The sequence below is a fragment of the Cervus canadensis genome, chromosome 22 (genome assembly GCF_019320065.1).
Source record: "Cervus canadensis isolate Bull #8, Minnesota chromosome 22, ASM1932006v1, whole genome shotgun sequence".
In the NCBI taxonomy this organism is placed as follows: Eukaryota; Metazoa; Chordata; class Mammalia; order Artiodactyla; family Cervidae; genus Cervus; species Cervus canadensis.
In genome coordinates, this window is record NC_057407.1 from 50966373 (window position 1) to 51110551 (window position 144179).

The window sequence follows — 144179 nt, forward strand, 5'->3', positions numbered from 1 at the left end:
ACCTGAGGAAGAGCTGTCACCTAAAAATCAATCCCATTCAACTCAGTTTCCCAAGAGAACAGCCTCATCTGCCTCTCAGAAGAATCTGTTACATCTTGTATGTAACAACTGCAGGGAGCTATGAGGGGAAGCCAGGGCTCCTTTCAAATCTAACAACACAAAGCTGTGTGCCCACAGCTCTCTGCACCCTGGGGCAGGGGGTGGGGGAGTACTGCCTTCACCCAGCTGCCCCCTCCTCAGGGGTAAAGACAGCAAAAGACAGAAGCTGTGACCACACTGCAGAGCCTTGTCACCAAGGAGGGTCCTTCCTCGGGAAGTTGTAGACCTCGAGATCATCAGCCTCTCTTGGAAGCATCCTTAACAACCTTTGATTCCCTTATTAATTAATCAATAAATCTTTGATACATATTTCTTCTATACTGGTATGACTGGCATTTTTAGCATTTTGAAGAGTATATATTTGACAAATTCAATAGCATTAGACAGCATTTACATTTCAGTCTGCATTTGAACCCATTCACAAGAAGGTCGGAGAATATTGCTTTTGTTTTTTTCTTATTTTGGCCGCACCACGTGGTATTTGGGGTCTTAGTTCCTTGACTATAGATCAAACCTGCATTTGAAGTGTGGAGTCTTAACCACTGGCCCACCAGGGAAGTCCAGGGATTCTGGAATATTTCTTGGTGGAGGAGGAGTTGGTGGGGATGCAGCTGAAATGCATGACTGGGGGGTGGGGGGAACAGTAATTAACCATAGCAGCTATTCATGATAGTTTGAGATTCACTCATTAGGTGCTACCAAGCTCATTTTATTTACCATCATCCTTTAATTCCTTTTCTGGTGGCTCAGACAGCAAAGCGCCTGCCTACAGTGCGGGAGACCTGGGTTCGATCCCTGGGTCAGGAAGATCCCCTGGAGAAGGAAATGGCAACCCACTCCAGTACTTTTGCCTGGAAAATCCTGTGGGTGGAGGAGCCTGGTAGGCTACAGTCCATGGGGTCACAAAGAGTCAGACACGACTGAGCGACTTCACTTTTGGATTACTTCCTCCCCCCCAAACATCTGGTTCCATCTTCACAAAAAAATTTATTGTAAGGTCCTGCTTCCTTCTCACAGAGGAAAAAGGAAAAAAAGAAAAGTATTATTTCCTGCTCAGAGATTTATTGGAAGTTCTAGAAGACAAAATTAGACCTGAGATCAGTCAGAAACTCAAACAAAGAAAAGAACTACATTGCACGGTTGAGGCCTGGAGGGCGCTCTGCTTCCCATCTGGGGATGGAGGGGACTCAACGGCCAGGAAGGCCCACCGAGGCCCCATGCCTGGCTCTGAATCGATGCTCTGAGCTGCGCGTTAGGTCCAGGCCTGGCACTCTGACATACTGCCAATTTTCCTCAACTTGCTGTGATTCATAATTCCTGATGTGTTTCCATGGTCTTTTCTCACCACCTTCCCCTCAGCAGTGATGTCAGTGATATAAATGACTAGCTGAGAATGCTTATTTGAAATAAGCTAAGGATGGTCTCCACGGGTTGTCAAAGAACGGTAATTAGCAGCTAAGCATCGTGTCCTTCCTCTGTCATTCTTAACTTGGTAACAAATAAGTTAAGCTGCTTCGGGATTTTCTCTTTTCATTTTCAATTGCAAGTAGCTGAAGCCTAAAATGTCACAAATACAAAAATAACATCTCTTTACATTCTGCCACTTAAAGGCATTTCACAGGGAGAACTATATGTTCTGTTTCTCTACATATGTTTAGCTTACATCATCTTTTCCCACCCATGCTCTGCTGAAAAAAATCACTGATTTCCTTCCTGTCCCTCCAGTTTTGCTTGCTTTTCCATCATCTGCAGGATTTGTCTTCTCTCGACTTCTATCTTCAGCTTCTATACCCGCCCCTCAGTCTGTCAGCATCAAGCTGTCAGACAGGAGTGTCCACCACCCTGTAAATGGGCTCCAGGTTCCTTAGACAGGAGGTCTTCTTGCTTTCAGACCTGCCCTGTCAACCTCTGGGCTGATGCCTGGCCTACAGTTGTTGGAGCTAGGACTCAGGTGACTGGACCTGGGCACAGCTCCAACCCCATCATTTATCAATAAGAGGACAGAAGCAAATCAATGGCTTTGATCCTGTCACCTTGTCTGTGCAATGTGAGTGACACATCTCAGGGGTGCAGTGGGGACCAACGACAAGACTTGTGAGAAAAGCACATCAAAGGGTCTGGAAAGCTAAACAGATGTTGACTCTGGTTTTCTTTTACCAAATGCCTAGCCATCATTTCTCTCACTCAGAGGGTTCCTGCAAGGTTTTCCTAAGACAGTCCAACAGGACACCTGCTTCTAGAATAAGGAAGACGGCTCCAACTGATGCCTAGAGGACTTGACCCTGGCCTTGCAGTAGCTGCGTGGCCTTGAGCAAGTGTTGAGCCTCCCAGGACCTCAGTTTCCTCATCGGAAAGTATGAATAACAAACACCTCCCAATATTTCTCACAAGTTATCATGAGGATCAAATGAACATTTTCTGAAATCATAAAATGAAAAGCTTTATTATCTCTTAACTTGGAAAGGGGAAACAGTGCTTGACTTCTGCTCAGAATTTTTTCTCATGACCTCTTGCCTCTCCTTATGGAAAATCTGACTCAGAAGATTTCTCCTATGAAATCTCATTCGTTCATTCACTCATTCAATCAATCCATCAACAAAAATTCCCTGAACACCTGCAGTGTGCCAAGACCCTCTGCCAGGCACCAGGCATCAAAAATCCAATCAAAAAGTGGGCAGAAGATCTTAATAGACATTTCTCCAAAGAAGACATACAGATGACCAATAAGCAATGAAAAATGCTCCATATCACTAATTATTAGAGAAATACAAATCAAAACTACAATGAGGCACCAGCTCACACCAATGGGAATGGCCATCATCAAAAAATCTACAAACAATAAATGCTGGAGAAGGTGTGGAGAAAAGAGAACCCTCCGATCCTGTTGGTGGAAATGTAAATTGGTAATAGTCACTATGGAGAAGAGCATGGAGATTCCTTAAAAGAGTAAAAATAGAAGTGCCATATGACTTAGCAATCCCACTCCTGGACATATACCCAGAGAAAACCACAATTCAAAAACATGCATGTACCTCAATGTTCATTGCAACACTATATACAATAGCCAGGACATGGAAGCAACCTAAATGTCCATCGACAGATGAATGGACGAAGAAGATGTGGTATATATAGACAATGGAATATTACTCAGCTATAAAAAAGAACAAAATAATGCCAATTGCAGTAGCATGGATTGATCTAGAGATTGTCACACTGAGTGAAGTAAGTCAAAGAAAAACAAATATCATATGGTATCACTTAATGTGGCATCTATAAAATTGGTACAAATGAACCTATTTACAAAACAGCAATAGAGTCAGATATAGAAAATAAATTTATGATTACCAAGGGGGAAGGGAGGAGAGGATAAATTGGGGGACTGGGATTGACATATACACAGTACTATATATAAAATAGATAACTAACAAGAACCGTCTGTATAGCACAGGGAACTCTACTCAGTATTCTGTAATGACCTATACAGGAACAGAATGTAAAAACAAATGAAGATACATATATATTGACATATAAAACTAAATATATAGACATATATAACTGAATCACTTTGCTGTAGAGCAGAAATTAACCCACTGGGCTGCCCTGGTTGCTCAGACAGAAAAGAATCTGCCTGCGATGCAGGAGACACAGATTCAATCCCTGAGTCTGGAAGATTCCCTGGAGATGGGAATGGCTACCCACTCCAGTATTCTTGCCAGGAGAATTCTATGGACAGAGAGCCTGGTGGGCTACAGTTCATGGGGTCGCAAAGAGCTGGACATGACTGAGAGACTAATACTTCCCACTTTTTCCAAATCAACTAAGCTCCGATAAAAAATAAAAGAAAAAATGTGGAATGACAGGAGTCCCTGTTATCAAGATCATGGGGAAATAGACAAGTACCAGCTGAGATGAGGCTTTGTTGGAGCAGGACAGAAAGGGGCCAACTCTGTAAGCCCTCTCTGGTCCACAGAGGGCCTGATGTGAAAAGTGAGGGACTTGAACAAGACAAACCCTAGGCTTATAAATGAGCCTACTATGTGCTATTACTCCAAATCCTATTACAAAAGAAAAACACTGTAAGACTCAGGATGCCTGTATGCTCCAGTCCAACTGAGAGGCCACACACACTGACATATTCTCTCTCTCTTTCTCTCTCTGTCTCTCTCTCTCTCTCTCATACACACACACAAACACACACACACACACCCCTGGCTATGGGAGGGGATTTGGTGCATAATTCACAACCAGGCACCTTCCATTTAGTGCCTGCCCCCACCCCCCACTCTTGGTCATGGCTGAAGCCACTGCAGGGCTTTTCTGGATATAAGCTGGAAGAAATCCAGGTTGGGCCAGCCTGGCGCAAAGCAGCTGAAGTTAGCATGGAGACTGTCACAGCTTCAGGAGGTGGCTCAGGAGCTGTTTATAGACTTTTCAATATTCAGAGCTGTTGCTTCACAATTTTCATTCATTTCTCTGAGGTTTTGGCTGTCAGATTAATTTCCAAGGTCCCCAAGGAATGCTGGACCTTTATTAACCCAGTTAGACTATTTTTGGGGGGGGGGGGGGGCGGGTTTCTCTGTATTTGGAAAACACTTGACATTTTCATTGATCTGCTCAATTTACCTGCGCTTCTTCAGCCAGAAAAGTCAAAAAGAGCTTCCAGGGACCTACCTGGTGACACAGTGGCTAAGACTCCGAGCTCTCGATGCAGGGGGCCTGGGTTCGGGGAACTAGATCCTACATGCCACAATTAAGAGTTCACATGCTGCAAATAAAGATTCCACATGCTGCAACTAAGACTCGGTGCAGCCAAATAAAATAATTGAAAAAAAACAAAACCCCACCTACCGGATTTTAAGAATCCTAAGCACACCCTTCCCCAAACACCTTTCAGAGCAAACAAACTCACCATGGGGATGTGCAATTAGGAGAAACAGTGCACACATCAAGCAGAAGCATGGTGACTACATACACAAATAAATAGTAATATGCATGACTTCATAAGAATTTCTGTAATCAAATCACAAAAAAAGACTATCTGTGTGATCTGAGTTCCAGTGTTAGTTATGCTACCAACTATCTATACTCCCTTGGGCTCAGCTTTCTACCTCTTTGAGTTTATTTGTATCAAATAACAGAGTTGGGCTAAATCAGTGACTTGCAAAATTTCGAGCAGCAGAATTCCTTCTTCAGACCAACGATATTGGAGAGGGGCTCAGGGCACAGAAGAGATGCTCCGATATATAAGGGAGATGCTCCAGTGGGTGGTGCAGGTCCGAGTCCCACCTGGTGGGCTTCTTTCCTCCATTCTGGAGCTTTTGGGATTCGCAGAAACACAGGCTGAAACCCCCTGAACTGACAGTATTCAATCCTCACTGAATCCCAAGCTATGTTGTTGTCATTGCCAAGTCCTTGCTTCCATCAGCTCAGCCACCATCACAGGCTGTCTCACTGTTTTAAACAGGTCAGACATACAGTAGTGAGACCTTCCTGACAAAAATTCATAACGATCACTTCACTGTAGATGACCCCGCACGACTCAGTGAGGGTCCATCAGCCCACGGCGCTGGAGCAGAAGGGACCCACTTCACAGGAAGCTGCTGTCCGAGTGGGGAGACTTGGGCAAGTGCCTTGAGATCTGCAGTGACAATCCAGACCTCCCTACAAACACAGAGCACCTCTCAAATACAGGGGTTCACCCCACTGCCGCCAGGCACTAGCGGAGAACACAGAGACTCAGGTGAGTTCCAGAGGAAGTCACCTCCAGTGGGACCCATTCAGTTCTGAGTATCAAGTACTGATGGGAGGACCCAGTGCCTGGGGGTGGGCAGGGTGAACACCATCCTGAGGGCCAGAGCCTCAAAGCCAACACTCCTGGAGGAGGCGGGGCCACTGTACCTTCCATCCCAAGGGCACGGTGCACCAATGAGAGCCTCCAAAACTCTGGGGGTCCGTTGATCCCTACAGAGTCTCTGAAGATTATGGAGCCCTTGGCCAGGAGGCCAATGGCAGCAAGTGTCTGCAGGCTCCACTGCTGTTCTCACCAGGCAGACAAGTTTCCACGGGATATGACGAGGAGGGACTCCTTCCCTCCTTCAATAGAGGCTGAATGCCCACCACGCACCCTGACATGTGCCAGGAATTAAGCCACAAACAAGACAAATATTCTTTGCAAAGCCACCAAATCCAACAGACACTTAGCAGTCCTCATGTCACAGAGCTTCTCAGCATTTGATGCTATTGACCAGCCCTTTCATAGATCACTGGTTTTCCATAGATTTTTACAGACAAAACTCATTTTCCCTACCTCCCAGGACTCCCTTCTAGGCCTTTTCAGCCTTTTCCTTCGTTGCTTAGCCCAAGACACTACCCTAACATTCTACAGACTCTCTGCCTCTAGCTCTAGACCAAGGGTCTTACCCTCAGGTCCCCAAGCCCCTTGCAGGGGGGTCAGTGAACCTGAATGTGAAAAAAACTGCATCTTCCTTTTCACTCTCCTCTTACTGAAAGTTAGCAATTCTTTCAATTCTGAATGCAAATTAGCAGGACCTGTCACCTCATTCCCAAGAAAAATCCCAGGGATCTTCATCCCACACAACAGTTGTTGCGGTTGTCTGAAAATCTGTATCCATCACCACTCTGCAATTAGAGCAATTATTAGAACTGCCACTGGGTATCGTTATTTAATGAGTTAATAAAGAAGCATCTATACTTCTAAATCACAAACTTATTTTTAGCTATTTTGATAGCTGTGTTTCAACATAATTGGTTTCCATTGTTACTTTCTACATGTTATGTCACACATTTAAAATCATAGGCATACCCAGACTGCCAAAGGAATCCAAGGCACACAGAAAATGAAGAGCTGCCACCCTTGGGGGACTAACGTATGACCCTGGCTTTAGTTACCACCCATCTCACACAGGTCTTTAGCTCAGACCCCTCCTCTGAATGCCAAACCTGAAAAAATACCTGCTCAAGAGAAACTCTGAACGTCTCCAAGTTACCCTAAACTCACCATGTTCAATGCCAGGTTCCAGTGGCCCCCAGGACTTCCCTGGTGGCACAGTGGATAAGAATAGGCCTGCCAATTCAGGGGACACGGGTTTGATCCCTGATCCAGGAAGATTCCACATCCTGCAGAGCAGCTAAGCCCGTGTGCCATTGTGCTCTAAGGCTCAGGAACCGCAACTATTACTGAACAAGTGCCTGAGAGACTGTGCTCCTCAACAAGAGAAGTCACCAAAATGAGAAGCCCTCAAACCTCAACGAAGACCCAGCAAAGCCAAAAATAAATCAACTGATTTTTTTTTCAAGGCAGGCCCCCACTCAGCAGAGAACCCTCAGTGTTAACTCCCCAAGCTTGTGCTGTAACAGAGTCGAACCGCTCTCTCCCTGCCCTCCAGCCTTCCTGGCCAGTCATCCGTACCCCACCTTCTCCCTGCCACCAGACGTCTGGTCACAGAGGGTCCTCCCCTGCACTCTCAGCCTCTGCCTAGCTGACACTGAGTTTTCACATCTCAGCCCTCAGCAAAGCCTTCCTTGCCCTCCCTACCTATCAAATCCCCCACAGCATCATATAACCCTCCTTTCAGAACTACCTCTACAGCAATTTTACTTTTGCTTTGTAATTACTTGGGTTTTGTTTTTTTTTCTGTACCATGCAGGATGTTGTCTCTTAGTTCCCCGTCAAGGGACTGAACAGGCACCCCCTGCAGTGGAAATGCACGAAGTCCTAACCACTGGACTGCCAGGGAAAAACCAGTAGTTATTTCTTAATGTTGGTGACCCCAACTGATCATAAGCTCCCTGAGAAAGGAACTGGGTCTGTGTTTATCACTGCCCATATCCCCAGCACAATGCCTAGCACAGAACTGGCATTCAATAAACATTTGGTAAGTAGATGAGTTAACTCAAGTCCATGGAGTCTACAGGCTACGAGAAAACAGATACGACACAAACATTCATCAGCAGATGAATGGATAAGGAAGCTGTGGTACATATACACCATGGAATATTACTCAGCCATTAAAAAGAATTCATTTGAACCAGTCCTAATGAGATGGATGAAGCTGGAGCCCATTATACAGAGTGAAGTAAGCCAGAAAGATAAAGAACATTACAGCATACTAACACATATATATGGAATTTAGAAAGGTGATAACGATAACCCTATATGCAAAACAGAAAAAGAGACACAGAAATACAGAACAGACTTTTGAACTCTGTGGGAGAAGGTGAGGGCGGGATATTTCAGAAGAACAGCATGTATACTATCTATGGTGAAACAGATCACCAGCCCAGGTGGGATGCATGAGACAAGTGCTCCGGCCTGGTCCACTGGGAAGACCCAGAGGAATCGGGTGGAGAGGGAGGTGGGAGGGGGGATCCGGATTGGGAATACATGTAAATCCATGGCTGATTCAAAGAATAAAAAAAATAAAATAAAATTAAAAAAAAAAAAAAAAAGACAAAATAATAATGATTTAATTCTAGTTGTTGTTAAGGGGGACTGAGTAAAGAATGATGTGCATTGTGAATGTTTATAACTGAAGCGTCTCATCTAGTCAGTCCAGATGAGTCAGTAAAGATTTTCCCCAAAAAGCAACATCTGAGCTAAGACTTGAAAAATGAAGACCAACTGTCCAGCTGAATGAAGAAACAGCATTTTAGGCAAAAGGATCGGCATGTGGGGAGTCTCTGGAGCAGGAAGAGCTGGGCAGATTCAGGGATGGAAAACAGGCCTTTGGGGCTGGAATGCCAAGAAGGAGAGGACAGAACCAAATTACAAAGAACGGCACGGCCCAGGGTAAGGGCCTGGGGCTGTGGTCGGTTGCAAAAGTGGCTACAGAACTTCCATGGTGGTCTAGTAGCTAAGACTCCGTGCTCCCACCACAGGAGGCCCAGGTTCGATCTCTGGTGGGAGAACTATTAACAGATCCCACATGCCAAAACTAAAGAGTTCACATGCTGCAACGAAAGATCGCTCACGCTCTAAGTAAGACCTGGGACGACCAACCAACCAAACCAACAAAATGTAAGTGGTCTCAGTGATTCCCCGACACGGATCTAGCCCCGCCACTATGTGGTTCTGTGGTTCCTCCCACCAAGAAGTAGAACCCACTCCCCCACCCCTTGACTCTGACCTGCACTTTTCTCTGCCTGAGTCTAAAGAATGCAGAGGAAGCCATACGCCAATCTGAGCCCGGGCTTCTAGGTGCCTTGAGCCCCTTTTCTCTCTTTCTCTCTCTGTGTCTCTCTCCCCCTCTCCCGCCACCCCCCTCTTCTTTCTCTTTTGGAACCCTTCCCAGCTCCTGTAGCATGAGATCTTATGTAGAGCAAAGTCCAGCCATCCAAGCTGACTCCTGCCTAGACCAGCCCCTTCCCAGCTGACCCAGCAGCTGACCCCAGAATTATGAGTGAGCCCAGACAAGTCCAGAAGAACCACTCAAGTGAGTCCAAACCAAGTTACCGATCATAAGCCATAAATGCCTGTTAGTTACAGCCACTACGTTTGGCATCATTTGTTAGGCAGCAAAATCTAAGTGATATCCCGGCTTTCTCCTGAGAACCAAGGACACCTCTGAAGAGACCTAATAGCTGAGTGCCAGGGTGAGACGTGCCTTTGTAAGAACTCCTCTGTCTGCTGTGTGAACAATGGGTGGAGAAGGGGCAGGACCAGCTCAGAGACCAGTTAGTGGGTGCTGCTGCCACCCGGGGGGGTGGGGATGACCCCCTGACCTAGGAGGTGGTGGTGATGTGATGGGAAGAGGATGGGCACAAGAGTGCTTCAGGAAGTGATATCCAAGGATTTGGTGGCTGATTCAATAACGGGGGTAATGAGAGGCGATGACGCCTCCATCTCTACTTAAGCAGCCAGGAAGGCAACTGTATTAGTCAGGCTTCTCCAGAGAAACAGAATTAATAGAATGTGTATATATATAGAGAGAGAGAGAAAGAAATTTACTATAAGGAACTGGAGCATGAAATTATGAGGACTGCAGTACAGATTTGCAGTGTGGTCAGGCAGACCTGAGACCCAGGAGAGCTGACAATGCGATGAAGTCCAAAGCCATCTGCTGGAGAATTTTATTTACTCAGGGACACACCCATCCTTTTTATTCCGTGGACCTTCAATGGGTTGGATGGGGTCCACCCACGTTACAGACGGCGATCGGCTTTACCAAGGAAAATGTTCATCTCATCCAAAAACACTCTTGGAGAAACATCCAGAGAAATGACTGGCCAAATATCTGGGTGCCCTGTGGTCAGGTCAAAAATTAACCATCGCACTGGTACTGCCAGTTACTGAGACGGGGAGGCTGAGAGGGGCAGGCTTGTGGGCTAAGGTGCCAGACTCAGGAAGCACGAGGTTCACTGGACAGAGGCCTCTCTGGATGTGACCAAGGCCACCCAGGGACGCCTGAGCAGTGAGACTGGTTCCTCCCACCCCTGCCGTCATTCTACCATCGGATCGTGGTGTGATGCCACTGAAGACAGGCGGATGGTTCAGCCCCCACCTCCTGAGATTCAGACAGTCCAGTGAGGGGAGGAAAATGGAAATCAAGGAGAATGGATTCCAGCAGGACTCATGGAGGAGACCCTGGGGCCCCCCTTCCAAAGCAGGCCCCGCTGCAGCTCCTGCAGTGGGCAGCCCAGCGCTGTTACTGCCCCGCCTCGTGGCCGCGGGCCTGGGTATGCCAGGGTCTGGGGCCTCTGCCTGCGGCTCCACACGCCTTCCCTCACTCCACCCGCCTTCCCTCACTCCACCCTTCCAGGAAAAGAAATCAGAAAAGGACCATGATTAGGAGCATGCGCTTTGCCTTAAGGCTGCCTGGGAGCAAATCTTCACCCACCGGTCAAGGGTGCTTCTCCCAGGACAAGTCACTTAACCATTTCCCAGTGTCCTCATCCACGAGGTGGGGATAAAACAGGGCAGACTAGCCTCTGTTGAAAACTAACTGAAATAACGCCTCGCACAGTATCTGGCACCAGTGAGGATGCAGTGAGTGGGATGATTAATTCTTGCTATCATCATTATCATCACCATGAGCTTTAGATTCAACAAGCCTGGTCCACTGCTTATTAACTACTTTTTTAGAATATTCATATCCATTTCAAGCTGTTTTATTTATTTAATATTTTTGAATTTTTTTTTTTTTTTTTTTTTGGCTGCACTGTGTGGCATGTGGGATCTTAAGTTTGCTGACCAGGGACCAAATCCACACTCCCTGCATTGGAAGCACAGAGCTTTAACCACTGGACTGCTCGGGAAGTCTCTAAACTACTTATTAACTTCTTAGATAGTTAAGTCCCTTAATTACATATTCACCTACTTAGGTGAATCCTGGATATGTCATTTGAACTCCCAGTGCCCCAGGCCCTGAACTGTGAGATGGGACAATGGTTCTTCACTCTCAGAGATTCTCTGAGGACTAAGACAGACCACTGAAAACACTGAGAACCTTCCCTGGAGCTTGATAAGCGACCAGCATGCTTTAAGCAGGAGTAGCGTGAGGGATGGAAGCTCTCAAACTGTGCTACGCTGCTTGGCTGCCCTGTGACTTTTCTGTTCAGAAACCCTTGTCCATTTGACAAGCATCACTCATCTGTGAAGCCTGCGCAAGCCCCTGTTACCCCTAGAAGTTTCCCAGATACAGGTCTCGGCCCAAGCACCCTCTGCTGGGCACATCTGTTGTCAAGGATTCGCTTCTATCATTGCCTGGGTCTCTTCACATCCAGAGCACCTGCTTACATCTCTGATATCCACACGCAGGTCCTAGAATGGAGCAGAAGTTCCATAACTGCTGGTAAATTTCCCAGGTGTTCCACAGGTTAAGAATATGCCTGCCAATACAGGGGACATGGGTTCCATCCTCAGTCCGGGAAGATCCCACGTGCTTCAGGGCAGCGAAGCCTGTGCCCCACAACAAGAGAAACCACTGCAATGAGAAGCCCGTGCACCGCAATGAAGAGTAGGTCCTGCTCGCCACAACTAGAGAAAGCCTGTGTGCAGTGACAAAGACCCCATGCAGCCATACAGAAAATTCTAAATGTTTTTAAAAGATCTAAAAAAAAAAAAAATGCTGGTGACACTGAACCAACTTGGCCAGAGAACATTCTGGGTTGATAGGAGGTCTACAGCTGCAGATCTGCAGCCCCTCGGACCTGAGGGTCTCTGAGAAAGGCAGGGAGTCACTGAGGCTTCAAGGAGGCAGGCAGCCTGGGTGGGTGCTGCTTTCTCCCTGCCGCCCACCCTCTTTCCCCCAGTAACCCCTGGCATCACCACCCCAACCCCCAGAGAACGAGAAGGAGGCCATGGAGAAGTGACAGTACCAGCAGGTGAGGACACGCCTCGGGGCCTCTCTCCTGCTAAGTGGCCTGAGTTTGCAGGTTTCCTGCAGCTCCAGCCCCATCCTTAATGAGGTGGCAAGAAAAAGATGTCTCAGCTCGGGTTGCTGCTCCTGCCAGCATCAAAAAATGCTAAACAGCCTCTCTCTGCCCCACCGGCAGGAGCTAACACGCCAGCCACCTGGGACTCGTGTGAACCTGGGCGCACCCCCCCACCATCTGCACTGGCCCTAACTGGTGAGAGCGCTCGAGCTGGCCCTGTCCCCGGTGCTAACGGCCCCCAGCATGGCCCCGCCGGCCCCGCTATGGGCTCCCTGACCCAGAGCTGTCTGCAAAGCCCACCGTTAATGCAAAGCTCCTCGCATCCACACAGACTCCAGGAGGTGGGCCGAGAAGTTGCAGGCTTCACACCAGAAGCTGCCCACCCATCCTGTTAACTGTTTCATCCAAGCTGCTGCATATGGGAGGGAGCCAGGGGCCGGGTGGAAGAGGGCAGAGAAAGATTCGCTATTTTCCTAAAAAACCTCACACAAAACACAGACTGCTCGTTCACTCGGGTGTTCTTTGGATATTTACTGAGCGCCCACTGTGTATCAGGTTCCGAGTTAGGTGCTAGACTCCTGGTGGTCACCCTGGTGGGATCTGCTGCTCCTGGGGCCAGATTTGAATTAAGGAATCACAGAAATGAATGCTTGATCCTGCTGTGCAAAGCTGCTACAGACTTCAGAGTGACAGCCCATGTCCTATGGAGAAGAGGCTCAGACTGAGTTGGGGGCTGGGGGCTAACCATCTCCAGAGACGCTTAAAAGGCATTTAATGATGGTTCAGCAGGTAAAGAATCTGCCTACAATGCAGGAGGCATGGGAGGCGCAGGTTCAATCCCAGCGTTGGGAAGATCCCCTGGAGGAGGAAATGGCAACCCACTCCGGTATTATTGCCTGAAAACTTCCATGCATAGAGGAGCACCGCAGGCTGGAGTCCAAAGGATCACAAAGAGTGGGACACACCTGAGTGACTAATCACACATACACGCGTACATTCTTAGGATGATTTCATTCTTAATAAAGAGAGGAACTTTTTCACAGACTATCTTATAAACCTTTAGGAACAGTTAGTTGAGAGACTTCCCTGGCTATCCACTGGTTGGAATTCGGTGCTCTCACTGAGGGAATCCCAAGTTTGATCCATGGTCAGGAAACTAAGAACACACATGCTGTGCTCCACAGTCAAAAATAGAAGAATAAACAAGGTCAGTGATAAAATACTCCATAAGAAATAGTTGTCCCCAAGTTTCATCCTTTCCTTCTACAGTAATCAAATACCTTAATATTAGCCGGTGACTTGGCAACCTAGAACAAAATGACATTCTCCCAGGTGAGTGTGTAACGAAGCCGCACACCATGGGATATAAAGCAGAAATGGTCTGAACAACTTCCTGGACATACACTTACAGGGAAGGAGAATGTCCTGTATATCCCCCTCCCTCCTTTCTGCTACTAGAACATCCCTTCCCTCCTTCCTGCTACTAGAGCAGTGGTAATGGCTCCCGGTGCCGGAGCAGCCACCTGGGACACAAGTGGAAAAGGAACTTAGAAGATGACAGAACAGCAACAATTCACCCTAGCTGAAACAAAAATTGGTACCCGCAGGCGGGGAGCCTCAGGCAGCAGAGCGTAAATGAGATGTTGTCCAAGCGGAGCTGGTGGGACAGCCCACGGCAAAGGTGCAGACCTGAGGGACTTCCCCAGTGGGTTAGTAGTTAAGAATCTGCCTTGCGGGTTCGATTCCTGGTCTGGGAAGAGTCCATGTGCCACAGGATAACCAAACCCTCACGTCACAACTATGGAGGCTACGCACCACAACTAGAGAGGGCGTGCACCAGCGAGGTCCGCATGATCCAATGAAGGTCCACGTGCTACAACTAATGCCTGACACAGCCAAATAAACAAATGGATTTTTTTTAATAAATAATTTTTTTAAAAAGGTACAGATGCGGTATCTTATCACATCTATGGTGCACATTTTTTTTTTGCCCATTTTAACATCTCTGAAATTGATTTTCATCTTACAGTGAGGGCACATTACAATTGCTATGTGTCATATTTTACATTTTAACACTGTTGAGTTAAAGAGGTACCCAGCAATGATGAATATCTCGCATAAAACATGGCCTCACAAGCTGGGCATCTGGTCCCTTGCTATTCCACGCAAAGCTCTTCATTAAACCATCACTGGTGGTTTCTTGGAAGACAGACAACCTGCCAGTGAAGCACTGGGGAAAATTCCAATTTTTTTTTTGAGTATTTATTACCTTTGTATAAAATTTATATTTTATCTTTAGTTTGTAATACTTTAGAATATTGTGATGGTTTTTGCCAGTAGCAACATGAATCAGCCACAGGTATACATATGTCCCCTCCCTCTTGTACCCCTTCCCACCTCCCTCACCCTCCCACTCCTCTAGGTTATCACAGAGCACTGGTTTGGGGCTCCTTGCGTCACTCTGCAAACTCCCACTGTCTATCTATTTTACAGATGGTAATGTGTACGTTTCAATGCTATTCTCTCAAATCATCCCACCCTCTCCTTCCTTCACTGTGTCCAAAAGTCTGTTCTTTATGTCTGTGTTTCCTTTGCTGCCCTGCATATAAACTCATCAGAACTATCTTTGCAGATTCCATATATATGTATTAATATACAAACTACAGGGCGGTGGGGGGGGCGGGGGATGCTGTCTTCTTCTTTCCTTCCACCCAACATTACAAGAGTGATTAACTCAGTAGAGAGCCAGCCAGTCACAAACACAGATGGAAGGGGATATAGTTCTGCTAGGAGAGGGACTTTTTGTCTGTGGCCAGCAATCTAAGTTGACTGGAAGTCAGTACTTTTATGATCTTGAAGAATAAAAGACAAGAAAGAAAGTTTCCCTAGGCAGAAGTGGGAATTTCAAAGGAAAATGAATTTTTCCAGAGAGCAGAAAAAGGTGGTCCAAATGGACTCACCAATGAAATGTGTCCTACATGAAAGAGAACATTTACCATGCTAAGTCACTCAGTCATGTCTGACTCTCTGTGACCCTATGGACTGTAGCCCACCAGGCTCCTCTGTCCATGGGGATTCTCCAGGCAAGAATACTGGGGTCCGTAGCCATTCCCTTCTCCAGGGGATCTTCCCGACCCAGGGATGGAACTCAAGTCTCTTACATGGCCTGCACTGGCAAACAGGTTCTTTACCCCTGAGCCCCCTGGGAAGCCTGAAGTCCAGTGTAATCTCTGCCACTGACCAATGTCTATCATATTCCCCATTTTCCCTTTCCATGGGGTTCACGTTGTGATTAACTTGTGTCCACTGAGTTACTACATATTGGCCATGCTGTGATTAGATCACTTCCCTCTTAGTTTAAAGACCACCAGATCTAGGAAGACTATCTCTTTTTTTGCTGGGGTGGGGGGAGATGCTCTGAAGAAACAGCCTGTTTTCTGTTGGTCCTCAAATATCTCCACCAAGTGAGTCTGTATGATTCATGCTGTGACATTCAGAGCCAAAGCTCTTCAATAAAGAGCTGAATATTTTATTTGTAAAAAGTTTAAAGTTCTTCATTATTTTCACTCCTAGTGTATATTGTTACCTCTCTGACACAACTAACCTCAATAATAATTTTATTTAAAAAAAGACAGAAATTTGACAAAATAAATTATGATTCTAAACTTGATCTTAAATTGTGGATTGAAAAAACAATCTCTTATAAAATGAAGATCACACTATCTGACAATTTCTGAAAAACAAATCAGGAGAAGACTATCTTTTCTTTTTTAATATTTATTTATTTGGTTGCTCCGGGTCTTCAGTTGCTGCATGCAAGTCAGTTCCCTGACCAGGGGTTGAACCCGGGACCCCTGCATTGGGAGTACAGAGTCTTAGCCATTGGACCACGAGGGAAGTCCCCAGGGAAGACTGTCTTGATCTGATGGGCAGGACCATGCCTCACCCAGAGATCCTGGCCTTTCACACAGAAGCAGAACCAAATGGGACTCTGCCCCCAGTTAAGGGGTGGGGAGGCTCTATATAGGGAAAAGGTACACAGATACTTGACTAGCCGAAGGAGTTGGCTATACCAAAGGCTATTAATGATGGATGCTTCCCTAATGTATTATAATAGATATATATCTATTTCAATTTTTAAACCAGCCTCATGTTTAATGGGAAAAAACAAAAAGCACTCCAAGAAAGCCAGGGACAAAACAAGAATGTCCACCACAGTACATGCGTGCTAGGTCGATTACTGGTTTCTGACTCTTTGTGACCCCTGGGCTATAACCCTCCAGGCTCCTCTGTCTATGGGATTCTCCAGTCTAGAATACTGGAGTGGGTTGCCATGCCCTCTTCCAAGGGATCGTCCCGATCCAGGGATCAAACCTGGGAAGCCCTTACAATGGTTCTGAAAATACTAACCAATGCAATCAATTAAACAGAAATGTAAAGTACAAAGAATTTAAAAGTGGAAGCAAAGTTATTTGTCTTTGTAATTGGTATGATTACTAACTAATAAAAGCCCAAAACAATACAAATTTTTTGTAGGTTAGATGACTACAAAATTAATATAAAGAATTTAACAGCCAGTTAGATTATTAAGGAAGAAAATCTCATTTGTAATAACCAAAAAAAATAAAATATACAGAAATAACCTAAATGTGCAAAGTTGATGTGAAAAAAATTTAAGTTGCCCCTGAGGGATGCACACCAGAAAACAACTTGCACTAATGAGAAGATGTACCATGTTCTCAGACAGGAAGTCCCTCATATGCAAAAATACAGAAACAAAATCCAAGCAGAGTTTTTAAGAAAAGTCTACTTTTAAAAGTAGACTTTTGAAAAGTAGATATTTGAAAAGACTTCCCTGGTGGTCCAGTGGTTAAGAGTCTGCCTTGCAATGCAGGGGCCATGGGTTCGATGCCTGGTTCAGGAGGATCCCACATGACTTGGAGTAACTAAGCTGGTGAGCCACGACTACTGAGCCCATGTGCTAGGGCCCATGCTCTGCAACAAGAGAAGCCACTGCAATGAGAAGCCCGTGCCCCACAACAAAGCGTAGCCCTCGCTCGGCACAACCAGAGAAAGCACAAGTGCAGCAACGAAGACCCAGCGTAGCCAAAAATAATCTAAAAATTTTTTTAAAGCATGTGAAAAGAGAAATAGATCCACAGACACAGAAAACGAACTTATGGTCACCAAAGGGGAAAGAGGGGAGAGGGATAAATTAGGATTTGGGGATTAATATACACTCACTGCTACATATAAAACAGATAACCAACAAGGACTTACTGTATAGCACAGGGAACTATATTCAATATTTTGCAGTAACCTATAAGAAACACACATACACACACATACACATATATGTATATATGTTTAACTGAATCACTGCACTGTACACCTAAAATTAACACAACACTGTAAATCAACTGCACTTCAATAAAAAATGAAAGTAATGTGAGAGGACTGCCAGATATTAAGATACATTATAATACTATGGGGCTTCCCAGGTGGTGCTAGTGGTAAAGAATCTGCCTACCAATGCAGGAGTTGCAAGAAACCTGGTTTCAATCCCTGGGTCAAAAACATCCCTTGGAGCAGAAAATGGCAATCCATTCCAATATACTAACCTGGAAAATTCCAAATGGACAAACGAGCATGGTGGGCTATAGTCCATGGAGCCACAAGAAGCTGGACATGACTGAGCAAACACACACACACACACACACACACAATACTACAATGATTAAGTTAATGTGGTGCTGGCACATGAAAGGATAGACAGATAGATTAAAGGAACAGAATTTAAAGCCCCCTCCCCAAAAGATTCACATACATTTAACATACAATAAAGATATTTTGAAACAGTAAGAAAAAAATTTTTTCAACAAAATAATGTTACATGTTAGTTGCCCAATCATGTCCAACTCTTTGTGACCCCATGGACTGTATGTAGCACACCAGGCTCCTCTGTCCATGAGATTCTACAGGCAAGAATACTGGAGTGGGTTGCCATTTTTTACTCCAGAGATCTTCATGACCCAGGAAGGAAAAACTAAACTACCAGATAGCAGGGCTGCCACATTGCAAATATTTTTTCCTAATTTGCTGGTGGTTTTTTTTTTACTTTGCATATGGTGTTTTTTTGCAATACAGACTTTTTTTTTATTTCTATTTTTGCTTTATGTAGTTAAATACATCCATCTCTTTTATTATGACTTCTGGGAAAGTCTTGTCCACTTTGAGATTAAAACCATTTTCATATTTTCTACTAATACTTTATGACCTTATTTTTTTAATACTTAAATTGCTGTTCCATCTAGATCTTATCTTGATGGAAGATGTGAGAGTGAGGCCAAGTTTATTTCTCCTGGTGTGATTTCTCAGAGAACCAAGGTGTGTTCAGAGAAGAAAAGTGAGTCTAGGGAATTCCCTGGCGGTCTAGTGGTTAGAATTCCATGTTTCCACTGCAGAACTGCAGCAGACACGGGTTCAATCTGTGGTGGGGTAACTAAGATCCTTCATGCCTCAAGGCATGGCCACAAAAAAAAGCAAAAGAAAAAAAAAGTGATTCTTCCTTTGCTTCCAGGACAAGAGCTAGCTCCCAACCGCAGGGAATCAAATAGCTTGCACTGGTCAAAGTCACTTCTTCACCTCCAGTCCTGAGAACCCTCACAGTAAAACGTGCAGTCACCAGCGGCCCTGCTCTGCCTGCAAGATGAAGGTCAAAGGCAGGCTGAAGGCACTTGGGACCTGGCCCAGCTTTTCAGAGCAATCCCCCTCTGGCTCACTCCCTGCCCCAGAGTGCCCTCACTGATTATCTGGATGAAATAAACGCCTTGTGCGTACTAGAATTCACTCTTCACCACATTCCTCGTCTGGCTGACTCATTTTTCAAATCTAAAGCCAGTCATTACAGGGAACTCCCTGGTGCTTCTGCAGTGAGGACTCCGCGCTGTCACTACAGGAGGCACAGGTTTGATCCCTGGTCAGGGAACTGAGATCCCGCAAGGCTCACGACTCGGCCAATCAATCAGTCACAATCAATCAGTCAGAAATAAAAAGAAATAAATAAAATAAAGTCAGTCATTACCTATGCCTGGGATGCCTTGCCTTACACAAGACACACACACACACACACGCTCCACCCACATCCCTCCCCCTGGGCCACACGCAGGTGCCCCAGACCCCTCCACACGTATCACTGCCAGAGCAGAAACCGCAGTCCACACTGGGCTGTCCTCTGCTGTGAATCCTCCCTGGTGAACGCCAGACAAATGTGCCCAATGCTTCCGCCCTCCCCCGACCTTGTGCACAGAGATGCCGAATGAATGATTCCAGAATGAGTGAAGGTCTTCCAACCCTGCTCCCCTTTATAAGCATTCTTCTAATGTCAAGAATGCTAAAATCATCAGGAAGAATGTGATGTTCACAGCAGTAATATACGTAATGTCCAGAATAATACATACTATAAATGCTTCGTTTCTAACAGAGTGACACTTAGTCTGCCATTCTGCTACACGACAGCCTGTTGGTTTTTGCAAAAATGGCCCGAGTGTGCTCCTCCCCGTATCCATACCTCTTTTCAGTGTGACTGTGCAGCATCTTCCTTCCAGAGGCGGAGAGTATTTCTTTGTCCTTGAGGCTGACCTTGGGAATTGCTTTGGCCAATTAAGTGTGGCAGAATTGACACTGTTCCCATTCCAAGCCTGGGCCTCAGGAGTCCTTGGGTGGTTTCTTTTTGCTCCTTTTTTATGGAATGCTCATCCAGCCATGTGGAAAGTTCCATCTAGCCTTCTGGAAGATGAAATACATATGGTCAAGTCACCTCTATCACCCAAGGGGACCTGCAACACCCAGAAGCAGACGGTCTAACTGACCGGCAGCAAACCACAAGCACATGACTGACCCTAGTCAGGATCAGCAGAACTGCTCAAACCCCAGCACAAATTGCAGAACCACAGAATCATGAGCTTAATGTGTTGGGATGTATTTTTTTTAAGTCACTAAGCTTTGGAATGGCTTACTGCACATTTAAAGCTAATTTACAGGGGACTTCTCTGGTCCCCTGTATTGCAAGGCAGATTCTTAACCACGATCCCGGTGCAGCTAATCTCATGCACCGCAACTAGAGAGAGTGAGAGCCACAGTCTGAGCCTGAACTCTAGGGCCCGAGCACTGCAACAAGAGAAGCCCTCTCACCAAAAGAGAAGCAGACTGCAACAAAGACCTAGTGTAGCCAAGAAAAAAGCCCATTGATAACTGGTTATTGAATTGTTGGGCTCTCCTGGTGGCTCAGACAGTAAACAGTCCGCCTGCAATGCAGGACACCTGGGTTTGATCCCTGGGTTGGAAAGATCCCCCAGAGGAGGGCATGGCAGCAGGGCAACCCACTGCAGTATTCTTGCCTGGAGAATCCCCATAAACAGAGGAACCTGGCAGGCTACAGTCCATGGGATCACAAAGAGTCAGACACGACTGAGCGACTAAGCACAGCATTGAATTGCTGGCATCCTTCTATATCAGTTACTAAATATTCTACCAAATCCCCCACCAGCAGCAAAGAGACCCCTGGCTACTCTACAAACCAGCAACAAGGGCAAATGCCAGGCCCAGAGGGGTCTTAAGTACATACTCTCTTTCTACAGCCTGGTCTCTCCTGACTAAATGATATTAATGAAGTATCAGTTGTTAAATATTTTTCAAATAACATCTGATCAAAGGGGAATGACTAAATGAGCTCTAGCATATCAGAATATTACACTGTCACTAAAAATAATCATATGAACTGTCACTCTATAAAGCCCTGTCAATAAGATAATATTAAATGGAAAAGAACAGATCACTGCCAACTGGTCTGCACCCATTGTAATACCATCAAATGCCAATGTGCACAACAACAAAACAGAGAATCGATATTATAGTACCAAGAGCTGGGTGTTTTTGTTCTCTGTAATTATTTTATTTTAGTGCATAATAAGAGAAAAGCAACTCTAAGTAGAATACATTTGGCAACTTGTCTTCTTGGAATTGCATTATCTCAGAGCAAAGCCCTGATGTTGGGTAGAATGCATTAAGAAGAAATATTTCATTTCTTATTGGTGACATATGCTAAATGTCTATTTAGATTTCTAACTTATTTTTTAAAGGGGACTTCCCTAGCAGTCCAGTGGTTAAGACTTTCTGCTTCCAAAGCACGGGGTGCAGGTTCAATCCTTGGTGGGGGCATAAGATCCCACATGCCGCAGGGCATAGCTATGATAAATTAATTAATTAAATAGCCTATTCTCAAGCTCTCTTTAAAAAATTAAAAAAAAATAAAGTGATTTTTTAAAAGGTTAAGAAGCTACAAAATAAGAACAAATCAATGTGTTCTAGAATGAATCATGCTTGTTTAAGTAAATACTAATTCATATGTGGGTTAACTTTGCTCCATCAGCTTCTCTCCCCCAACCCAACATGGACAAGAGCCTTGTTTCTGCCAAACTAGATGCCCAAATTCTTGTGATACAAAATCTAGAGGGTGTGTACACCAGACATTGCCAAATTCTTATACAATATCTATTCTATCTGTCTTTATTAACATGACCCTGATTTTTTTTTTCTCAGGGTTGTAAGGTGACAACTTACTTCCCCAGAATCCCTTGCTACTAGTGACAGCCATGTGACCATTTCTGGCTAATGAGATGCAAGTGGCAATTTAATGCATGGGGCTTCTGGGAAAGTAATTGTTTTCCTGATATAAAAAAACAATTCAAATAAAGAAAATGTAGTACATATCTACAATGGAATATTACTCAGCCATCAAAAAGAACAAAATAATGCCATCTGCATCAACATGGATGCACCTAGAGATGATCATCCTAAGTGAAGAAGTCAGACAGAGAAAGACAAATATCATATAATACCACTTTTAGGTGGAATCTAAAATACGAGTGCTATTTTAGTGCTACGAGCTAAGTCACTTCAGTTGAGTCTGACTCTTTGCAACACTATGGTCTGTAGCCCACCAGACTCCTCTGTCCATGGGATTCTCCAGGCAAGAACACTAGAGTGGGTTGCTGTGTCCTCCTCCAGAGGGATCCTTCCAACCCAGGGATCAAACCCACATCTCTTACTCCTCCTGCATTGGGAATGGGTTCTTCACCACTAGCACCATCTGGGAACAAAACAGATTCACTGAGGTAGAAAAAAAACTTATGGTTACCAAAGAAGAAAGGAGGTTGGACAGCAATAAATTAGGAGGAATTTGGAATTAGTAGGTAATTAGCCTGTAATAAACCATAACGGAAGAGTGTGTGTGTGTGTGTGTGTGTGTGTATACACACACACTTATTCTTACATGTATATATATATACTCATATGTTTATGTATTTATATTTATATATAAGCATGTTTAGTTGCTCAGTCGTGTCCAACTCTGCGACCCTATGGACTATAGCCCCCCAGGCTCCTCTGTCCATGTGATTCTCCAGGCGAGAATATTGGAGTGAGTTGCCATTTCCTACTCCAGGACATCTTCCCAAGCCAGGGATCAAACCCAGGTCTCCTGCATCTCCTATGCTGGCAGCCGGATTCTTTATCACTGAGTCACCTGGGAAGCTCTCTCTACATGTGTGTGTGTGTGCGTGTGTGTGCATGTGTGTGTCTGAATCACTTTGCTGTATACCAGAAACTAATGCAACACTGTAATCAACTATACTTCAATGAAAAAAAAATTAATAAAGAAATCATTCATCAGGCATATGTCTTCTGCCGTCAGCCATTTCCCCTCTTCTGGCCTGGAATGCAAATATGATGCCTAGAGGTGCAGCGTCCATCTGTGAGAATGAAGAAAGCTACACGGCCTCAATGGCAGAGCAGCAAAGCAGGAGGAGCTGCTGGAACACCTTGCCATGGACTTTTCTGGAGGGAGAAAAAGAAACCTTGTGCTTGTTTTAGCCACCGGGGTGAGGTTTCTGCAACATGTAACCAGACACAATCATGACTGATATAAACGTGGGAGGAGCCCTGAGAAACAGGAGGGTGGGATGAGGGGGTTTGGACAGAAAGGCCAGGCCAGTGCATTTCAGAAAGAAGTAGATGGGAGGAAGGAAGGAGCAGGAGAAGACCCAGCCCCGAACTGTGATGAGGGAGCCAGGGAGGTGATGGCACAGAGATCACGTGAGAGGAAAAGGCCTTTGGAAGTGCTATTAGAGCTTAGGAATCACAGCCCCTGAAAGGTCGCCAGCAGGGTCCCGTCACAGTGGAATTCCTTCTCAATTACCCCTGGCTGCTACATTTTATCTTTGTGGATAGTCGGGGGAAGAGTGTCTCTGCAGTGACCCAGCCAGGTGGAGCCCCAATATTTACTCTGGTGAATAAGCATCAGCTCAGAGACATTCTGAAAGGGCCGAGACAAGGCAGCAGGAGATGTGAGGTCAAGTCTTCATCCTTTCACGACTCACTATGGAATCTCCAGCCAGTACGCTGCCATGCGTGGCTTCAGGCTCCCCTCGGTGAAAGAGAGGAGCAGACCAAACGTGCGGGGAGAAGCCTTTCAGCTCAGCGCCTTTGGGGGCCCAGGAGTTACTGCAAGAGAGCATACCTGAACTCCTAGAAGGATATCCCTGCTTTGGGTAGCGTTCGTTTTTGGCTTTGATGGCTGTACAGGGTGTGAAGGAAAGAACCATGTGCAGAATGAAGGTCATCCTAAGTCATCAACACCTGTCCACCAGCCACTCTGAGTTGAGCACTCTGATGAAGATGGCCAAAAGAGAAGTCGGAGCTCTGTAGCTGGGCCCAAAGCCTTTCCCCACCTGGCCAGCTTAGACTCGGGGCCTTTCTTCCCGTTTCCCACACACATCCTCACATCTGGTTCCCAAGCCACCCACAGCGTCCTCAGCCTCTTGTGATACTCCACACTGCCCTCTCTCTCATCCAGTTCCACCCTCTCTCTGTAGGAGATGGCTGTCCTTTTTGACCTGGAAAACTCCTACCCACCCTTCAGGGCCCAGATCAAGTATTTTTAGAAAAATAAAAGCAGCCCTGGGAACTTGCAGCTAGCCATTGGCCCAGCTGCTACCAGCTAGGCTGTGATGCCCCCTCAATAAACAATTTCACAGAATATCAACACCAGTCGAGAACTCTGACAATGACACCATATGGATATCATACCTGAATAGAGAGAAACAGACACTGTGCAACCAGGAGATGGACCACATCTCCCCTCCTGGGGCTGAAGAGAGCTGCCATGGTTTCTCTTTCAAGAACGTCTCTATTCCCCCACTCCATTCCTCCCAACTCCTAGACGAAAGGAATTAAGATGCCCAGTCATCAAAAGGCCCTTTCTAACAACACTATCCCAAAATAGACCCCACTTCCTTGTACTCAAATCACCAAACACAAGCCCAAAGCCACTGCAAAGCCCCTCCGAGCCGTTCTTACCCAGCCCTGCACAGTTCCCCGGGGTGCGTGTTCTCTCTTCACGTAGCAGCTTACGAACCCAAGTTCAACTCCATGTGCATTCCCGGTGCCCTTCGCAAGTGGTTGATGACAATCTCTTCCTCTTTGATCTGCTCCAATCCAGCAGAGCTCATCTCCCCTCCCATGGACATCTACTATCTGGAACATTCTGCTGTAACACTTCTCCTTGGTTCCACTGTCTTGCAACCTCTCACCCAAAAGCCTGCTCAAACCCTCGTGATGCGGTCCACGTCTCCCTCTGCACTGAACAGGTCCCTTGGGTGTCTTTGGAACAAATGCCCCAAGACCAACCACCACTGGGAGTTCCCTGGCAGCCTAGTGGTCAGGACTTGGCACTTTCAAAGCAGTGGCCCAGGTTCAATCCCTGGTCGGGGAACCAACACTCACAAGCGCCACAGCATGGCCAAAGAAGTTTTCTTAATAAATATTCTTTTAAAAGACCCCACATCACAAAGCAGCATGGCTAGGCCTCTGAGAATCTCAACCCTAAACACCAAAATGTTCCTAACTCCTTCCCCCTTCCCGGCGCACACATCACGTGGAACCACAGGACGGGAATATTAGAAACTCTTTCTTCATCAGCACTTGCCCTGCTGCTTCTCATTTTTGCCGTGTGCGCTGTTCTGAAATTTGCAACGTTGCCATCACTGCCGATGGCCCGTCGAGGCCACCTCTGTGACTGGAATCTCCCCTGACAGTGAGACGCCACGTTATTGCAAGAAGAGGACTGCAACGGCAGGCAAATAACAGGAGCACAAGTTAATGAGTTGAGAGCACCGAGCTCCTTTAGCAGAGGAAAGAAAGGAAAAGTCCTGAGGTTTAAATCACATCCATAAAATGTCTGCAAAGAGGTGTCAGAGGGGCTGCTGGCAGCCTAGGGTTGAGGTTGAACATGCGCAAGTAGCAGTTCTTGGAAGCAGGCTTTTGGAGAGCAGCATTTGCTGAAGTGCGCCTTTCTATTTCTTTTCCAGTTTAAACACACGGGCGTGAAGGCCAGCTTCACTTCTCCCGGCCCTGGCTCGACAGGACACTGCCAGGAAAGGCGGCCACAGTCCATCTTGCAAGGTTCTCTGCACAAAACTGCAACTGCTTTCACAAGGAAAATGTGATTTTGCTCAGCCTTATGGAATGTGGAGCAAATATTTTTTCCAAAGACAGCTTAGGCGGGGTTTTTTTTTCCCCCTCTCTGAAATGGTTCCCTAGATGACAAGGGTAGTACAAACACCACTCACTCACCAAAATTTAAAAATGAAAACTTCTTAAGTCAGACAGAGAGACAAATATCCTATGACACTGCATATAAGTGGGATCTTAAAAGTGTGATACAAACGAGCTTATATACAAAACAGAAAGAGACTCACAGACATAGAGAATGGACTGTGGTTACCAAAGGTGAAAGGGAGTAGGAGAGAGATAAATTAGGAGGTTAGGATCAACAGATACACACTAATATATATAAAATAGATAATCAACAAAGACCTACAGTATAGCACAGAGAACTCTACTCAAGATCTCATAATAATAACCTATAAAGGGAAAGAGTATGAAAAAGAATATGTATATATACATATAACTGAATCACCTTGCTGCATGCCTGAAATTAACACAACCTTGTAAATCGGCTACACCTCAATAAAATTTTTTTTAAAAAAACAAAATGTCTTCTCTGCTCCCATTTCCCCACTCCCTCGTACAATATCAGACCCCACACCCCAGTACCTCGCTCTCATCAGAAAGGAAATGGGGTCACAGACACACACAGGCGAGAAGGGGCCCAGCAGGACTCTCTGGAAGAGAAGAGACTTTTTCTTGTCATCTCTTTTGCCATAGTTGAGGGGAGGTTGAAATAGAACAAAATGGCCCCTTTCTTTTTTTTTCCAACAAAAATTAATTCCGCAGCCACAGGAAGGGTTGTAAACCAGACGCCGGTTCTCAATAGTTTAAGAAACATGTGACCTGTAGAATCACCTCAATTTTGTCACCTGGAAAGTGGGATTCTCTTATCTGACCTTAACATCAAAGGGATGTTATAAGAAACATTCATACAATATCTTTTAAAGTCCCGGTGATTTCTCAGAGGAAAAAAAAAACTGAGTATGAAGTGAGACTGTGAAATACAGTGTAGGCATGTCCAAAAGTGAATGAAACAAGTCTTAGCCCTCAAACCACAACTCGCCTTGCTGCTCAGAATGCCAGCCCGGCCAGGACTGATGGTGGCGGGGAGAACACCTGGGCTCCTGAGCGGAAACTGCCCAGGTTCTCTGCACCTGACCTGCACTGGAAACGGGGACACACCTGGCTCCTGAACTTGGCCCTGTTTTATGTCACAGCGTGGAGGGCCTCCAGGGAGTCAGAGGGAAGGGTCGGTCCTCCTACCCCACCACCCAGTCCTCCTGGAGCCCGAGCACCATCGCTGCCAACCCATCGCCCCACCACCACCAGCTACTCATCACCATTCCCCGCCTAGACCTCCATCACTCAACCCATACTCATCACCACCCACCAGACCATCACCCTCCCACCCCCACGAGCACGTGCTAGCATTACCAACCAGGGTTCTTGGTCTTCCTCGATCAATAGAAACTGATCGGAGGCCAGACAAGAAATTCAGGCAAGGTTCTACACGGGCCCTTGCTGCAGAAGAGGTGGGGCAAGAACAAACAGCAGTCCCTTGCTCTCTCACTCCCTTGGGGGGGCAGTGGGGTGGCGGGAGAGGCGAGCTCATTCCTTACATGGAGTGAGGGTAGGGGTGTGCCCAGGGGTCAGACCAGAGGGGTGCTTAGATGGTTTGCCCACCCCTTAGGTGGTGTGTGCAGGGGGCATGCACAGTACCTGCTTTTGCTCCGGGCTCTTCAAAAGTGGCAGTTGGGTTTTTTAGTCTCTTTGTATCTTTTATCCAGAATTTTCCCTAACTGCATGTGCAACACAGTTATTTTTAGCCCCATATAGTTTCTTTGTATTTTGATGCTGGAGGAGAGGTGTGACCAGGTACAAATGTGCATGTGCGCTCAGTCATGTCCAACTCTTTGCAACCCCATGCACTGTAGCCCTCCAGGCTGCTCTGGCCATGGGGTATCCCAGGCAAGAATACTGCAGTGAGTTGCCATTTCCTCCTCCAGGTGAACTTCCTGATCCAGGGACCAAACCCGCGTCTTGCTGCAATTGTTCAGTTCAGTTCTGTCGCCCAGTCGTGTCCGACTCTTTGCGACCCCATGAACCGCAGCATGCCAGGCCTCCCTGTCCATCACCAACTCCCGGAGTCCATGTCCATTGAGTCGGTGATGCCACCCAACCATCTCATCCTCTGTCGTCCCCTTCTCGTCCTGCCCCCAATCTTTCCCAGCATCAGGGTCTTTTCAAATGAGTCAGCTCTTCGCATAAGTTGGCCAAAGTATTGGAGTTTCAGCTTCAGCGTCAGTCCTTCCAATGAACACCCAAGACTGATCTCCTTTAGGATGGACTGGTTGGATCTCCTTGCAGTCCAAGGGACTCTCAAGAGTCTTCTCCAACACCACAGTTCAAAAGCATCAATTCTTCGGCGCTCAGCTTTCTTTATAGTCCAACTCTCACATCCATACATATGGAAAAACCATAGTCTTAGGCAGATTCTTTACCACTGGGCCACCTGGGAAGCCCGACCAGGTACAAGCACTGCAGCAGAGTCCTAGGCCAGTCTCCCTGTTTCGAAAACTAACCCTATACACAGAGGGCAGAGAAAGACCAAGGAAAGAGGCAGCCACTCCAGCTGGGGAGGGGGCAGGTGTGACAAGCCAGGAACTTACACGCGAGGTTGGTCTGGGGCACCGCACATCGAGGGCATCCCCTCGCCCACCTGCCAGAATCTTCCAAGTTACAGAGGCCTTACCTGGGTTCAGTCACATACACCGTCCAGATGATCCCAATACCTTACTCTCTCTCAAGGCTGCATCCTTGAAACTGGCTCCACTGTGGGGCCATGGGCGGAAGGTACATCCCAAGGACAGGGGAGGACGGGAGCGGGTGGCAGTTCTCAGGTCACCCTGCAAGGGAGGAGGCAGGGTCCACGGAGCTGAGACGACTGGTCTAGACTGTCCAAGAGATCCAGGCAAACCTTTATATTTGTCATCAGAGAACACTTAGCAAGTGGTGTTCTATTATTAACAGTAATAATCATAATAGCCCATACTTCTGAGTGCTCACTGCGTACCAGAGACCATTCTAAGAGCTTTTCCATAATCACTTCATGCAGGAAGTGTTACTGCACCTATTTTCCCCCTGGGGGAGCTGAATCACAGAGGCCAAGTGATTTGCTTCAAGTCCCACAGCTAATAAGTGTGAGACCCACCCAGAGCCCGTGACCACCGTGTTACACTGTTGCCTCACAAAATAAATGCAGGGCACAGTAGTGAAGGGCGCTGGTTAAGTTCCCCGGGTTACAGGGTACCCGGGCCAGAAAGCCCAGCTGAAGCTGCAGCCGTTCATACTCTGAGCTATGTGCTCACCCCGAGAACACCACATACACGAGGACAAAGCTATGGTCCTCAGTGATAACAGCCAGGCATGGAGCACCGTGCCTGTACACCCTTGGTTTTCTTCATTCTCACAAGAATCTCCTGAGGTAGGTATAGTATCTTTCTCATTGTACACAAGAGGAAACTGAGGCTCGGAGCAAATCTACAACCTGTCTGACTGGCATGAAAGAACCATGAAAGAACCATCTGAAAGAACCATGTTCAGAGTGGTCGCCTGGGCCCAGTGTGCAGAGTTCTATAAGAAACTAGAAGCAAAAAAAAAAAGAAACTAGAAGCCACAGCCCTTGGGTCTCTGCTGTGGTCTCAGCACCCAGGATGGCGCCTGAAAGGTCAGCTGGGTAGATGAAGACACCCCATGCATGCCTGAAGGAAGGAATGACTGAAAGAAATGGTGGTGCTCGTAACTAAAATAACAGCCAAATATACCCAGAGAAAACCATAATTCGAAATGACACATGCACCCCAGTGTCTGCAATGAACACCCAGGACATGGAAGCAACCCAAATGTCCACAGACAGAGGAATGGATAAAGAAGGTGTGGTATGTATAGACAATAGAATATTACTCAGCTATAAAAAATAATAATGCCATTTGCAATGACATGGATGAATCTAGAGATTGTCACACTGAGTGAAGTCAGAGAAAGCCAAATATCATATGGTATCACATATGCAGAATCCCCAAAAAAATGGTACAAATGAACTTGTTTACAAAACAGAAACAGTTACAGGTGTGGAAAACAGTCTTATGGTGACCAGGGAGGAAATGAAGGTGAGGGATGAATTGAGAGATTGGGGTTGACATATACGCACTGCTATAAATAAAACAGGTAACTAATAAGGACCTACTGTATAGCATTCCACTTAATACTCTGTAATGACATTTATGGAAAAAGAATCTTAAGAGTGGTTATGTGTAAATGTATAACTAATTCAATTTGCTGTAGACCTGAAACTAACACAAAGTTGTAAATCAACTATACTCCAAAAATTCTTTTTTAAAAATCATGCTGAAAAAAAAAAAAAAATCATGCTGAGATTGAACCAAAAAGGATGGAGTACACATATTCCTAGAGATTATTCAATATCGTGATATTAAATAAAGCTAATATTTTATAGGGCTTCCCTAGTGGCTCAGATAGTAAAGAATCCGCCTGCAATGTGGGGAGACCTGGGTTCGATCCCTGGGTTGGGAAGATTCCCTGGAGAAGGGAAAGGCCACCCACTCCTGTATTCTTGCCTGGAGAATTGCATGGACAGAGGAGCCTGGTGGGCTACAGTCCATGCAGGGTTGCAAGGAGTTGGACACGACTGAAGTGACTTAGCACAGAACAGCAATATTTTATCATTTAAAAATGTAATAACAGCCAACAATCCTTAAAGGCCAGAAGAGCAGGGAGAGTAAACACACGTTAATTTTAGAGTCACTGTGGCAGGCGGTTGGAACCCAGAACCAGCCTCTGCAGTAGGCACCCCACCCACCACTTCATTTTCCTCCGGTCCCACCCTGCTTCCATGTGGGGGCAAGTGAGGGTTCGCAAAGCTGTTCCTCTGACCCAGGCTCATTTGTAAAAGTGGCTGCTGCCCTTTGCAGTGAGACACTCTCAGACCTCCACTCTGAGCCCTTAAATACACACAGTGACCTATGTGCTGACGTGTGTGGTCAAAGGACGTAGCGTAAGATTGTTCCCATTAAAATCAGCCCTGGGGTAACCACCATGTCAGCAAGTTGCAGGCCTGGCTGAGTCCTCGGATTTGTTATAGAATCACAGTCTCTCTGTGCCCATAAAGTTCCGGTTTTATAAAGGCCCTCCCAGAGTCTGGGGGAAAATGGACACACGTTTACGTGGTGGCTGAGTTGCTCTGATGTGCACCTGAAACTAACACAACATGGTTCATCAGCTATACTCCAATATAAAATAAAAAGTTTAAAAGAATAAATAATAAAGTCCCTCCCTCCCACTCCATCTCCCGCCTCTGCCCTTCCCCCCCTCCCACACAAGTGCAGCCACTTCCGACAGCCGCTGACTTCATGAAAACCCTTCAGCTTTGTTTCTATTCTAATGGAGGGTCTGTTCTACCAGAACAAGACAAGTATACTCTCTGCTTCACAAATTTGGTTGTGTGTTTTGTTTTGTTTTGTTTTGTTTGCAGGGTTGGGAATAGGGGGAGACAGCGAACTAGCTGTGGGCACTAAACAAGTTCTCATCCAGTGTCTAGGAGACTCGGTTTTTCTTATCACATCTTCCTAGACTCACAACTCGTAGATGCCTCAGCCCATGGAGGGATATCAGCTTCAGAGCCTCATCACGGGGCCTCAATTACATTGTTAACAGCAACGAAAAAAAACTGGAACCAATTTTAGAACAAGAGATGAGGAATAAGAAAAATCCCTGCTGTGATCTTTTAAAGCATTAGTTGGGAAATAGTTCCCTCCTGTGGTCTAAGTGGAAATTGCCGCTCTTACCCAGAAAGTTTTCCAGTGTCTAGAGGTTAATACATCTTTTTGTGCTGCTGTGAACCAAATGGGCAGTCAGGTAAAGCCTATGGACCTCTTCCTAAATTCATAAAGTAAAATATATAGAATTACAAAGGGAACCAATGATATTTAGATTTATTTTCCAATTATTATAAACAAGTAGGGTCTATGCTAATATGTGCTTTTTTGACAGTAAATAACAAGACCTCATGGCAGGTCTATTTATCATAAATGCAAAATAGTGATGAGTATGAATGACATTTTGAAAAATCAGTGGCAACTGTAGTATGATATACAAATACCTAGAATTTCGAGACGAGATATATCACAGGTACCAGTAACACCACACCAGTCAGGATTTGACCTTTTGTTGTCATTTATAATTGAAGGAAACTCTGTATTTCAGTTGTGCGCATGCTTGGTCACTCAGTCGTGTCCAACTCTTTGCTATATTATGGACTGTAGCCGCCAGGCTCCACTGTCCACAGGGTTCTCCAAGCAAGAATACTGGAGTGGGCTGCCATTCCCTTCTCCAGGGGAACTTGCCAATCCTGGGATCAAACCCCATCTCCTGCATCTCCTGCATGGGCAGGTGGGTTCCTTACTATAGAGCCACCTAGGAAGCCATATTTCAGTGAGAGCTTAGTAAACACAAAGCTCCAAATTTTTCTCATTCTAGTAGAGGATTAGGCTTCCTGAATTCCATCCCCTTGAGGACCCTTCGGGGTTATGGGGCCCAACTAGTTTATCTACCTTAATCTATTCATGGAGCGGTTTACCCTCAGGAGGCATGGAGTTTACCAGTTTTGTAGTATTTCAGGGGGGAAATGCTAGTGTTAGCTCCAGGGTGTGAGAACTGAGGAATCTGAATGAAATGGCCAGTCCAAAACTGAAATAACACTACTCTGAAAAGCGGGACACCAGCTTCCTGTTGCATCCTGGCTAAACAGGCCAGAAATGGAAGCGAATTACAGCCAAATAGAAATAAGCCTGAAGTCACAGAAGTACCAACACTTTCACCAAATTCTCCCCAAGTGATGGAGTTTGTGTTCGAAACCATTACAACAGCCAGCAGCCCTGAGCACCTACCGGAGCAGGCGCTGGGGACGCTGCTCCTTTCCTGCCATCAGGGAGGCAGAGGCTTACAGAATCACACAGGACCCAGCCCAGGTCAGGCTGCTTCTGCCAACCAGTCTCCAACCTCCGCTCAACGCCGCCTGTGGTTTGTAAATTGGGGACTTTCGGGGTGAAATCAACAGCCACTGTGGGAGGGCCCCTGACCCCAGGAGACCCCAGTGAACCCCCAACTTGGAATGAAAAGTTGAAGGGGAAGCCTGTCCTCTGGGAAGGGCAGCTGTGAGCAGGACCCAGGGGTTAGCCAAGGACCACCCCGCCCCTAGTCGTGGAGACCGACCCAAGAACGTGACAAGAAAGGACCCCTAGTCCGGAGTGTCCGACCCACTCTCCACAAGCCTCTCATCTACCAAGCAGTTCCGCTGCACGTCCAGATGTGTCCCTTCTCCCTGCTGGGCTCCCCAAACCTCATGGGGCTGCACCTTTCCTACCCAAACCCTCTTGGGACCTCTGTTGCCAGCGGGGCTCTCTCGCTGCCACCCTTTCACACCCCTGGACTCCCCACGCATGGCCTCTGTCTAAACACTTCACTGTTGGGACTTCTCTGGCGCTTTAACGGTTAAGAATCCGGGCTTTCCGTGAGCCACAATTACTCAGCCCATGCTCTAAAGCCTGCAAGCCACGCCTAGTGATCCAGGGTGCCTAGAGCCAGTGATCTGCAACATGAGAGGCCACCATAGTGAGAAGCCTGAAGAGCACAACAAACAGCCGTCCCCTCTCGCTGCAACTAGAAAAAGTCTGCATGCAGCAATGAAGACCCAGCGCAGCCAAAATCAAAAAGAAAAGAGAACAAAAGAACAAAAGAATTGTGAGGAATAATATAATTCAGAAGGAAATAAAGAATATCCAAAAAAAAAAAGAATCCAGGCTTTCATTGCAGAGGTCATGGGTTCGATCCCCGGTGGGAGAACTAAGATCCTGCAAGCCACACAAAGATCAAAAAATGAATAAATAAATATTTCACTGCTCAATTGGCCCTGCCACTGCCTCCCTGCTACACACACACAGACACACACAGGTGAAGAGGGGTCTCCCTTGGCCATCTAGACACAGCCAGAAGGGGTGGAGGAGACAAAATGGCTGAGAGCAAGACTTGAGCTCATCTCCTCTCAGAAAACCCCCAAGTCACAACTAACTGCTGAACAACCACAGACAAAAAGACTGGAACCTACCAGAAAAGATCCCCTAACTCCAAAGGCAAAGCCACAATGAGACAGTAGAAGGGGTGCTTTCACAACACAATCAAATCCCACACCCACTGGATGGGTGACCTGCAAACTGGAAAAGAATTCTGTCGCCGAGGTTCTCCCACAAGAGTGAGAGTCCTGAGCCCCGTGTCATGCTCCAGGGACCTGGGGGTCTGGCCTCGGGAGGAGGAACCCCGAGAACATCTGACTCTGAAGGCCAGTGCGGCTTGAGTGCCACACAGGGCGAGGGGAAGCAGGTTGAGAGACTTCACTGGTTTTTTGTGGGGGTTTTTTTGGTTTTGCTTTTTATGGGGTTGGTTTGTATGTTTTTTGCCACACTGCCTGGCTTGTGAGATTTTAGTTCCCTGACGACCAGGGCAACCAAGGGATTGAACCCACAACCCCTACAGTGGAAGCAAGAAGCCCTAACCACAGGACCGCCAGGGAAGTCCCCAGAGACTCCACACTTGGAGGACATACGAGGCGTCTTGTGCGCTGGGACTCAGGGCAAAAGCAGCGACTCCACAGGAGCCTGGGCCGCGCCTACCTCAGGTCTTGGAGGGTCTCCTGGGAAGGCGCGAGCAGACACGGGTGGTGGAGGCACAGGGAAGCTTCCTCAGCGTGAGCTCTCCGCAGGCTGCCGTGTTGGCGCTGCGACCTGGCGGGCACCCACCCACAGCCCTTACTTAGGCTCCGGTGCCGGACCCCTCAGGCCCAACATTCACAGGACGGGAACGCAGCTCCACCCGTCAGCAGACAGCCTGCCTAACGTCGTCCTGACCCTGCAGCCCTCTCTATGCAAACATATCTGAGGTCCCGGCCCCGCCCACCAGGAAGTCTGCGGGAGCCCCGGGCCACGCCCATCCACCCGGGGTAGTCCCCGGAGCGAGACGAGCTACCATCCCGCGTGTCCTGCAGACCAGAGGCCACAAACGCAGGAAGTGAAGCAAGACACCGCCACGAAATATGTTCCTGACAAAGGCACGGGATGAAACCCCAGAGGAAGAACTAAGTGAGGTGGAGACAGGCAATCTACCCGACAGAGTTCAGAGCAATGATGGTAAAGATCTGAGCCGAGATCTCGGATGATCACAGTGGTTAGAACCAGCAGTGGTGTCTTATTGCCTCGGCTCTGCAGGCTCCTCCTGGATTCTTGACCCATCCCAAGCCCTCCTCGGCCTTCTCACCAACCGCAAGCTCTCTCAACAGCTGAAAACCTGCTTAATGTCCCAGGTCTCCCCCCCCCCCAGCATGCAGTGGACTGGTCAGGACACTCTCTCTGAAGCAGGGTGACCCTTACCTGCCGCACCTTACTTTCCATCCTAAGCAGGTCTCTCCCCAGGGTGCCCAGGCCACACCATGAGGGTGGACCAAGGGTCACCCTTACACTTGGGATGCAGGCTCCATCCCATTTCCCGAGGGTCTGAAAACACATCCCCGTGTGTTGGCCTCAGTGGCAGAGCCTGGTTCCCCTCACTCACTAGTACCAGCTTTTACAGCATCGGTGCTTGGAGAAGGGGTGAGGGTGACGGTGGGTCACACAAGGCTTGGGATGCGAGGTGCCGCTCACGTCTGTCAGCACCTGTTCCGAGTGTCCAGGTTTGTCTGTGAAGTCCAGAACTCTCTGGGGAAGGCCCTTCTGACCTCTCCTGACCGGTGGGTGCTGACCCTTTCCAGCAGCCCGCTGTGTGTTGACAAGGGTGCAGCTCCTGGAAGCTGATAGGGAGTCCGCCTCACCCACTGAGCCTCCTTTGTTCAGAGAGCACAGCCCTGGGGGCCCTGGGATTTCATTCAAGCCTATGGTTTCTCAGCCACCAACCAGCTGCCTCACAGGAATGAGCCACAAGGAGATGAGACTCTTCTCCTGGGACCAAGTTGGAGCTTCATCCTTCAACATCCACAGCTTCTAGTGGGCTCATTTCCACCATAGCATGACAGGCTTCCCCCCAGCTGGGGCAACCCCTTGGCCTGGGCCTTACATGGCATGACTGGGCCGGGGCCACTTTAGGGTTCAAGCAGAGAAACATGAATCTCCTCAGCACTGTCTCAAGGGGTGCTTTACCCTCTCTCCATCCTGCCAACCGCATATCTGACCAGCAGGTCACTCACTTTCAGATCACTCTTTCGAACACTAATAGAGGCTTCCAGGGACTTGCCTGGTGACTCAGAGGTAAAGAACCTGCCTGCCAATGCAGGAAATGCGGGTTCGATCCCTGGGTCAGGAAGATCCCCTGGAGGAGGAAATGGCAAACCCACTATTCTTTTTTTTTCCCACTCCAGTATTCTTGCCTGGAGAACCCCATGAACAGAGGAACTTGGCGGGCTACAGTCCAGGGGGTCTCAAAAGAGTCAGACACGATTGAACAAGAAGCTTCCAGGAGCCCTGCTATTTCTGCTCACCAGTTCTCCAGTGGGGCCTCAGCTGCTCCAACCAGACGAATGCAGTGTTCTCAGAAGGGCCTTTCCTAGAGTTCTAGACTTCACAAACCTGGACACTCAGACCGTGGGTACGAGTGGCATCAACATCCTTTGCTCTGCAGAGATGGCCCAAATGCAGCAGGCAGCTATGAGTTGAAGCTGAGCAGCACAGGTAGAGAAGAGATACCTATTTATTGATTGAAGTCATTCATTTCCGACTCTGAGGCCCATCCCGCAGGGTGATGAGAAGTTCAGTCTTAAGTCATTCCTGACTTCCCACACTAACACCCAAGGTAGTGGCAGGTCCTGGGTTACCATTCCATGCCGTCCAGCCTCACGGTCCCTTCAGATACAGAAGCTTCGCCTCATCTAGAGCATGATACCCTTTGGGCCTGCTGTGACCCTTCTAAAAATGCTGTCCGAAAACCTCTCCCCTCAGGGATATTGTTGCTTCCTTTAACTCCCAGCCCCAGAGACTCCCAGCTTCTGTGCCCCACACAGCAAACAACCCCTGTGTCAGAAACATGTAAAGTGCTTAAGCTACCTTGTAGGCATAGAAAGGAGGAAGGAAGTGGGAGAATTCCCACAAATTCACACTGAAACCTATCATTGTTCCCAGTTCACTCTTTCCTGGAATATAAATTCCTTGAGGGCACAGCTGTATTCCCAGCACCTAGAATAGTCAATAGCCTTTTGGTATTTACTTTTTAATTATTGGGGAGAAAAAAATGAATAGGTGAATGGATAGATGGATGTAAGAAATGAGAGCAAATGCCTTATAAAACAAAGATGCCAGACCTCCCTGATGGTCCTGTGGCTGAGACTCTGAGCTCCTCCGATGCAGGGGACCGGGGTTCCATCCCTGGTTAGGGAACTAGATCCCGCAACAAAGACTGAAGATCCTGAATGCCACAACTGAGACCCAGTGCAGTCAAATAAAGAAATTTAAAAATAAAAATACTCCAAGGGACAGGAAGAACTCTGGAAAGCCTTTAACTTTTCAGGTTTTTTCAGATTCTTATTGAAGTATATAGTTGCTTTACAATGTTATGCTGGTTTCTACTGTGACCCAGTAAACCCACTCCTGGGCGTTTACCTAAAGAAAATCATAAGATACAGAAAACCCAATGTTCACAGCAACACTATTTACAACAGCCAGGACATGGCAGCAACCTAAACATCCATCAACAGAGGAACGGATAAAAATGCGGCACATATACAATGGAATATGACCCTGTCCTTTTTCGTGAGTTGCTTTGGGTTTGTTTGGGTATTTTTTGGCCTTTAACTTTTCATCTCAGTGAGATCCCGGCTCCATCACCAGCCAGCCCCAGGAATCAGTCCTTCTGTGCTGTTTCCTCCTGTCCTGCAAAATGAAACCAGGGGCCACCTCAATACTGACTGCTCAACTAGAAGCAGCTGATGGATTTGAAATGCTTAGAGGAGGACCTGGAACGTGGCGAGCACTCAGTGGACGTGGGCTCTTTTTAGCAGTAGTGACAGCACAAAGGAAGAGGCTGTCGTTAGTTGTTCAGATCACAGGCGGCTGCTGAAAGAGCCCAGCTCAGCCACTCGGCAGCCATGTCACCACAGACAAGTTGCCCAACTTCTCCAAGTTGACTTCTCTATGTAGAGGGAGTATGAATAAAAATACCAATTTCATGGGGGTCTTCTGCAACAAATGAATTCTTATTTAAAGACTCAGTACAGTCCTTAGAACCAGTAAGCACATAGCTAATGCTGACCAAGTTGATATATGAAATAAGAGGCGGCAACCATGACATCGATGGAACACAGCAGCGGTGGACTAGAGACAGAAAGGTGAATTACTAAAGAGTACTTCAGATAGAAACGACAAGATTTGAAATCACGGGACAGAATTCCCCCAACTGGAGACACAGGTGAAGACACAGCATCACAGGTTACTGGGAGCAGAAGCCACTGGAGCCAAAATCTGGGAGGAAAACAAACTTGAGCACAAAACAGCTTTATTCGTCACCGTCAAAAACCAGAAGCAACCAAGCTAACAACCCAAAGGTCATAATATAAGACTACTACTACATTAACACTAAGTCCAAACACTGTTTACAAACATATATTTAAAAAAAAAATCTGGCTGGGGATGGGAGGGAAGAAAATAATAGTAGTAGTGTTCCAAATTACTAGAAAAAAGAAAACATAATCCAATGAAAGATAGGAAAAGGAAACAGAAAAGACAAAATACTTACTCCAAACACACAAAATGTCAGATCACATAACTGTATTAATAACTTTAACCAAGCTGTAAATTAGTTTAAACTTTCCTCTTGGATTACAAAAACAAAAAACATAATACATCCAGAAAGAAAAAAACAGTGGTATTAATAGTAAAAATATATTAAGAAATGAAAATGGAAAACAGTCATTACACATGAAATCACATGGCTTAAAAATGTGTAGAGACTAAAACAGTTATAAATACAGGAAAACTTAAAAAGAAACACAAAGGTAATAGACTTGACCTATTTACCTGCTTCACTTGGTGTCATTGGTTAAAAAGGACATAAGCAACTTTGAAGCGATAAGGAAAGCTTTCAGGAGACACAGAGCTGACACAAGCCAGGGTCCCTCGTGGGCAGAGTGCTAAGGCAGACGACTTGGATGTGACCCAGATGGATAGTTAACTACAAAGGCAAGATCAGTCAGTGGATGAGGACCCTCATTAGCAGGGGCCAGGAGCTCTCTGGGGCACTGGCTCCAGGAAAGTTCACGTCTGAGCATAGGCAGTGCTCAGGCCAAGGCCACCCACCCTGCAGTTGACAGCCCCAGCGCAGAGCTGCTGTCCTTCAGCTGCAGGTGAACCCCAGCTCCATTGTCCTCCCACCCCACACATCTCGGTTCCCAAGCCCCTCAGTGAGAACTCCATAGTCTCCAACCTAGATGCCAGGTAAAGTGAAAACCAACCAACAAAGATTTTAAACATATTAGGGATTCAGACTCTCAACTCATTCCTGGAGGTAGTTTGTTCAACTCCAACATACTTGAGAGACATACAGAATCAACACATCCTCTGATAAACTGTGTATTCTGAGCTACACAGTAAAACATCTGCATGTGATCTCGAAAGAGGGAAGAAGCAGGAAGAAAGTAAGAAAATGCAAATGTTTTAAAAGATGAACACATTTCACCATCCCCTTTTCCCTGACCAATTGACCGTGGTAATCTTGCCAAACAATTCCAAAAATTAACCCCCAAAATGACACCTGAGGAAGAGATTGTGCTATGCTGTGCTTAGTCGCTCAGTAGTGTCTGACTCTTTGCGGCCCCATGGACTGCAGCACGTCAGGTTCCTGTCTACGGGGATTCTCCAGGCAAGAATGCTGGAGTGGGCTGCCATGCCCTCCTCCGGGGGATCTTCCCAACCCCGGGATCGAACCCAGGTCTCCCGCATTTGCAGGAGGATTCTTTACCAGCTGAGCTACCAGGGAAGCCCGAAGAAGAGATTACTCATCTGAAAGATCTGGGTTCAATCAGAAGGGACGTTTGAAAACCACGATCATCTACAAGGTTGATAGCTGTAAGAAAACACTTAAACACTGTCGTCTTATTTTTCTAAGTCTCATGCAGTTAGTTCAAGTGGGTTATTTATTAATTTCCCAACCCACTGTTCAATGAAGAAATTAGGAGAAATATGAAAGCTGAAGGATAAATATTTTAAATAAGAATTCATACTACAAGGAAGTAAAAATCTTTCAACTTTTATTTCTAGGATACATTTCATCTGGACCCTTTTCTTTACAATTTTCCCCCTAAGAGAAATGAATACAATAAAAAATATAATCCAACTACCAGCAATGTTTGTAACCAGAAAAGAATCTAAAATCTCTGGCGTGATAATATAGGATTTTTTTTAAAAATATAAACTTCATACCAGAAATAAAGCCTGAATATTCTCTTTTTCTTTAAAAATATAATTTTTCCTTCTTTGCCATTCCATGTAAATCTTATAATCAACCATTAGTTCTAAAGTCTATTTTTAAACTTGTAATTAAAATGCAGTTTTTCTCCTACTTTGTATCCTGTTCTGTACTGTGAAGCAACTAATAATTGCAGAAGTGTCCAAAAAAAAAAGGGAGATGGCACCAGGTTGTAGCCAGGTTCTTCTAAAACATACTGATCATTTAAAAAAAAAAAAAAAGCTCCCCATTAACAAACTGAAACCTACGTAACGAAATGCATGTTGCCATGTTTATGAAACTAGAAATTGTGTACAATGCACTTTTGCAACTGTAAAGCTCTAATGGAAAACATTTTTTAAATCTGACTAGAAAGGTTGCTGACTGGCATAGAAAATCAGTAACTCTTTTTCTCTAACTACTTAGATTTGGGGAGAGGGAGACTATAAATTGCAAAGAAGTTGGGTACACAGATCTCACAAAGACTGACTGGCTTGCAATGGCATATGACTATTATTCTTAAATGAGAATAAAGACGGAGGGGCACAGGAGTACACCATTATTTGACACCAGACTCAGAAATCAAGCCATCTGTCTCAAACTAAGAGTAAGAAATAAGTTAGTTTTTTCCCCCACTTCAGACCAGCTTTTCAGATCATTACTTAGTCCATTTTAAAATAGCATTCTAAAGCCCAATATAAAGAAATAAAGCAGGAATAGTGTGCTTTAGGAAATCAAATAGCCTAACTATAAACATAGGTACAACATACCTGAACCAGAGTGACACTCTCCTTCCTCTAAATAAAAAGCATTATCCATAACTTTGTAGGGTATTTTCTGGAACACAGAAAGCAAAGGATAAAAAAAGTTTGGCAACAAAAATAATTCCAGTGAGGGCTTCCTTCTTGTTTGTTAGGATGCAAAACAGACGAAAGAAAACCTTTCCATGTGTCACCTTAGTGGAACTAGACAGCCCCACGAAGACATCCAGCAACGACGGCTTGTGAAAACTTGGTCATCTGTGGACACAGGTGACCTAAAGAAAGCATCCTGTACCCTCTAAAGGATGAGGGAACAGACAAGAGGGAATGGCCTTGGGTTTGCTAACAGAGCTGAGGGAGCCGGGGAGGCCGGGGAGGCTGCCTCGAGGCTCTACGGAGGCTCCTTTCCTAAAGTTTCTGAACCGTCTTCCCGGGGCTCTGAGAACAAGCCTAGCTAGCCTAGCACAGGAAATGAGCTAAACAGCCTTCTAACTTCTCTTCTGGCCCTCTGACGCACTTTTCTAATAGTGCCTTCTGTCCCCAAGAGAATATTCAGGCCAATTTTGTTTTTTTTCTGCATTGGTGAGAATTATAAACTAGCAATTTGGGATACCCCTAATCTCACTGAGTATCTTCTGTTGGTGATGGTACCTTGAATAACGAGGAGGAGGAACTTAAGTGCCATTTACACAAGAGTCAAACAAGTCCATGTCATATTCTGATGATTCCATATTAATAGAAGTCAGCTATGATATGTAAAAAACTATTTTTGCCAAGGTTTCAACTACTGAACTTTAAAGCAATTTCAGTATTGCATGTAAAAGTCATTTATACTGAAGTAACATGCCTTCGTGTTTTCTACATACAACAACAAAGTAGGATTTTTTTAAAATATACATATATTTTAAACCAATTAGCTCCCTTTACAGTCACACCTTCAGCCCCGCATTTAAAAATATAAACTCAAACTGTCAAATGGAAACAACAATGGAGCAACTGACAGTATCACTGAAATGAAACAACGATTCAGGAAAAGGTTAGCATTAAAACTTTGAAAGTGAGCATAAACACAGTCATTGGAATTCTGCTCGGATGATGTCTGGTATGTTCAGATATGAGCCTCACATAGAACAGACCCCACTGGGATATCAGACAACTCATTCCCTTCTCACTTTCTCATTCCACGATGCACGTCTATGCATCCCACCAGGCAAGTCTCACTGAGGTTTATACAGTGCTTAGTTATCCGAACAGCACAGACTAGTATTAAATACACAGCCTATTCCAGAATTGGCATATGCTCCCAATAATTGTTTTGTGCACTCCCTGAATTATAAAATAGTCCAATCTTTCAGGAGCATAAAAATGAAAGGGCTTATCATATCTATTCATACACATTGCGCATTCAATGTTACTAGGTTAAGACAGTAAGGTGAAAAAAAGGAACAGAAGGGTACAGTAAATTTTCTTTGAACAATTCCATTACATTAGACAGTACTATTAATGACATGTATTTATTTTAACCAGATTATGAAAAAAAGAAAAAAATTATTACCAGAATTTGTATTGATTTCTTGGAGAAGTTAGTAATAAAACATTAAATATACATATTCACTTGAATATTTGAAGAATCTTTGGTAGCAATTGTGTTTCTTCCACATTATAAGATTTTTCAAAATAAATGTCAAAATTAATTTACTAATCAGCATATGAAAGATAAATTATGGTTATTATCCTTTTGGTTTTCCTATAAGATATATTGAACCTGACTATTAACTTGCATTAATCATGCACTTAACACAGGATCTGCTTAACTTATGTACACATAAAATGAGGCTAGTACCAAGAAGAAATTAGACAGCAATGAGAATCAATGACAAAACATAACAATGACAACTGTTCTTAAGGAATTTATTTTTAAATTAAAAGATTTACAATGTTTTGATTATGCAAAATAGCGTAAGGAAAATCAAACCAAATCAATAAACCAAAAGAGAAAGATAACTTAGTTTTCTTGTATATCCGTACTTAAACCATCGTTGTAAGCATCTGATGTTCCAATCATGAGACTTAAGTGTAATAATTTCAAACGTTTCACTGGTGGGTTTCTCATTTTCAACTTTTATGAACTGTAATGCAATTTACTTCAAATTCTATTATACTTAGTGTTTACACTGCAACAGCAGCAAATCGCCCAAGTACAATCAAGTGTGGAACTGGGGCACAGCTTCTAGCTGCAAACAGAAATTGTACACTGCATTCAGTACAGTAGAGGACGTTATAGTAACCAGAGCGTAGAGTTTAGTACACTTATTGCAGGGTTGGTATTTCTTTCCCTTTGAACTGAACCAGCTGAGCTTCTGAGCTGACAGATTACTGCTGTGGATAGTAAGACTGCTGCGGGGGCTGAGGGAAGGGGTATGAAGGCTGCTGGGGTCCTGGGTACGGAGCCTGCCCAGGGCTCTGGTGATACACGGGTGGATACGGCATATTATACTGGCCATACGCATAAGGATTGTAGCCCATGGGCATGGGCATTTGGCAATACCTGATGGGAAGAAGAACAAAAAAGAAAAGCTAGATTGGTAAATCCAATACTAGAAAATGAACCATACAGTAATTATTCTAAAATGAAGTTTTTTTCAAGAAAACCACATGTTCCTCTATTTCTCAGTCTATTACAGAACAGTGGAGAGAGAAAAAACAGCTATTAGAAGGTACCTGCTAGAGAAGAGTTCTATCCTGTTATTAATTGAAATGAAACAAAAAAGTATTTAATACTACCCAGAAAATAAAGATTCTTGAAGGAAATAAGATTAAATATTCAACCATAACCAAGATTAAACACAGAGACTCAAAAAAAAAAAACAGAGACTCTTCATTTTACTGTGGCGATCTATGTACATTTCTGTTTTACAAGATTCAATGTTTAGTGCTTGCTTCGGCAGCACATATACTACAAGATTCAATGTTTACTGTAATGCTCATAGATTCATACTGTTTTCACAGTTTTAACATTTGGAAGATAAAATGTACTTACTAAGTTTGGAAGACATCTTAAAAGGTAGTTAAATGTCTGGATTTTTAAGATTAAAAAAATAACAAAGACAGTTGATCTTTAAGTATATGCCATAATTAGATAGATTCCTGGTTCAAGAGTTGATCGGAATGTCAAAACGTCAGTACAGACATGTGAAGAAGGCCTTATCAGTCTTGCTAAGTTCAGAAAAGGCACCTACCTGTTTATCACCTAAATAAAGATGACCAAGGAAACACATTCTGAATTCCATACAGAAGGTATGTTTACTATAAACGCAACATGTAAAAGCTAAAAACAAATTAAATAAACATGGGAAATGGCTATTCAACTGCTCCAAGTGACTATAACTTACTCTATTTCTATGTGAGCTGACAATGCAGCCTGTATGAAACCCCCATTCAGAGAATGGGTGACCGTGCTTTTAAAAGACTAACCAGAGTTAGAAACATCAGCCAGTTCACTGGGACATACAGAGTCTCAGCCTTACCCGGGATACCCTGGATAGGTGGGGTACGGGGGTCCCTGGGCCTGTGGCAGGGGAGCTGAACCGGGAGTCTGCGATGGAGCTGGTACAGTGGGCCCAGTGCCTGCTGGAGCCGGAGCTGGAGCTGGAGCCGCAGCTGGAGCTGAAGCAGGGGTTCGATTTGCTGGCAGCACAGGAGGTGGAGGCCGGGCTGGGGGCTGGGGCTTAGCAGGCTGTAAGAAAAAGTCGGCACTGACTACAACACATGTCAGGGTTCTGTCAAATTGCTATCAATTAAAATGAATGACAGCATATGAGAAACTCCAGAATCCAATCAAATGTATTTCTAATTCCCATTCTTAAATGTGGGCTCACCACTCCAGGAATGTACCGTAGTTGAAAAATAATTCTCCAATTTGTGGATATTCCATAGCACTGCTCTCTTCCTGATGCCCAATATTTAATCATTTACTGCTCCCATCTGTGGTCAGACATTTGAGGTAGGAGGAAGGAACAGGTCAGATAGTGTTTTTATCTCTTACCTCCTCCTGGCCCCATGATTTTTCATATTAAAATTTCAAACACCAGAAAACTTAAAAGAGTACTATCATAAATAATCACATATTTACCAATTAATCGATTATTAACATCTGGCCACTTTTGCTTTATCTGTAATTATATTCTTATATTTATCTCTACATATTTGCAGAACCATTTGAAAGTTAAGCTGCAAACTTAAGGACACTGACCTTAAAGATTTCAGTATATAAGTCCTAATATTCTCCTACATAATCACAATACCATTTCACCCTGAGAAAATTAATAGTTACTCCAAAATTAAGAATTATTCCCTAGTATCACTGAGTACCCATCCTACATTCAAGTGTCCTTATTTTTCATAAAAACACCTGTAAGAGTTTTTATGAACCAAGATCCAGTCGAGGCTCATGTACTGCATTTGATTTTTATGAGTCTTTCCTCTCTTTTAATCTAGAACATGCCCTCTCTATCTAGCTTTTCTCTTTCTATAACATTTGCCTTTAGAAAACCAAGCCAAGTGACTCAAAGAATATTCCTGTTCTAGGTTGTCCAAGCGTATCCTAACAGCACGATTTATGGTTTTATCACTGTCTTTGCTATAAACTGGAAGTTGGTTCCAAAGACTTCATTAGACTCAAGGTAAACATTTTTTAGCAAAAATCCACAAGTGATCCATGAATAAAGAATGCGTATTCTTTATACTGCAAAACATCAGACAGTTGGTCGCCTGACCACCAGACCTCTACAATGTAAAGTCTGTGTTACCCTTTACAGCTAGCGAAGGGTCACAAACCCATGAAACTTCAATCTTAAGTGGCTGCTCACTGACCGGCATGGTTCTCGGCGCTGGAGTTGGCGGCGCTGGTGTGGGCCCCCCGGCTGGAGAGGACTGGTATGTGGGTGTTGGGATTGAAGGAGCACTAGGCTCTCTGGCAATGCTTTGCTGCAAGTCCCTTATTAAAGACAGAAGCATTAGAAATCAACACAATTTTGAAAACCAACACCTGCAAAATACCAGGTATTTTTTTTTTCTTCATGTATGAAACACAGAAAATAGTCAAAACAGTGATAGTATTTTAAAATATACTATATATTTCTGTTCTCAGCAAGAATTGAAATCAGCTTTCTTCCTACTACTGAATAAAATAAAGTTATTTTTTATTCTATTTCTGCAAACAAGGGGAAAAGGTAAACTTTTCCAGAGACCATAATTATAGCCAGAGTAAGGAACATGTTAAACTGAGCAAGTGGTCCTAAGAAACTGCCCTCTCTCTAGTAAGAGGTCAGCCCCTAGACGAGAAACTAACATAAAAATCTAAAAATGACCAGAAAATTACAACTGTTCATAGTCACCTACCTAATATCTTAATCACTGTATATCAGAAAACAATGGAAATTTGATGAAAATTTTCTGAAGATATCCAAAAGATGGCACTGAGATATTTTATGTTAAAAGATACCTCACATAAGGTAATCTCATTAAAGACAGATGTTGAAAGCACCACTGAAATACAGATCAAAATTTTTAAAAAACAATTTAAAGACTCCTCTGACAGTAAATTGGAATCTACCCCAAAATCCCGCTAAACAAAACCCTAAAGTAAAACACACTCTTATGAAGTATTTGGTACTGATCAACTTCTCACTGTGCTGATTCACAAGCACAGAACAATAAACACGACATGCCCTCAAGTGTCTGCAGCAGGCCCTGCTGTCCTGATGGAACGATTCCAGCAAGTTTCCCCAGACCACACTTTCACTCTCAAAAACAATCACGGTTCAAAGATAAATTAGACATTCCATACATAAAGAAAACAAACACACATTCATCAAGAAATCAAAAATACTTCTTAAATGTTTATACATCCGTAATAAATGCTTACAATATAAACCACAAGTTTTTAGCCCATATTAAAATCTTAAAAGGTCAGATTCTGAAACATTTAGTATATGCGTGTGTGTATATGTATCCCATATACAGTAAATATAATACATTTAATATTTTAAGTATTTTACTCATCAATAATTATCTTTATTTATTTAGTTGAGTATATTTAATCATAAATACAATATCTAACATGAATATAGATATAAAACATCTTTCTTTCCTTTGAAAAACCAGACACAGTTGCAGTAAATAACATATTTATATGACAAATGAGAATTTCCTAGCCACTATATAAAACAAAGCTATTAAATCACAGATCCATTTTTATCTGTTTCATGAACTAGGCTTCTCTACAAGACTGAATTTGAACAAAGGGTTCAACATCCTTGGGGCGCCAAGGATGGGAACACAATTTGAATTATAGACTATATAATAGTGACTATAAAAAACATTCAGAATCTCCATAATTATTTAAATTTGATATAATTTTACAAAATGGAAATATATTCACTTGATTCAAAAACTGACAGACCACGATCTACAAATTCTCATTCCACCATTCACTCCCACAAACACACAGACACTATACTCTTCTTTTTTTTTTTATACTCTTCTTTCTTATGAACCTGTCCAGAGCTTCCGGATCAGAAATAAACCAATCCAAATGTTCATTTTTATTTTCTCCCTTTTTACACAAAAAGCATACTTTACACTCGTCTGTAACCTTATTTTTTTTTTACCATAAATTATTCATCTTAGAGATTTTTGTATATTGGTAAATAGAAAAACATCCTTGAAAAAAAAAAAAAAGCTGGACTAAATAACGTACGGATCTGCAGTTCAGATCTTTCTGGTCCCACAAAGGACTGCCCCACTGTGCACTCTTGCAGCAGATGAGACATGCTCCCCAGAGTGTGCTGATAAAGCACGTTATCAAACTTCCAAACTTGACAATCTGAAAAACCCCATTTCAGAGTAATTTTAACTCATATTTATATTGAATGAGGGAAGGTATTTTTTCATATGCTTAACAGTCACTTTTATTTCATCTGCAGAATTTCTGTTCACATCCTTTGCCAATTTTTCTATTGGGTTTTTTTTCCTCTTCATTAGTATCTCAGAGTTCTTTATAAATTTGGTCAATTTGCCTTTTGTCCCAGGAATAAGTTTCAAACAGTTTCCACCAGCTTATTACATTTTGACTCTGCTGATCATGTTATGATGAACTTACTCTTTTTTCTTTAATGGCTTCTGGATTTTAAGTTAGAATTACAAAGACCTTTCCTATTTCGGCTTTACTAAAAATTTCTCTCATTTTTCTTTTCATTTCATTTTATATATTTCAAGTATGATCTGTTTGGAACTTACTCTGCTGTAAAAATAACTTTTGTTTTCTAAATGACTAGGCACTTGTCTCTTAACTTCTCTGATTTAGGATATTTTTTTTCTTTAAACACTAAATTCACATAAGGATTTAAATCTATTCCTATCTTCTGTCTTTGGTCTAATCATGTGCTGGTACCACTGTGTTTTAATTAGAGACAATATTACATATATTAAAATCTGGTAAATTAGTTTCCATTACTGTTATTTTTATGCAGTTTTTCTGGCTATTCTTGCTTAACTTTTTTCACCTTGAGCTTTAGAACAACTTGTCTACTTTTAGATGAAAATCTGTTGGTTTTTTTTTTAATCAAAATTATGTTGAATGCATAAATTTATTTAGAACTGACATCTTCATGAAGCTGTCTCATCCTATCTAAGGACATGACATGTCTTATAACTTGCTCAAATCCTCTCGTGTCCTTGAATAGTGTTTCAAAGCTTTCTTCATACAGGTCTCATATATGACAAATTTATTCTTATGTATTTTACTTTCTCGTGTCTATTTAACTGAGGTCTTTTCTTCCATTGTATCTTCTCTGTCTTTATTTGTATGAAAGCTATTGATTGCTACAAATTATTTTTATAATCACCAATTCTTTTAGTATTTGCAGAATTTGGCTGCTGATTCTTTTAGGTTTCCAAGATGTACAATCATAAAGTCTGTAAGTAGTGACAGTTTACAATTTTTGTATCTCTAATTGCCTTTTATCTAATGGTGCTGGCTGCCAATATAATACTGAATAACAGCACTGACAGCTGGCACTTGTCTTTAGGGGGAATGTTTATAGAGTTTCTCCATTAACTTTCTCATGCTTTTTCCTCATCTGTGAAGATCCTCTTTTTCTCCTTAGATGTAAAAATGCTAAACCAATCACTGTATTCATGGAATAACCATCCACTTCTCCTTGGTCATGGTCATGTTCCTTTATTAATATACTGGAGAACATGAACAGCAAGCATTTTATTTAGAACTTTCACATCCATATTCATAAATCAAACTGGTCCGAAGACTGCTGTTTTAATCTTTTCAAATTTACTTACTAGTAAAACTAATTTGGTTTTGTTTTTAACGTCTAAAACCATTTTTAAAAGATTTTAATTATTTGCTTTTTAAAGGTTTAGTAGAAAAACTAGTAACAAGTGGCCCTGCTCTATCTTGGGGCTGGAAGGAAGTAGTTCTTAACTTCTCCCCCATTCTTCTACAGGAAACTGTTTAAGCATGGACAGATGAGAATAATGGTCAGGTCATCTGAGGGGCTCAAGAAAGGCTCCTGAGTATAACAGTCTCTGGGTTCTTCATATTCATCACTAACGACCACCTGACTTTGAATATACCTGAAGGACAGGCTGGCTGGATATAAGATCTTTGTCTTATAATTGCTTTCCCTGAGTTTCAACAGCAACCATTCCATTCTCTTCCAGCATGCAGTGCTGCCAGCCTAAGTTTTTTTCACCTTTTCATAAACCGAGCTGATCTGTCTTCCTGACTGCCTTTAATAGGATTCTGCCATTTTCTTTTTTAGAGAATATTTATTTGTGCATGTGAGATCTTAGATCCCCAACCAGGGATCAAACCCACTCCCCCTGTGTTGGGAGCACAGGGTATTGACCGCTGGGCCACCAGGGAAGTTTTGTCATTATCTTCGAAGGCTAATAATGAACATGCCGCAATACAAATAAGCGTTAACAGTCCTTGCTCGTTTTTCCTGACCAAATGATGTATATATACCCTTTCAACAGGACTTATTCTAAGAATATTCTTGAGTAATATCATTAAGTTTCTTCTGTTCAATGTTTGGGATTTTCTTCTTTGAAGGGAATTCAGTTTTACATGTGTTAGATCTTCTTTGCCCACCTTCTCTACTTAATCCTGTTCCTTGCTTTGGTTTCACTTTCTTTGATTTCCTCTTTGCCACTCTTTGCTCCTGTGTTTTCTTCACTGTCTTTTCTTGCTTTGGCTCCTCATTTCATCTTAATCTGTGATGGCTTTGTCTCTTCCACTTGTGTCCTAAATCCTGACACTTCACCTTTTACGACCTCTTGTTTTCCTACCATCTTCCCTGAGTACCGGCTTTGTTTGTGGTAATCCTTAGTGATTGTTCCCTAACCGTTTAACTCACAGTAAAATTTTCACCTGTTCTGTGACAATGTTATTCTGGTGAATGTTCTTCATCTATTAGTTTTGTTAAATTCTGTTCTCTTTCTCATCTTAATGGGTATCAGTGCTGAGTCAGCTCTCCATTACTCCCCACAAAGTAAGTCCTCTGTAGCTTGCCCAGTAGGCCGCTATAGAAAGTGACTGTGCTGACATCTTCCAAGCTATAAATCCTCACTCCTCATGCTCTGTGCCTGCAGTTTCATTTAAGGAACCCATCTGCCACTTCAAGGTAACCTGCTTGTGTGTCTCGGCGTTTCCTGAGTGCTGCCTCCACGCGCTGTGCTGCCATCCCTTCTGTGACATCACTATTCTCCCTCCATCTGGAGCCTGTGCTCCTTCACATCCTGCTGCTCTTGAATCACACAGCCGGCTGCTTGTTGCTTTGTAAACCACCACAGAGGAAATGAAGGAATCTGCCAACTCACACTGCCAACCCACCACAAGAGTAGCCACATGTGATTTTTCTAAAAGAGGAAGCAAGCATATGATTTTTTTTAAAGAAAAATACTTTTAAAGTACAATATGATACAGAAAATAAACTTACTTTAAGAGTTCATCCCTTTCTGTCTTCCGTGCAAACACTATATCACTGCATTTGTTCTGGAACCTGACAAGTATTTCAGTCAGCTCATTGTAAAACTACAAGCAAAAAACAAACATCAGTGATAAACCAGAACAATTTTTAATCTAAGAGGAACACCATTTAAAGCTCGTTTGTCAATAACAGTTAAAGAACTAAAACCCTCTGCATGAGAGACAGTCATAAATATGACCTAAAATTCTCTAAAAAAATAAATAAAATCATCGTTAGAAAGTGCTGTCACCAAAAATTCAGTGCCAAGTTTCATGATCATGAACAAGTTCCCAATTCCTAGAGAAAAATCAACTACTTAATAAAAACAACCTATTTTAAGTGGAAGCATTAGATTTGCATGTTCACTTCAGAAATGCAAGCATCATTTCAGAAACTTTTCAAAGAATTTCCAAAAGCACTCTGGAGAGTTTTCTCAGCTTACCTATTTCAACAAAGCATTTAAACCAAATTAAAATGGCATTTTACTATCCTCTCTTTGGAAGGTTTTGGCAGTATTTCTATGCTCTCTTTAGAGGGTTTTACATTATACCTACTGTATTAACATCAAGATAACTTTATTCAGTCATCATGGTGGAGTTAAAGTACCAAAAGGAATTATGTATTTGAAAAACAAGAAGTCACTTGTTCCCCAAAATTGGTCAAACCAAATATAAGCATTTCCCCAAAAATACTTAAAGGAAAGGCTAGGAAATACTGAAACATATTCAGTAAGCACTCTAAGACACAAGCACACCACAAATCTATCATCATCTAGACCCCCAGCAGAGACTACGAAAGCCAAACCAACCCCGTTCCCCATCACCTATCAGCTCTGCCTACTGCTCCTATCCCTCAGAATTCACTCACATTGGCCGACTTTCTATCATGTAACAAAGTATTGCTGATTTTTGCTAATTCCTGCTACCTGAAATGAATGTCTACGCATACTCATTCTACAAAGTTCCCATGAAATCCACCACCTTCATTAAGCTTTCTCCCACTTACAACAAAGCTCTCGGGACCAAAGTCATGAAAGCTAAGGAATTCAAGATGAAGAATGATTTGGTCCATTTGGAAATACCAATTAACTTCTCAAACTATATCCTCATGTCCACACTGGTCAGTTAGCTCTTGTTTTTTGTGTGCTTCATACCTTTGTGCCCTCCTTCAAATTAGCCACAAGTTCAACAAAGTTGTCATACGCAGCAGCTAAATTCTTCAAGACTTCTTCTCTTAAATTGGCTTCATTGTTAGATTGTTTCATTTTTGAAAATTCCTGGTGTGAGACCTTATGAAAAGAAAAATTTATGCAATCACATGTATTTATGAAATTAATATTGTTCATGACATTTTTATTGATAGTTTCCCAACTATGAAAATCATCTATGATTACATTGAGTTATTACTAGACATTTACCTAATATATTCCCTTTGGAGTAGCACAGTACTCTATAGCTTTCCATTAGTAAAATTATCCCAAATTTAGTGGGCATGAAAATATAACCAATAGTTTACAGGTTTCTATTAATATGGAATACTTGCCAAAAACACAATCCTAAATGGATAGATTTAGTCCAGATTATCCCTCCTGTATACAGATTATCCCTTCTGTAATTTTTTAAATAATCTTACTGAAGTATATAAACTTTACCTGAATATTTTTAAGAAGTCCTTCCTGTTTCTTTAGCGATTCCTGGACTTTAGTTGTGAGACCCCCATAGATTCGATCCAGTTCAGTAACAGAAATAGCTTCTTCATTTATCACACCATCTTGAGCCAGAGCAGTCAGAAACTTGCTCGTCATGTCAAAATTCACTGATTTCAGGTCATTCTCCAGCCCCTCTCTTTCCTTCTTTACTTCATCAAGATTTGTCAATAAGGATTTTAAGACATTCACCACCTAAACAATTTTTTAAAAATTTTAGCTGAATTGCCCAAAAAGCAAAAGACAATTACCAGAAGGGAATTATACAAAGGTTCACCAGGGTCAGGGAGAGATGATTTCTCAGAGAGCCAAGTATAATTCAGACATCAGGTTTACTTAGATACAGACACTGCTGTACCTTGAGTGGATTCAGCCTGCAATGCCAGCAGCAATAATGAAAACAGATTTACTGAACATTTATCATGTGCCAGGCACGGTCCTAAACACTTCACAGATTTAATTTAATGTACTCCTTAGAATATCCCATAGAGTATATATTTATTACCTCTATTCCACAGATGGAGAAACTGAGTCTCAGAAAAATTAAGTAGCCTGCCTGAGGTTGCACAGCTACTAAAGGAGCAGAGGTGAAACCTGAAACCTAAGTCTGCCTGGCTCCAAACCACTCTCTAACCACGTGTACACCTTACTGCGTCCTCACGATGATGGAGAGGAAGGTGCGTTTTGTCAAGAGATGCCCTATTTTGCCAACATAGGGAGACTGAGAGAGGGAGACGTGGAGACAAAAACAGAGAGAGATACACGGAGACAGCGCTCGAGAGAGACAGACAGAAAGCTCTAAGTCACACGCTGGTTTTAAATCTTGGGAGATAAAGAAGGGGTAGGTCCTCTCTCTCTTCACAGCATGAGCTCCGCCTCTCACTCAGTCCAGGCAGTCTCTGCCTAACAGCCACATGATTCATAAGTGCCTAACACCCCTATGCAGTAATAGTGTTTCAGGGTTCAAGTGCCCGCTAAGACTACTTGTGGGCTGCTCCCTTTCACTCACAGCTCTTCACACTTCACCTGCGCAACCCCAAGCCCCCATTCTGCTTGACCAAGAATGCTCAGAGCAAGAAAGTGGGCAAAGAAGGGACAGTCCAAGAACCCCATCTCCACTCCTGACTCGCTTCTTACCAGCAGCAGTTTCCGTTCCAAAGATCTCCTCACCTACTGCCCGCGCCTAAGAAGCTCTGTCCTGCTCTGCATCCCATGGCCTTAGTTATCAGCTCCTTGACAAGAGGGTCCAGAGCAAGCTTCCCATGTGAAAACCAAAACCTGAGGGAAAGCCTCAAGTTTCTTCTACATTTCAGCCTCTGGTAACCACCGTATCTCCTAGGCATCCTAGCTTAAATGCAGAGTCTCTTAACATGTTCTAACATGACTCCCAGAGGTCCAAGAAGCATCAAACCACAGACACTCTAAAAGGAGGAAGAGGACAAAGAATCACGGCTGGATGGACACAGCAAAGTCTATTAAAGGGGTCCAGTAGAGTCTGACGCTAGACAAAGCAAGTCAGTCTTGCTTGCAAATGACTTCCAGGACATACTGTTAAATGAAAAAAGGTGCAAAAGCATATACATTGTATGTCGCATTTTGAATGAGAAGGGAAATCAGAATATAAAGCTATACACACACATAATGTATTACGTATATCTGTGTGCCTATGTATTTCTCACAAGAACAAAAGCACTAAGCACAGAGCAGACACTGACGAACACTGTAACGCACACGGAGCAGACGGGAACAAGGTGGACACAGGGCTGAGAGTTCTCTCAGAACCCTCTGAACCATCAACATTCTTCCACCCCTCCAAAACACAAAATTAAATCAAAACTTCAACACAGAAACGAAGGAATCTAGCTGTCCAGCAAAGGCAAACATGCTAACATAAAATAAATATTTCAACTCTGATTATACTCCCTTAGTGAATATCATGGGCTTAGTTACTGTGTAACCAAGGGCGGTTTACCTGGAAAACTCATCTGCAAAACAAGAATAATAGTCTTGTCCTGTATGTCAGGGCCGTTGTAAAGACTGAAGTAAGTCCATGTAAGTGCTCAATGTAATTTCTAACACAGGCTAAGTGCTCCATAAGTAGGAGCCATTATTATTAACTGTTGGTTATATCTCACGGTTTAACTCTCTACTTTGCAGGCACTGTGGACTAGAGGCTTAAGCATGTAAACACTCAGACAAGAACAGAGGAAAAATGAGGGACAGACAAAGAATTAAAGTGTCCTTTATTCTGCTGAGTTATAAGGATTTCAATAATCATGTAACACAGTTTGTGTTGGGGGATACAGCAGCATATAAATTCAAAAAGGTTTTGATAGCTTTACCTGTTGGTAAATTTACATTGATAATGGAACCTCAACTTTGACTTTAACCCTATGTGAAGGTTGCTTGGCTATTAGGAAAGTAAGAAATGTCATTTTCTTCTATACGCATGTTATGCCTAACAGAAGTTCGAAAATTTTATAGAAGCCAAGTAAAATAAAGCTAGGGGAGAAATAGGAATATGCAGAATTAATTTTTTTAAAAATAGTCTAGTAAACAAAGCTGAAAGTCAGGAATATCTTGAAACAGGCTGTCTTATATAGTATAGAAACTAACATCTTCTCAGTACCTAAAAACAGCTGCCCAAACAGAACAAAGATAAATAACTGGACAGTCAGCCTCTTCAGAATGAAAGAAAAAACAGCCCTACCCATTATGCTTGGACCTCTTAATAAAACGTGTTCTTTGTATCACGTTAATAATCAGCAATCCAAATGGCTGGGTGTTTCTCATAAAAACTCTGGCTAATGTGTCATCAACTATGGGGACAACTCTCTGAAGGAGCTTTAATAAACAAATGATGCTTGCCTTTTCTGATAAAGACACATGATGAATGAATATATAGAGCACTGAAAATTCTTGGTTACCTCCATGCAGAAAATCTAGTTTCAATAAAATAACTTCATATTGACTGTTAAACTTTTCTTCCCCTATGTAATACTGTTCTGGATTAACAGAGCAGCTATTACAAATTAAAAAAAAAAGAAGTTTGCTTTTCTATAGAAAGCAGAATCAAAGAACGAAAGCCATGTAAGTTCTGAGCCATGTATGTGACACTAAAAAGAAACAAGGGGGGACATTAAAGAGTTCTCCTAAAATCAAGAGGCCAGAACATGCTGCTGTTCTGTGGGTGTGCAGTCTCCTCTTTGCAAGTTAACCTTTCAACCACCTTCCTTTTCTCCCTGACGTCCTCAGAGCATCTGACTGGACAGCCGTCGCTCTCTCTGGCCCCCAACCAGAGATGCAGGTCCTGTGCAAATCCCAACGCCGCTCTCCCTTCACTGCAGGGGCCGGTTTCCACTCAACCTCTGGTAGCTGCTCTGCGCACACACACTCAATATTCTCGGATCCTACTCCTGTTCACCATTCTGCCTGTCCACTGTTCTCATAATGTGCCAATGTCCTAAGACGCCTCCTAGGCGACGGGCTCCAAATGCTGGAACGTTCAGTATTCTGTCACCTAAAGCCCTCAAACTTCTCAGTTCCTACCAGGTATTCCAGTTATCTTTGTGTATGTCTCCTCTTCACCTGCTTGTGAGTGGAGAGGAAGGGCTGGCCATCGTGTGTACCGAGCACAGTGCCTTACACAGTAGATACCTATCCATTAAGTCCTGACTGAATGCATACATGAAATGCTTCTCGGCAAAGACAAATAAGAAACGACAATGATAACTTCTGAGAACTATCGTCACAGGAGATACACCTTTTCAAGAAGTATCTCTTGCCCTTTGGCTTACTTTCCCGTGTACTTCAAGGCCCCCATCTCACCTCACAGTGATCAGTCACACCCATCCCCTTAGGGTCTCAGCCAATCACGCTCCCATGAGCCTGTAACCAGTAGAAACATCATGCCAATGTGATCCACTTATTAACATGCACACCTTGACAACCCTCCCTTCAGAGGTAGTCCCAGGGGAATATGATATAAGGTGGCATATAGAAAGGTGTAAGAAACAAAGAGTCTGTGGTCAGAGGAGCATCTCGCCAATCCACTCCTTTCACCTCAAGGAAGTGCCTTTACTTCCAAGCTGCTCCCTCTTATCAAATTTGAATTAAAGACTGAATATATACAGTACCGAGTTCATAGAGAAAGCAATTCAATAAATGGATAGTAATATAACGTTTACACAGTGTATATATATCATGTTGCTCTAAACACAACCACCCTCAATATATATCATCATTTTAAAAAAAAAAAAAAGTAAGAAAAAAACTGGGCAATTCATTGTATGTAATAGTTTTCAGAAGCGGCTGACCACACACATCCAAACGCACATCCTCACCTCACTGCCCTGCATTGTCTTCGCCGGGTTAGCAGAAGGGATGGCGGCGTTCAGCTCCGGCTCCGGCTTACACAGAAGCGCGATGGTGTCTCGGTGAGCCTGGTAACGCTCTTTCACCTGTCCATCTGCTTGCACAGCTTTATCCAGGACGGTTCTGAAGTTGTTCCCCTCTGTGGAAGAAGAAAGGAACGTTACCAGGCCGCAACAATGATTTTAACGGTAAAGTACACAAGCTGGCTGTACTCTCCGTTTTGCTCTCCAATTTCACTTGTCTCCCTGCCAGCCCCAAAGCACGAGATGCCAGAAACTGAGCCCCTGTCGGCCATGGCATCACCAGTGGCAGAAAAATGACAGAATCGACTGTAAAGCAAAGCAGTTATAACCTTAAACACCTCTGTGGTTACAGTCCACTAAATAAAAGCCAACTGACATTAATCTTCTTCTACAACTCATGAAGACAGACAGATAACATCCACTCCAAAAACTGTTACAACTTACTTCAAAAATGTTCCTGTCTCAAAGGATCACTCTTTAAATTTGACTTATAAGAAATGCAGATATATTTTTAGAAAAATCACAATAGTATTAAATACTTTTTACAGAGAAATAAAGCAAGTCTAGATATTGTTTATCTGAACAAGCACAAAATCTTTATAATCAAAGTCTTAAAAATAATAATTTGGCTTCAGGTAAATTTTAAAACTCATCTTTTACTACCTGGTAGTATCACTACTAAATGAAATGAAATCACAATTCCATATACTTATACAATATCTCATTTATCTTTTTTTACAATATGCAGAAAACTTGGAACAGGAAGTAAGAGTTACAGGATCATTTTAATTTTCACTTTCTTAAGAACCTGAACTTACCATAATGAACATCCTTATTTTTTATCTTACAGGAAACTGAAGAAAAACACCTGGATTTTCATATGTAGCCTAATTCAATCAAGCAAAAATTGTGGATACAAAATGAGAACTTACTCAAGTGAAAGTCATTTAGGGACATTTTTACCTGTTCTTAAAGGCTTATAAAGTTCATTGGATGGCGTCCTTTGCCAACGCTCCTTGAATTTTGCCCTTAAATCATTGTCAGTCGCTTCTTCTTCATCCAACAACCTTAATGACTTTTAAAAAGGAGGCAAAGCAACAGTGAAATATCATTTCTGGTATAAGAAACTTTAAAACATTTTTAAAATGATCATACTCAATATAGGTGAGAATTAGTGAGCTGGGACTACTCCTACAGTACTGGTTAGAATATAAATTAGTACAATAATTTCCACTGCAGAAATCCAAGTCATGATATACTTAACAAAACATCTTGTAAAATTTAAGGCTAAATTAGCCATTACCTTACTCAGTAAAATTAAGATGACTAAGAGATTATGTACATCCATATACCAAAACTACTTTTAAACGAAGATTTTTTTTAAGATTAAATAAACAGAAAGCCTTTAGAACTTTGAAGCCATTTAAAAAAAAAAAGAAAAAACTGATTAACTCATACAAATAAAAGATTTAGACGTCAACCCAATACAACAAACTGAAAATTAACATTAAAAAAAAAGCCTTTCGAACGCAGAGCTGAGAAGACAAGATAGTAGAGGCAGAAACGTAAGAAAGTGCTAATCCACCAATGGACTCAAGTGCTAGAGTCAATGGTACCTGTTAATGCCTGACAGTTTAGAGCAGAGATCTACAAACTTTGTGTCAAATGTCAGAGTAAATATTTTAGGCTTGTGGACTACAGTCTCACATATTCTTTTTTTTTTTTAATAACAATTTTCTAAAAGCGGTAAAAATCATCTTTAATTAGTGAACCATATAAAACAGGCCACAAGGTGGAGCTGGCCTACTGTCCACAGTTCACCAACTACACATTCTCTATGTGCATTTAACGGGAGACGAGAAACACAGGCGGGGCTAATATGAGTAGGAGATCAGATCAAAGGCACTATGTTCCCTGAAACGGGGGCTTCCAAATGGATGACACTCAGTGGATGAGTATTTAAAGGGAAACTGACCAACTGAAGGGAATTTGCCCATCTGAACCCTGGCTCTATATGGAAAAGAAAAGAAGTATCACCTTAAGATTCTTACCAAAAGCCTGAAGTTAGGACTGAAAATGACTACCTGTATGACACAAACTCCTAAAATGAACTTTAGAATAAAAGATTAACCACACATATACATACACACAAAAACCCTCCAAAAAAGTTTTAAAATACAGGAAACACACAAACAAAAACACCGAAATAAGAGGAAACAAACCGGTATGAGAAAAAAAATCAGGAAAAAACAACAAATCACAGAACCAAACCACAAAGACCCTGAGGTAAGATAAAGAACATAAACTAAACATATTTAATATGTTTTAGAGTAAAAGTATGACAGGAGAAAGAAAATGAGAAGAACTGAAAAAGAGCCAGATAAAATTTGTGGAAATGAAAGAAATTACAAAATTAGGAAGCTAATGGATAGTTAAAACACTGCTGGGATATAACTGAAGAGAACTAGTGAACTGGAAGACAGACCAGAAGAAATCAGGCACAAGGAAGCACAGAGCAACAGAAAACACAAGCGGCTAGAAGACCCAGAAAATAAACCGAGAAGACACAACATCAGAGGTGGAGAAAGACATAATAATGAAAATTGGGAAAAAGCAATATTCAAAGAAGTGAAAACTAAGAACTTTCCAGGATGGATCAAAGACACAATTTCTCAAATTCACTGAATACAATGGAATATCAAGCAACTTAAATGAAAGGAAAACCCATACCCCGACACATCATAATAAATTATAAAAAAGAAAAGTAAGTATACAACTTTCATGCTGTTAAAAAGGGGAAAAAATAAAAAATGGAGGGAACTCAATAAAACCATAAAAAGTGAGGGTGAGGAGGAACCAAAGAAAGAAAACAGAGAGAAGTCAAAACAGTAAGACAAGTCTTGTAGAAAAATATGGTTCCAAATATATGAATAATGACAGCTAATATATATGGATTTAGCCCTCCACAAAGAGATATTGTCAAGCTAAAAGTAAAGGAAAAATCTTATTACCATATGCTATTTACAAAAGACACAATCACAAAAACACACAAGTTGACAGTCAAACACACAAGAAAATTAGAGACCAGTATCCCTTATGAAGATAACTGCAAAATGCTCAACAAAATACTACCAAACCAAATCTAGCAGCACATTAAAAGAATTCTATACCATGACAAAGTGGGCTAACCTAGGAATGCAAGGGTGGTTCACACTGAAGAATCAGTTAATGTAATGCTCCGTATTAGTAGAATGAAGGGAGAAAGTCCATGTGATTATCTTGAGATACAGAAAAAATATTTGACAAAATCTAACACCCTTTTATGATAAAAGCACTCAACAAATTAAGAACGGAAAGGAACTTCCTCAATCTGAGAACAGCCATCTATGAAAAACTTAACAGCTTAACGGGAAAAACTGGAAGGTTTCCCCTAAGATAACGATCAAGAAAAGTTGTGGCCTCTCACTGCTTCAAACCGGGATTGAACTGGGTGGTGCAATTAGAGTAAGAAATAAAGGGCATCCAAAAGTGCAAAGGAAGAACTACCTCTAGGTGCAAATGATATGACTTTTTATATGAAAAATCCTAAGCAATCCATAACATAACTACTAGAGATAATAAACAAATTTAGTAGAGTTGCAAAAAACAATATCAACACACAAAATCAGCTGTGTTTCTATACTCTAGCAATTAAGAATCCAAATAGGAAATTAAGATAATTCCATTATAGTAGCATCAAAAAGAAAATAAGAATCAGTTTCATCAAGGAAGTAAAATACTTGTACAGTGAAAAGTGTAAAACACTGCTGAAAGAAATGGAAAGACAGCCTCCGTCCATAGACTGGAAGTTGTAATACTGTTAAAGATCAGCAAAATATTCCTCAAATCGATCTAAACATTCAATACAATCCTCTTTAAAGTCTTACTAATTTTAGGATTTTCTACATATAAGGTCAAATCAAATCATAGTAAGATATCACTTCATAGCCACAAGGATGGCTTTTTTTTTTTTTAAAGACAATTATAAGGGTTAGCAAGGATGTGGAGAAATTTGGAACCTTCATACACTGTTGGTAAAACATAAAAGGGCACAGCTACCTTTGCAAACCAGTTTCACAGTTCCTCAAAAAGTTAACACAATATTACTGTACAACCCAGCAATTTCACTCCTGTGTATATAACCCAAGAGAACTGAAAACAGGAGTTCAAACATAGCCTGTTCACAAATAACAGCATTATTCTGAATAAGGAAAAAGTGGAAACATCCCAAGTGTCTATCCCTGATGAATGGGCAAATAAAATACTTAATGATACATCCACACAATGGAATATTTAGCCACAGAAAGAAATGAAGTACTGACACATGCTGTGGCATGAATGAACCTTGAAAAGTTGCTCAGTGAGAAAGGCAAACTTCAAAGGCATGACTCCACTTATCTGCAATGTCCAGAATGAATAAATCTACACAAACAGAAGTCAGATTTGTAGTTGCCAAGAACAAGGGGAACGGGAGAAAGAGGAGTGACCGTTAACCAGTACAGGCTTTCTTTTGGAGGTGATGAAAATGTCCCAGAATTAGATTGTGTTGGTGCTCACGCAATATTGTGAATGTGCTAAAAACCACTGGTGTCCACTTAAAAGAGGTCAAAATGGTGAAATTTTATGTTCTGTGAATTTTACCTCAAAAAAAAGAAAAAAAGACACACGTAAGATAAATGTAGGTGATTTATGAAAAGAACCAATTAAACATCCTTATTCTGGAAATGAAAAGTATGGGGGGGAATGCAATAGAAAGGCTGAAGAACACAAAAGGCAGAGCTAAATAGCCAATTAATGAGCTGGAAGGCTAGCCTCAGACAGTCTCCCACATAGAGAAAAAGCAGCAGAAATGTTAAGAGATGCGAAGAACTGACTCGGAAGCACCACCATCAGTCTAACAGGAATTCATCAGGAGAGAATGGAGAAAAAAGAATAACTGAAGAAACAGAGCCCATGAATCTAAGATGGAAAGGGTCCAACAGATACCAAACAAGATAAATTTATCATTTAAAAAATAAATTAGTGGACACTTCAAATTATCTGAAAACCAAGACTAGAATTAAATTTGCTACCAGAGACATAAACACTCAAAAATAGTATCAGCTTCACAACTTACTATCTTACTTAAAATGAGACTACAAATACATCCAAGAGAATAATGAATCTAACTCATAAGGCTGTTAGGAAGATAAAATAAATAAAAATACCTCATAAGAGAGGCAGACAACAGACATACCATACACACTAATAAAGCCAGTTTTTCCTTAATTATGAGATGAACTTTTTTCACATTAATATTTGTTTTATTTTAGTTAAGCCCTTAAGTAACCCTGGAAGGTATATATTCTCATTCCCAAGGTTCACACTGTCCTACTATGTAAGTACTCTGTCTTTGCCCCAAAGTATTTGGAAACAGTGTAAATACAACTTCCTCTGATATAGTTAACTGAAAGACTGAAACACCATGGATTAAGCATTGATAACAGAAGTCACCTAAAAGACTCCCAAACTGTCAAAAACCAAAATAACCAGTCTGAATACATTTAAAGAAACAAATGTATCAATTAGTAGAAAGAGGTGAAAGCACCTTAAAAGCAGCATAACACTGGCAAATAGTTGACTTTAGCTAACAAACTTTAGTGCTACATTCCTATTGATAAAATGCCCTTTCCACCTAAAGATGAGTATGGTGGGCTTAGAAAACATATGACGGCCAACTTCCTCAGTCTGATTCCTTGTTCACCAGAGACTGAATCTTTCACAAGAAAAAAAAGTCCTTAATAATGAAAAAGTCTGAACAGTTTGTGACAGTAATTTCTCACAGTATACCAGTTTCACACAATGGTCATGTGAGTTTCATTAATGCGCACTTACATACCCTTAAGACATATGAACCCATTTTCACTCAGAATTCCTCTTGACGCTGAAGGGCAGACTATGGGCCACAACAAATTCACCTGAATGATGAGCGCTACCTTGTGAAACCACAGAAGAAACCTCCTGTCCCAATCCCTGCTGGACACCAAGGGGCCAAAGAGTATTTTATTTACCTGAAAAGCAAATCTCTTAAAACGTACCTCATCGAGGATTTCTCTATTTCTTTGCAGAAGTTCAGGTAGCTCTTTGATCAACTGATCAACAGTCTGGATGCCTCCCTGTTCAATCACAGATGTGGACTTGGTCAATATAGACTGAGGTACGGTATCTCCAGATATATCTTCAATTGCTGCTGGAAGATTAAGGGAAGCTAACACCCTGAAAAAATGAGATATTATGTCATCTAAAGGTCTAATCCATCTTTCAAACACTAGCAGCAGACTTATCACTCCAAAGTGGATAAGCGCTGCAAATGGAAACATAAAGCAAACCCAAAGGAAAAACAGAAAATCAGGAATTGATAAAATTAAACAAAAACTCATTAGAGGATTAAATTAAGTTCACAGTTCAGAACCGAGAGCCAAAAAGTAAATAAGTTACCTTAAAAAATACTAGATACCTTTGGCTCACCGGTTAAACTTTACTTCTTTCACTCTAAGTAATTAAAAGTCAGAAATTCTATTTTAAAAATGCGATCTTTTATCACACTCCTGATTGTTATACTGTCAGTGACAAAAGAGAAATAATACACAAAATAGTTATCATTTCACATCAGTCAGTCGCTCACGTGTCCGACTCTGTGACCCCATGCATTGCAGCACGCCAGGCCTCCCTGTCCATCACCAACTCCTGGAGTTTACTCAAACTCATGTCCATCGAGTCGGTGATGCCACCCAACCATCTCATCCTCTGTCGTCCCCTTCTCCTCCTGCCTTCAATCTTTCCCAGCATCAGGTTCTTTTCTAGTGAGTCAGTTCTTCACATCAGGTGGCCAGAGTTTTGGAGTTTCAACTTCAGCATCAGTCCTTCCAATAAATACTCAGGACTGACTGGTTGTCTCTCCTTGCAGTCCAAGGGACTCTCTCAATAGTCTTCTCCAACACCACAGTTCAAAAGCATCAATTCTTCAACACTCAGCTTTCTTTAAAGTCCAACTCTCACATCCATACATGACTACTGGAAAAACCATGGCTTTGACTAGACAGATCTTTGTTGGCAAAGTAATGTTTCTGCTTTTTAATAAGCTGTCTAGGTTGATCACAGCTTTCCTTCCAAGGAGCAAGTGTCTTTTAATTTCATGGCTGCAGTCACCATCCACAGTGATTTTGGAGCCCAGAAAAATAAAGTCAGCCACTGTTTCCACTTTTTCTCCATCTATTTCCCATGAACTGATGTCATGATCTTAGTTTTCTAAATGTTGAGTTTTAAGCTAGTTTTTTCACTCTCGTCTTTCACTTGCATCCAAAGGATCTTTAGATCTTCTTTGCTTTCTGCATATCTGAGGTTATTGATATTTCTCCCGGCAATCTTGATTCCAGCTTGTGCTTCATCCAGCCCAGCTTTTCTCCCGATATACTCTGCATGTAAGTTAAATATGCACAGTGACAATATATAGCCTTGATGTATTCCTTTCCCTATTTGGAACCAGTATTGTTCCATGTCCAGTTCTAACTGTTGCTTCCTGACCTGCATACAGATTTCTCAGGAGGCAGGTCAGATGGTCTGACATTCCCATCTCTTTAAGAATTTTCCATAGTTTGTTGTGATCCACACAGTCAAAGGCTTTGGCGTAGTCAATAAAGCAGAAATAGATGTTCCTCTAGAACTCTCTTGCTTTGTCAATGATCCAGTGGATGTTGGCAATTTGATCTCTGGTTCCTCTGCCTTTTCTAAATCCAGCTTGAACATCTGCAAGTTCACAGTTCACGTACTGTTGAAGTCTGGCTTGGAGAATTCTGAGCATTACTTTGCTAGCATGTGAGATGAATGCAATTGTGTGGTAGTTTGAACATTCTTTGGCATTGCCTTTGAGATTGGAATGAAAACTGACCTTTTCCAGTCCTGTCGCCACTGCCGAGTTTTCCAAATTTGCTGGCATATTGAGCGCAGCACTTTTCACAGATCAACTTTTAGGATTTGAAATAGCTCAACTGGAATTCCATCACCTCCACTAGCTTTGTTCGTAGTGTTGCTTCCTAAGGCCCACTTGACTTCGCATTCCAGGATGTCTGGCTCTAGGTTAGTGATCACACCACTGTGATTATCTGGGTTGTGAAGATCTTTTTTGTACAGTTCTTCTGTGTATTCTTGCCACCTCTTCTTAATATCTTCTGCTTCTGTTAGGTCCCTACCACTTCTGTCCTTATTGTGCCCATCTTTACATGAAATGTTCCCTTGCTATCTCTCATTTTCTTGAACAGATCTCTAGTCTTTCCCATTCTATTGTTTTCCTCTATTTCTTTGCACTGATCACTGAGGAAGACTTTCTTATCTCTCCTTGCTATTCTCTGAAACTCTGCATTCAAAGGGGTATATCTTTCCTTTTCTCCTTTGCCTTTCACTTCTCTTCTTTTCTCAGCTATTTGTAAGGCCTCCTCAGACAACCATTTTGCCTTTTTGCATTTTATTTTGTGGGATGGTCTTGATCACTGCCTCCTGTACAATGTCATGAACCTCCGTCCATAGTTCTTCAGGCACTCTCTCTATCAGATCTAGTCCCTTAAATCTATTTCTCACTTCCACTGTATAGTCATAAGGGATTTGATTTAGGTCATACATGAATGGTCTGGTGGTTTTCCCTACTTTCTTCACTTTAAGTCTAAATTTGACAATAAGGAATTCATGATCTGAGCCACAGTCAGCTCCCAATCTTGTTTTTACTGACTATATAGAGCTTCTCCATGTTTGGCTGCAAAGGATATAATGAATTTGATTTTGGTATTGACCATCTGGTGATGTCCATGTGTAGTCTTCTCTTTTGTTGTTGGAAGAGGGTGTTTGCTATGACCAATGCGTTCTCTTGGCAAAACTCTGTTAACCTTTGACCTGCTTCATTTTGTACTGCAAAGCCAAATTTTCCTGTTATTCCAGGTATCTCTTGATTTCCTACTTTTATATTCCAGTCCCCTATAATGAAAAGAGGCTCATCTTCTCCTGCAAGAACTCCAAAATTACAACTTGCTGCTGAACAACCGTCGAAAGAAGAATGTTAAGAGCCCACCAAAAAAGATACCCCACGTCTAAGGGCAAAGGAGAAGCCCCAGCAGGACGGTAGGAGGGGCAAAATCGCGTCTAGAATGAAACCCCATACCCACCAGACACACTCAGAGGGCTCAAACCAACCCTGTGCGCACCAGGACCCAGAGACTTACACCCGAACTTAAACAGGCCTGGGGAAACAGACTCTTGGAGGGTATAACAAAACCCTGTACACACCAGGACCCAGGAGAAAGGACCAGTGGCCCCATGAGAGACTGACCCAGACTTGCCCGCGAGTGTCCAGGAGCCGTCGCCAGCGGAGGCGTGGGTCAGCGGTGGCCGCTACAGGGTTGGGGGCGCTGAGCGTCGCAGTGCATGCAGGGGACCTTTTGAGGAGGTCACCATTATCTTCATTACCTCTACCATAGTTTGGCCTCAGGTCAAACAACAGGGAGGGACAGCCCCATCCATCAACAGAAAATTGGATTAAAGATTTACTGGGCATGGCCCCATCCATCAGAACAAGACCGAGTTTCTCCCTCAGTCTCTCCCAACAGGAAGCTTTCATAAGCCTCTTGTCCTTCTCCATCAGAGAGCAGACAGAATGAAAACCACAATCACAGAAGACTAACCAAACTGATCACATGGACCACAGAGTTGTTTAACTCAATGAAACTATGAGCCATGTCATGTAGGGCCACCCAAGACATGATGGAGAGTTCTGACTAAATGTGGTCCACTGGAGAAGGGAATAGCAAACCACTTCAGTATTCTTGCCCTGAGAACCCCACGAACAATATGAAAAGGCAAAAAGACAGGACACTGAAATATGAACTTCCCAGTTCAGGTGCCCAGTATGCTACTGGAAATTGGTAGAGAAATAACTCCAGAAACAATGAAGAGACGGAGCCAAAGCAAAAACAACACCCAGCTGTGGATGTGACCAGTGACGGAAGTAAAGCCCGATGCTGTAAAGAGCAATACTGCATAGGAACCTTGACTGTTACGTCCATGAACCAAGGCAAACTGCAAGTGGTCAAACAGGAGATGGCAAGAGTGAACATCAACATTTTAGGAACCAGTGAACTAAGATGGACTGGAATGGGTGAATTTAACTCAGATGACCTTATATCTACTACTGTGGACAAGAATCCGTTAGAAAAAATGGAGTAGCCCTCATAGTAAACAAAAGAGTCCGAAATACAGTACTTGGATGCAATCTCAAAAACCAGAGAACGATCTCGGTTCATTTCCAAGGCAAACCATTCAATATCACAGTAATCCAAGTCTATGCCCCGACCACTAATGCTAAAGAAGCTGAAGTTGAACAGTTCTATGAAGACCTACAAGACCTTCTAGAACACCGAATTTCACATCATCTAGGCATAATGTCAAGAGGACATAGTTGATGTACATATTAATACAAAATTTCCATTTGTTTTGTTTTGTGGCACAATAACTATTATTCTATTATTTCATTTACATAATGGGAGGAATATTAGGGTAAACTTATGCTGCCTTCCTGCTGGAAAAAGAATAATGAGGTCAAAACTTACTCATTCATCAAAATTAAAAACATGAAAAAGCAAACAAGACTAGGGGGAAAGAAAAACTCAGTAACATATTTGACAAAGGATTTACCTCTAGAATACCTAAAGAACTCTTTAAAGATTATTAAGAAGAAAAATGAGCAATAGATTTCAACACTTCACAAAAGACATGGCTAATAAGCACATGAAGAGTTGCTCAACATCATTAGTCACCAGGGGGAATGCAAACTAAACCACAATGAGACACTGCTACACACACACTAAAGCAGCTAAAATTAGAGAGACTGCCAATGCTAAGTTCTGACAAAGTGCCGGGAAAGTGCACTTCTCAACCAGAACGACGGCTCTGGAAAACCATCTGGCCGTTTCATGAGAAGTAAACATACACTAACCACACAATTCAACAATTCTGTAATCCTAGGTTATTTGCTCATGAGAAATAAAACCTGTCCACACAAAGATGTGGACACCAATGCTCATAACAACCAAAATGTCCATCAATAGGTAAAAGTAACAGACTATGTGACCATAAAAAGGAATACTACTAAGTAATAAAAAGGATCGAACTGATACATAAACCGTGATTATACCAAGTGAAAGAAGCCCAAGATATTTTTAATATATACTGTTACATGCTGTACATACTATACTATACATTATACATTACTATAACAATACCATACACTGTATATAACATACTATATATATGCAATGTACTATTTACTGTATACAAAACACTATAAAATCTACATATTGCATACACTATATTGATTACATTTATATTAAAATTATATAAAAGGTAAAACTAACCTATGGTGATAGGGAGCAGTTCAGATGTGGCTAGAGGGTCAAGAAGACACTGAACGGAAAGGCATGAGGGAATTTTTCTCAGGTAATAGAAATGTTCTCTATCTTGGTCATGGAGGGTAGTTACATGGCCACACACATTTATCAAAAACGACTATACACTTAAAATGGATTTATTTTGTAGTGTAAAATTACACTTAATATATTTTTTTAAAATGATAAATTATTTTGTCTTCAGTCCACCAAAAAGAAGAACTTGTTCAGAATACTGAATGTACCTCTGAACTTTAAAGTTCATTTCTACTTCTCATTTCCCTCAAATAAAGACCCCCAAAATACAAATCAGTGGCCACAAATTTTCACTTTGTTTCTGTAATTAAATTTCTTCTAATTATACCTGCTTTGTTGTTGGGGCTCAATAAATATAGTGTCCCCAAGAAAAGTATGTGTGTCTATATTTGCTACTTCAAATATCCTTAACATTCAGTTCTAAGCTCAGAAAAGTACAATGTTCATAAATAATCCATCAGGAAACATCAGAAATTCAGATAAATTTATGAAAGTTAAGCCCTACTTACCCATTTGCCAAAGTGGTGGCTTCTCTCATCTGAGCAATTGATCTGTTGACTAAATCAGCTTTCCTCTGATTATAGGCAGCCAAAGACTGCTGCACTGACACAGGAACCATCTTCTCAAACAGATCTAAAATGAGGAATCAATTTCAATAAAATTTTAAGAGAAAAACTCAAACTGTAAAGTGACTATTCATATCTCCTTCCCAATATTCACATTAAAAGTCTTTAAACATTTAAAGAACAAAACTAAATCTATTGAAAAGACAATGATAAAGAGAATTTTTAGATCACTGTATTCACGAGCAATGATAATGAAGGCTTTTACTCTGAACTTAAATTTTCTTAAAGATGTGTTTATCATTAAGTTTAAGGGATCTTTGGTGAAGAAGATATACACAAGAGAAAATACTCATTCATTGATAAAACTGACCACAGTACCATGGTGTGCAGCTCTACCACTTTCTGGCTCTGCAACCTTGAGCAAACGACTTAACCACCCTGCATCAGTATACTCAGCGGTCAAATGAGGGTAATAACCATACCTGTCTCATGTAGCTGCTGTGAGAAGTAAATGAACTAATATTTTAAAGTGCTTAAAAGAATTTCTGGCACATGGTAAACACTTTGAGCTTGTTAAACAGAAATAAGTACGTAGTCCCATGGTATCCTCAGGGGACTGGTTCCAGGACCCTCAGTGGGTACCAAACTCCAAGGATGCTCAAGTCTCTTACATAAAATGGCATAGTGTTTGCATATAACTTACACATATTCTCTCATATACTTTAAAACATTTCTAACTTATTTATAATACTTAACACAATGTAACTGCTATGTGAACCGTTGCCAGAGTATTGCAAATTCAAGTTTTGCTCTTTTGGGCACTTTCTGGAAATTTTTTTCTGTCAATATTTTCAGTCAGCAGTTGCTTTGAATTCAGGGCTGCGGAACCACAGATACAGACGGCCAACTATAAAATAACCATCCAATAACTTAGAAATATTAGGTCCCCAGGGTCTCACCTACCATGTATTGCACAAACCTACAATAGTCAAGGATATTATGACATTTTAACCATGACTCCAGAAGCTTATATGTTTAAGGTCATACTTATATGTATTTATTTTTAATACCAGAATCTTAAATAACAAATGTTAACAAAAAGACAAGTGCTCATTTAAGTCTTTATAATTACTCAGTTTCAAGTTTTCTGACTCTGTTGTATACTTTATGCTTTACTACCATTTACTGTCCATCTTAAAATTTCACTGTTAACATGAATAAAATTCATTTTGAACATGAATAAAATTATATACAAAGCACACAACTGCAACTACGTGATTTTAGCTACAAAAAATAGATTAAACTGGAGAAAAAATAAATAACACTAAAGTGCCTCTGAATAGCTGCCATACCGGTGAATTTCTGGCTGATGGGTACATTGACTGGAGTAGATTTCACAAGTGTGGCTTTGCCAATAGGGTCTAGATCTTTAAGGTCTGGCACTCGATCATGATAGATGAAGTCATTGTCCTTCTTTGCTGCAGTAAGGGCACGGTTGATTCTGTCAGAAAATTCCTTCACGTTGACATATTCATCATAGCGAGATGCCACTGTTTTTATCAATTCTGCTGCATGCTAGCAAGAAAATGTTAAAAAAGAAAAAAAAAAAGTTTTCTTTTTTTCCAACAAATACCAAAGCTTTGGATTTTTAAAAAAATCTTTCAAGACTAGCATTACTAGCATTGTGATCAACAGAACAACCTAGAAATTCTCTTATCAAAAAATACCAAAATATCAAAAACGTAGAATACATAGCAGACACCCCTCTAAGACATGAGTGAATTACCAAAAGAGTAAAAGAAATCAAAACTATAAACTGAGGAAAGCTGTCTCTGGCTGTTGGGTATTTCTGTATCCAAAGGACTAGCAATTAAAATGCATTAAAAGCCCTCAGGGAGACTTTAGACAGGGGTCTTGAAACTACCTAAGACAATAAACTAGAAAGAAGAAACATCCCCCTTCACCACCCCAACCCCACTTGAAGACAGAAACCTCAAAGGGCTACATGTGGAATGAAAATGGTGGGTCAGAAAAAAACTCTGCAACACAGAAAAACAACAAGGAAGCATGTCATGTCAGCAACAATCAGAATTTCTCCTTTAAAAGTTGCCCTTGTGATACAAAAGATGAACATAAAAAATTTAGGCTCAAATTACTTAGGTACAGTAATGCCAAATAAAATAGATAAGTCAAAAAATATTGAGGATAAATTCAGTAAAAACATTTGACAATTTGCCAGAAAGATATAAACTTCACAAATGTTGTATTTGAAAACCTTTATCTACATAAACAATTATAATAAAAAACTGATAAATCTATCCATTTTATTATCATTAGAGTGGATGATTTTAACACTCTTTGTCTCAGCAATAAATGGACCAAGTAAACCAAAAATGTTTAAGATTACAGAAGTTCTGAACAACACAATTAATGAGTTTGATTTACCAGACTTGGAGAACCCTGGACTCCACAATTAGAGAATACAAAATAGTCTCAGGCTTATAAAGAACATCTGTAGTGATCACATGAAGACATAAAGCAAAAACATCAAAAGATAAAAACATCAAAATTACAAGATTATAAGAATGGCTTAATGTTAGAAAACCTATTTATATAATTCTCCAAATAATAAATTTAAGTTTAAAAAAATCAAATTATCTCATAGATGCTGCCAAAATCATTTGATAAAATATTCACTCTTGACATTTCTTAAATCTTAGTAAAATAAAAATAAATATCCAGTTCCTTAATATGTTAAAATCTTAACCCTCAATGCTGATATCATGCTTAGCAGAAAAATAAAATATTCCTAGAGCTGAAATAAAACAAAGATCACCAGGATCATCATGAACATTGACCATGTAAAAATAACCAGACAAAAGAATGAAATTAGAGGTATAAAATTTAGCAAAGGAACAATTTATTATTTACAGATGATGTATTTATTTGCATACCAGAAAAATCTAAAAGAACCAACTATTTAGGAGGTAGCTTAGATACAAATCAACATAGAAAATACAGATAAACCACCACCAATCTGAAAAGATACCCCCCCAAAAAAATCCAGTTACTAGCAACAGGAAAGAAAAAAAGAAATTTTGAAATATTTGTGCAAGATTAATATGAAATAGAAATCAGGATAACCAAAACAAACAAAAGCTACATCTTTAGTGTAAACTAGGAGATGGGAAAACACACAAATTTAAACCACTTTTAAAATTTGTACATCAAATTTGACTTGTAAATGTGATCAAACACTCTCCTAAATAGCAAAATTGGTATTAGGTGCAAAAGAAATGCTGAACAGAGCAGGAGAAACAAGGGAAGGCTAAGGGCCCACCCTGAGGGGAACATGCTTAGTTAAGCAAATCTGAAAACAATGAAATGCAATGAGGTGACAGCTGCCAGCTGATGATAAAGGAAAAGCCAAATGGCCTCCTGGAGCCACGCAAGGGTCAAAGGAAAAACCGGAATACTGAGGGGCCTCGTCCCAACAAGGCAGATAATGACAAGAGCAGGGATACTGGGTAAGCAGAAAAGTGGGGAGGAGGAAAAGGGATGAGCACTCAGAAAACGCCCACAAAATACAAACTGTTATAGCAGATAAACCACCTGGAAAAGCAAAAGCTGGGTGGAAGTCTGGGAAATATAGGCACAAAAGTGAAAATCTTCCTACACCAGGCTTTGAGAACCAGAGGGGAGGGGCCATACACAAGAAGACCTGGAAAGATACCCGGTGTTCCCCCACCCAGGAATCTCTTCGACTAAAATCAAGCTCATTCAAATACAAGTAACCGAAAAGGCATTCCATCTGCCTCAACACAAAGAAACCACAAGAAGAGGGTGAAAACGAGCAGTTTAACTTTTCAACAGATAACAAAAATTCACCAAAGAAAATGTTGCCACAGGGAATCACTGGTGGTCCAGTGGTTAGGACTCTGCACTTTCACTGCTGTGGCCCCAGGTTCAATCCCTGGTCAGGGAACTAAGATCACGAAAGCCGTGCGGCACAGCCAAAAGAAAAAAGAAAAAGAAATGTTGCCACAAACGAAAGAACACAGTCTACTAAAAAAGGTAAAATAAGCTAAAAGATGTAAGGATGCAATCACAGTACCAAAAGGACACAAAATATGAATAGAGATGATATTCAGATAGCAAGATAACAGCAGGTAAAACTCAGGTAACAGTCGGTGATATTCTGATAGCAACAGAATGTGAAACGAGACCCGAAGAACTCAGTGAAGAAAAATGTTAATCATTTAAGAAACGACCGAAATATTTATGCAAGGAACATGAAAGGGATAATAGGTATCACAGAAACCACTGTAAGAAACATACAAAACAAGAAAAAGTAAGGACAATTCAACATGGCAGCTGGGGAGCAGAGGCCATTACAAACTGAAAATTCAAGAGACCAATCAACCAAATGCAATGTGAGGACGGTACATGAATCCTTATTTGAACAAACTATAAAAAAAAAGGCACATTTTAGAAAAAATTATAGCAAACTAAACTAGGTCTGGGTAATATTAGGTTACTAACTTATGAACTGGTATTAACTGTACTAGATAAGATGACACCATGGTTTTAATTTCTTTAAGTCTTATCTATTAGAGGCATATACTGAAGTAAATTAAGGATGAAATGATACGTGAGATAGCTGTAAATACATCAAAAAAATAAGAGGAAGGGGGAACAGATGAGACACAGAAAATATTGATAATCATTGAAACTGGGTAATAGATATTTGATGATTCTTATTTATATACATATATATATATACACACACATATATGTTTGAAGCTTTCCATAATACTTAAATAAAATTAATACAGATGCAAAAGCAGGAACAATCAAGAAAATTCAGGAAATGAGAGATGATCAATACCAATTAGGTATTAAAACATTCTAAAGTGTCAATATTCAAATGGTATAGCTGGAACATGAACAGGTAAAACAGGCCAATGTAGCAGAATAAAAAGCTCCAAAATAGACCCAAATACATATGAAGGATTTAGTAAGTGATAAAGTCAAAATCTCAATGCAATGGGGTAAAGAAAGTCATTGCAGTAAATGATCTGAAGACAACTGGGTAGCCATTTGAAAAAATTAAAATTGGATCCATCCTTCACATCAGCTATCAGGATAAACTCCAAGTGGATCAAAGATTGATCCACTGAATATAATATACAATGAATTACAGATGTACTTATACTCTGATATCAGCAATCCCATTTCTAGGAATTTAAGATATACCTGCTGCTATGGACTGAACTGTGTTCCCCAGCCCCAAGCCCTCAAAATTTTGTATGTTGATGCTCTAACTTCCCAAGAGATGGTACTTGGACATGGAGCCTTTGGCAGATCACAGAGAAGTCACGAGGGTGGGGATTAGTGCCCTTGTAAGAAGAGACCCCAGAAAGCATGCCGTCTCTCCCTACCATAAAAGTACACAGCGAAAAGTCAGGCTAGCAGCATGTAAGCCAACCATCCTGACACCCTCAGAATTCCAGCCTCCTGAACTATGAGAAAATAAATTTCTGTTGTTTAAACCACCCAATCTATGGTATTTTGTTATGGAAGCCTGAGCAAAGACAACTACTGAAATACAAAATGCCACATTCACATAACTAATCACTGCGGTGTGGTTTGCAATAACAAATCTCGGAAACACGCAAGTATCCAGCAATAACGTGTGGTTTATATAATGAAGTACAATGCAGCTCTAAAGAGAAATGAGAAAGGTCTCTTTGCTGCTGTATAAAATGGAGAGGGCTTCAGTATGCTATATGAGAAAAATAAGATGCACAACACTGCACATAGCATGTATGTGCTCAGTCATGTCTGACTCAGCCTGCCAGGCTCCTCTGTCCATGGGATTTCCCAGGCAAGAATGCTGGAGTGGGTTGGCATTTCCTACTCCAAGGGATCTTCCCGACCCAGAGATCAAACCCGCGATTCTTGTGTCTCCTGCACTGGCAGGTGGGTTCTTTACCAGTGTGCCACCCAAGGCATACGAGCTCTCATAAAGAACAGGAAAGTTAAGAATGTGCATCAAGTGTGCGTGCACGTGTGTACATGTCTGCTTATATTTTCAAACAGAATTTAAAAAAAACAACAACAAACACTGAAAGGATTAAACAAGAAATAAATGAAAATTACTTATGAGGCAGTGGGGGAAAAGGATATGGGGAATAAAACAGAAGAGAAAAGGTAGAGATCGGCTAAGTGTATACCTGTTTTCCCCAAATCTTATATTGAAAATTTTCAAGTTCATAGAAAAATTAAAAGAACAGAACAATTGAGAAAAAACACCTCCTCTGGTAAGTTTAACAACTGTTACCAATTTTGCCATATTTGCTCTCTTTCCCACATATACACAGACCTTTTCTTTTTACATAACTATTTGAAACTGAAGTTCAGACATCACAACCCTTCATCCCTAAATATCTCAGCACGTATCTAATGAGGACACTCTCCTTAATACCTACAAACTAGCATCTAACAAAGAAAAAGGCAATACTTTCATAAAATCAGTTTTATCACCCTATTAGACTCCTCATTAATGAATTAAATAATTATCTGGTATGTATCCATTTTATCTGAGTCGTAATTTTATATCTATATAGAGGCATCCCTTAGTATCTGTGGGGGATCGGTTCCAGGACTCCTCACAGGCACTAAAATCTGAAAGCTCCAGTCCTATAGCTGGCCCTCCGTACCTACAGATTCTGTGTCTGCAGATTAAACACAGTACACGACCGGCAGTTGGCTGAATCCACAAATTCAGAAGCTGCCAGTATGGAGAGCCAAGTACTTATTCATTGAAATACACCTGCATATAAGTTGACTTGGACAGTTCAAATCTGTGTTCTTCAAGGGTCAACTGTATCTTTAAGTCTTTTTTAAAATTGAGCCTTGGTAGCTTTAGAGACTTGCTGGGACGATCAAGCAGACCCACCTCCTGGAGCCTAATAACTACATCGTCCAACAAATGCACTTCATGAGCTGTGTGAGCCCAGGTACAATTTTCTTGGCCCCAGAAGTGAATCACCCACAGCAATTTTCCCTTTGCTATCTTACCAATTACTGTGATATTCCTGAGTCCTGTGATTTTGTTTTTTACTTCTGGCTTGCTCATGACTAATAAGCTTTCCTCCATTACTGTTAACAATGATTGCAAAACTGACTGAATGGTGCAACCATCAGGAACATGGGGCATTCTGAGCAAAAGACTGCATAGAATATGACTTACCATTCATCTTTTTTGTCTGTTTTGTTCTGTTTGCCTATGTCTGAGCTCAAATCAAGTAAAAAAATATATCTCATGCCTAATGGAAAGAGGAACAGCCCCTGGAGACATGAATCAGCACGTATTTATGTTGTTAACTTCCGACCTATGACTAAAGCTGTGTAATTGAAGCTATACACTCTTCAGGTGTATAGCTGAAAAAAGTGTCTAAAAGTGAAAGAAGTCCTTATCTCCTGTGTGAATCTGAAATAGCTTCCTTTTTCCAAAGAGGTTTTAAAAATTAGATTAACATTTCAAAAGGAGATCTTACATAACTGGTTTATAGAGAATACTCCTTTGAATATAAAAGTTCCAGAATTCCCCCAAAATAAAGAAGCTACACTTCTGTAAAACAAAGACCAATTTACCATCTAGTCAATACCCACTGAAGTGGCTGACCAACAGTGGACCCTGAGAGGAATTCAGGATGAAAAACAAGATGAGACACTCCTCACACTCTGGAAAAACAGGCCCCTCAGACAGATGTCTATCTCAGGAAGAATTTTAATGAATCCAGATTCCTGTATCTTCCCATACACAGAAAAGCATTAAAATCATTAACCTGGGATATCTGTTCTTTGTGACTAGCAGTCATCTTTTACTGAAAGGTATGCCTGACTGGCAGTACTGTCTCATCAAAATCAAATATAAGCTGGTTTCTCCCCTACCTCTTCAGAAAGGGTTCCTCGGAGCTACTGAAAGGCCACCCCCCAGGCCACAGTCCTCAGTAAAGTCCCTGAATCAAACTTACACTCCAACTCTTATGCTATGTGCTTTTCTTTCAGTCAATGCTCCTGAGACTTTAAATACGCTACCCTGAAAAAAACTTTACCCCAGAAACCCCTTTCTCAGAAGCATATGTTTTCATCTGCTTTCATATGATGCTAAGTTACTACAATCAAAGTGAATCCCTGGACAAATAAATGTTTGATAATCTGAGTGTGCCTTTCTCTGATTTTGTCAGTGTGGAGTATAACACAAGCATGTATTTTATTTTTCAATAAAACTTGGGTTTCTCTTCTCATGAAAAGACTAATTACACTGAACTTCCTAAGTAACAGTTGCATTGTATCTTCTAATACTAGTCCATACTTAAATTTCCTTAACAGTCCTCTTCCTACCATCTGCTGACCAACTCTCAAAATACAAACAATTCATATAACAGCGCTCACCCCTGCTGCAAAGCTGCCCCAGATGTCATAGCAAGTTACTCGTATGCCTAGGGCAAATACAACAGCATAGAAGGTAGTCTGCTGATTACAAGATCTATTTACATAGATTACCACTGTACTTCTCAAACTATGGAATTTATGACCCAATATCAACCAAGGCTATGCCACAAGTTAAGCACTCCACATCCTTTCTGGAGCATGAAAATTAATTTAGAGTATTTTATACTAAAATAAACATGAGTAAATAAAAGAGAACTGAATGCAAAGTTAACGTGAAATTTTTAGATACAATAGGAAACTTCAAAAAGCACACAGTAGGTATGCTGTCCTGTGCTCAGTTGCTCTGTCACATCAGACTCTGTGACGCAATGTACTGCAGCCCACCAGCCTCCTCTGTCCACGGGATTTCCCAGGCAAGAGCACTGGAGTGGGTTGCCATTTCCTTCATAGTCTAAAAAATAAAAACAATCACCCATCTTCACAGACAGGTGAAATGAATGGGAAAGCTTTTTATGAGCAAACTTTGGAATCTCACTAAAAAAAAAGAAGAAAAAGGAAATCCAAGTATTCAAGAAGTGACTTAAATATTTATTTCTCAGGAACTCACCTGTAGCCGTGCAATCTCTTCTCCAAATTTCTTCTGCTGTTTTGCCAGGATAGACTGGTGGTACTCAGCATAGGCCTGCATGATACAGTGCTTTGCAGCCAAGACAGGGAACACCTCCTGGAAATAAAAATACTGACCAGGGAGAGTCCAACCACACAAACCACCAGACAACATGGGATGCAGGAAGAAAAAGGAAAAGGAGACAGAAATTAGAATCACCCCATTAATAGTTTAGAGATAGGTTAGTCATTAGGTGTAAACAGAGAAGACCACATGATTTTGCGTGGACTGGATTCAATGAATTCAGGGGTTTTTTCTTCCAATCAGAATTAACAATTGGGTTTTTTAACTGTTAAATGTAGCCAATTTAAGTTTTCACAATTGTCTTTAAGCCATGAAGTCAACATTTTGTTTACCAAGAAAAAAGGAAAGCATGCATTAGAAAGAGAAGTAGAACGGACATTCACAGAGGAACATCAAGCACGGGCTTTAGCAGCTTTCTTGTGAGCCCTTACCCAGCTCTCAGTTAACTAGGACACCATTACTCACATATACTAATGAAACTGCTCTATAGCTGACTGTTTCATCATGTTTAAAAGACAAAAGACAGTGAAGTAAGTTCCCACTTAAATTCACAATCTAAGAGACTTTTAATAACAATGATTTTAAGCCATATAAAAATTACTCAGCATCACATAAAGACTAACATTTCAATACCATACACTCAAAAACACACAGCAGACAGACAAATGCACTGAGCTAATAACTAATATGATAAAGTGTTACTTTGCCCTAATTTGTTTTGAAAAAAAATTCCAGCCAAAACTGATTTTAGAAGATCCAAAAACATGAACCAAAAAAGCAGTAGAGGGTCTTCCAAAATATCAAATCCTATCCTATAAGCTCAATGTTTTTAGGAAGTACATGCCATATAATATCCAAGGAATATACTAGACAATCACTGTCTAGACAAAAAAAATAATAATGAGAGAAATGAAAACTGAATCACTACCTTGTGTGCTTTCCTGTCTCCCAGGGAATAATTTCCTAGCTTCCTGGGTCACTACTTGCAGATATTCCAGTTTTATAACTAGAATATGAAAATACCTGATGAGCTTTATTAGTCAAAAGGCAAAAGTAAAAGACATCTAAAATCTCAAAGTGCACTCATGCCAGTTCTCAAGGTTAAGTCTGGAGCAACTGAGTACTTAAACAGGAGACTTTTCAAGGAATACCAGGAGCGGTGCAGAGGTAGTTTCCAAGTCTTTGTAGGTGACACTGTCTTCTCGCCAGGACAGGACTGAACTAACGGCCCCACAGGATTTAACAGTACACTGTGCAGCTGATCACGAGGTCTTTCAGATGAAAAAAAGGTGAGAGGAGATCCCAAGTCTCTTAACAGCAACACTATTTATTACTACCCAAGAGTCCTAGGCAAATTCTTCTACTGATCTCTTGGTGAACTTTTAATCTAGAGCAAACTTCGAATTCCTTGGTGCTCATATTCTGCTCATTCTCAACACTCATGTGTTGATGTATTTTCATGCTTTTTTATTTTGCCACAAAATTATCTGCAATTTCATAATTTATAAAGATTCCTAAACTTATAAATCATTTTCCCTTAAAAAAAGCACGTAACAAATACCATTTGCTAGCATACAGACAAAATGAATTCCTTGAACATTTCTGAAAGAGAGCAGTTGACTCGTACGACATTTCAATCTGTAAGCTTCTGTTTTTAAGCATACTGAATTTACTTCTCAGTCTAATCATCTGCTTTATCACTTACAAATGCTCGTCACTGACTAGTCTCTTCAAACGCTGCTTCAGAAAGGTTAACATTAAAACAGGTAATACTTCCTGTGACCCGTGGTTTTAGACGGCTGTTTTCCTCAGCTGTACAACAGCAGCCCCAGTTTCTATCCCTGTTGGCAAAACTCAATTCTAATCAAAGAACGGGGTGAATTTGTTAAGTTTCCTTTTCCTTTTATCTTTATGTCTGTTTTTGTGCTTTAAGATTCATCTTTAAGAAAACAGGACAATAATTAAAAGGGTGAATAATCAACATGCTCAAGTATCATGCTGTACCAAATGACCAATGATTCAAAACAATGCCCTGGTCTGATAAAATTACTGGAGACAGATATTCACAATTTTCCAGAAAGAGTTTTAGCTTGGAAAAATAAATTTAGTAAAGAACAGAAGCAAAGGCATTTGCTAAATAAGAAAGAGAAAGTGTCATGCATCTTAAATTAAAAACTATTTCTACAAACATACTCTTCAAATGCCTCCCCTTAAATTTCAAATTTCTTTAGAAATCATAATTTTCAACTTGCTTAAGACACAAAAATGTCCAAATAGTTCCACATGCAAAACAACCAAGTATTTACAAAAAACAATAACTGACCTTGGGGAGAGTATCTTTGTATTGACACTGTTTAAAAGCATCACCAAAATAATCTGCAGCCTGATTAGCCAATTTAGCTATGATGGCATCTTTCATTTTATCTGGAATAAAATATTAAATTTTATTTAATATTAAATCATTTTAATGAAAATAAATATAAAATAATCTGATATGTCATGGTAACTCAGTGAAGACATGAAGATCACAAGTTTATACATCTGTCTTACAAAATCTTTGTTGACGAAACTGATTCTCCTGCGTACAACTTAACTATTCCATGGGCAGATCCAGAGAGTTAAAATAAACTAGCAGTTGTCAGAAGCCGGAGTGGAGAGTGACTGATAGTAGCTGTGGAATCTCTTTTGGGGGTGACAATGTTCTAAAATAAGATAGTTAGGGATGGTTGCCAAACCCTGAATATACTAAAAACCAATGAACTGTAGATGCTAAAAGGGTAAATGTTATTGTATATGAATTCTATCTCAGTATAAGCTGTTATTTTCAAAGAAAAACTTTTCCAGTTCGTTCAGCTTCCACCTGCTGGACTGCTCTCATGTTCAGTTCCTCTATACTCGTACATTCAGTCCTTGTTCTTATCTCTCATTCTAACTTACATGCCTTAGAACAAGTGTCCTTATTCTCTCATTCACAGGGCCAGGGACTCTGCTGGGATGGCACCTCCTTGTTAGTTATAAGTCTAGTTTAAACAAGACCTCCTCAAGGAAATTCTTCTTGACTGAAGAATGTAAAAACATCATGACTCCCCCTATATCCTTATCCCACAGCCAGACCACCAGTCATCATCACATCTTATTTTGCATATAGCAATTATCTCTCTCTAAAATTACCTTGGCTACTTAATTTCTTGTTTATCATCTCCCCCACAATAAACTGCAAGTTTCCTAAAAACAGAAATCTCCTCTGTCTGCTGACTCCATCTAGAGCCTATCACAGGGACCGACATACAGCTGTACCCAGTAATTACAATATTTCATGAATGAATGAACTTTTGATGTTACCAACCTACATAACTACTACTCCAGGGTTCAGTGTTTTAAGATGATAACACACATCTTATGACTTTTCAAGTCATAAAAGACTTCAAAAACAGCCTACATTCTGAACTGTGTGTTTGTAGCACCTGAAGGTCAGAAAAGGAAAGTTGAAATTTTTCCATGAACCACAGGTCAAAGATGCAAAGATGAAAGTTCTACACTGAACATATTATAATCACCTTATTTTAAAAGACTTTCACTTCTTTTCCCATGCAACAAAATGGAGAACAAAGTGGAATTACCTCTTGTGGCTTTTAAAAAAAACACTTCTTGGGCCTGGGCCAGCATGATAAGGCTGAGGGTCCCAACAGTGTCTGGAGATATGTCCACAGTGGGCTCTCTATTCAAGGCGGATAAAACGGTCTCTTTAATGTGTAAAAAGGCACCACTAGCAAACTAGAGGGAGGAAAAGGAGAATTTCATTAAAATCTGTAAGAACTCAGCAAGACAATTTTTTACCATTACACACAAAACCACTTTAAATGTTAACTCAGTTCAAGTTACCGTACTTAAGTTTTTATATTATGAAAAACAGACCCAAGACGTCTCACCTACCAACGGTAAGAATATTTTTCTAAAAACACTACAGAATAAGATTTAACATGCATTCGACATTCAACAGCAACAAAGTAAACTGATGTGACAAATTGATTCAACTTTTGCAAATACTTCCTCAAAATCCAACATGTGAACAGAGGCAGGGATATTATTAAAATGTTTTTAGTCCTAAAGTGTTCTTGCTTCGGTCCCAAATTCATCTCTCAAATAATTAAAGAGTACTGATACCTAGTCCTCTGGGGAACAGCAGGATGATCCATGGCCAAGGATTTTTTATTTGGCTTTCAGAGCTCCCTGGTAAAACGTTTCCCGTCAGATTCTTCTTCTCAATTATATTTTGCTTAGCTTCCCAGGTGGCACAGTGGTAAAGAATCCACCTGCCAATGCAGGAGGCACAAGACACCTGGGTCCCACCCCTGGGTCAGAAGATCCCCTGGAGAAGGAAATGGCTACGCACTCCAGTGTTCTTGCCTGGGAATCCCACAGAGAGAGGAGCCTGGTGGGCTGCAGGCCACGGGGTCACAGAGTCAGACACAACCAAGCACTGCACTGAGGCTAACACTAAAATAACTTGGCTTTTATGAAACAACCAACCCCGGGAAAAAGACAGATCTGGGATCAAAAGGAGCTCTGGGTTATGTAGTTAAGCTACAGAGAGCTAACTCAGGGTTAAACTGTACTGGAGTGAACATCACATTTGCTGCAGCCAGAAAGCACCATAAAACTAAATGAATGTCTCCAAGGAGTGATCAGCTGACACGCTCAATAGACTAACAGAATCACACACTACAAACGCAAGGGATCTGGTCTCCCATTCACAAAAAAGGACTGGACAGCTACAGAGATTAAAGCACTTACCCAAGGGCACAGAGTGTCTTGGCAGCACGTGGCTTGGAAAGAGACTGAGAATCTCTTCCCCTCACACTAGGAACCTTGCTGTGATTAAGAGTGGAATGTGTCCTCAATAACTCAGGATGCCCTCTAAGATCTCACATGCCAACAACTGGAGTTTACAATGCATAGGAAACTAAATAAAATTTTAATTCATTTTCACATTTTAAAAAACTTGCCACTTATAGCCTCATAAAGCAAAGGTCTATGCATCAGGACTGCCATCTGTGCCCATCCAAAACTGGGAGCATGCGGTGTGCTTCAAGTCATTTTCCTCTCCCTTTCTCAGAGCAGCGTTCCTCAACTCCCCTCATCTTAAACAATGGGAAAGACCAAGCTCCACCTCTGAAACAAGCAAATTTCAGAACCATGAGAGACAGTGCAAGGACCATTTGGGATTCCCTAAAACTTAGAAGACCTGAAACCCCAGGGGACCACTGTATTAACACTTCTGCCCTCTAGTCCCCTTGTCTGGAAAACGAGAATACATTATGCAGCATGCATCATCAAGTTTTCAAGAGAACATGAACGTACCCTGTAAATGATAAAGCAATATAAAACATGAAAACATAATTATAGATTACCACTTAACAACTATCACTTATTTTTCCTTAAGTTGAAGCAAAAAAAGCTGAGTCAACAATACACTATCACCAAATAATATGCCATATTAGTAACCAACTGAATGTAAGACCTACATTTAGTTAAGAACATTACCTATCTGACCACATTTAACTATGACCTCTTCACAAGTCTCAGAGCTAAAATTTTCTTGCCAAAGGTCTTAATTTTTGTGACACTGGTGAAATTTTAACTATATCTCGCTAAGAAAAATTATGAAAAAATAATGTACAAATATTTTAAATGAGGTCATGCATTTAAAAGGGACTCGCCAAAGATTTTATCTCAAACAATCATTTTTTTCTCCCAACGTTTATTGAGCCTTTATCATGTGCCAGGCACTGTGCTAGGTGCTGGGTGTACAATGGTGAGGAAAAACAAGAGCTGGGTTTACAAGTATGTTCTTTTATCTCAGGACTTCAAAAAGACATATCAATTCATTAAAAAGTACATTCCTTTTCAAGGAAGCATCTGTGTGTAAAGAAACATTTATAAACCCTACACGCAAATCATTTTCAATTCAATCCAACTCAGTGTGGACAGTTAGGTAGTGACTACCGTTCTGCGTACCTGATAATGTTTAGCAGCGATTTTCAATCCTTCATCATTATCCAGGTTCTGTTCTGCTGCAATCTGGCTAGCTAAGGCTGCACAATTGAACAACACACAGCTCTTTTCATATCCTAAGCTTGCAAGAGCTGTAAAAGATTGAGAAGGAAAAATTCATCAGATTATTTTTCTAAAGAAAATGAATGTTTCAAAGAGAAATACTATGACCTCTATCCCACTGGCTCTCACAAAAACAAGTTTCCAGACCTGTTTTCTCACCCATGATCTGCTCCCATATTTCTAGCTGCGCTGCCAGGCATCTATTTCCACAACAATATTCTCATCACCTGACACTCAAGGATCAGTAAATTCATCTTTCCTTCCCTTTACATCCACACTATTAGATTCAAAATGAAAAGTCATTCTCAAGTCACTTCAAATTCAATTCAAATAAATTCTTCCCACTTTTCCATCAGCTCTCTCAAAATGATACCCTCCCATGACATTCAAACCAGTTTCTCACTTGCTACAAACCTATGGCAATTTGAAGTACCTCCCACCTGGCCTTCTGTGTCTCACGTCCTTATGTTAATAATGTATCTCTCAGAGGACTAGAAGACAATCTGGTTAAAATACAACTCTGACTAAAAATCTACACCTCTCACATCAATTGTGATAGCTACTATCAAACAAAATAGAGGACTTCCCTAGCGGTACAGTGGATAAGAATCCGCCTGCCAATGCAGAGAATACACAGGTTCAATCCCTGGTCCGGAAAGATTCCACATGCCATGCGTGGAGCAACGAAGCCCATGAGCCACCACCACTGAGCCTGAGGGCTGCGGCGCCTGAAGCCCACGCACCTGGAGCCTGTGCCCCACAAGAGAAGCCCCCGTGACGAGAAGCCCACTCACTGCAATGCAGAGTAGCCCCCACTCGCCCCAACTACTGAAAGCCCTCTGGCTGCAACAAAGACCCAGCACAACCAAAATTAAGTAAAGAGAAACAAAACTGAATGTAACAGTTGTCGGCAGGCATGTGGAGAGACTAGGGCCATTGTGTACTGTTGGTGGAGATGTAAAATGTTGCAGCCATGTGGAAAACACTATGAAGATCCCTCCAAAAATTAGAAATAAAATTACTGCATAATCCAACAATTCCACTTCTGAGTATAAACCCAGAAGAAATGAAAGCAGGAGGGTTTAGTCTCAGGGATATCTGTACATCCATGTTCATATCAGAATGATTCACAGTAGCCAAAAGGTAGAAGCAACTCACCCATTCACTGATTCATTAACGGAAACAAAACATGGTATAAACTTACAATGGAGCTTAAAAAGTAGAGAAATCCGATCACATACCATATGATGGATGAACCTTGAGGACATTACACTAAGCAAAACATGCTAGTCATAAAAAGACAAACACTATGATCCCACCCATGTGAGGTGTCTAAAGCAGTCAAACTTCCAGAAACAGAGGTAGAATGGTGGTCACCAAGTACTGGGAAAAGGGTGAAAAGGGAAGTTGTTATTTAAAGGGCATAAAGTTTCAGATTTGCAAGATCAGTAAGGTTCAGGAGATGTTTCACAATGTGAATACACCTCACACCTCTAAACTATACACTCAACATTGATTAAGACAGGGGATTCCCTGGTAGTCCAGTGGTTATGACTCAGTGCTTTCACTGCTGGGGCCCAGAGTCAGCCCCTAGCTAGGGAACTAAGATCCCACAAGCCACGCAATGTGGGGAAAAAAATTTTTTTTATTAATTGGTTAACATAGTATATTTTATGTTACGCGTTTTTTTAAACATGCATACACACACACACACACACACACAGAAGAACAAATTCAATCATAATGACATTCAAGATCTCACATAATGTGCCAGATATTGAAAACCAAACAAAATAATCATTAGGCTTCTGACAAAACCACTGAACAAACCATCTAGGAAAATCAGAACATTGCAGCTGTGTGTCTGTGCCATACAGAAGTGTCATAAAGTAAAACACTCATTGTTACGTAGCGCTTTAGTAGTCTCCCCTATAATTATAGCCAGCTTTTAGCTTGCCTCCAACCTAATTCTAGCCTCTGCAGCATAAAGCAGACATACACACCAGCTACTCTAACCTCAGTTCAGTTCAGTTGCTCAGTCATGGCCACTCTTTGGGACCCCACGGACTGCAGCACGCCAGACTTTCCTGTCCATCACCAACTCCTGGAGCTTACTCAAACTCATGTCCATCAAGTCAATGATGCCATCCAACCATTTCATCCTCTGTCGTCCCCTTCTCCTCTCACCTTCAATCTTTCCCAGCATCAGGGTCTTTTCCAATGAGTCAGTTCTTCACATCAGGTGGCCAAAGTATCGGAGCTTCAGCTTCAGCACCAGTCCTTCCAATGAATATTCAGGACTGATTTCCTTTAGGATGGACTGGTTGGATCTACTTGCAGTCCAAGGGGTTCTCAAAAGTCTTCTCCAACACCACAGTTCAAAAGCATCAATTCTTCAGCACTCAGCTTTCTTTATGGTCCAACTTTCACATCCAGACATGACTATTGGAAAAACCATACCTTTGACTAGACGGACCTTTGTCAGCAAGGTAATGTCTCTGCTTTTTAATACGCTATCTAGGTTGGTCATAGCGCTTCTTCCAAGGAGCAAGTGTCTTGACCTGCATACAGATTTCTCAGGAGGCAGGTAAGGTGGTCTGGTATTCCCATCTCTTTAAGAATCTGCCACAGTTTGTTGTGATTCACACATTCAAAGGCTTTGGCATAGTCAATAAAACAGAAATAGATGTTTTTCTGGAACTCTCTCACTTTTTTGATGATTCAACAGATGTTGGCAATTTGATCTCTGGTTCCTCTGCCTTTTCTAAATCCAGCTTGAACATCTGCAAGTTCACAGTTCACGTATTGCTGAAGCCTGGCTTGGAGAATTCTGAACATTACTTTGCTTAGTGTGTGAGATGAGTGCAATTGTGCGGTAGTTTGAACATTCTTTGACACTGCCTTTCTTTGGAACCGGAATGAAAACTGACCTTTTCCAGTCCTGTCGCCACTGCTGAGTTTTCCAAATTTGCTGGCATATTGAGTGCAGCACTTTCACAGCATCAACTTTTAGGATTTGAAATAGCTCAACTGGAATTCCATCACCTCCACTAGCTTTGTTCATAGTGATGCTTCCTAAGGCCCACTTGACTTCGCATTCCAGGATGTCTGGCTCTACGTGAATGATCACACCATTACGTGGTTATCTGGGTCATGAAGATCTTTTTTGTATAGTTCTGTGTATTCTTGCCATCTCTTCTTAATATCTTCTGCTTCTGTTAGGTCCCTACCACTTCTGTCCTTATTGTACCCATCTTTACATGAAATGTTCCCTTGGTATCTCTAATTTTCTTGAAGAGATCTCTAGTCTTTCCCATTCTATTGCTTTCCTCTATTTCTTTGCACTGTTCACTTAAAAAGGCTTTCTTATCTCTCCTTGCTATTCTCTGGAACCCTGCATTCAGATAAGTATATCTTTCCTTTTCTCCTTTGCCTTTAGCTTTTCTTCTTTTCTCAGCTATTTGTAAGGCCTACTCAGACAACCACTTTGCCTTTCTGCATTTCTTTTTTGTGGGGATGGTCTCGATCACTGTCTCCTGTACAGTGTCACGAACCTCCATCCATAGTTCTTCAGGCACTCTGTCTATCAGATCTAATCCCTTGAATCTATTTCTCACTTCCACTGTATAATTGTAAGGGATTTGCTTTAGGTCATATCTGAATGGTTTAGTGGTTTTCCGTACCTTCTTCAATTTAAGTCTGAATTTGGCAATAAGGAGTTCATGATCTGAGTCACAGTCAGCTCCCAGTCTTGTTTTTGCTTACCATATAGAGCTTCTCCATCTTTGGCTTCAAAGAATATAATCAATCTGATTTCGGTGTTGACCATCTGGTGATGTCCATGTGTAGAGTCTTCTTCTGTGTTGTTGGAAGAGGGTGCTTGCTATGACCCATGCGTTCTCTCAGCAAAACTCTGTTAGCCTTTCCCTGCTCCATTTTGTACTCCAAGGTCAAACTTGCCTGTTACTCCAGGTATCTCTTGACTTTCTACTTTTGCATTCCAGTCCCCTATGATGAAAAGGACATCTTTTGGGGGAGTTAGTTCTAGAAAATCTTGTAGGTCTTCATAGAACCACTCAACTTCAGCTTCCTTGCCACTAGTGGTTGGGGCATAGACTTGGATTACTGTGATATTGAATGGCTTGCCTTGAAAACAAACAGAGATCATTCTGTCATTTTTGAGACTGCACCCAAGTACTGCATTTTGGACTCTTATTGACTATGAGGGCTACTTCATTTCTTCTAAGGGATTCTTGCCCACAGTAGTAGATATAATGGTCATTTGAATTAAATTCTCCCATTCCAGTCCATTTTAGTTCGCTGATTCCTAGAATGTCGACATTCACTCTTGCTATCTCCTGTCTGACCACCTCCCATTTGCTTTGATTCATGGACCTAACATTCCAGGTTCCTATGCAATATTGTTCTTTACAGCATTGGACTTTACTTCCATCACCACTCTCATCCACAACTGGGCGGTTTTTTTTTTTTTCACTTTAGCTCCATCTCTTCATTCTTTCTGGAGTTACTTCTCCACTCTTCTCCAGTAGCATACTGGGCACCTGCCGACCTGAGGAGTTCATCTTTCAGTGTCATTTTTTTTTTTGCCTTCTCATACTGTTCATGGGGTTCTCAAGGCAAGATTACTAAAGAATACTCTAACCTACTTTCTTAAATAAATGTATTAACAATCTACAATAAACAGGAGTAGAACATGCAAAAAAATAAAGATCAAGGTGAACTGAAAATCTGAACCAAGAATAAACAAAAACAATTCCATTAATAGAAAGCAACATTTCCAAGATCCTCATGAGCATCCTTAAAAGAGACGCAAAGATAGTACATCCATAAAACAAGTACAGGATGTTATTATAAAAGAACAATCCATGAGTAAGAAAAAGTCCCTGGAAATGAAAATTTGATTACTAAAAGTTTTTCAAAAGAAAGGTTAGAAAATATCTAGGCAGCCCATAAAGAAGGAAAGAAAGGGAAAATGTGAAAGCTTTGAGTGAGTAGCTCAGAAAAGCAGGCTCGGTTAATTCAGTATTCCAAAGAGAAGAGAAGAAAAGATGAAGAGATTATCAAAGAAGAAACATAATTCTAATTAATTCAACAAATATTAATATATAACCAAGCCAGTATAGCTGAAAAAAGGGGAAACAAGGGACAAAATGGCAGGCAATGTTGTCAGGGAGGTGAGAGAGTCAACTTTTGCTGTAATGATTTAGCATTTACTCTGAGTGAGGCGGGAAGTAAATAAACACTTTTGAAGAGAGATGCACTCAGCCCGCCCAGGGGACAGCAGGCTGTAGGAAGCAGCACCAGTGGAAGCCAGAAATGAGGACAGTCAGCTGCGGCAAGGGGTGATGGTGGCTCTGACCACAGGGCAACAGCAGAAGTGCTGAGACTGTATTCTGAATAACTGTCATAGAAAATCTGATAGGATCTGCTGATGAATTCACTGACTGCAGAATGAAGTGAAACAATATCAAGAATGATGCCAAGATTCTTGACCTAAGCACTAGGTGCCAGGATTTCAAACCAAATTCATGTGAGAACAAACCACAGACATTTTCACCCAAGAAGAGATGCAGAAATTTGACCTTTTCTAGGACAGTTAGTCTAAGAATATATTCCAGGGACTTCCCTTGTGGTCCACTGGTTAGGAATCCACCGGCCAATGCTGAGGACACGGGTTTGATCCCTGGTCTGGGAAGATCCCACTTGCCACAGGGCAACTAAGCCCATGGGCCACAACTACTTACAGCCTGCACCCCTTAGAACCTGTGCTCCACAATGAGAGAAGCCACGGCAAGAAGCCTGCGCACGGCAACTAGAGAGTAGCCCCACTCACCACGCTATAAAAAGCCCGCACACAGCAAGACTCAGCAGTCAAAACTAAAAATAAAATTAAAAAAAAAAAAAAGATATATTCCAGTGAAGGAGGAACACACAATATTCAGAAAACAATGATTCTAACCTAAAGGATAATAGTCATGGAGCAGCTTTAGACAGCAAACAGCTCAGACTCAAGAAACAGAAGAGGCCAAAGGGAACAGAAGAGTCACTCGGGAAAAGGGGAGTGGAGAGAGATAAATAATAAGACTGAGAGTTTGGAAAATCTTGAGAATATGATAAAAGCACAGAATGTATGTGTTGGTGGAGCAATTAAACTTGTAAACGCACACACAGAGCCGTACAAGAAAGTGACAATGTAAATATGAAAACAGCTCATCCAATATATGATAGTCAGTAGACTTCAAGAAAAATGAAATACACTCCAAGCAACAGATAAAAGTAAACTTTTTATATACAAAATATATATCCCAGACTATTATATTTCCCATAAACATTATCACCCCCAGGTTGTAGTCTGCCATTTTATTTTGACATATTTCTCATCAAGGAAGTAGCAATCACCTTGGGTTTTATACAAAAGGTGGGGCCCCAAATTATATAGCAGCTCTCACCTGTAACATGTCTTTTATTGGATATTCAGTGGACACAGGTCTACATGTCAAGAAATAGATATTTGTATTATCATTCTTAATACTTTAAATTACACAGTATTCTAAGGAAAGGGCAGCCTATGCTTCACTTACCCTAAATATTACTGATGGACATTTAATCCCCCTAACTGCTACTAGAAATGCCTTGATGACTTCTACCTCCTGTTTTATATATGCGCCCAGTTCCTCTAGGATCTCAGTTCATCAACGTGACCTATCTCACTTAAGTGTCTCCTGGTTCTACCGACACCTGCTCCTCACTCTCAGCCCCAGAACCTGCCTGTCACAGCAGCACTGCGGTCCTTTTCTTGATCTCGCCTCTCTCTCAGCATAACGATCCCTCTGTCCCCAAATCGTCACTGCATATTTTCTGAACTGAGCTGCTCAGCACCCACACGTGCTATTTGCATTTCCTAACTTCCGGTCCACTCCTCAACCCAACACCACCTGACTTCAGCCTGCCCTAGGGAAACGTCTTTCTCCTCCTGTGTTGCGCTGTGCTTAGTCGCTCAGTCATGTCCGACGCTTTGTGATCCCATGGACCGGAGCCCGCCAAGCTCCTCTGTCCATGGGGATTCTCTAAGCAAGAATGCTGGACTGGGTTGCCATGCCCTCCTCCAGGGGATGTTCCCAACCCAGGGATCGAACCCAGGTCTCCAGCATTGAAGGTGGATTCTTTATCAACTGAGCTATCGGGAATCTAGCGAATTTTACAACCTTCTTTGACCTCTGCCACAACGACTCTGTCAACGATGTTTCAACATCAAAGTCACATGCAGGCAAAGAGATGAATTCCAGTGGCCCACCCTGCAATGTCCTCCTTTCACATCTGGCATACTGTATCCTTGTCTGTAAATACAATCAGTATTTCTAACGTTTTCCCCAGGTAACTGCAACGTGCAGCCAGGTTTGGGAACCACTGGACTGCACAACCTCTGAAACCCTTCTGCACAACCTCTGAAACGCTTCTGGCATTCAATCCCATCTCTATTTTCCCCCGGTTCTTTGAAGATCTGAAAGCCTTTTCTCAACCTCATTCCCAGGAAACTCTTCCTCTTATCTCCCCTGAGAGTTATACTCCCTAGTTTGGCTTTCATACTTTTCCCAACCTACAGTCTACCAGAGGAGATAAATTTATTATCTTTTAAGGAAACTGTTCCTAAATCTATGTATCCACCTCTTTTAAGCTTTAAATACATTACATCTAAATGCCAAAGAGAAATTTCTACCTAGATACAACACAGAAAAGTCAAACTTGACCTATCTGTTGAAAGGAATAATTATCCACAGGTCAAACCAAGTTACAAATCTTAAAGTCAATCATCAACTCCTACTCCTCCTTCTGATAGAGAGCCAGCAGATCCATCAGTTTCGTCTCTGAATCCTCTCTCAAAACCATCCTTTCCCCAACCCACAGACAGGATACTTGCTCTAATCTCTTCATCTCTCACCAGTTTAACAGGTCTGTTTCTCTCTAGTCTCTGGATTTAGGCTTTTTGAGTCATATCCAGTTTCATTTAATCTTAGAAAGTCACTTATCTTTCTAAAACAGTTTTAGTAAGAATGCCTTTTCTCACCGTGCTAGGAGGGAATTTAGTTAGATAATATGTGTAAAGCCCTTTCACAGCACCCAGGTGGAATAAACTATGAGGGAAGAACACAAATTGATAGCACACTTGCAACTTTTCACAAGCTACTCTCCAATGTCTTCACCCTCCAAAATCCCCAAATCACCCACAGTTTCAACTCTTATCAATAATCATATTAATATGTATTAGTATAGTAACTTATACTATATGACACTGTTATATAATATTATATAGTATATAATCCTATAATGCATAAACATTATATATATTATAGTTATATGTAATATTAATATTATTCATTGCAGCTAATATTTATTGAGCCTTGTTCTAAGGACTTTACATGTATTCCACTCATTTAATCCACACAAGAAACCAATGAAATAAACAGAACTTGATAGTACTAATCCTACTCCAGAGATGAGAAAATTAACACACACAAAGGTTAACGTGATGAGCTGGTAAATTAAAAAAGCCTTCACTCTTCTGACTTTTGGTTATGATATTCTACCTGTAACATTACTTTCTACCTGGAAAAACGAAATTCATCCTTCAAGGATTCATTCAAACATCACGTGCATTCAAGAGCAGAATTAACTACTTCCTTGTCTAAGTGCCCATATGTTTCTTCAGAGATTAATATACTTCCCACTATACTTTAAAATGATCAGTTATCTTACAACCAGACTGAACACAACTATCTTGTTCAGTTTTAAAACTAGGACAGTGCCTGGCAAGACGTAGGCTCTCTACAAGTATTTGGAAATTGCATTAAAAGTTGAAGTGAAAAAGAAAACGAAACATAAAAATCTTCGTTATTTACAAAGAGTCATTAGGAGAGCAATTTTGGAGACTAAACAATACAAAACAGTTAGAACAAATTTCCTGTCTTTTTTATTTAAAAATTACATACCCAATTTTACAGATCCTCCAAAGAGTGAACCTTTATCAAAAGCATCCTTCCAGGTAAATGTCAAGCAGATCTTGATAGAAAGACGGGGGAAAAAAGAAAATTATGTTACCTTCCTGAATCTCATTAACTATTAAGTCTCTTTCAAAGAAAAATCCACAGTGAAGGAAAGGACAAAAGCATCAATCTGTCTAAAACACTATCTTCTCTAACCAACCAACTCCTTTTCCTTTTTGTGAACCATAAAATTTTCTTTTCTGAAAGTAAAATACTGGCACTAGGATTTTTCCAATGTCATTCTTCCTCGGTAATTACACACATATTATCTTCTTCAGAAAACATGGTCTTGCTCATCTTTACAAATACACAATGACCTGAATAGAATAGGCACTTAAGTAGGAGAATGTCCAGGACAAGATAAAATTTTATTTCTTGATTTGGGTGATGGCTAGACATGTATATTCACTTTGTGATGAATCAAGCTATACACTGTTTGTTAACTGTTCTGTGTGTGTGTTATACACGAATAAAAAGTCTACTTTATTAAAAACTGCATCTCACTCTAAAATATTCCACAGTGTGAAGGTTAAAAAGAACTTAGCCTCTTTTAAATTATGTATTGCAATCCAATACAAAACTTTTCAACTATGGCTGAGAGAAATTTTCAATACTCCTCAAAGTAGAGACAATAACACAAGAACTTCCATACACACACTCCCTCCTCCATTCATCTACCCACACTTTCCAACCCAAACACCAACACACACATACTTTTTCTCCCGGAGTATTTTAAAGCAAGTCTCACCACATTACTTGATTTGTAAAAACTTAATGCTTAAAGTATTTTGTACAAACTATTTTAAAATTTAGAAATGTCACACAAATTAAAAACTTTTAACAAGTCTGCAAGAAATCACCACCACTTTCAGTATCTATCTTTTAAGAGAAAGAATGACATTCTTACAGTGTAACACCTAATTATAACAGTATTTGCAAATTTATATGCAAATGCAACTTGGGCAAATAATTTTTAAAGCACATAAACTGAAACTAAACACATCCTGAATTATATAGTTACCTACTTTATTTTGTAAAAACCAAAGGAAAGGACATCACAGATTATCTTGGTCAATACTTCCTACAGGTAAAAAATGCAGGAAGAAAAATGCAATCCAATGCACTACATGATCACAGAAGTGACTGAGGAATGGCATGAACAGAATTTCCAACAGACACTTCAAAGCAGCACAGGTTCATAGCAGATGGGTTTCAAAGTTTCTCATTTTAAAAGTATTACAAAAACCTAGAGATAGTGAAGAGACACCATTTATTTTAATAAAATACCATGGGTAAGAGGAAATGGGTGATTTACCATTATCACTTGTAACTTTAAAACAACTTAAAATTAATGACTTACCTGGTTTTCAGAAAATGGAAATTTGGGTTCAATGGAACAGATCTGATCATAGTATCTGAAAAAGAGAGCAAATTTGTTTATTTTTGCTTTTGTTTCCCTTGACTGAGGAGACATAAAAAGATATTACTAAGACTCATATCAAACAGTGTATTTTGTTTTCTTCTACAAGTTTTATGGTTTCAGGTCTTACATCTGAAAGCCTTTAATCCATTTTGAATTTATTTTTGTTCATGGTGTGAGAAGTAGGCCAGTTTTCCCAACACCATTTACTTTAGAAGCTGTCTTTTCCCTATTATATAGGAGATTAGGCGTACAAATGTCTAATAGGAAATAGATGAGCCACAGATATGGAATGCACAGTGTGGGCAATGTGGTCAATAGTTATGTAGCATCTTTGCATGGTGACGAATGGCATCTCCACGTACTGGGATGACTTTGACATGTACAGAAACACTGCGTCACTGTGCTGTGTGACAGAAACTAACAGTGTTGTGGGCCAACTCTACTTCAAAAACAAACACAGAAAAGGAGATCCAATTTTCGGTTACCAGAGGTGGGGACCTGGGGGGAGGAAGAACTGGATGAAGGCAGTCAAAAGGTGCAAACTTCTAGTCATAAGGTAACTAAGTACTGATACCAGGCTGTCAAACACAATATGATACATATAATTAACACTGCTTTATATTATATATGAAAGTTGTTAAGACAGTAAATCTTAAAGTGTTCTCACCACAAGGAAAAAGATTTCTTTTCTACATCTTTAACTTTGTGTCTATAAAAGATGGATATTCACTAAACTTACAGTACTCACCAGTTCATGACTTAAATCAAATCCTTATGCTGTACTACACCTTAAACTTATACAGAGCTAAGTGTCAATTACATCTCCATAAATCAGGGGAAAAAAGGAACGATAAAAAATAATTGATCCATATAAAAACCAGTCAAAACCTAAAATTACCAAAGCTAAATATTACACACATTTATATAAATACAACTGGCTTAAGAGTATACTTAAAATTATGCATGCTTACTTTGAGTGGCCCACAAATTAGATTTCAATCAACCGTTTTAAAATTAATCAAGTCTTTTAAATGTGTAAACCTGTAGCTAAAATGCATGCAATGAAAAACCTGTTAACAAAGAACTCTTAGCACCAAAGAAAAATATTTGTCTACTATTATTGGCTAAAAGCAAACTAACCTCTGCCTGGGTAACCAATGCATTTCTTAAAATACTATTTCTTATTAAGGTAATTGTTTACATCCACTGGACAAATTAACACCTCTTGTAAACTACTGATTAAAAACAGGTTTCCCAGCTTTCAAATGTGATTTCAGTATGTCCATTTCCACCAATGCTACACAGTTGTCAACATTCCCCCTCTCCCCTGAAAGCAGACTACTCCACAAGTTCCCCAACCGGTCACCCTGTCTCTTCTTTCTCATTCTCTTCAATCTGTTCTCCATACAGCAGCCAGAATGACCATGAAATGTGATGCAGCCCTCCCCTATCACGCTGACCTTCGAGCGAGCAAGGTGGGGGTTAGGGGGTGTCCAAGGACAAGCCTTCTAACTGGCCTCTAATCTTTCTTCCTCCCTTTATCACCTCCCTGCCCATCCCCTCCCATGAGTCATCAGGGCTAATTGCAATTGTTATTTCTGAAGCCTAGTTTCAGAAGGAGCAACAGGACAAATCAGAGATCAAGTTTATGGCTGCCATGGCTACAAGTTTGGTTACAAACAGGAAGAACAGAACAATTAAATAAATACACTGAAGATAATGGGAGTCAGGTTTCTAACTATCTTGGAAAAAGAGTTACAAATATGGGATGGTGGACAGCTAGAAGAAATTGGCTTTGGACTGGAACTGGAGGTATCAGTGTGAACTCATTTTTAACACAGTGTAATATAGATACAAAAAGTGGTATAAATGTGCATGCGTATTTCCTAAATGTATATGCTGAGAAGTTCTAGCAACAATAATACTAAGTAGCAAAAAGCACACCTAGAGTCCAGATAAATAATGCTCTGCATTAAATGGAGCCAGTGTTGGGACTTCCCTGGTGGGCCAGTGGTTAGGACTCTGCACGAAACTGCAGGGGCACAGTTTCCATCCCTGGTCCAGGAACTAACATCCCATAAACTGTGTGGTATAGCCAATAAATAAATGAATTAATTAATAATAAATAAACAGAGTCAGTGTTCCTTAGAGAAATGACGGACCCCACGGCTGACAATGTGAAAATTCAAGTCAAGCCTAAACATCCAGCTATCCCAGAAAGTTAAGGAAGTACTTAAAACATGAAGAGGAAATGTCAAAAGTATACAGGAACTAGCTGAAAGCAGCTCCCACTAGCCAAGTCCAGAATAATTCAAATAAATAGCAAATCATAATCCACTGAGGAAAGTAAGATCATTCTAAAGTAAACAAAACAAAACGAGCTAACAGGGAAAACTCTACCCTAAGACATGATGCCAACTAATGAATCTAGAAGAAACAATGAAGTGAGCAAAATCACGATGTGGCCCCTTTCATAATATAGTATCTGATTCAGGTAAAATCATTAACAGAAGCTAAAACATAAGTTTGATGGAAACAGGATATTACAGAATCTCAAAGTATCTCCCCACAAAATACTTACTACTTAGTATAACTTATTAACTGTAAGGTCAAAAACTTTGGCAGACACCATCTTAACAAAGTGATAAACATCAAACATTACCAGCAATGGGACAAATCAACCTCATGTTTTTCTTAATGTGCATTAAAAAGAACACAGCATCACTTGGGTTGGTACTACAGCCCCAAGATGCATAAAATCCAAAAAAATAGAGGCAAGCCCTTTTACTAAGGGACATTCTACAAAGTAAGCAGCTTGTACCTACTCTTCAAAACTGCCATCTTGAAAAACAAGGAAAATTTGATGAACTGTTCCAGATTGAAGGAGACTAAAAAGGCAATTAAATGCAATGCAAGATCTGGGATTAGACACTGGACCTGTAAACATTAATGGGAAAGTCAGCAAAATTTGAATGAGTACAACAGATTAACTGGTATTATTTAATCAATGTCAATTTCCTGACTTTGAAAGCTGTACTGTGGTTATATAGGTGCATATTCTTGGATTCCCACTATACTTATAATTCCATTCAAAAATTGTGGTATCATTCATTACCCAATTCTCCAGCCTCAACTAAGAATATTCACTACACACTGTAGGCATTAAGATTCTGTGCTCTCTCCTGGCTCAGGGCATTCACACATTTTTTTCTCCTTCACCCAGAAACTTTCCCATCAAAATTTCCCATATTTCTTGTCCTCATTCATTTACTCTTTTTTTTTTATTTTCCTTACCTTTTTTTTTTTTTAATGTATGTACTGACTTTTTTCCCCCAATTATTTTTATTAGTTGGAGGCTACTTACTTTACAATATTGTAGTGGTTTTTGCCATACATTGACATGAATCAGCCATGGATTTACATGTGTTCCCCATCCTGAACCCCCCTCCCACCTCCCTCCCCATCCCATCGCTCTGGGTCATCCCAGTGCACCAGTCCCAAGCACGTCTCATGCATCCAACCTAGACTGGTGATCTGTTTCACACTTGATAATATACATGTTTCAATGCTGTTCTCTCAGATCATCCCACCCTCGCGTTCTCCCAGAGTCCAAAAGTCTGTTCTGTACATCTGTGTCTCTTTTTCTCTTTTGCATATAGGGTTATTGTTACCATCTTTCTAAACTCCATATACGTGCGTTAGTATACTGTATTGGTGTTTTTCTTTCTGGCTTACTTCACTCTGTATAATGGATTCCAGTTTCATCCACCTCATTAGAACTGATTCAAATGAATTCTTTTTAATGTGAGTAATATTCCATTGTGTGTATGTACCACAGCTTTCTTAGCCATTCTTCTGCTGATGGGCAGCTAGGTTGCTCCCATGTCCTGGCTATTATAAACAGTGCTGCAACGAACACTGGGGTGCACATGTCTCTTTCAGATCTGGTTTCCTCAGTGTGTATGCCCAGGAGTGGGATTGCTGGGCCATATTCATTTACTCTTTCAACAAAGACATACTAATGGTTTGCATGCGTGGTAAGTCGCTTGAGTTGTGTCCAACTCTTCCTCGAGTGGATTGCCATGCCCTCCTCCAGGGGATCTTCCCAACCCAGGGACCAAACCCGAGTCTCTTATGACACCTGTATTGGCAAGCAGGTTCTTTACCACTAGCACTACCTGGGAAGCCCATACTAACAGTCTGCTATGCAACAAACACAGTTCTACAACACAGGAATTCAGCAGTATATAAATATTTAAAAATCTGCACCCTTGTCAAGCTTACTTTTAGAGGTGGAGGCAAAACAAAATTAAGTAAAAATGCAGAATAGGAGATAGTGCTAAATGCAATGGGGAAAATAGAGGTGAGAGGGATAAGGTCATGTGTATAGGGTGATGTGAAAAGGCATAGTTGTTTGTTTGTTTTTTTTAATAACATGGTCATTGGACTACATGAAAGTAAAACAACAACAACAAAAATTTAATGTCATATATAATAGAGAGAGCATGAAGGAAGTGACGGGATGTGGGGAAAAGCATCACCAGTCAAGGGGAGAACAAGTGCCAGGAATCCGAGACAAATGTATGCCTGAAAATACCTCTGCACAATAAGGAGGATACGGCTGGAGGGCAAGCATAGGAGAAAACAGCAGGAGATGAAATCAAGGAAGCAATGATGCCTCAAGTGCAATCTGTAACACTTGCGGCTTCTACTACTGGGCAAAAGGAGGAACCACCAAAGGGTCTGGACAAGATTAACACGAGCAAATCTATTTTCAGAGTCACCCCGGATGCTCTGTAGAAAACTGACTCACAGGTGTGCAAAGGGCAGAAGTCCAGAGAAGTCGGAAAGCTGCTACACGGATCCAGTCAGGAGGTGCTGCACGCTGGCGGCACAAGTTACAGCAGAGGCAGTGTTATGCCTTTTCTAAATGCCTCTCCATTACAACCTCTTAGGCCCCTGATTTTCCCTTCACAACTTACCACAGTCAGTCATGTATTAGCTGGTTCTAAACTCCCTGAGAGCAGGAACTGGGTCTTATATGCTAAGCTTCACTGCTAGCTCCAAACAAACGAATCAGCAAAATGCAAAGTTTTTAAAAAGCAGCTTTTTTATCTCTGAAAAGTAAAACCTGAGATTCTGTTTTGAGAACAAATAGGAACTACTAAAGAAAGTGTCCATAAAGAGAGACAAGCAAGTAGAGAGACTCTGAGGCCACACAGCCCCTGAGGGCGAGCCAGCATAGCAAAGGGGTCACAGGGCTACAGAGCTGGGATTCCCACACTTGGCCTTTGGGCTTCCCAGGTGGCTCAGTAGTGAAGAATCTACCTGCCAGTGCAGGAGACATGGGTTCAATCCCTGGGTCGGGAAGATCCCCTGGAGGAGGAAATGGCAACCCTCTCTGGTATTCTTGCCTGGAGAATTCCACAGAGGAATGTGGCGGGCTACAGTCCACAGGGTTGTAAAGAGCTGGACATGACTGAGCACATCCTAGGCCTTGCCAGAAAAAGGCAAAAACCAAGGATAACATGCAAGTACCTCTTATAGCCTAACAAAAGAGAAAACATCTGCCCTGCCCTGCACCCTTCTTACCTGTTTGGGCCACCTCAGATGATGTGAACTCTAGGGACAGTTATCTAACTACCATCAGCTGAAGTTCTCTGAAGGAAGACTATTCAGTCAGGCCGTGAGAAGCCCAAGAGGCAGAGGTGAGCGGTGGTCAATGCAGTCAGTTTCGCTCTCTGCCCCAGTGACGCTCAAATTCCGGCACGCCTTCCTCCCTTGCCAGAGAGTCCAGCCATCTCAACCTGGACAGCTGGCAAGAGATAAGGCGACTTGCTGAGTCACCAGTTCCTGGTTCAAGATTGTATCGTTCACTGCCAAGTCACTGGCAAGCAGAACACCCAATGTGTAGAGACACCTAAGCAAGTCCTGGGCAGCAGTGAGGCCTGGCTACCGGCCAGGGAGGCAGACACAGAAGATAAAAGGGAAGACGGGGCAGAGGGAAGCACCCTAGCCAGCTCTCCAAGCCTCCCAGCGCCAACCCGCTAGAGAGTGCCCCAGACCATACAGAAACAGGCAGCTAGGCAGGCCTTCGTTTGCTGACCTCTGCTCTAAACCGGAAGGAAGTAGGAGATGAAAATACTCGCTCTGAAAATGGATCAAGGAAAAAAGAAAGGGTATACAGAACGTACCAAATTTTTTTATATCTATCCTATTTACTCCAAAGCTTTTGGGGTTAACTCTCAAAATTTGATTTGTGTGGGTAACAGTACATTTACATTCTACATTTAAATGTCTAAAAGCTACGTGATGCAATTCTCAAAGTAAAGTAAGTGTCTTAGGATAGGTTGGCTTCCTTTGTGATTGAGACGGTAAAGAAATCTGCCTGCAATACAGGAGACCCAGGTTCGATCCTCGGGTCGGGAAGATCCCCGGGAGAAGGAAATGGCAATCCATTCCAGTTTTCTTGTTTAGAGAATTCCACGGACAGAGGAGCCTGGCGAGATACAGTCCATGGTGTCGCAAAGAGTGACATGACTCTGACACAAACCAGGAATTGGTGACTCAGAAAGTTGCCTTATCTCCTGCCAGCTGTCCAGGTTGAGATGGCTGGACTCTCTGGCAAGGGAGGAAGGGCTTCCCTAGTGGCTCAGCCGATAAAGAATCCACCTGTAATGCGGAGACCTGGGTTCGATCCCTGCGTTGGGGAGATCCCCTGGAGATCTACCCACTTCAGTATTCTGGCCTGGAGAATTCCATGGACTGTATAGTCCATGGGGTCACAAAGAGTCGGACATGACTGAGCAACTTTCACTTTAGGATAGGTTAGGTAACATGAAATATAAGTATGAAAAAATGAAACCTAAGTACAGTACTCACTGGAAATCATTAATACCTGATTTTATAGTATGGAGTAAACTACACAAAGAAACTCTTTTCAAAAGAAAGGAGACATTGCTAACCACAAGTTCAGTTCAGTTGCTCAGTCCGACTCTTTGGGACCCCAAGGACTGCAGCACGCCAGGCTTCCCTGTCCATCACCAAAGCCCGGAGCTTACTCACACTCATGTCCATTGACTCGGTGATGCCATCCAACCATCTCATCCTCTGTTATCCCCTTCTCCTCCGCCTTCAATCCCTCCCAACATCAGGGTCTATTCAAATGAGTCAGTTCTTCACATCAGGTGACCAAACTATTGGAGTTTCAGCTCAAAATCAGTCCTTCAAATGAATATTCAGGACTGATTTCCTTTAGGATGGACTGCTTGGATCTCCTTGCAGTCCAAGGGACTCTCAAGAGTCTTGTCCAACACCACAGCTCAAAAGCATCAATTCTTCGACGCTCAGCTTTCTTTATGGTCCAACTCTCACATCCATCCATGACTAGTGGAAAAACCATAGCTTTGACTAGACGGACCTTTGTTGGCAAAGTAATGTCTCTGCTTTCTAATATGCTATCTAGGTTGGTCATAATTTTTCTTCCAAGGTGCAAGTGTCTTTTAATTTCATGGCTGCAGTCACCATCTGCAGTGATTTGGAGCCCAAAAAAATAAAATCTCTGTTTCCACTGTCTCCCCATCTATTTCCCATGAAGTGATGGGACTGGAAGCCATGACCTTAGTTTTCTGAATGTTGAGTTTCAAGCCAACTTTTTCACTCTCCCCATTCATTTTCATCAAGAGGCTCTAAAGTTTTTCTTCACTTTCTGCCATAAGGGTGGTGTCATGTGCATATCTGAGGTTACTGATTTCTCCCAGCAATCTTGATTCCAGCTTGTGCTTCATTCAGTTGCGCATTTCTCATGATGTACTCTGCATGTAAGTTAAACAAGCAGGGTGACAATATACAGCCTTGATGTATTCCTTTCCCACTTTGGAACCAGACTGTTGTTCCATGTCCAGTTCTAACTGTTGCTTCTTGACCTGCATACAGGTTTCTCAGGAGGGAGGTAACGTGATCTGGTATTCCCATCTCTTGAAGAATTTTCCAGTTTGTTGTGCTCCACACAAAGGTTTTGGTGTAGTAAATAACGCAGAAGTACATGTTTTTTTGGAATTCCTTTGCTTCTTCTATGATCCAATGGATGTTGGCAATTTGATCTCTGGTTCCTCTGCCTTTTCTAAATTCAACTTGAATGTCTGGAAGTTCTCAGTTCACGTATTGCTGGAGCCTCACTTGGAGAATTTTGAGTGTTACTTTGCTAGCGTGTGAGATGAGTGCAAATGTGTGTTAGTTTGAGCATTATTTGGCACTGCCTTTCTTTGGGATTGAAATGAAAACTGACCTTTTCCAGTCCTGTGGCCACTGCTGAGTTTTCCAAATTTGCTGGCATATTGAGTGCAGCACTTTGACAGCATCATCTTTTAGGATATGAAATCACCCAGCCTATAAAAACTAACCACACCACATTTTGCAGCACTTGCTCTCGTCCATGGCCCACATTCTGTCTGTGGAGTGTGTTTCTCTCTGAATCCCAGTGAGTCCATCTCTTACCGATCACTCTGTCTCTCACTGTATTCTCTCAGCTTCATCAGGCACTGACACCAGGCAGTCTGGCTGGGTTCAAGGCCGAGCACACGGGTTCCAGTCCCAGCCTGAGACAAACGGTTCCAGACACACAGCACATGTTGGAAAAACGGGAGCTACGGATTCTTATTTTGCAAACATGCAGAAGTGTTTTTATATTCTCCAGGACTTTAAAAACTCAATGGCTTAGAGCAAATATCTAAGAACTCAACTTTTTAAATCTCATGGGGGGGAAAAAAATAGCAAACGAATATATTTCTTTTAATATACCAAAGATAAAACAAATTTCCATTCAGTTCAGTTCAGTCGCTCAGTCGTGTCCGACTCTTTGCGACCCCATTGACTGCAGCACACCAGGCCTCCCTGTCCATCACCGACTTCCGGAGTTTACTCAAACTCATGTCCATTGAGTCAGTGATGCCATCCAACCATCTCATCTGTTATTCCCCTTCTCCTCCTGCCTTCAATCTGCTAGCATCAGGGTCTTTTCCAATGAGTCAGCTCTTCACATCAGGTGGCCAAAGTATTGGAGTTTCAGCTTCAACATCAGTCCTTCCAATGAACACCCAGGACTGATCTCCTTTAGGATGGACTGGTTGGATCTCCTTGCAGGCCAAGGGTCTCTCAAGAGTCTTCTCCAAAAATTCTAATTAAAAAAAAATTTTTAGGGGGATGGTATGGAGACCAAGAACAACCAATCCACATTAGGAGAGTGATACTGCAACACAAACTCACATAAGCCATCCAGTTCCAGTCAGTACTAGGGCTGGTCAACTCCAAGCCCACCAACCAGAGACACAGTAGACCAGAGAGCTGGGCCAGATATTGATTAGAGTCAGTAGATGCCTCCTGCACCTGATTTCCACACTTTCTTCTTTGCCCAATCTATCTCATGAAGAATCACTCACAGAAGCAGTGCTGCAGTAAAGTATGGCAGCAAATTCCCTCTAGGATTACAAAGAATGAAGACCTGACAAGTCCTGACAAGTCATTTTATTTATCAAACAAAGATTTTAACTCTTCCTGTTAAATTTGTTTATTCATTTATGTAGAATAAATAAAATTAACTCAGCCAAACTAAGGTCTGGCAACTACAGGTACGCCTTGAGATCAAAGGTCAAGTATTAATTATTTATCTTTATATCCACCATACTCTTTTGATTAACAAATTGTAGCAATGTCATTAGGGCTAATATTATCTCAATATCTTCACCACCAATCAGAATGTAAGCAACAGCTGAGAAGTAAATGGAACAGCAATATTTTCTTTCTTGATTTATAAAACACTAGTGCTTGGGAAAATTTCCAGAAATTATGAAACTAGTTCCATCAACTTTATTTTACAAAGAAAAAGACAGTACCATAATGCAGCAAACTAAATATTAACCAACAAAAAAGTGACACACAAATTTAGAAATTTTACAAAATCTATATTAAAGACTCATGTTAAAGAAAACTGAAATTACAAATTATTTTTAAAATCTCAACAATACTACTACATACCAAATACCAAAACCAGTTGGATGCAACTGAAAGCAAATTCAGAGAAAACATAGTCCTAAAATAAATGTATTAGAAAAACAAAAAAAAGATGAGAAGCTAATCATTCTGTACAAAAAGAGGAAAAAGAAACAAGTGAATGGCAGCAGAAAACCAAAAAATTAAGCAGACTTGGGTCTAAAAAAAAAAAAAGATGGCTCTGAACTTTCAAGAGATCTGGTTGGGGGGTGGGGGGTAATCATATGCAACATCAGAAATAAGAAAAAAATTGTAACAACAGATTTTGAGAATAAAACACTTTCCGAGATTTCATTACTCGTTAAAACTCTGAGCTTCCACTGCAGTGGGTGAGGGTTGATCCCAGTTTCGGGAACTAAGATCCCACGTGACAGGAGGCAAAACCAAAGGAAAAAAAAAATTGCAAGGAGTTTTGTGTGACAAAACATACCATAAACATAAGAGACAAAAAACAGATTTAAAGATGATATTTGTACTATAAATAACAGAAAAAAGGATAAATTGCCAGAAAATGTACGGAACTCTTAAAAATCAGTAAGGAAAACACAATGTAGAAAATAGGCAAAAAAAAAAAGGCCATGCAATTTACAGAAAAAGAAAGTGGCCAGCCAGCAAACAAAAAATGCTGGACCTCAGAGATATCAAGGCAGTGCAACCTAAAACTGGGTACCATCTTGCACCCATCCATTCGGCAAAAAGCAACTTATTGAAATTATTAATCAGTGAGTATTTCTGAGGATGTGGAGGAAAAAAAAATTACTTGCCAAAGAGAATGCAAATTGATATAAAAACAGAAGAAAGCTGAAAATGCAAATACCCTATTTGTTAAACAAAGAGATCTGAATAAACAACCTTCTTCTCTGCTCCCTCTCTCAAACTTCCACTGGAAAGACAATAAAAATTAAAAAGATATAACTGCCCTAGGACAAAAAGAATGGGAAAGAGCACAACAGCATACAAGAAGTTCCAATGAAAGTTTCTAAAAGGTGAAAGAAAAGTGAATAAATGAAGCAGAAAAAGGTGAAAATCTAACTGACTAGAGAGAAAGCAGGCAAACTGCACAAAGAAGCCAGACAGGAAACTTGAGGGGACTTCCCTGGTGGTCCAGTGGTTAAGACTTTGCCTCCACTGCAGGGGATGTGGGTTCCATCCCTGGTCATTTGAAGATCTTTGGAAGAAATTTTGGGGCTCCCAGTTCCTCCACTATGAGGACAGGCTCACCCTCAGGAAAATGTTCAGGACAGCAAGCACAGGTGGGCAATGAGCACAGCTGAGTGGGGACAAAGGGAACTGAGAGCCTACTGAAAGTGAAGTCAAAGAGTTAGTTTCTCAGAAATGTCTAACTCTTAGGTTCTCTGTCCATGGGATCCTCCAGGCAAGAATACTGGAGTGGGTTGCCATTCCCTTCTCCAGGGGATCTTCCTGACCCACAGACTGAACCCAGGTCTCCCATGTTGCAGGCAGATTCTTTACCAGCTAAGCCACCAGAGAGCCTACTGATGGTGCTAATCACCCACATCATTACCTCTCCTTCCTAAGAAAATCACGTATTTTAGCTGGGTATATGCATGCCCTTAATAAAAATTCCTTTACCTCTCCTACCCTTCTGAGATGTGGACATACATAATGGCTAATAACATGAGCAGGGTGTTGTGGGGCCGTTTTCAGGTAACATCCTAAAGGCTAAGCCTTCTACCTCTCCTCTCCCTCCCTCCATCCTGTCTAAAAGTTGAGTTTAACTGCTATCTGGACCCTGAGAATGAGGACTCTAGCTTTTACAGAGCAGATAGCTGAAAGGAGCCTGAGCCTGATGAATTTCACAGCGCCATCCCTTTGCTGTGCTGTACTTAGTCAGTTCAGTTGTGTCCGACTCTTTGTGACCACATGGACTGTAGTCTGCCAGGCTCTTCTGTTCTTGGGGATTCTCCACGCAAGAATACTGGAGTAGGTTGCCACGCCCTCCTCCGCGGGATCTTCCCAACCCAAGGATCAAAACCAAGTCTCCTGCATTGCAGGCGGATTCTGTACTGTCTGAGCCACCTGGGAAGCCCAAGAATACTGGAGTGGGTAGCCGATCCCTTCTCCAGGGGATCTTCCCAACCCAGGAATCAAACCGGGGTCTCCTGCATTGCTGAACTACCCGGGAAGCCCATACCATCCCTAAGCTATCTAAACTACCCCTCTACCAACTTTTTACACAAGACTAAAATCATAACTTAACTCACTGATAATCTGAGATCTCCCACATACAGCTGAATTCAACCCTCATACAGCAACACAGATGATATTAAAGCTAAAATAGGCTGATATAGAAAACTCCATACATGAATACTGCTCACCCTCCATTTTTTCTATCAAATTTCAGAAAGCTGACAACCAGGCTTTTTCATGGAAGGAGACTGTAAGCTTTCTCTACAAAGAAATTAATCACCACACAAGACTGGTGTAAGCTGGTTATCTGGAGCTTCCCTGCCCAAAAAACCATCCCATCTGATCACCTAGTGTAAGATTCAATACTTACTGAGGCTCTCCTAACCAATTTGTACTTAAAGTCACTTTACAAAGGATAACATTCACTTTTAATATTACAACACATAAACGTGTATTTTAGGAAATTTTAAGAGTTCGTCTAAAAACAAAAAAGCAAGTCCATCACTGGACCTATGTATGTAGAGCTGTGTGCCAGTACTTATCAAGCTAGTTTCTATTCTTTAGGAATTAACTTAAACCTTCTTTTTCAAAAAGTTCATTAAGTTAAAATATGTAAATTAATGTTCAGTTTATACAATTACAAAAATATAATTATTAAAAGTATTCTGCATAATTGAATGAACCCCCCATAACAAGAGGCATACCAAAGATACTTTTGTACACACCTCCATTATAAAATGTAATACACTGTACTACTATCAGCTTACCCTAACTCCAAAGGCAATAATATGCTAACATGAGGATAATGCAGAGATGCCTAAAGAAACAGTTTCAAAGAAACTATCTCTCAAAGAGCCCTAAAACCTAAGAACAGTTCTCACATTTAAGCCTGGGAAACTACTAAAACAATGAACAAATGAAAAAAGTTTTAAACCTCACATTACCGATATTCATTATCCTTCCAAGTCTCAAGCCTCCAATGCTCCTTAAGTGTTGAGACCAAACCTAATGTATTCTTGTTTTCATTATACCATAACCCATGCTTTTTTAATACTACTAGTGAAAAATCCTCACTGAACGCTACTCAGGTCTACGTAAGAATTGCTTTGGAAATAATTTTAAGTACGTTAATTCTAAAGAATGTCTAAGTATTCATAGGTTAACTTTTTAAAAAGCTTATACTAAGTATCAACCTAATGATCTTCGAAACCCAAGTCTTATCTTTAAAATTTACACCAAGGGGTCATAATCTAAGCGATCTATTCAGTACCCTCCTTCTGGAAAACTGATTCCATACTAATAACTACTTTAATCCACGCTGCACGGGAAAGTTAAACCAGCCAGAGTGACTCAGAGGAGGGCAATTAGGCCATTTCTCACCACTGCACATGGGCACAGGCCAATCCAATCAGAGGCTTCCATGGACTTTTGCCAGGGCGCAGGAGAAAAGCACTCTTGTGTAAGATCCTGACTGTTAAGACCACTGTAATTACAGGAGAGCCAGTGGCCATCTCTCCCGATTACAGGAACAAAGCTCTCCTAAGATGGAAACCTCCTGAAGGAAGAATCATCTCCAGAAATGCCTAAAGTTAAAGAAGCAATATTCATTGCCTTTTCAGTTACTGAGTTTAACTGAGTTTAACCTGAGCGGCTCCTACTTGTGTCCTAATATAGCTGTGTTTTTCCTGTGAAACGAGACTACGTTAGACACAGGAAATGTGATTTAAAAGGTGGGCGAAAGAATTTTTTTTAACTATAAAGTGCTATAAAAATGTCCTGCCATCCTAACTGGAAAGTACTACAGAAGAAACTCTCATTAAATACACCCTGAGTTCAATAAACATTTACTAAGACAACAAATTTACTCCATTATGTACATACCTGTTTGCAAACAAACTGATTAAAAGCAACCTATCTGGAACGTTCTGTCACTCAAGTTTAATTTTAAATAATGGCAGCTCCTAAACCAATGGAATTCTCCACCTGTCGTTAGGTTGCGATGAACTTAGGAAAACGGCTCCTTTCAAAGTGGACCGTATGGAGTAAGAAACATGAGTTCCAGGGCCCCAATTCTGCCACTTCCCTCAAGCAATTTCTACTATGAAATCCCAACCTGGCCAACAAAGTTTTGCAGTGATGCAAAAATGGAAGAAGGGAAGAGTCTCACAGACCGCCCCCCCTCAAAAAAAAAAAAAAAAAGTGAAGAAAACTAGTTCTGGGTAAATGAGGTAAGAGATCGAATACGTGGTGGACCGTTCCTCCCAGGTGGCCGGTCGACCGGGCCCGGAGGACGGCGGCGGGCAGCCAGGGGAAGCGGGTAGGGTCACCGGGGCCTGCCGCAGGAAGGAATGCAGGCCACACCTACGCGCCGGGCCAAGCCGGGGTGGGGCGGCCGGCCCGGCCGTGGGTGGGAAGGAGTCAGGAAGGGAGAAGGAAGCAAGGCAAGCGGCAGGCCGCCGCCAGCCTCCCCCTACCCGGCCCCAGGCCCACCTCAGCAGCGTCTCGAGCGCGCCCTCGTGCTTGTCCAGCGGGCGGCCGAGCGCGGCGCGCCGCAGCTTGCTGAGCTCCTCCGCCGCGCGGCAGTACTGGGCCTGCTCCTCCCCGCCGCTCGGGTACGTCTGCTGGATGAACTTCACCAGCGGCTTGGCCAGGTCCACCTCCGAGGTCTTTTTCAGCTGTACTGAGATGAACGCCGCCATGGCGAGCGCCTCGGCCGCCCTTCGGGCCAAAGACACCACGGGACGGCGACGAGGGCCGAGGCGCGCGGGGTACCGGGCCGGCGGACGGGCGGACTGAGGGGCTGACGGACGTGCGCTCCGCTTGCGCTTCGGGTCCGGCCACTTCCGGGAGCTCCGGCGCAGGCGCACTCGGCGCGCCGCCCGCGGTCACGTGAGGGAGTCGGGGAGCCGGCGCTGCTCACCTGGGCCCCATTCATCCTGGGCTAAACCTTGAGGTGCTAGCCAGCTCCACTGTGTGGAATTTTCTCTTTTCCTTCTACTGCTTCGGCAGTTGGGCCGAGCACTTGCGTGAAAATAACTTCCTGCACTTGAACAATGTCCCAGAGAAGTACTCCTGTCACTGGCACTGGCGCGAGGTAGCGGCCACCTGCCCGAATTGGCTGCTTCAGGGTTATTGTGACCTGTGGTGATTGATTCGGCGGGGTGCTGTGCACAGATGCTGTGTTCACAGTGAGTCGAACACGCCAGGCCCTTGCTCTTGTGCAGCTTACTGTCAGGTATGGACACAGATGCTAAGGTGGACCAAAAAAGTATCTTGGGGGTCTTCCCAGGTGGCGCTAGTGGCAAAGAATCACCTGCCAATGCGAAACAAGTATCTTGGGACAAAAAGCAGGGTGCTTGGGATGTAGGGAATGAGGGTCCCTCCAGCGAAGCTAGTTTAAATAATTACAGTTATTAAATAGAGACAGCTTTTCTGAGGAAGTGAACTTCAAAAGACCTGCAGTTTGAGGGACTTCCCTGGTGGGCCAGTGTTAAGACTGCATGCTTCCACTGCAGAGGGCTCAGGTTGGCTGGAAGATGCCAAGCCAAGTGGCAAAAAAAGTTAATGATAGTTACATAAAGTACATTAAAAAAAAATAAAAGGCCCGTAGTTTGATAAGATGCTTGACCTTAAGAGAAAGGAAGAGAAGCAGAGAAAGCAGTGGCTGGGGAGAGTCTCCCAGACCAAGGGGCAAAGGCCCTAGAAGGCAAGCACTTTCACTTCCCATGTTCAGGCAGTGGAAGCAGCCTGGCAAAAATTTTAAAAAGCAAGTAGAGATTGGATGAAATTAAATTGGAAGAGTAAGGCTTCAAATCTTTCAGAACATTGTAAGCCAAGTTGAAGAGTTGGTAATGTAGCATAAATAGAAAAGAAGCTATAAATAGCATTTAAGCAATGGTGATATGATACTCTTATTAATGTTTAAAAGACCACCCTGTGCATCAACCTTGGTGTCATATGAAGTCTACAATATCATCATCTGTGATCTAGTCCAGTCAAAAATGTTTAACTTGACTCTTGTCAGTTGTTTGCATATAACACAATTTATGAGAAATGCAGGGCATAAAAGAGCAAATTAAATGATACCATACAAAGTAACCAAGCAAATCCAGACGGTGGAACATTGTGCAGAAAAACTGGTCCCACCTCTTTAAAAATTTAGAGTTGAGGGGAAAAAGCCCCTGCTCTAGAAAAAGAAATTTGAGGGACATAGAGTCCAGATTGAATCCCGATTTGAACAGACTACCTATGAAATGCCTTTTCAGGACAACTGAAGAAATTTGAATATAGATGGGCTGAATGTGAAATGGAACCATAGCGCCATGGAAAGGTGGAGTTCGTTAACTGAAAGGCAAGTCAGAAAACAATATGTATGTTACAGTATCTCATTTTGATTACAAAATGCACATATGTATATTTATGGAGTGTGAGAATAGACCTAGAAGAATTTTACCTAAGTTAGTGTTGCCAAAACTTGGCCCATCTCTTCACAGAGAGGGAGACAGTTTTGGGTGAAGTAGAAAGAGTAGCTTTTATTGCTTTGCCAGGCGAAGGGAGCCACAGTGGGTTTCTGCCATCAAGACTGCGTGACCCACTGTGAGGGGGTAGTGAGGAGTTTTATAGTGGTCAAGGAGCAGGGTGTGCTCAGCTCATGGACAGTTCTTGGACTAATTGACATCAAGGTGAAATTTCAAGCATCATCAGTTCAGTCTAGAGCCCCTGTTCTTATGGTCAATAGTTTTCATCTGGAGGGAGTTGGCTTCCTGTTACAAAATTTAGGAATATGTGTCAGGCCTTTATCTATATCTTTCAGGAAACTGTGAGTTGAGTGATTCTGCCATGTGGCTGAATTATAGTCTAAATTGTTACCAGTTCCCCAGCCCAGTAGCTATTCTTTGTTTCTACATCTTCACATTTCCCAATCATTAACTCTTGAGTCAGCCTTTTACTTCAAAAGAAAACGATGCAGGGGCTTGTACACGATTTCCTTAGCAGCTGTACTCTTTGGAAGTGAAAATGTATATATATTTTTGTTTATTTTTTATTTCCTTTATTTTTGCCTTTTTGTGTAATATTTTTAAATTCATTGATTTATACGACTGTGCTGTGTCTTAGTTTTGGGATCTTTAGTTGTGGCATGCGTAGTTTTAGTTGTGACATGTGGGATCTAGTTCCCCGACCAGGGATCAAACTCGGGCGCCATGCGCTGGAAGCACAGAGTTCCAGTCACTGTTCAGTTCAGTTCAGTTGCTCAGTCGTGTCTGACTCTTTGCGACCCCATGAGCCGCTGCACGCCAGGCCTCCCTGTCCATCACAAACTTCCAGAGTTTACCCAAATTCATGTCCATTGAGTCAGTGATGCCATCCGACCATCTCATCCTCTGTCGTCCCCTTCTCCTCCTGCCCTCAATCTTTCCCAGCATCAGGGTCTTTTCAAATGAGGCAGCTCTCCGCATCAGGTGGCCAAAGTATTTGAGTTTCAGCATCAACATCAGTCCTTCCAATGAACACCCAGGACTGATCTCCTTTAGGATGGAATGGTTGGATCTCCTTGCAGTCCAAGGGACTCTCAAGAGTCTTCTCCAACACCACAGTTCAAAAGCATCAATTCTTCGGTGCTCAGCTTTCTTTATAGTCCAACTCTCACATCCATACATGACTACTGGAAAAACCATAGCCTTGACTAGACGGACCTTTGTTGACAAAGTAATGTCTCTGCTTTTTAATATGATGTCTAGGTTGGCCATAACTTTCCTTCCAAGGAAATTTTCCTTCCAGTCACTGTACCACCAGGGAAGTCCCTTTTTGTGTAAGTTATACAGCATATATACTGCTTTTGTTATAGAAATTTGTTTGGCCACAATTTCTTTAATTTTTTAAAGTTTATTTCAGTTAAAATGTTCCAGGTTAAAATAAAATAGCCATGTAGAGAATGCATTAGAGGAAGGCACGGTAGAAGCAGGGAGCCAAATCATAAGACCATTTCAGAAATTCAGGCAAGAGATCATGAAAACTGGCATTAGCAGCACTGAGCCAGGCTCCCAGATTTGCCTGATATATTAACAAATGTGAAATGGAAGCATAGCACCATGGAAAGGTGGAGTTCGTTAACTGAAAGGCAAGTCCTTAGTTAGGACTCTGCTCTTACTGCCTAGGTCCCGGGTTCATTCCCTGGTTGGAGAAGGAAGATCCCAGAAGCCGCATGACATGACCAAAAAGAAAAACAAACGAAAAACTGATGGATAATCCACCAATGGGCTCAGAAGATGGGAAGTGTTTATACCAAGCCTTCAAATGGGGTCCCTATACTGACAATTGGGTATATGAGATTCAAGCTCCAAGAAGAGATCTTATTTGGGAACCAACAGCAAGCATACAAATTAATTGTAAACCTCTGGGACTAGAAAGGAACACAAAGAATTCGAAATAGATCGGAAGCTATGCTGGGATGTGCTTAGTCGCTCAGTCATGTCCAACTCTTTGAGACCCCATGGACTGTAGCTTTATACACTCCTCTGTCCATGGGAATTCTCCAGCCAAGAATACTGGAGTGGGTTGCTATGCCCTCCTCCAGGGTATCTCCCCAACCCAGGGACTGAACCCAGGTCTCCTGCATTGCAGGTGGATTCTTTACTGTCTGAGCCACCAGGCAAGCCCAGGAAGGAACACAAAAGAAATCAAAATAGATCAGAAGCTTTCAGGAAATATAATACCAGATTATGTTTTTCTTAAGACAGAAATAGAGTATTTTGTACACTGGCTGACAGGACTGATGCACTGGGGAGAGGATGAAGATTCAGAAGAGCTGTGGATAACCAAAGGAGCCAAGTGCCTGAAAAGAGGAGAGGAAAGTGTGACCAGAGCAGGGAGGGTCTAAGAAGAGGGATTAACTGTCAGAAAGATGAGGGATGTGTCCTTCGTTGAGGCAGATGGAGGGAAAAAGGAAATGAACATTGGTGCGGTTAAGTGTGGCATTGATCCCCGGGAGATTAAGTTGATCTTATCTGACAGAACCTGATCTATCTCCGTATATCTCTTCAACTTCATGTTTGCTTCTTGTTCCTCATTTATTCCTGCCTAGTCACATTGGTCTTAGTTCCTCAAACTCTAAGATCTTTCTTTCCTCATATGACCTGAAATACTTGACCCGTTTCTTCATATGCTGGAAGAAATGTTGCCTCTCCAGCACACCATCTAAAGTAGACCCCCCACCCCTTGTTAAGGTCTAACTCAGCCATTGTTTATTTGCTTCATAACACTTACCGCATAGCAAGTATTTTGTTACTTGATTTAATTTTTTCTGACCATTATAAAAGCTCTTTAAGGGCAAAAAATTTTTGTGTTTGTTTGTGTACTATTAATCTCCAGCTCTTAGCACTTGGTAGGCAACTCAGTGAATATTTTTGAATGAGTGAACGAGTTTCACTGCTTGCAAAAAAAAAGAAAGAAAAAGTCAACTATCAAAATAGCACACTTTCCATGGACTTCCCTTCAGTGTTTGGGACTTCATCTTCCAATGCAGGGGGTTCAAGTTTGATCCCTGATCTGGGAACTGATTCTCACATGCCTCTTGGCCAAAGAACCAGAACATAAAACAGAAACAGTATTTTAACAAATTCAATGAAGACTTAGAAAATGGCCCATGTTAAACACACACACACACACACACACACACACACACACACACACACACACTTTCCCCTCAATAGCTTGTACCCTCATTTATTAGGCCTTAGGTCAGTGGCCAAAGAAGAAGAAGGGTATATAAGGATAAGCCAGCTCAGGGTCTGATAGTAAACAATTTCAAAAATCTCAGCATCTTAACATAATAAACATTTGTTCCTTGCTCATGTGGAGTCTTCTGTGGGACCAGCAACTCTCCAGGGTAGGTAGCTGTCCTCTAAGCAGTGTCTGTATAGTTCAGACTAGTTTGAACCTGCAGCTCATCCATCTCATCATGAAACTCCAGTTTCAAAGGGGCCAAGGGAACCTATCACATCAGCAGCTGTTCACTGCCTCAGCCCTTTCACTTCCATTACCTTTCATTGGCTAGAACTCCTCACATGACTCCATCACACCAGGAGCGGTGGTCTTTTGGATGCCCATGAGGGCCCAGAGAACTGGATGTTAGGGAGCCCAAGTGATGCTTTCCAAAGATGTTTCATTGCTTCCAGACTCACTGATGATAACATTGATTTTCCATCTGTGTAATACTAGGTCACTTCAGTCATGTCCGACTCTTGGCAACCCACTGGACTGTAGCCTGCCAGGCTCCTCTGTCCATGGGATTCTCCAGGCAAGATTACTAGAGTGGGTTGCCATGCCCTCATCCAGGGGATCTTCCCAACCCAGGGATCGAACCCGTTGTCTCTAATGTTGCCTGCATTGGCAGGCAGGTTCTTTACCACTAGTGTCACCTGGGAAGCCCTCTGGGTAATGAAACTCCATAAAATTTCTTACAGTGTATCCCCAGTGTAACATCTTGGGGAATATTAAATCAATAAATTTGTTCCTCCCTGATAATCCCTGGTTCTGGTCTGGCCCGTCATTATCCCCACTGCTGAACTAATGGAAATCATCCTCTTTGGATACACAGAATCCTGCTGAAAAAAGCTTTGAGTTTCAAAATAGAGTCTTTCAAGTCCATGTTGAAACAACAGCCTGAAAGTAAGAGCTTGTGGTTTTTTGGAAGAAGTGGAAGCCTTGTGGAAGAGAAAAGAAGCTTATTAAAGCCAAGCCCAGAAGATTGTAAGAAAGAGTTTTTATACTAAATGAGAGAGTAAACAGGACAAGGATTTGATGTAAGGAAAGTCCATGCAATGCAAGAAAGAGAAAGCCCTTTTCGTTGCTGAGAGGATGGGTCTAAGAAAGTGAAGGACAGAAGGTAAAGGAGGTGTCCTCACTTCCTTACTCAACACTCTCAGGGTAAACTTAAAAGTGTTGCATGGGGTCACAGGAGGTGACTTAGAGGGAAGGAGGCATGGAGTAGAAATGTTCAAATAGGCTTGCTGAAATCAGTAACATTAAGGAGGGAGGGAACTTCCCTGCAGTCTGGAGGTAAAGACTCGTCACTTCCACTTCATGAGGCATGAGTTCGATCCCTGGTCAGGGAACTAAGATCCCACAAGCCCCATGGCATGACCAAAAAAAAAATATATATATATATATATATATTTTTTTTTTCCTAAAGCCAAAAAAACTAGTAACTTAGAAGAGCAAACCGACCACACAGGCAGAAACATAATAAAAATAACAACAGAATAAATATAGCACAGAATGATATGGCAAATTGAGAGCAAACCTAACAGTCATGTAATAAATGTAATTGGGTTTAAATCAACACTGAAAGAAAAAACTTTTAGACTGAATCAAAAGGAAAACCCATATGTGATAGATTGTAAAAACTAGCTACAACTTCTTCTCCCTTCAGCTATGACTTTGCAGTGTGATGTTATAGATCATCTCATCAAGAACTGGAGTCTGCTTCTCCATCCTTCTGGAGAAGGAAAAGGCTGCCCACTCCCGTATTCTGGCCTGGAGAATTCCATGGACTGTGTATAGTCCATGGGGTTGTAAAGAGTCAGACATGACTGAGAGACTTTCACTTCACTTCTCTATCCTTAAGTCTGGGTTGTTGTAAGTTGCTTCGGCCAATAGGGCATTAGTAATTGTGATGCCAACAGACACTTCAGCCCTCAGAGTTTGTCCTTTCTGACTGCACTAGAAACTCTGTGTCCTCCCTGTGTGTAGCTAAGCTGCTGGATTAGGGAAGACTGGCCCAGTCATCCCCCTGCTGCTGCTGCTGCTAAGTCGCTTCAGTCGTGTCTGACTCTGTGCGACCCCATAGACGGCAGCCCACCAGGCTCCCCTGTCTCTGGGATTCTCCAGGCAAGAACACTGGAGTGGGTTGCCATTTCCTTCTCCAATGCATGAAAGTGAAAAGTGAAGAAAAAAGAAAAAAAAAAAAAAAGAAAGTGAAAATGAAGTGGCTCAGTCATGTCCGACTCTTAGCAACCCCATGGACTGCAGCCTACCAGGCTCCTCCGTCCATGGGATTTTCCAGGCAAGAGTACTGGAGTGGGGTGCCATTGCCTTCTCCGAGTCATCCCCCTAGCCCTCACAAGTGGTGTGCTAATCATCAGGTGTGGTGTGCTAAGTCAGTTCAGTTGTGTCTGACTCTGCTACCCCATGGACTGTAACCTGCCAAACTCCTCTGTCCATGGGATTCTCCAGGCAAGAATACTGAAGTGAGTTACCATTTTCCCCTCCAGGGGATCTTCCTGACCCAGAGGTCAAACCATAGGATTCTCCAGGCAAGAGTACTGAAGTCGGTTGCCCTTTCCTCCTCCAGGGGATCTTTCCGACCCAGGGATCTTACCCGAGTCTCTTACAACTCCTGCATTGGCAGTCGGGTTCTTTACAATTAGCGCCATGTAGTGAATTAAGGTATTTTAGATCATTTGGCCACCAGCCAACCCCCAGCTGACGCTGGTTACATGACCAAGCCCATCAGTTTTGCTGAGCCAGCCTAGACAGCAAATGTCCAACCCACAGAACCACGAGCTAAACAAATGACTCTTCTTTTAAGCCACCAAGTCTCGTTGCAGTTTGTTGTACAGCAAAAGCTAACTGATACACCAACATGCCTCATACAAGCAATACACCTAAAGTGGTTCAGAAAGGATAAATAGAAATAGACAAAGATACACCAGCCACATGGAAACATAAGAATGCAGAAGTTCTTATCTTGATATCAGACAATTGAAGCCAAAAAAAAAAAATTTAAATATGATTAAGGACACTTCATAATGCTAAAGGATAAAATTGTCCAGAAAAAAAAATGTACCTAAAATTACAATATAGCTTTTTAATGCCTATGTATCAGGTAGCCCAAAATATCTATATATCGAACTAATAAATTCCAATCTCTTGGTCAAATGCTTGAGTAGCTAAGAGAATCAAAAGGAATATGACTCAGCAATGATGCAAAAAAGATACATTTGGAAGCAAGGTAGGTGGGTTAAATCCTCTCTGAATAATATGTAATACTATGTAATGTAAAGTAACTTCATTATAAGAGATGTGGCCTTGAAAATTATAGGGCAGATGAAAAAGTATATGTTTTCCACTTTGTGGTTAGGCTGTATTCTCCATAAAAAGTAATATTTGCCTTTGGGAGATGGTGATTCAACAGTCCCCTGTAGCACCTTTCATAGAAACACAAAGAATCTCACCTACAACTCAGAGTAACCTCGAGTTCATTCCCCTACCTTGTACTTGGTGGGATCTGAGTAGTCGAAGTTCCCCACCCTGCCCTCACCCACCACACTCCCTCCCAGGGTCTTCCTCTAGCCCTGTGGTTCTCAACTTCGGGTAACTTTGCCCCCAGGAGACGTTTAGCAATGTCTGGATACATTTCTGGTTGTCACAACTTTCAGGGTAGGGCAACTACCCTGAAAGATTCAGCAACTTTCAGTGCTACTGTCGGTAGTGAGTAGAGGCCAGGGATGTTACCTCCAACGACCCAAGACAGCCCCACACAACAAAGAGGTGTCCTGCCCAAAACATCAGTTGCACCCAGGGTGAGAGTCACTCTTGAGAAGCGTGTGGTCATGCCGTCAACCCTCTGTATCCGTGCGTTCCTCATCTATGGGTTCAACCAATAGTAGATTGAAAATTATTGGGAAAAATTCTCCAGAAAGTTCCAAAAAGCAAGACTGGGATTTACCACGATGGCCACTGTTTACATAGTGTTTACGTAGTATTAGGTATTATAAATAATCCAGAGATGACTTAAAATATATGGTAGGGGACTTCCCTGGTGGCCCGGGGGCTAAGACTGCTTCAGTGCAGAGCATCCAGGTTTGAGCCCTGGCAGGGAATTAGAGTCCACATGCCATTAACTAAGAGTTCGCATGCCAAAACTGAAAAGATCCTGCTGCCCCAAAGAAGATCCCACATGCCGCAGCTAAGACCTAATGCCACATAAATACATTTTAAATTTTTTAAATAATTATGAAATAAATATTTTTTTAAAAATAAAGTATATGGTAGGATGTGCATAGGATATATGTAAATCTATACCATTTTAGGTGAGGTACTTGATCATCTCTGGATTTTGATATACATGGGGGTCCTGGAACCAATTCTCCATGGATACTGAGAGACCACTGTAATCTGGTGGACTTTGCGGTCATCCTACTTCTCATATACCTTCACCCATTCCCCTTCTCTAAGTATCCTGGTCCTCACCTGGGTATCCTTACTTCTCTCTATGTCCTTTTTTTCTTTTGTCCTTTGTCTTAAGCCTTAACGGATAAGGATGTGGCTCAGGCCTTAGCTCATTAGTGCAATCCCATCCTCAAGCCCCAGTAATTCAGAAAAAAAAAATTGACCCAATTCTGGCTGCTGAGATATAAAGAGGTTTGTCAGAGGTCTCAGAGAAGGAAATTTCTTTGCTATTTTGAGAGAATTTCTGAAAGTGACCGTTCTTTCCCTAGATGTGGATGAGGGAGCATGTTTCTGTACAAGGGTTCTTGTGCGCAACAGAAATAAACTGTCTATAGTTTAAGCGGAAAAGAATGTATTAAAGGATATGTAGTTGTTGTTCCGCCGCCCAGTCATATCCGGCTCTTTGTGACCCCATGGACTGCAGCACGCCAGTCCTCTCTGTCCCTCCTCATCTCCTGAAGTTTCCCCAAGTTCATGTCCATTGCATTGATGATGCAATTCAGCCATCTCATCTTCTGACATCCTCTTCTTTTGCCTTCAGTCTTTCCCAGCATCAGAGACTTTTCCAATGACTCAACTGTTAGCATCAGTTGACCAAACTACTGGAGTTTCAACTTCAGCATCAGTCCTTCCATTGAGTATTCAGTGTTGGTTTCCCTTAAGATTGACTGGTTTGATCTCCTTGCTCTCCAAGGAACTCTCAGGAATCTTCTCCATTACTAAAGTTTGAAGGCATCAATTCTTTGGTGCTCTGACTTCTTTACAGTCCAGCTCTCACAACTGTACATGACCACTGGGAGGACCATAGCCTTGACAGTTCGGACCTTTGTCAGCAGAGTAATGTCTCTGCTTTTCAGCACCATGTCTACGTTTGCCATCGCTTTCCTGCCAAGAAGCAAACGTCTTCTGATTTCATGGCTGCAATCACTGTCCAAAGTGATTTTAGAGCCCAAGAAGAGGAAATCTGTCACTGCTTCCACCTTTTCCCCCTATATTTGCCATGAAGTAATGGAGTTGGATGCCATGATCTTAGTTTTTTTAAATTTAGTTTTAAACTGGATATCAGTTCAGTTCAGTCGCTCATTGTGTCCAACTCTTTGCGACCCCATGAACCGCAGCATGGCAGGCCTCCCTGTCCATCACAAACTCCCGGACTTTACTCAAACACATGTTCATTGAGCTGGTGATGCCATCCAACCATCTCATCCTCTGTCGTCCCCTCCTCTTCCTGCCCTCAATCTTTCCCAGCATCAGGGTCTTTCCAAATGAGTCAGCTCTCCGCATCAGGTGGCCAAACTATTGGAGTTTCAGCTTCAGCATCAGTTCTTCCAATGAACACCCAGGACTGATCTCCTTTAGGATGGACTGGTTGGATCTCCTCACAGTCCAAGGGACTCTCAAGAGTCTTCTCCAACACCACAGTTCAAAAGCATCAATTCTTCAGCAGTCAGCTTTCTTTATAGTCCAACTCTCACATCCATACATGACCACTGGAAAAACCATAGCCTTGAATAGACAGACCTTTGTTGGTAAAGTAATGTCTCTGCTTTTTAATATGCTGTCTAGGTTGGTCATAACTTTCCTTCCAAGCAGTAAGCGTCTTTTAATTTCATGGCTACAGTCACCATCTGCAGTGATTTTGGAGCCCCAAAAAATAAAGTCTGACACTGTGTCCCCATCTATTTGCCATGAAGTGATGGAACCAGATGCCATGATCTTAGTTTTCTGAATGTTGAGCTTTAAGCCAACTTCTTCACTCTCCTCTTTCACTTTCATCAAGAGGCTTTTTAGTTCCTCTTCACTTTCTGCCGTAAGGATGGTGTCATCTGCATATCTGAGGTTATTGATATTTCTCGCGGCAATCTTGATTCCAGCTTGTGCTTCTTCCAGCCCAGCATTTCTCATGATGTACTCTGCATGTAAGTTAAATAAGCAGGGTGACAATATACAGCCTTGACATACTCCTGTCCCTATTTGGAACCAGTCTGTTGTTCCATGTCCAGTTCTAACTGTTGCTTCCTGACCTGCATACAGGTTTCTCAACAGGCAGGTCAGGTGATCTGGTATTCCCATCTCTTTCAGAGTTTTCCACAGTTTATTGAATCCACACAGTCAAAGGCTTTGGCATAGTCAATAAAGCAGAAATAGATATTTTTCTGGAACTCTCTTGCTTTTTTGATGATCCAGCGGATGTTGGCAATTTGATCTCTGGTTCCTCTGCCTATTCTAAAACCAGCTTGAACATTGAACATTGGGAATTCACGGTTCACGTATTGCTGAAGCCTAGCTTAGAGAATTTTGAGCATTACTTTACTAGCGTGTGAGATGAGAACAATTGTGCAGTACTTTGAGCGTTTTTTGGCATTGCCTTTCTTTGAGATTGGAATGAAAAGTGACCTTTTCCAGTCCTGTGGCCACTGCTGAGTTTTCCAAATTTGCTGACATATTGAGTGCAGCATCATCTTTTAGGATTTGAAATAGCTCAACTGGAATTCCATCACCTCCACTAGCTTTGTTTGTAGTGATGCTTCCTAAGGCCCACTTGATTTCACATTCCAGGATGTATGGCTCTAAGTGAATGATCACACCATCATGATTATCTGGGTCATGAAGATCTTTTTTGTATAGTTCTTCTGTGTATTCTTGCCACCTCTTAATATCTTCTACTTCTGTTAGGTCCATACCATTTCTGTCCTTTATTGAGCCCATCTTTGCATGAAATGTTCCCTTGGTATCTCTAATTTTCTTGAAGAGATCTCTAGTCTTTCCCATTCTATTTTCTACCAGATATATTGAAGGATATATTCAGTGGCTAACACTCCGAGCTCCCAATGCAGGGGGCCTGGGTTCAGTCCCTGGTCGGGACTGAACATGCCACAGCTAAGACACTGCTGCTGCTGCTAAGTCGCTTCAGTCGTGTCCGACTCTGTGCGACCCCATAGACGTCAGCCCACCAGGCTCCCCTGTCTCTGGGATTCTCCAGGCAAGAACACTGGAGTGGGTTGCCATTTCCTTCTCCGATGAGTTAAAGTGAAAAGTGAAAAGTCGCTTAGTCGTGTCTGCCTCTTAGTGACCCCATGGACTGCAGCCTACCAGGCTCCTCCATCTACAGGATTTTCCAGGCAAGAGTATTGGAGTGGGATGCCATTGCCTTCTCTGACAGCTAAGACACAGTGCAGCCAAATACATAAAAAATTTTTTTAAAGAATGTCAGGACCTTCATGGAATCTCTGGGAAAGCCAGAGAATCCTAGGACACAAGGCAGAATATGTCCTATTGCTCCAGAGAAAACACTGCTGCTTCCCCATGGTGCCCAGCCCTGCTGGTAGAGAATGTGGGTCCGTTAGGGATTCCACCTGAACCCCACCACCACTGCTGCCTCTGAAGGTAGTACTGTCACCTCTGCCAGAAGAGTCTCTGCGTGGTTTTGCATCTTCATGTCACCAAGAACCATTTGAATATATTGGCAGAGCTACAAGAAAGGCTGGGAAACAGAATTTCTGAATTCTGCATTGATGAAGCAGGAATCAAGAGATGGAGAAATTCCTTCCAAACCCAGGAAAGGTTTCAAAGGTGCCTTGCAGCCAATAAGAATGCATATGTCCACTATACCTTGGAAGCTGTTGGTAACCATCTTATGGCCTTGGTGGAGGATCCATCTTCAGATGAAACTGACCTGCCAGAAGTCAGAAAGGAGAGCTAGAGGGAAACTGAGTCAACAGCGATGTCACTGAGGTGCTGAATCAAACCAGAACTAAGCCCACCCTGTGTCTTGAGATCTAGGTCCATGGCCTAGTAAACCCCCAGGATTCTTTAAACTGAATTTCATGTTACTTACAAAGAAATGCATCCAAAATGATGTATAAACAAAAACAATTGGAAAATATTCCTAAATTCTTAACAATGGAATTACTAGATTGCAGGGTATGTGCATTTTACATTTGGATGTATGTTAATAAATTATCTTCCAAAATTTTACATTAATGTTTATTTCCACTAGCAGTTTATGAGAATTTCTTCACACCATCACTAACACTAAGCTTTATCATCCTTTTAAATGTTTATTAACCTGTTAAGTGAAAAGTAGCATTCATTCATTATGCTTTTAGTCTTTATGTTTAATAAGTAAAATTAAAACTAAGTTAGATACTGATTTTTATCCTTTGACCATTTTTTATTGGATTATTCATCTTTTTCTTATTGACTTATAATTATTCTTTATTTTAAGAATAAAGAAATTATTAAGAAAGTCATTTTTTTTGTTGTGTGTTTTGCATTATCATTTTGTCTTTTGGTATGTATATCTGTATATTTGGTATGTATATCTTTTTAATATTCAAATTAAACTGGTGTGTCTTTGACCACACCACCCTGAATGCACCTGATCTCAGAAGCTAAGCAGGGTTGGACCTGGTCACTTCATGCATGGGAATGTCTGGTACTATAGATTTTTTTTTTTGATACTTGTATTTTTTTATTGGCTGTGCTGGGTCTTCATTGCTTCACGGGCTTCTCTCGAGATGCAGTGAGCAAGGGCTACTCTCTCGTTGCCGTGGTGGGCTTCTCATTGTGGTGGCTTCTCTTGTTGCAGGGCGTGGGCCCTAGTTGCAGCCCGTGCACTCCGGAGTTTCGACTCCCAGGCTCTAAAGCAAAGGCTCAGTAGATGTGGCACACAGGCTTAGCTGCTCCTCAGGATCTTCCCAGACCAGGGATTGAACCTGTGTCTCCTGCATTGACAGGCAGACTCTTTACCAATCAGCCACCAGGGAAGCCCAGTACTGTGGTCTTTAATAGTATACATATAAAACAGATGAACACAGTAATTATGTACACTGGTGTCTCAGATGGTAAAGAATCCTCCTGCAATGCAGGAGACCTGGGTTTGATCCCTGGGTTGGGAAGATCCCCTGGAGAAGGAAATGGCAACCCACTGGCAACCCACAGTATTGTTGCCTAGAAAATCCCACGGACAGAGGAGCCTGGCAGTCTACAGTCCATGGGGTCGCAGAGTCAGACACCCCTGAGCGACTTTCACTTTCAGTCTCATGGTAGGCTCAGGAAGAGAGTCCAAACGTTTCATCTTGCTTATCACTGGTTTTAATAATGAAAGATGGATTAAGTCAGTAAAGTTGCAATATACAAAATAACTATATAAAAATCAGTTGCATTTCTGTACACTAACAATGAACTATGAGTTAAGAATCTCATTTTATGATTATCATAAAGACAAACACTTAGGAAATAAATTTAATGAAGGAGATGAACAATCTGTACACTAAAAACTACTAAACACTGATAAAAGAAGCTTAGGAAGACACAAATAAATGGAAAGCTATTTGGTGTTCATGGGTTGGAAAATTAATATTGCTAAATGCCCATACTGCCCAAAGTGAGATATAGATTCAGTGCAATTCCTATCAAAATTCCAGTGGCATTTTTCACAGAAATAGAAAATCCTAAAATTTGGAACCACAAAAGACCCTGAGTAGCCAAGCAGGGTGAAATAAGCCAGACAAACACAAATACTACATGGTACCACTTCTATGTGAAACGTAAATTGAAAAAATTTAACAAGAGTTGGACTCGTAAAATAAAATGGTGGTTGCTAAGAGAGAAGGGGACAGTAGGAACAGGTTGGTAAAGGATGCAAATTTCAGTTATAAAGTAAGGCCTGAGGGTCTCATGTGCAGCAAGGTGACTGTAGTTAATTGTATGGTATTGTATGATTGAAATCTGTCAAGAGAGTAAAACTTAAGGTGCTCACGCCGCCCCCCCACCCCCTGCAAAAAAGGATGACTGTTCACTAACTAGACGGTGAAAAACTTCTCACAGTGTACAAGTATATCAAACTGTACACTTTAAAAATACTACAATTTTGTCATTATTTTTCAATAAGGCTGGAAACACTGAAAAATAAGAGATAAAAAAAAGGACAGAATTGGGCTTCCCCGGTGGCTCAGTGGTAAAGTATCTGCCTGCCGATGCAGGAGACACAGGTTTGATCCCTGGTCCTTGAAGATCCCACATGCCATGGAGCAGCTAAGCCTCCGCACCACAACTGTTGAGCCTGTGCTCTGGAGCCGAGCCGCGCCTGAGCCCACGTGCTGCAAGTACTGAAGCCTGGGCACCCCAGAGCCCAGGCTCAGCAACAAGAGAAGCCCACACACTGCAACTGGAGAAAAGCCTGTGCAGCAGCAAAGACTCAGCACAGCCAAAAATAAAAATTGTTTTTTAAGTTTGTAAAAGGACAGAAGAAAATAAAATTGCTGCAGTGCCCACAGACCCCAGTTTCCTACCTCTGCCCCACAAGGTGTCACTATTGAAACACAGACGATCTGCTATATCACAAGATGGGAGTTACTAAAACCTAACTTGCTCTAATAGTTTGAGGTTGCAAACTCAAAGGACTCTTTTTCCTAGGACACACCTCTGATGCTTCAGGGAAATTTATAAGGGCTGAGCTAGAACCTGTCCTCCTAGCCAGCAATGTTAAGCACAGGTGAGTGGCCCAGGTTCCCCATCCTTCATGGTGAATTTCTTCTGAGTAGGCCCTGGTGTCTTTTGCTGCCATCACAGGTTGGCGATGCTTCAGGACATCAGAGGTGAAACAGTAAAAGTGATCCTCCCAAAGAATCAGTGTCAGGATCTCAATAACTTCCTCCCCAGAAGACTCCTTAGGCTTTGGAGAAATTTGCTGACCTCTTCAACCGTCAGACTCCTCGTACCAAAAGGACATGGTGAGAAGAGCAGCATTAGATTCTACATGTCAGTGGTTCCATGCAGTATTTGTCCTTTTCAGTCTGAGTTGCCTCACTTAGGATAATGTCCTCGAGGTCCATCCATGTTGTCACAAATGGCAAGATTTCTTTCTTTTATATGTCTGAGTAACATTCCATTTATATATAATAAGAATGTGGTCATCTGGGAAGGAGGAGCATTATTCTGTCTACTATACCAATCACCTTGTTTCCTCCACTAAAATGAGGGAGTAATCTGGGAAAGAGGGAGACATGGAATACAGAAAATAGATTCAACAGAGGAGAGCAAAGGAAAGGAGTCTCCATGATGATGATGAAGCCACAATGTCCAGATAAGAGCACAAGAGACCTATTGGCACAATGACAGGAGAGACAGGTGGATCAGTGGTGGTCCTCACCATGGTTCTGCCAATGTAACTTACTTTTAAATTGATGAAACTTCTAGAGGATCTACTTTGCTAAACAGAGAATAAATCTAAATATAGAAATACAGATCAAGGGCCAAGGGAATCTAACCCAGAAGAAAAACAAAGAGAATTCCAAGACTGACATCAGAAGAAAGTCCTAGGGTAATGGTTGTACAGAACATCTAGAGAGCAACCAACAGAGACAAGAAAAGCGAAGAAGGGAAACCAGATGAGGACTTCACTATCTAATAGTAGTGGAACTGGCTTATTCAGACCAACCCTGCCACCAACAAATGAAACAGTTGCACAGAATATTGAACAACCCTTCTTAAGGCACTAATGAGCTAACAAGATACCAAGGTAGGATGCAGGAGAGAATGGAACCTGGAAGGTGAACATAGTATTCATGTCACTTAGATTGTGGGCATTTGCTCATCTAAAGGAGTGGCTAATTTTTTGCATTTTTGAAAGCTTCCCAGAACTAGAGGCCACCCATTGAGGGTGAGGAACCCTGGTAAACAATCTCCTGCTTTGGATTAAGACCTCAAAGGATTGCACCCTAGAGGTCAGAGTAAATTGACAGTAAACCAGCCTTCAAACAGCTTGTCATGAGCTTCTAATTATGGGTGGCCCCCAATCAAAGCAAATGGCAACCCACTCCAGTACTCTTGCCTGGAGAATTCCATGGGCAGAGGAGCCTGGCGGGCTACAGTCCATGGGGTCGCACAGAGTTGGACATGACCTAGTGACTGAGCACACACACACCAAATCGAAAGCTTTAAAGTCAGATTAAAGTGATCCCAGGTTACTAGGGGTACCAGGAGCCTGGGAGAAGCAAGTGAAAATCCTCTCAGAGAGACAACATAATCCTAATGTTATTTCTATAACTAATTTTTTAAATACATTGTTCAACACACAATCAAATATAACTGGACATGAAAGGAGCCAAGGTAAAATGAACAAGAACCAACAGAAATAACTGACATCAGACACAACCCTAGAGGCGTCCAAATATTGGAATTATCAAACACAAATGGGACGTCCCTGGTGGTCCAGTGGCTAAGATTCCTCGCTCCAAATGCAGGGGATGTGGGTTCGATTCCTGGTTAGGGAACTAGATCCCAAATGTACAACTAAAGATCCCAAATGCCACAACTAAGACCTAGTACAGGCAAATAAATACATACATAAAAATAAATATTAAAATGGAGACAAAAATAAAAATGACAAAAAACACAAGTAGTGAAACAAGTGTACATCCTAAACAAGGGTACCTGCTAAAGAATGCAAAAGCCACACTGGAAATTTTCAACGGCAAACTCTAAAAAGTTACAAACCACATTTATAAAAGAACCAAATAAAATTTGACAAGAAAAAATACTATATAAACCGAATTTAAGATAAATGTATGAGTTTACAAGCAGATAAACTGGAAGATATGTTAAAAACCTAATCATAAAACATGACAACACTCTGCTGGGAGTTACATTTGCGTGTATCTAATAATATAAACACTGAATATTGATTTAACCAAATATTGTAACTATATTCAGAAGATGAAGGATAGTAAGAAAGGGAGTAACACTATCAGAAAATAAATTTGCATGTACCATAATAGATGGAAGTTGGTAGATAATATCTAAAGTAGCATGCAGGGACTTCCCTGGCAGTCCAGTGGTTACGACTCTGCTTCCAATGCAGATGGGACAGGTTTGACCCCTGGTTGGGGAGCTGAGATCCCACATGCCACTCGGCCAAAAAAGCAAAACTTAAAAGTAATATTGTAACCAATTCAATAAAGACTTTAAAAACATCTTTTTAAAAGTCACATAAAAATTTTTTTTAAAAATCTTAACAAAAGTCTTTAAAAAATTAAAGTGGAATGTGCATGTTATTACAAACAAGTACAGACATAAATGCCAGAGAAGACAGCCCAAGGAGTAAAAATTAGTTGCTTCTAGAGAAGAGGAATGAAGGAACTAGAGAGAGATGGGAAAAGGGCTGTATTTTGTTGTAAGCTTTTGTAGTACTGAAAAGGAAAAACTCAGGCATTGCTGTCTTTCCTCTGTAGGGAAAAACCCAGTTCTTCCCTACTGTGTCCTTATTCCTTGCGTCAATTTACCTTCAGAGAGAACCCTTCACTTCTGACACTTGTGATCATCACATACATGAGTTCTTTTCCCCACCACAAGCCAGTCGTCAACAGCTGTATGTCCTACAGCTTAGGTCTAACACTATCTACCTGAAGATAGTGTCAGATCCTACATATCCAGGGCTCAGTCCCATAAGACTGCTCCCACTGCTAGGGATAGAGAAAAGGGACAAAGTAGGTGATTAAATAGTCAATCCCACTGCTGCTGCTGCTGCTGCTGCTAAGTCACTTCAGTCGTGTCCGACTCTGTGCGACCCCACAGACAGCAGCTCACCAGGCTCCCCTGTCTCTGGGATTCTCCAGGCAAGAACACTGGAGTGGGTTACCATTTCCTTCTCCAATGCATGAAAGTGAAAAGAAAGTGAAGTCGCTCAGTCGTGTCCGACTCTTAGCAACCCCATGGACTCCAGCCTACAAGGCTCCTCCGTCCATGGGATTTGCCAAGCAAGAGTACTGGAGTGGGTTGCCATTGCCTTCTCTGGTTAATCCCACTAGGGGATTGTAAATAGAAAAAAGTCTGGGAGACCCCTGTGAGTTAAGGGTTACTCAAGAAAGCATGTTTGCTTAATCACAAAACCAAGCAGGCTTGCTTAGCAACCAAATCACACCACCTAACCGTTTCACTACCCCCACACATCAGACACCAGGGCAAGCCCACGTAGTCACCTGTGCTTCAGACCAACCAGCTATAGATCAGAGATTCCAATGATCTGCTCCTTAGGTTCGATTAATTTGACACAGCAAGTCCCAGAAATCAGGGAGACAATTTTACCAGTTTATTAAAGGATATATGAAGGATACAGATGAACAGGCAGATAAAGAACTATACATGTGGTCTGCAAGGGTCCAGAGCACAGCGCCTTCTGTCTTCACGGAGTTGGGATGTGTCATTCTCCAGGTATACGTGTGTTTGCCAACCTGGAAGCTCTCTGAATCCCATACTGTCAGGATTTTATGGAGGTTTCCTCAAGTAGGCATCAGTTAGTCACTTCAGTTGCTCAGTCATGTCCAATTCTTTGTGACCCCATGGACTGCAGCACGCCAGGCTTCCCTGTCCATCAGCAATTCCCGGAGCTTACTCAAACTCATGTCCATTGAGTCGGTGATGCCATCCAACCATCTCATTCTCTGTCATCCCCTTCTCCTCCTGCCTTCAATCTTTCCCAACATCAGGGTCTTTTCCAACATCAGGGTCTTTTCCAATGAGTCAGCTCTTCGCATCAGGTGACCAAAATATTGGAGTTTCAGCTTTAGCATCAGTCCTTCCAATGAATATTCAGGACTGACTTCCTTTAGGATGGACTGGTTGGATCTCCTTGCAGTTCAAGGGACTCTCAATAGTCTTCACCAACACCACAGTTCAAAAGCATCAATTCTTCAGCACTCAGCTTTCTTTATAGTTCACCTCTCACATCCATCCATGACTACTGGAAAAGCCATAGCTTTGACTAGATGGACCTTTGTTGATAAAATAATGTCTCTGCATTTTAATATGCTGTCTAAGTTGGTCATAGCTTTTCTCCCAAGGAGCAACATCTTTTAATTTCATGGCTGCAGTCACCATCTACAGTGATTTTGGAGCCCAAGAAGATAAAGTCTCTCACTGTTTCCATTGTTTCCCCATCTATTTGCCATGAAGTGATGGGACCAGATGCTATGATGTTAGTTTTCTGAATTTTGAGCTAAAAGCCAACTTTTTCACCTTCCTCTTTCACTTTCATCAAGAGGCTCTTCAGTTCTTCATTTTCTGCCATAAGGGTGGTGTCATCTGCCTATCTGAGGTTATTGATATTTCTCGCAGCAATCTTGATTCCAGCTTATGCTTCATCCAGCCCAGCTTTTCACATGATGTAAAGTTAAATAAGCTGGGTGACAATATACAGCCTTGATGTATATTGCAGGCATAATCAATAAGTAATTGTTTTTAGCTATGTTCTCCTCTCTGGAGGCTGAGGGGTGAGGCTGGAAATTACAAGTTTTGGATCCTGAAGGATCTACCTTCCAATGAAGGAGACATGGATCTGATCCCTGGTCGGGGAACTAAGATCCCACATGCCACAGCCCAACTAAGATCGCTTGCTGCAACTAGAAAGTCTGTGCGCTGCAACAAAAGATCCCACAAAAGGCAACAAAGATGCTGTGAGGCCAAAAAATTCAAAACCAAAACTTAAAAGCGATGCTTCTAGTCTTCTTTAGTTCAGTTGCTCAGTCATGTCCAACTCTTTGTGACCCCATGGACTGCAGCATGCCAGGCTTCCCTGTCCATCACCAACTCCTGAAGCTTGCTCAAACTCATGTCCTTTGAGTCGCTGATGCCATCCAACCATCTCCTCCTCTGTCGTCCCCTTCTCCTCCCACCTTCAATCTTTCCCAGCATCAGGGTCTTTTCAAATGAGTCAGTTCTTCGCATCAGGTGGCGAAAGTATCGGAGCTTCAGTAGGATTTCCTAGTGTTCTTACCACTTAGGAAATTACAACAGTTTTAGGAATTCCATGTCAGGAAATGGGGGCAGACACCAAGATACATATTTTCCATTATCTCACAAGTACTATTTGACTTTTCTAAGTGTATACGTGTTTATTTCAATAAAATAAAAATTAATTTAAAAAGGAAAAATTAAAGACAAAAAAAGAAAAGCAGTACTGGAGAAGACCGTGAGGTAGGCAGAGGAAAGAACACCTCTGGTACCTGAGCCAGGGTCCGTCCAATGTTTAGAGCTCAGGAAGATGATGTAGGGGAGTGAGCAGAGGGACAGAAGGAGCAGCTGGAGCCACAGGAGAACACTGAGAGAGTCGTGGCCTGGGGGCCAAGTGGACAAAACAGTTGGAAGAGAGAATGATCAGATATGCCAAGTGCTATTACTTCGAATGAAACGTGATGAAAAAGAATGTGTGGTGCTCGCTTCAGCAGCACGTATACTAAAATTGGAACAATACAGAGAAGATTAGCATGGCCCCTGCGCAAGGATGACACGCAAATTCGTGAAGCGTTCCATATTTTTAATGGGCCAAAGAACTAAACAGACATTTCTCCAAAGAAGACATACAGATGGCTAACAAACACATGAAAAGATGCTCAACATCACTCATCATCAGAGAAATGCAAATCAAAACCACAATGAGGTACCACTACACGCCAGTCAGGATGGCTGCTATCCAAAAGTCTACAAGCAATAAATGCTGGAGAGGGTGTGGAGGAAAGGGAACCCTCTTACACTGTTGGTGGGAATGCAAACTAGTACAGCCGCTATGGAGAACAGTGTGGAGATTTCTTAAAAAACTGGAAATAGAACTGCCATGTGACCCAGCAATCCCACTTCTGGGCATACACACTGAGGAAACCAGATCTGAAAGAGACACGTGCACCCCAATGTTCATCGAAGCACTGTTTATAATAGCCAGGACATGGAGGCAACCTAGATGCCCATCAGCAGACGAATGGATAAGGAAGCTGTGGTACATATACACCATGGAATATTACTCAGCCATTAAAAAAATTCATTTGAATCAGTTCTAATGAGATGGATGAAACTGGAGCCCATTATACAGAGTGAAGTAAGCCAGAAAGATAAAGAACATTACAGCATACTAACACATATATATGGAATTTAGAAAGATGGTAATGACAACCCTATATGCAAAACAGAAAAAGAGACACAGATGTACAGAACAGACTTTTGGACTCTGTGGGAGAAGGCGAGGGTGGGATGTTTTGAGAGAACAGCATCGAAACATGTATATTATCTATAGTGAAACAGATCACCAGCCCAGGTTGGGTGCATGAGACAAGTGCTCGGGCCTGGTGCACTGGGAAGACTCAGAGGGATTGGGTAGAGAGGGAGGTGGGAGAGGGGATCGGGATGGGGAATACATGTAAATCCATGGCTGATTCATGTCAATGTATGACAAAACCCACTACAATATTGTAAAGTAATTAGCCTCCAACTAATAAAAATAAATGAAAAAGAAAAAGAAAAAGAATGTGTGTGTGTAACCAAATCTCATTGCTCACAGAAACTAACACAGCATTGTAAAGCAACTATACTTCCGTTTAAACAAAGAGAATGAAAATTTGGTGGTTGCATTTGGTATTGTCCAGGCAAGGGTCATATTTTGGTGGAGCGAAAGCCTGGTCTATGTGAGTTCCATGGTGGGGTATGTAAGGATGAAAAATGAAAATGGCAAGAGTAGCACCTCCCTGGTAAGGAAAAGAGAAAGGGTATTTGCATATCAACAGGGAGTTTTGTGCATTAAGTGTGACCCTCTGGGTATGCTTTCAAATGAAGCTATATGAATGTTGATGGGAGTGACTGATTATGTGATAGGGCAGGTATGTGATTTATATACATATATGGGCTTCGCAGGTGGTGCTAGTGGTATAGAATCCTCCTGCCAAGCAGAAAACTTAAGAGACATGGGTTCGATCCCTGGATTGGGAAGGTCACCTGCAGAGGAGCATGGCAACCCACTCCAGTATTCTTGCCTGGGAAATCCCATAGACATCCCTGGAGGCTAAAGTCCATAGGGTTACGAAGAATCGGATGCAACTGAAGCAACTTAGCATGCACACCCACATGCCTAAAATAGACTTCCCAGGTGGCACTAGTGATAAAGAACTCGCCTGCCAATGCAGGAGATGTAAGAGACGTCGGTTGGATCCCTGGATTGGAAAGATCCCCTGGAGGAGGGCATGGCAACCCACTCCAGTATTCTTGCCTGGAGAATCCCATGGACAGAGGAGCCTGGCGGGCTATGGTCCATAGGGTCACAAAGAGTCAAACATGACTGAGTGACTTAGCATGCACACACAATCACTTAATGTGATCATTGTTATTAAATTAATAATATAAATTTAATATATTTAATTTGTTAAATTTTATAATTTTTGCATCTATGTATAGTATAGGTTTGGACGAATAAACTAGTTTTCCAAAGAAAATTAGAAATGTATTTATTATCTTCTATGTTCACAAGAGAACTTTCAGAGGTACAAACTGGATTTAGAAAAGGCAGAGGAACCGGAGATCAAATTCCCAGCATCCATTAGATCATAGAAAGAGCAAGGGAATTCCAGAAAAACATCTACTTCTGCTTCTTTACTCTGAAGCCTTTGACTGTGTGGAACTGGTTTCCACAACAAACTGTGGAAAATTCTTCAAGAGATGGGAATATAAAACCACCTTACCTGCCTCCTGAGAAACCTATATGCGGTCAAGAAGCAACAGTTAGAACCAGACATGGAACAATGGGCTGGTTCAAAATTGGGAAAGGAGCACGTTCAGGCTGTATACTGTCACCCTGCTTATTTAACCTATATGCAGAGTTCAGTTCAGTTCAGTTCAGTCGCTCAGTCATGTCCGACCATTTGCGACTCCATGAATCGCAGCACGCCAGGCCTCCCTGTCCATCACAAACTCCCAGAGTTTACTCAAACTCATGCCCATCGAGTCGGTGATGTCATCCAGCCATCTCATCCTCTGTTGTCCCCTTCTCCTCCTGCCCCCAATCCCTCCCAGCATCAGGGTCTTTTCCAACAAGTCAACTCTTTGCATGAGGTGGCCAAAGTATTGGAGTTTCAGCTTCAGCATCAGTCCTTCCAATGAACACCCAGGACTGATCTCCTTCAGGATGGACTGGTTGGATCTCCTCACAGTCCAAGGGACTCTCAAGAGTCTTCTCCAACACCACAGTTCAAAAGCATCAATTTTTCAGCACTCAGCTTTCTTCACAGTCCAACTCTCACATTCATACATGACCACTGGAAAAACCATAGCCTTGACCAGACAGACCTTTGTTGGCAAAGTAATGTCTCTGCTTTTTAATATACTATTTAGGTTTGATCATAGCTTTCCTTCCAAGGAGTAAGCGTCTTTTAATTTCATGGCTGCAGTCACCATCTGCAGTGATTTTGGAGCCCCCAAAAAATAAAGTCTGACACTGTTTCCACTGTCTCCCCATCTATTTCCCATGAGGTGATGGGACCAGATGCCATGATCTTAGTTTTCTCAGTGTTGAGCTTTAAGCCAACTTTTTCACTCTCCTCTTTCACTTTCATCAGGAGGCTTTTTAGTTCCTCTTCGCTTTCTGCCATAAGGGTGGTGTCATCTGCAGAGTACATCATGCAAATGCCGGGTTGGATGAAGCTCAAGCTGGAACCAAGATTGCCAGGAGAAATATCAACAACAACCTTAGATATGCAAATGACACCACCCTCATGGCAGAAAGTCAAGAGGAATTTAAGAGCCTCTTGATGAAGGTGGAAAAAGGAGAGTGGAAAAAGCTGCCTTAAAACTCAGACTTCAAAAAACTAAGATCATGGCATCCAGTCCATCACTACGTGGCAAACAGATGCAGAAAAAATGAAAACGGTGACAGACTTTATTTTCTTGGGCTCCAAAATCACTGTGGATGGTGACTTCAGCCATGAAATTAAAAGACGCTAAAAAAAAAATTAAAAATAAATAAATAAATAAAAAATAAAAGACGCTTGCTCTTGGAAGAAAAGCTATGACGAACCTAGACAGCATATTAAATAGCAGAGACATCACTTTACCGACAAAGGTTTGTATAGTCAAAGCTATGGTTTTCCCTGTAGTTGTTTATAGATATAAGAGTTGGACTATAAAGGAGGCAGAGCACCAGAGAATTGATGCTTTCAAAATGTGGTGCTGGAGATGACTCTTGAGTCCCCTGGACAGCAAGGAGATCAAACCAGTCAGTCCTAAAGGAAATCAACCCTGAATATTCATTGGAAGGACTGATGCTGAAGCTGAAGCTCCAATACTTTGGTCACCTGATGTGAAGAGCTGACTCACTGGAAAAGACCCTGAAGCTGAGAAAGATTGAGGGCAAGAGAAGAAGGGGGCAACAGAGGATGAGATGGTTGGATGGCATCACCAACTCGATGGTCATAAGTTTGGGCAAACTCTGGGAGATGGTGAAGGACATGGGATTGAAAGAGTCAGATACAACTGAGCACTGAACAAGAGCAACAAATGTTCAAAAGACACACAAAGGTGCTAAGTTATCCTTCATTAAATTGGCTGACCAAGTGAAGAAATACAGTTAAGAGAATCCAGCAAACTTGGGTCCTACTCCAGCTCTTTCACAGTAACTGAGATACATAGAGCTGTGTAACACTGGGCAACGTTACCTCTTTGAGACCATAAAACGTAACTTAACGGTTTTGTGTTGAATAATTAGAATGTTCATTTAACATGAAACTCTTTTTTTCTTCCTTCCTGCATACTTGATACCTTCTACACGAATCCATCCCTTTCTGCCTTGGATGGCTGCTTTGGATCTTGGTTGTGGCACATGGAGTCTTCACTGGGGTGCACAGACTCTCTGGTTGTGGTGTGCAGGCTCTGAAGTGCACAAACATTACTTCTTTGAACCTCAATTTCCCTTTCTGTAAAATGGTGTTAATATCTAACTCATACTGTTGTTGAGGATTACATAAGATAATTTATATTAACTGTTCAGCATGGCACTTAAATATAGTAAATGTTTAGCAAGGCTGCTAAATGTAGTTACTGTTATTAATGATCAATTAATGATTTTTTTCCTTTAATGGTTTTTTAAAATTTGTTAGTTATTGACCTGTTAATGTTTTTTTTTACGTCTTCTTGGGTTAATTTTTGGGGAGGGCTTTGGTTTTGATATCAGGCTGGGAATTTTTAGCTTAACTATAAGCAGCAAGTCAAAAGTTAGCAGAGAGAGAGAGAAGGAGGCCAAAGGAGTGAAAGGAGTCATTGATGAACCAAAGTCTACAGGGAGATGGGAGGCCAAGCACGAGGATCTGTGTGTCGAGCAAACACGCACCTCTACTGAGGCTGGCAGAAGGGGATGGGTTAGTGTAGAAGGTATCAAGTATGCAGGAAGGAAGAAAAAAAGAGTTTCATGTTAAATGAATATTCTAATTATTCAACACTAAACCATTAAGTTACATTTTATGGTCTCAAACACTGTGAAAATGCATTTATTTCTCTAACCTATAGTAACATTATGTTGTAATATTGTACTTCAAAGTACTTACTTGTGATTGATGCAAAAAAAACCCAAAATATGTGCTCTTCCTAGAGAAAGTAGTGTGGGGAAAATATACAGAAGACTCTGCCACTCACCGAGAGAAAGTAAAGGCCAATTCGTGAGCACAAACCAAAACATTTCAGCAAAGCACATCATCTTCCAGGTGTTTTCATCATATCGAAAGAGGAGAAGATCTCTCTAGAAATAGAATCACAAAATATATACTGTGATCTTGCTATATTTATTAAATAGACAATTTTACTCACAGAAATACTTACAGAATGGACATTGTTTTATTATATTCAGAGTAGAAAAACTAAAGAAGCAAGAGAAAGTTAGTTACTTTACATGAATATGTCATGGTTAAGGCGGCCACTTCTGAGGTTTCCTTGTGCATGGATTACCAAGTATCGAAGATCACATCTGCTACCAAAAAAAGCAGATAGCATGACCGTATCAACTAAATGTTAGCTGGGAAATAATTTCTTGTTATGTGCAAGTTATATTATAGGTCATTTGTTATATATGTTATATAAGAGAATCTTTATCAACTAAATGTTAATTAGGGGGTAATTCCTCTCTGTGTAACAAGTTCTTACCAGTTTTGCAGTTGTCCATAGTGAACAAGAAAATAAGCAATTAACCAGTGGAAGGAATGGATAAAAAATGCAGACATTTTGAATAATTGAAAAGACCAACCCTTTCTTTTCATTTAAGAGTAAAGACTTTCTTAAAAACCCAAATTATAAGAAATTAAGTGTACTCATTTTCCATATGTAGTGGTAGCCTAGATGATATTCAACACATATTGAACCTTAAACCTAATCATAGAAAAATGTCCATTATAATGGAAAAAGTTTAGGATTAGGAGACAGGCAAAATTGGGTTCAAATACTGACTCAGTTACCTACTATCTGGGTGACTTTAAACAGGTTTTATTTAAGTTGTCGAAGCCTCAGTTTCCTCAGCTAAAATTTGAGCATAGAAATACTTTCCTCACAAAACTATTTTAAGGACTTAATTAAAATGACAGCTATTATTAAGAGAAGAAAATAGATTCTTTAATCTTGAAAAATTAAAAATCACTTTTCTTAAATTTTCTTTTTTGATGGTCTTTCATATTTACTATTAACTGCTTTAAAAATCTTTTTAAAATCCATTAAAGCAGGATCCATTAATTACAATTTCTAAAATCTTCAGGTAATTTTTCCTATAAAATTGGAATATATAATTTCATTATGTACTTCCTATATGTTGATTATTATGAGAAAAATAATTTTTTCACGCTATCTTTAGCATTAAGAAGTAAATTACCTTTTCAAAGCTATAGTTTGCTAAACTACTTTTGTGATAAGCAATTATCAACTTGTTATTCTATTATGACAAATCATGTCAGTCCACTAAACCCTGTTTTAAAGCTTCAGATGGATTAATCCTGGCCTCGCATACCATATTGATGTAACTATTGCTGCATAACAAATTACCCCCAAATTTAGTGGCTTGAAACAATTAAATTGATTATCTTACAGTTCCTATGGGTGGCCAGGCAGAGTCACCATGTTTTTTTTTTAATAACTGAGCCTTAGGAGTCACATACCATCATTTCTGCCATATTCAGACCAAACCTGATACACTATGGGAGGGGGCAACACAAAGGTGGGAATACCTGGAGGTGAACATTACTGGAAGGCCATCTTTGATGCTTGCTACCCTCCCACACATACAGGAGTAAATGTTCTGAAGAGATGCTCTTAACAGTGAAACTGCTTCTAAAGGCAGAGCATTTTGTCTTATACATCAAGATGCTCAATAATTAATTGAATAGATAAAGATTCACTCTTGCAACCTAAAAAGAAAACAATTAAGTGAATACATCCTTTTTTTTTTTTGTCTGAGCTTGGATGCCAAGTGGTTACCATGCACAGTTTGGCCATCTGTGTCTTTCGGATGGTGGTCAGCAGGAGTGAGGAAGATGGTTGATCGTCAAAGGTTTTTACACTAAGGAGAGATAGAAGGAAGATATGGCAGAAAGTCTCCATAGCACCTGGTAGCTTCGGTCTTGGGGTGTGGTAATCAAGGAAAATGGTCTATGGAGGACACCAGGAACATCACAGTCAAGAGGTAATACCTGAGGGACTTCCCTGATGGTCCAATGGCCAAGATGCCATGCTCCCAATGGAGGGGGGCCTAGATTTGATCCTTGGCCAAGGAACTAGGTCATGGGCTTCCATTGTGGCTCAGCTGATAAAGAATCCACCTGCAGTGTGGGAGACCTGGGTTCGATCCCTGGGTTGAGAAGACCCCCTGGAGAAGGGAAAGGCTACCAACTCCGATATTCTGGCCTGGAGAATTGCATGGACTGTATAGTCCTTGGGGTTGCAAAGAGTTGGATACAACTAAGTGACTTCCACTTTCACTTTCTTTGAAACTCAGAGTCTTTCCTCAGCCCTGTCCAGTCCATTAATGGGCCCATCAAAGGCACTCTTCATTTCTGTTACAGCGTTTCATAGAACTAGACCCCACATGCTGCAATGAAGACTGAAGATCCCAACTGCCACAACTAAGACCCGGTGCAGCCAAATAAATAAATATTTTTAAAAAGGGACAATACCTGAAAATACACAACAACCAGCATATCATTTCTTCCTTATGAATGTCTTTCTAGTTGTGATAGATATATTGTCCTCCTATTTTCAAGATTTCATCAGATACACCCCCATTTTCCTCTCTACAACCATAGTCCTCATTTGCAGGAAGCTGAGGGGACCCATCCCAAATCTCAGACCTGCAGAGATGACATTTATTGCAAAGAGCCTGTCGCACTAAAGCCAGTCAGCCTGTGGAGGAACCAGAAATGAAATGATCAGTTTCCCAAAAGCCTCTCTCTTGGGAACAATCCTGATAGTTCTCATCCATCTACAAATGGTGCTTAGTAGATATTTTTAGATGAATAAATAAAATAACAAATGAAAGTGCCCACATATGAACTGAAGTTTTTAAATTATTTGGTGGGAGACTGAGTCAAGCAAGGATATGTATAGGGACTTCTTCAGGGTATCAGCCTGATGGCTATCCATTCTGACCCAAGCCTCCTGCGGCTGTGCGATGACAAATACCTTGGGAAAAGGTATCACGTTCTCCTGCAAAGCGGAAGAGCTGGCATGATGTTTCTTCTCTTGAATTCTAGCCCCCAAACAATGAAGCTTATTAATGGATGGATACTGACTATGAAATGATGTCAACCTAAATGATTTAGTATCTATAAATTCCCAGGTGTGCTAAATAGCTCAGTCATGTCTGACACTTTGCGACCCTATAGACTATAGCCTGCCAGGCTCCTCTGTCCATGGGATGCTCCAGGAAAGAATGCTGGAGTGGGTTGCCATGGCCAACTCCAGGGGATCTTCCCCACCCAGGGATCAAACCCACATCTCTTACACCCCCTATATTGGCAAGCAGGTTCTTTACCACTAGCACCACCTGGGAAGCTAGTACCTATAAAGAATAATCAGTAAACTCTTAAAGAAAAGGCTGTCTTCTTCATCTCATTCCCTGCTGACACACAGCCGGCACTCAACGAACATTTCTTGAATGAATAAATGTTAGGCCAGCTATTTCTTCTGCTCTGCCAGTACAGTCTCCATAACTGTTCTGTGCTGTGCTTACTCACTCAGTAGTGCCTGGCTCTTTGAGACCCTATGGACTGTAGCCCGCCAGGCTCCTCTGTCCATGTGGATTCTCCAGGCAAGAATACTGGAGTACGTAGCCGTGCCCTTCTCCAAGGGATCTTCCCAAACCAGGGACTGAACACAGGTCTCCTGCACTGCAGGGGGATTCTTTAGTGTCTGAACCACCAGGGAAGTCTCCATAACTAGTTAACCAGAACTGGAACTGGACTGGAAAGCTCTTACATCTTTTGAAAAAATAGTGTTATTTGTGTGAAAAGGAGACAAAAACATGAACCAAACTAGGAAGGTAGAGGTGGTAAGAAACTTTTAAGAAGTTTAAGAATTGAATTAGTTAATGACAAGCCACATGGTAATTATGAATGAAGTTTATTGACAAATAAATTTTGGAGTTAAGACAGAGAAGAGGTAGTTCAACCAGTTACAGGAGCTTTGAAGTAAACCATTTCGACCTGGCCCCAGGTAAGATTGTGAAACTGGCTTGGTCTGTCTGTGTGATCCCTAGACCTCCACTCTTTCCTTCAGCCCTTTTCCAGGCTGACAATCCCCTCAGGTTTTCTCCACTCCCTTCCCCGCCCCCCAACGTCTTTTTACATTTCAAGGAAAGTACAGTGGTGGTAGGTTGAAATTAGCTCCCCAAATACCCCTAATTCCTATATTGCAGTGGCCTCAGGACAGATTTCCCAGGCTATAAACAGTGAATGCATCACCAATGGTTTGAAATAAAATCCAGCATTTTTCCTAGAAGAGATGGGGTTTCTGGCCTTTATTATCTCCTCTTTTTTTTCCAGAAGTTTGCTTGTTGAAAGCCCAGCTTCCTCCTTAGGTAGTGTAGTTCGAACTTGACATGGATTGGTTAAGGGAGGCAGTGCAGAGAAGTATAGCTCTTTAAAATGTTCAGGCATACAAGAAGTCTTTGAGTTCAGGGATTTTTCAATATGTAATCAACAGCTCCAAAAAACATTTACTTAGTCAAGAAGGTAATCCGATGCAAACAGAATTGGGTATTTCTTTGGGCAATTTATTTAGAATCTCTGGTCCTTTCATGATTCAACCTGCCCTTTTTAAAACTATGAGTCACCATGATTCTCATTCTGACCAGTATTTTTCTGCTTCATTGCTTGGAGGTAAATGAGTATAGCATTGTGAATTCAGCACATTTTATCTAGTATACTACTAAAACAAGTTATTCAAGGCTTGATAAGTTGCTCTGCTGCAGCATGACTAAGACAGTCTTTTAATACTATATGCCTGGATCTGACCTCTGGAACTGCTGCAGCCATCTTGTGACCATGAGGAAAGGGATTAAAAAAATTTTTTTTCCTGAATCTTGAATATATGTATTCAGACTTGCTCACTGATAACCCTGAGCCTGTAATATTAGCAAGTAATCAGAGCAACTGCTTCCTCAGAAGAAGAAACCAGAGCAACTCCTTTTCAGAAAACTAGTCAATCAGTAGAAAAGCTACCTTGTGAGGAATTGGTGACTGTACTATCTAGACTCAACAAACTGACGTGGGGCATAAGTCAGCTGTGCCAAGCTCTGTTGTAACTAACCAACTTAGAACTTGCAATCAAAGGAGTTCTTGAAACCAAGAAATCATTATTCTCTGTGAAAACTTGTGACTTCTGCCTTTATAGGTCCTGCCCTTGCCCTTGAGAGACAAGGGACCCTGTCTTCAGAAGGCTGTTTTCTCTCTTTTGTACCTATTAGATAAGTAAGTCCTGAAGACTTCATGCTAAATTTGTCTCCAAAGTATTTTTGGAGTATGAACACTTCACTCTGCCTCAGGATCTCTGTTTCATTTTTTAAAACAAGTTTTTAAAAGTCTTTATTGAATTTGTTACAGTATTGTTTCTTTTTTTTTTTTTTTTTAATGTTTGGTGTTTTTTTTGGCCACTAGGCATGTGGTATCTTAGCTCCCTAAGTAAGGATTGAACCCCTATCCTCTGCACTGGAAGGCTGTCTTAACCACTGGACCACCAAGAAAGTCCCTGTTTGTTTCTTTGGTGGGCAGGTCAAAAGTGATACACTAAGGATGGCATAGCAAGAATACAGAAAGAACCTGGTTCCTTGGTGATGTCTTTATTTTACTAACTTTGAAGCCCTCATGCCTCTAGAATTTTTGTTACGTGGTATAATAAATTTCCTTTTTTGCTTCAACCACACTGAGTCGGGTTTTCTGTTTACTTGTACCAAAAGTAAAATAACTGATACAACTTCTCTCACTGTGCTTTTAAAAATAGTGCTCCTACCCTATCACACGCACCCTGATCCTCCTTGTTACATATTTATATCTTTGTTTACTTGTTCACTGTCAATGTCTCCCACTAAAATGTAAGCTCCAGGAGACAGGGAACTTGACCTGTCTAGAAGTTCTAGCTCATTACAAATGCCCGTTAATATTGGTTTAATAAATATTTGTTTAATCCATAGAATTGTATATGGTCTTCAATAAAGTTTCCTAGAAGAAAAGCCTGAGACAGGGATGCACAAGCATGTTATTTATTGAAGGCATGCTTTTTGGAGAAAGTTAATGTGGGGAGCAGGCTAAGGCAGGGAGAGGAACTCAGGAGGGATGTGGTCTCAGCTGAAGTCTAGACTCAGCCTGCCCTGAAGAGCTCTGGAGCATGAATGGCAACACAGAGTTGGTACCATTTTGAAACAAGGGAGTAAGCTTATATTTTTCACCCAAATTAAAGTCATTAGTTATTGACTACGAGCTGCTTGGTTGAGGTGGAGGGGAATGTTATCTCCCAGGCAACTCAATTCCCTTCCATCCAAAGGCAGTTCTCCAGCGTGCATGCTAAGTCGCTTCAGTTGTGTCCAACCCTTTGTGACCCTATGCACTGTAGCTTGTCAGGCTCCTCTGTCCGTGGAATTTTCCAAGCAAGAGTGCTGGAGTGGGTTGCCAAGCCCTCCCCTGGGCGCTCTTCCTGACTCAGGGATCGAACCTGTGTTTCCTGCATTGGCAGACAGGTTATTTACCCATTAAGCCACCTGGGAATCCCCAGTTCTCCACAGAAGGGGCCAACTGTCAGTAGTTCATAATCAACATTCACAGCTCCTGGGGGATGGGTGTGCTGGGCTTGTAAAGGGAATCTGGGTGGGACACCAATAGTGTTGGTGGAGACTTCCCTGATGGTCCAGTGGTTACCACTTCATGCTCCCTGTGTGGGGGCGCTGGGGACGGGAAGGGCGCAGATTCAATCCCTGGTCAGAGAACTACATCCTGAATGCCACAACTAAGGCCCAGTGCAACCAAATAAATAAATATTTTTAAAAAACAGAGTTTACAATATATATCTAGAAGGAAAAAAAAAAACCTAGA

At 41.7% G+C, this 144179-nt stretch overlaps 1 protein-coding gene and 2 non-coding genes across 4 annotated transcripts; 2 read left to right on the plus strand and 1 right to left on the minus strand.

The window, feature by feature from the left end:
- Nucleotides 1–43269: 43269 nt before the first annotated feature.
- LOC122424280 (programmed cell death 6 interacting protein) lies at nucleotides 43270–110422 on the minus strand. Of its 2 annotated transcripts, none has more exons than XM_043441897.1 (18): nucleotides 110074–110422; nucleotides 95323–95377; nucleotides 93909–93978; nucleotides 84802–84929; nucleotides 82404–82557; nucleotides 81107–81207; nucleotides 78700–78816; nucleotides 70982–71204; nucleotides 69573–69696; nucleotides 63640–63817; nucleotides 58487–58598; nucleotides 57470–57639; nucleotides 53073–53321; nucleotides 52575–52709; nucleotides 51392–51486; nucleotides 46245–46368; nucleotides 44900–45108; nucleotides 43270–43920 (listed from the first exon to the last, which is right to left on the minus strand). In XM_043441897.1, the coding sequence occupies exons 1-18, from the start codon at nucleotides 110280–110282 to the stop codon at nucleotides 43746–43748; spliced, it is 2628 nt and encodes an 875-aa protein (XP_043297832.1). In that variant the 5' UTR covers nucleotides 110283–110422; the 3' UTR covers nucleotides 43270–43745. The 2 variants fall into 2 exon arrangements, with proteins under 2 accessions (XP_043297832.1, XP_043297831.1); XM_043441896.1 differs by having other exon boundaries at nucleotides 78700–78831.
- On the plus strand, nucleotides 73542–73614 carry TRNAE-UUC. Its single transcript has one exon. It is a non-coding gene; the product is annotated as a tRNA-Glu (tRNA).
- Nucleotides 110423–132025: 21603 nt separating the features above from the next.
- LOC122425261 lies at nucleotides 132026–132132 on the plus strand. The gene has a single exon (XR_006264797.1). It is a non-coding gene; the product is annotated as a U6 spliceosomal RNA (small nuclear RNA).
- Nucleotides 132133–144179: the final 12047 nt, after the last annotated feature.

What these genes read in the sequence shown, in the direction of transcription:
- LOC122424280 (XM_043441896.1), bottom strand. Translation starts at nt 110,282, where the DNA reads ATGGCGGCGTTCATCTCAGTACAGCTGAAAAAGACCTCGGAGGTGGAC. An exon ending in GCCACCACTTTGGCAAATGG is followed by an intron (nt 63,818 to 69,572) that starts GTAAGTAGGGCT and finishes TCATTTTTTCAG; the next exon opens with GGTGTTAGCTTCCCTTAATC. An exon ending in GACTTCTTAAAAATATTCAG is followed by an intron (nt 52,710 to 53,072) that starts GTAAAGTTTATA and finishes TCTTTTCATAAG; the next exon opens with GTCTCACACCAGGAATTTTC.